This window comes from Rhopalosiphum padi, chromosome 2 (assembly GCF_020882245.1).
Source record: "Rhopalosiphum padi isolate XX-2018 chromosome 2, ASM2088224v1, whole genome shotgun sequence".
Classification (NCBI taxonomy): Eukaryota; Metazoa; Arthropoda; class Insecta; order Hemiptera; family Aphididae; genus Rhopalosiphum; species Rhopalosiphum padi.
The window spans coordinates 38171725-38315903 of record NC_083598.1 but is presented as its reverse complement, the minus strand read 5'-3'; the positions used below and the strand labels follow the sequence as shown (position 1 = coordinate 38315903).

At 28.2% G+C, this 144179-nt stretch overlaps 6 protein-coding genes across 7 annotated transcripts; 3 read left to right on the top strand and 3 right to left on the bottom strand.

Moving 5' to 3' along the window:
- Nucleotides 1-16589: 16589 nt before the first annotated feature.
- On the top strand, nucleotides 16590-18006 carry LOC132921732 (KRAB-A domain-containing protein 2-like). Its single transcript, XM_060984910.1, has 2 exons — nucleotides 16590-17721; nucleotides 17801-18006. The coding sequence occupies exons 1-2, from the start codon at nucleotides 16803-16805 to the stop codon at nucleotides 18004-18006; spliced, it is 1125 nt and encodes a 374-aa protein (XP_060840893.1). The 5' UTR covers nucleotides 16590-16802.
- Nucleotides 18007-39568: 21562 nt separating this feature from the next.
- Nucleotides 39569-42211, bottom strand: LOC132922548 (neurogenin-2). Its single transcript, XM_060986117.1, has 3 exons — nucleotides 41970-42211; nucleotides 41591-41881; nucleotides 39569-40360 (listed from the first exon to the last, which is right to left on the bottom strand). The coding sequence occupies exons 1-3, from the start codon at nucleotides 42174-42176 to the stop codon at nucleotides 39932-39934; spliced, it is 927 nt and encodes a 308-aa protein (XP_060842100.1). The 5' UTR covers nucleotides 42177-42211; the 3' UTR covers nucleotides 39569-39931.
- Nucleotides 42212-57228: 15017 nt separating this feature from the next.
- Nucleotides 57229-68565, top strand: LOC132919555 (cadherin-23-like). Its single transcript, XM_060981242.1, has 21 exons — nucleotides 57229-57438; nucleotides 58894-59203; nucleotides 59293-59549; nucleotides 59672-60103; nucleotides 60160-60295; nucleotides 60382-60632; nucleotides 60700-60955; nucleotides 62394-62587; nucleotides 62664-63430; nucleotides 63816-64227; nucleotides 64540-64653; nucleotides 65587-65865; nucleotides 65942-66125; nucleotides 66193-66419; nucleotides 66514-66816; nucleotides 66894-67014; nucleotides 67083-67334; nucleotides 67396-67679; nucleotides 67760-68074; nucleotides 68142-68266; nucleotides 68367-68565. The coding sequence occupies exons 1-21, from the start codon at nucleotides 57427-57429 to the stop codon at nucleotides 68383-68385; spliced, it is 5250 nt and encodes a 1749-aa protein (XP_060837225.1). The 5' UTR covers nucleotides 57229-57426; the 3' UTR covers nucleotides 68386-68565.
- A 3255-nt stretch (nucleotides 68566-71820) lies between these two features.
- LOC132921786 (tachykinin-like peptides receptor 99D) lies at nucleotides 71821-123340 on the bottom strand. 2 transcript variants are annotated; one of them, XM_060984990.1, is made up of 8 exons: nucleotides 123121-123340; nucleotides 119217-119300; nucleotides 117584-118387; nucleotides 84177-84325; nucleotides 77120-77435; nucleotides 74500-74600; nucleotides 74291-74381; nucleotides 71821-72210 (listed from the first exon to the last, which is right to left on the bottom strand). In XM_060984990.1, the coding sequence occupies exons 3-8, from the start codon at nucleotides 117899-117901 to the stop codon at nucleotides 72016-72018; spliced, it is 1170 nt and encodes a 389-aa protein (XP_060840973.1). In that variant the 5' UTR covers nucleotides 117902-118387; nucleotides 119217-119300; nucleotides 123121-123340; the 3' UTR covers nucleotides 71821-72015. The 2 variants fall into 2 exon arrangements, with proteins under 2 accessions (XP_060840973.1, XP_060840972.1); XM_060984989.1 differs by lacking the exon at nucleotides 119217-119300.
- A 987-nt stretch (nucleotides 123341-124327) lies between these two features.
- Nucleotides 124328-131528, top strand: LOC132922677 (uncharacterized). The gene is made up of 3 exons (XM_060986322.1): nucleotides 124328-124479; nucleotides 126538-126868; nucleotides 131288-131528. Exons 1-3 carry the CDS (start codon nucleotides 124456-124458, stop codon nucleotides 131356-131358), a joined length of 426 nt encoding a protein of 141 aa, XP_060842305.1. The 5' UTR covers nucleotides 124328-124455; the 3' UTR covers nucleotides 131359-131528.
- Nucleotides 131529-139568: 8040 nt separating this feature from the next.
- LOC132920853 (uncharacterized) lies at nucleotides 139569-141731 on the bottom strand. The gene is made up of 2 exons (XM_060983569.1): nucleotides 141136-141731; nucleotides 139569-140399 (listed from the first exon to the last, which is right to left on the bottom strand). Exons 1-2 carry the CDS (start codon nucleotides 141257-141259, stop codon nucleotides 139969-139971), a joined length of 555 nt encoding a protein of 184 aa, XP_060839552.1. The 5' UTR covers nucleotides 141260-141731; the 3' UTR covers nucleotides 139569-139968.
- Between the last annotated feature and the right edge of the window lie 2448 nt (nucleotides 141732-144179).

Below are 144179 nucleotides of genomic sequence, written 5' to 3'. Positions count from 1 at the left end.
ATGGTATTCTCGAAATGGACTCTCTATAAATTGTACGATTATACCACAATTTACTCGTCCGCAAATATCGTAACTCGATTAATAATAATCTAATAACGCCTAACTTTAGTTATCCCGGGTTCATCTTTGTGACCTACGAGTTTGGTTCTCAAGCCTTTTCGAATTACCACTCGTTGCTGTGATTTCTTAAATCCTCTTCTGAACATTCGTGCTGATGAACAACTAATGGAATTTGATATAAATACAGGTAAAGGGCATGGGACTAGTATTATTTTAAATAATAATTAGTTTGTAGTAAATAGGCTCTTTTACACGAGAAGTGCTTCTAATGGAAAAAGCCGCGAATATATTATTGATGGTCTTACACTCGACCACAACCATACATCGGATGCGCTAAAAACGATGACGGTGGTTGGCTTCGCTCCCATATTATATACTGCTACGTCTGAAAGTGGCGCTGAGTGAAAGAGTCTTGTGTGAAGGAGTTCGTACTCAATAGCAACAGAATGCTTTAAGCCCACGTGCATATTATTATATACTATACATAGGTACACCGTTTGAGCCGTGTTAGGTTAGTCTTCACTAAACGTACGAAATAATTAAATTAATAAATACTTAACACATATAAATGTTATGAGTTCAGTTAACAATAATTATACCGTTGCCATCGTTATTGAGTAAATTAATTATTGTATATGTTTAGCGCGATAGTGTTATATGATAAAATAATAAACAAAAAACACAGTTTACATTATAATAATATTATATGTGGCCATACATAAAAGATAATATTATTAGAATAGTGTCAATGAGTGTAATTGGTAGCTTTAGAAAAAATAAATGTTATAGCTCTTAAATTATATTTAAATTATTGGTATAAAAGGTTCACTGAAATCGATCATCATAATATTATTATTGATAGTACTCACTTTTCTTTTGCACTCTATGCACGAACTCCTTGTGACGGCGTAGCCGCTGAATTTTTCTCGACTCCGTTACTATCCCGTTATTACAAAAATATCCTGTACATGGTTCCATCGCTGAATCGGTTATTATGAACAAAACCAAACATAATCGTTTTAAAATATTGCAACTAGTTTATGCTATATTGCGAAGTATAATAACGTATATTTGTTTACCTGTAATGTCAGTGAATGCATTTTTCTGTGGATACGAGACGTAGTGCATTGATCGAACGTGAGCTAGTCCTGGATTATCACATCAAAAAGACAATAAGTTATTTATAATAAATTCTTATTTTTGTAACATTTTTACTTTATATTATTAAACTATTTTTAATAATTGTAGTTATTCATCAATCAACTGAATTCTGGATTATGACGGGATATGGAAAATAATGATTGCATTGATATGAATAGGTGGTAGGTTTGTTTAAAAGTATTTTACATTTAAATGCGTTGTTTTAAACTTTTAATTTTAAAATAGGTATGAATCATAAATATTATTACTAACTATTGAATTTGATGAATGACCACGAAACGGTTGCGGCTCGTTGTAATACGATATTAGATTTTTTTTTTTTAAATCTATTTGCTAGAAAAAGGTCTAGAAAAATTGTTCAAAATACATAACGCACGTCGGAAGAAATGTGTATAAGTAACATCTACCGATAGTATCAATTTTAATTTCGTGCGAGAACCCTTAAAATTTTTTTTATGAAAAACAAGATTTTAACGTTGTTTAAAATGTTGTAAATCAAAAATGACCAATACACTTCACCATCATTTTTGGCCGAATTATTGTCGCCACATAACGAAGTTCTTTTCTGGTGCCACACCTACCTTGATACGCCAGTTGCAGTAGTAGACATAGTAATAGCCGCCCGCTAAACCGAAATATCGACGACCACATGACGCTCTCTCTCGTGTACTATCTATAAGAATATGGTGAACATCCGTGACCAAAACGAACGAATTGATAATGTGTCACTTGTTACTATATAATATTATCATCGTTACAGTAATATCATCCCGTCGTATATTTTATACAAACGATTTTAAACGAATGAGGTACTTCGCTTCCATGTGAGAATTTTTATAAATACCAGTAATACCACAACGACCACTGCCACTCTATAATAATTATTATTGTTATAAATTTATAATTATTGTCATTTCAGTCGAATAAGTATAATAATATTCGGCGTCAGCTGTGCACTGTTTTAGTTTTTTGGCGGCCGAATATGATGTGCCCATTCTTCGGTCATATATTATATTGTTGCAGTTGTCACTTTATTGTACACAGTTCAAGCTCAAAGAAATTGCATTTTTAAATTGCAATTAAAAATCAAATATCTACTTAAAATACAAGACGTATAGATATAATTACCTACTTTAAGTACTTATAAAATATAGAGGATAAAATTATTAATTATTCTCTTCTTTCGTCGACATTTTAATAAAACTTTGAAATTGTTAAAGATTTAAAGTAAACACATTCACAAAATATATTTAATTTGACTTTGTTTCATTTTGACAAGTTGACGTTATATTATATTGCATTATAATGCACTTTAATATTTGTTCGATTTTACAATATATTGCCCATTATTATTTTAATAATCTATAACATTGTTATTCCTGAATAATCAAAAATATTGTTTATAAAAGAAATAGTATAATTAGGTTTAATTTATTAAATAAACGTTAATGCATTTTGAATGAAAAATAATACGTAGAAATAATTGAATTTTGTACACTATAGTTGGTGGACTTTTCTTATTAGCCAATATGCTCCTCAAAAATTTAATCAATTTTATCATATTGTGGTTTTATATTTTTTATTTATATAATAGTTATTTATAATTAAAGATTGAACGAATTTTATGTTACAAAAATAGATAATTAATAGTAAGGTAAAAAAAAAAATTGATAATAAAATAAACATATAAATATTTCGTTTAGTTGAAGTATAATATTGGGTAATAATATTAATTACTAATATTAGTAACTATATTAAAATTAAGGAGAACGAAACGCAACAATCATAACAGGTGTCGTATTAATAATCTAACCAGCACGGCGTTCCAGCTTATACCATAAAAAAAAACTAATATGATAGAAACGCCACACTTCCGATTTTCAGGGATTTTATATAGGCAATATTAAAGACATTTTAAATCTTCAATATAATATTTAAATACTATAAATAATATTAGATACCTTGTCAGTACCATTGTTGATTATTGTGTAATTACTAGATTATATTATACAATAAAAGTAATTTAAAAATAAAGAAAAAAAACATAAAACTAACTGATTTAAAACAGTAATAATAACTTTTTTTTTGTGTTTATAATATCAAAACAATAATAACGCTATGAAACGGAAAATATTGTTGCATGTATGATGTTTCTTATCTATAATGATTTTGATTTTTATAGATATGTGACGTTTTCATTACATTAAAAAGTGATACTTTAATAATTCAAAAATACAAATAGGAAATCTTGATATTATTGAAAAACTTATTTCTGTTAAAATAATTATTACATAATATTTTTAACAAAGATCTTATTTTTTTTTCTTTTATTTTAGGTTACCTAGTTGAAAAATATTATGCTCCGCCAAAATATAATATAATATTATGATAAGGTTATTTATTGAAAATTTGAAAATAATGAAAACTATATTACTTTTTTAAGTCTGGCAGTATAAAGTGACCAAGTTTTGTGGAATTTCATTATCATACGACATTTTATAAAATATGTTCAACATAGCTTTAATTCCTAATTATTATTTTTTTTTTATTAGAATATTGTGGTCATCCTGTCCCATGGGCCACAATAAGAATGTGTGTTACAAGAAAAAATAAATATGGAAAAAATGTGAGAGAAAAAGCAATCCACTGATGTCATTACTTTTTGCACAAGCATAAATAGTTATATATATATTTATTTAATTTTTAATTTTTTCTATTTCTGCCGCTGTTATTAATTTATTATGATTAATCATTAAGAATATCTCTGCACCAATATTTTTTCAGACTTCAATTACCTAATTAAATATACATTTTTCGATTTTGGGAATTTATAATGCCATTCCATGCCGCGATAATCGTCTAATTTCTAAGAAATTTATGAGAATAATCAAGTTATTTATATTTTTATAATTTCTTTTATCAGAATGGTTACGTTAAAATAATATTAAATTACTTATAATGATGAATAAAAAAAGTATTATTTTATAAATTTATTTTTAATAATTTATAGTATTGACTTCAACGTTATTACATATATTTTAATTGCACTATTAATTTGATTTTTCAGTGATAGTGAAGCATATATAGTGATGTCACCTACCTATATAAATATATCATCTATATTATGTATATTTAAATATTTTTATAGTATACAAGTATCAAACAATCACACTACATTATGATATAAGAATAAATAAGTTTTTTATAAAATACTTTAACTAATATTGTGTATTCTATATAATATTATATTACTTTTTTGAAAATCGAAGTTTTTCTTTAAAATGAATTATAATAATATAGGCATAAATAATCAATTACAATACTATTTTCATTTTTAGTAAAACTTTTGATCGGCAGTACATTGTTTTAAATTTAACTTTCACAAATGTTTGCTTATGAAACTTGTCTATCCGTATTGTCGTGGATTTCCGTTTAAGGGGACGGTATCCTCTTCTTAGTTTTTGCATAAATTATTTGCATAACATTTTCAGTAACGAGAAGGTATAAATAAAAAAATCACAAATCATTAGGTTAGTTGTATTATCACAGTGTACCTATAGCTATATCACATCAATACAATATGAAATCTATTAGATGTCACATTGTCACAACATTTAATTGATATTTGTTTTTCTATCATATACATTATTGAACGGTGAATGTGGAAATGTTTGAATAGAAATTTGAACTAGATTTAAAATTAGCATAATTTAATTACTTACATTTAGCACAATTGAATCGAGGGTAATCGTGCGAGTGGTTTGAACTTAAACCATATTATTATCACCAATGCAAATAAGTAAATAAATAGATGGCATTGAAAACCGTCCGTATTTTGCACGCACAAATATCAACATTCGATGCATACTTGTGCTATTCATTTTAATCTCCCTATCTAATTTGTTGGAGGGTGAACTATAGAAATATATGAAACACGAAACTATTTGATTTGTTATACCATCGCCCGTGCCCAGTTTTCACTCATACAAGTATAACGACTAGAAAACCGTCCAATTAATAAGACCACAACAATTTTTTATGTCAGACAGTCGTGATTGTTAGTTGATAAAAAATAAAAAATATATGATCGCATGTGTAGCATATTTTGAATATTTGAAAAATCATATTCATCATTCAATGAGAAATAGGGTCGATCATGTTCGACGAATCTCCGCAGTGTATACCGAACGATCGGCTGCTAAAAGTCGTATTTTCTGGACGTAAAACGATCGTTTAATATTTTCATAAACAGCATCGCATGGCGAGAACTCGCGGGAGCACTGAATTACGGTGGTTATTATTGACATTTTATGAATAAAAGTGTGCGAACAATTCTGTACATATTTCATTCCCGCCGACGTTGTATATTATAACATAGGCACATACGATTATTGTATCCACATCCACGTCCGGCCAAACATCAGTGATATATTATTATTATTGTGATATATTATTTATATCGTTATTAACGGTCCGGAGCAAATAAAGTCGTATACACACAAGCACGCGTGGTGAATCCGAATCATGTGTTCGGAGTCGTCACGCGAATTTCCACGCTCGTAAAATTCGAATTAGGCGCACACACACACACAGACGCGGGCGCGAGCGATCGAAGTCACACGACTACGACAAAATATCGGCACACACACACACACACACACGGAATATTCGGTTTTGCGATTACCGTGTAAAATGTGCTTGAAATCGCAGTCCGACTGCACTGCAGCAGTGCAGTTACGCGCGTTCGCATTATGACGGTATTATATACGCTCGTTGTCGTCTCTATTCGGCGAGCGTACGCGTTGCCGTTGCGTATATATATATATATGATTAGTAACCGTCGTGTCGGCGAAAGAGAGAGAGAGAGAGAGAGAGAGTGATTATTATTGATATTATTTATGTGTATACGCGTATTTTCAAATATTTTTTTTTCGCCACAGCCCTCGCGGTGTTTGGCGACAAACGCGGACAGAGGATAATGCGACACGTCGTGTACGACCGGCGTCGCGGGTTCGGGGAGGAATCCGAATTTTGTGGGGTTCCGCGGAAACACCGGTGACGGAAAAATATAATAATATATACGCCTGTACATGATAATATATAATATATTATAATGTTCGTCATAATCGAAATGGTAAATACGCGAATGCGCTCACCGAATACGACTATTATAATGCGTATACGTATACACACTGACGCGGGTGCACCGGTCCCGCGTGACGATTGTACACTCCATAGTCCATATATATATAATATGCACAACCGGCGGCCCGACGCTTAGCCGTCGCCAAAGGTGGGGAAGGGGGAAAAAATTACGACCGTTTATAATAAATCGCCGGAGGGTTGGAAATTCGATAAAATCAACGAGATTGGCCCGTTCGATTATGCCGTTTTTCCGAAAACCAGACGATCGATGCGATTTTAATAATCTACACGAGGGGAAAGATCCGGGAGCTCTCTAATGGATCCGGCGCGTAACGCTGACAGCAATAATAATACTAATAATAATTATTATTATTATTGCTATCGTTAATATTAACATGATGCAGCTTCGTCGTCGAAGAAGCATTTGCAGGGAAGCCTATCTGCGGTCGCCGGTCGGATGTTCGTTGCGAACAAAACGAAAATGTTTATAGCGACCGTTATATTATTAGCGGCAGTCGGGCTCGTCGAGTTTCAAAGTATAATGTTCATACGTATTATATGTATTTATGTATCACGTGCCATGTATGCGAGTACGTATTTATATATACCCTAATTTATTATACGCCCGTTCGTTTTTAATATTAATATTGTTAAATAGCGTGTAATCGAATCCATAATGATCTACGGTTACGCACTACCAACAATAGCGTAAAAAATTAAAAAAAAAAAAACGCTATAACAATAGATGCGCTAATTGTCGACGACGTGTTTCATATATTTTTTCGGGTAGGAATTAATATTGTTATAAATGTAACGCGTTATTGTAGCGGCTAGAGGGATAGTATAATGCGGAAAATTCCACAAAAAACAATTTTCTAAGAATACATCAATTTGCATTTAGTATATGGCTGAGTTTATTTTAAAAATGTAAAATATTATTATTATGTATTGCGAAATTTGGGCTAATCTGGACCAAATAAGTATGAAATACTATCTTTATATTAATACAATAATACGCCGAGCAAGATGAACGAAAATTAATCAAATCGTCGAAACATGAAGAATATAACACAGTAATTTTTCTTTTCGCCGTTACATCTGTTGAATATAAACTTAAAATTTGAAATAAAAAATTAAGTCGGATCTGAATATGATGGACGTTACATTACGCGATTACAGTAATACGTATACGCTCCACAAGCAGTCGCCGCGCTCAAACGGTTACTCCGATAGGATCCATTAAAAATCTATCGCGGCGTCGTTTTAACAGTAACAATACCACGCGCGCGTAACATCACGCGTACGTCTAATGATGTTTTACTGATGCATGAAACGCGATCTTGTCACCGTTCCGACACAATGGGGATTTTGGCCTTTTAAAAGATTAAAAGCCTTTACCGGGGGATTACATACGCGCCGGGATTTTTTTTTTCGTTATCGTTTAGATCGCGCCCCGCAACCCTTTGCAGGGCGGTAATATTACACGTTCTATATACGTATACGAATGCGAGTCCGGCCTAATATGAAAGCGAAACAGAGGAAGCGGCGAACCCAACAAAAAGACGCAGAGTAATAACGGTGTAACAATATATGTATATTATATATACGCGCGTAATACATAATATATTAATATACAATACGATAACACGATAATCGTAAAAAACCAACGATAGTTACGACCCCCAGAAAAAAAGATATGTAAACCGAACGGCAAACGGTCGGGGAGGGAGAGCCGCGTAGAGGTATGGGCCCGTACGAAATTATAATATATACCCAATATGCGTGTACAACAGAATAGGTACCGTATAAATAATACTGCACTGCACCGGTTGTACCATCTACGTATACAAATGATTTACGTATAATAATTTAGGCGATATGTCGCGGGCGTCCGACCGCGTTCCGAGGTCGACGTAGATTTCGGATGTCCGTCGGCGAGAGGGAAATTCGCTTCGGATTTTTAAAACAGAAAATATGTAGCACCCGGCATAATGGGCCGTGAAATGGGCATGGACCGGTGCGGCGGCGCCGACAATCGCGCGCGGTTAGAGAGAATCGCTCGAGAATACGCGTAAATCGTTTCCAAACACGTCTCGCATTCAATATTTTTGGGTATTTTTTTTCCCGCACCGCACGTACGCTTTGCGATAATAATATAATAACGTATCTGCCAGAGAAATATATTATTTAGAATTTTTTTTTCTCCGTCCTGGAAATCGTCGACGCCTTTTCTGTCGACGTCGACATCCGAAAAGCCGTAAAGACCACGACGATATATTATTATGCTATATACGTACAGGCAGGTCGGATTATCACGCAGCCGTTCGTTTCCGTTTCCGGAGTTTTCAGGATACGGTTTCGCGAGTACATATATTATATATTATATATATATATATATACATTATGCTTATAAATTTATATATCGAAGCATAACACTGATTTTGCGGATAGATTTCTTACTATATAAGTAAAATAATAGAAGTAGTTATTACAACCATTAAAATATTATAATATTATATAATAATTTTCAACTTATAACATTTTTTCATATTATAAAAAAGTGAAAAGTAAGCTTTCTAGAAGATTATAGTACAATATTCTAAATAATACAAAATGTATTTGGTATTAAATTAAAATATTTGGTTTAGTGTTTTCGTATAATTTACGTGCATATTTTAGAATTTTGGGGTTATGGTTAAGTTTTAACGACTACTTTTTATTGTGGCGGTTAACACAAATTTCAGTTATTTTCTACTACATGAACATTTTCTAACATATATTCATGTAACAGTTTTTACTGCCTCATTCGACACACCACACTTTAGTTTTTAACATTGGTCAATAATTATCATAAAATGTAAACTTAAATTACATATTTTGAGAGATTTACCATTATTAAAATATGGTACTATATTTAAAATGAAGATAGGTTTTGTATCAATTTTTTGTTTGGCATGCATACAATAATTATTTTATCATATTTTAATATATATTGGACGGTACAACGACAGTTTCCAACTATAGAACTGTTAGAAGTATATACTAAACTTATTTTTAAACTTACTAATATACCTAATAAAACAGACATAAACAAATTATTCGTAAAATATAATCTAAAAAGGTATAAGCATGATATGAAATATTTGTTTAAATTATTTTTGTGAACGTAACAGTTTTTTTTTTATAATCATTACATATCATTGTACGCCAATGATAGTGCTCACACCACGTTATTTATGATCCTTCATTGTACGGAACGGCCATCTATCATTATCTTTAATTATATCAAGGAATGGTCAATTTTCACATTATACAGCTAAACAGCTTATATGAAACCAAAACGTGATGCGATTCAAGAAATAGCGGTAAAAAAGTAATTTTATTACAATTAATAAAAAAATATACCATTATGTATTAAAAAGTAATTTTCCAACAAAACTTATTTGGTATAATATCCAAGTTTTTTTTATGAATCTGACAAATAAAAATGTATATTGTTATATTATAAAAATTTAAAAACGCTTTAAAAAGAAAAAAAATATAATTTAAAATTGTTCAAGTAGGCACCTATACATACATAAAAATAATTTAATAGATCATTAAGAATTGTTTGTAGGTAGTTATAAACTATTATTAATTATTATTTGTGTTCGATATTTTCCATAAATAAGCAATTTTTTATCGCCCTCCCACTTTCAAAGCACCACGAGCCGCCACTGCTCTTCATTTTTAAAATTTTACCACGGCGCAGTTTACATGTGTGATTTTATGTTTACCTGTACCTTGGGCGCAGTTTACATTCGCCGGTTATAAGTTCTAAATAGTTTTACTCGCAGTTACGTCAGTAAAAATAATCGATAAATGTGGAAAAATTGTTTATTTTTACAGGTGTCGATGTTATACAATCAACAACGTGCGTTACTTATCACGATGGATATGCAAATTTTAATAATATAACCACTAATAAGCTTCAAATATGAATCATGGCATAATGATGTTATATTATTTCTGTATATTTCTTTAAATTTTAAGATATATATACATATTCAAATGTAACCGTCGTAAATGAATTTAAGGTAAACAGATATTATACAGTATATTTTTATTAAAATTGTAAACTATTATAATGATTTTACCAGGTGATGATAAGTCTACTAAAAATATCTCTTATTGCATAACAGTTATTTTATTAAAACGAAACCTATTCAAAATGTATTGATTGTGTACTAAAACATAACAATATTAAAAAAAAAATAAATAAAAAAACATTAATAATATTACTTATAATAATATTTTGTTTCCAAGAAAAAATATTCTATTGTAATTTTTGAAGATGACCGTAGCCCAAACTATTGTTCTTATTGTGAAGATATCATTGACCTTGAACAAATTGTCACGCCTCGGACATATTTCAATTCTCTATTATTATACATTATATTTATTAGAGTAGACTATAACTAAATAGCTTATACTTCGATCATGTTAAGCAATTTCCATAACAATTGTTGTGCATTATATAAATAATTAATACATCGCCTTTGTAGTTAATAACTGTTTGTTGACTATACTGAGGAAAACTTGTTTGGACGATGACCTTCATTTTTGGTGATAAAATTAGTTTTGTGCATAATTTAGGGGAATCGGTGCAATTATTATGTCGTTATAATTTTGTGTAAGGCACTTCAATTAGTGTGGTCGCGTCGTATTAAAAACACCCTGGATATGTGTCAATTATTCCAATATTTAATATTCGTCACTGTTGAGTTTCTAGGTGACATCGCTTTGTAAACTCGTCAACTGAATATTTTTGAAATACCATATCACGAACAGTATAACAGTATTTTTGCAAATTACATCTTTTCGTTGGTCACAGTTTTTAATTGGGTACCTATGAAAAAGTTAAAACCACGATTATTACGTTGATATAATACATTCCAAACACGATTCTCAACAATTAGAGTTTCATTGAAAACTATACGATACTCCAATGACTTTTTTCTCCTTAACACTTTTATTATTTACTTGGGCATTTAAGTATTCCGTTGAAAAGAGTGGAATACCATTAAATACATTTTTATATTTTGTTCATAGTATGAAAAAAATATAATTGAGTAATCGGCGAACTTATCCGATAAACGACGCACAGAAGTTCATCCAAGTTTTTCGATTTTTACTTCGTTAGCCATTATATTTAATATCGGAGGGTTCGACGAAAGCGAATATCGAGTCCATATTTTTCGCCAAGCATTCGGCATAGTATTATAAAAGCGAGTTCAGTCGCCCCGGGGAATCCGTATTTAAAACGACCCAAGTGCACTGTTTCTTTTGTTGTATGTTTCGAGTATAATTATTAAGGGTTGCTTGAAGAACAAACTATATACACGTACTAGAAATTAAATCCAAGTTACGCGGAGTAGTAATTTAATTTAAGAATAAAGTTTGGCAGTAATTAATCGTCAGACGAGCGTGTCATAATTATAGAAAACCGATCGTTTTTGTTTTCTCGTTAACTGTTCATAAAACAATATTAAAACTACATTAATATGTAGATTTCTATTGTCAAATTATTGTGTTTTAACACCTCATTTCAACGACAGCGCATTGCTATTATATAGACACAAATTTACAAGCATTTTGCGATGTAATTGTGTTGTCTGTATAATAATATACCGTCATACCGAAAATATTATTATCTTACATTATAAATTATAATATTTCACTTCTATTATTTTATATTGGCATAAATCTAAGTACAAAAAAAAGCGATTGAATAACCACGACATTTCGTTCGGTCCACCTGCCTAAATTGTTTGTTTAAATTTTTAAACGTTTCAATGTTTTATACTGCAGAAGATACTCAATGTATTACACCATTTGTTAAAAGTTTCTGTACGTAAATTATGTCTTTGATTAGCCAAGCGTTCGAAATGTACGAAAACAGTTATTATATATTATACTTATAGATATCTATAGCTACAATAGGTAAATACATATATTATCTTAATCATACGTTAAGGCGAAAAGTACAATATTGTGTGTTATTCCATCGTGTGCATAGAAATAAAATAATTTTGCATATTTTATAATAGCATTGTATGATATTTTTATGCATACAATAGGCTGAAAGAGAATAAATTGTTTTCCGTTCTGGACCGTAATACCCACTCGTAATAGCCTCAGGTCTTAAAATGCGGCCATCTAATGATATAATATTATACTATATAATATTTATACGCATAGAACATCAGCACTTTGAACATACCTCGCAGACAGCTAACGCGAGTGAATATAATGAATTATCCGAATTCAAGACGGATGATTATACGTATCAAAGTGTACTTTACGCTGTGTGCCGTTTTAATCTAAACGGCAGAGGAGTGCGTTCTGAACCGTATAGTTTATAATAAGATAGGTCGGCTATTCACCAGAGTCCAAGATATAGCGACGCTGCAAAAAGGATCTTTATAGATTTTGGCCAGAGTTTACCGTTCGTTTGCGATAGCATATAGACGATAGGTAATAACATTAATTTAATATAATATTTGTGTGCATAGTAGTACAATATTATGTATTATGTATATTTAGAATAATAATAATACGATGTTATCGACTGCGTCCGAATCCGAACCGAATTCAACGGATTGGCGGACGCGGTTTATTTGTTTTGTTCGACGCATTCGGCACAGCTTGCGTCCTCGTTTATATATACATATAATAATAATAATAATAATAATATACGAATACGTATATATATATATGTATCGCGGCCCCGCGAGCAAATCATGAGTTTGCGGGACCTGCACATTTATTATTTCTATTATTATTATTACGATTATTATTATTATCGTGAAATATGTAAGGGGTGGACTGCTTTTTTGTGTGTCTCCCCCCACACCCCTTGTGTACTTAACACCATGACGTATCGCGTTGTGTCTGGGCACAGCCACCGCCGACCTCCCCCGTACAATACATTTTGTTTTATTCGATGCCGGTTTATTATTTGCCCCTTATATATTATATTATATATACATGTATATATTTATTATGCGTGAATAGAGAGACAGCAACAGTAATAATCACGTCGTATAATATTATAATAGTATTCACGTTGCGATTGTTATGTGCGATGCCGTTTGAGCGTGTTGCAGTTTTACGACGGACGCGATTGTGGAGCATCGTTCCATATATAACACCGATCGATGATCTAAAAATATAGAGAGGAAGATAAAATAAACCGCGAGTCACTAAATTCGTACTGCACGAAGGTCAGCGAAAATAATTTAAAATATATATACTTTCACCGACTTCGGTAAATTATATTTCAGCCGGACGGGACGATGGTTATAAATGTTATAATAATAATATTATACACGTGTACCGTATACTTAACTTCAACACACCTGATGCAAACATGATAAATTGATAAAATATTATTTTGAACGCTTCGTAAGACCGTGATACAATTTATACTCCTATAAAACGGTTATATTAAGTCCATTACTATGAACGCGCTATTGCAGGTAGGGTCGTTCAGGGGGGTGACAACGGGGCCATTTTATTCGAGGCCCCATTTTACGAACATTGCTAAAGGCTCGTTGAACATTTTTTGATAAAAGTGTCGACTTGTTACTCAGATGATGATAATAATAATAGATACAATAAATTAAGTCAATTCGGCGTTACCCATCGTAACCTAACCTAGGGCCTACTATTTCTAAAACATTTTTCTTTATGAAATTTTAATAAATTATTTTATTTTGTTTTTGTAGCTTGTAATTAAAATTATATAAATATTAAACAGGCTAAGTTTTCGGTTATATTAAAATGATAACAATCGTCATTTATTATTCTTATGGTGTCGGACTGCGGAGATTAATGATAAAATACCTACATTTCTTCTTAGAAATTCGTTATTGACGTAACACAACAAAATCGGGCGGTGACTTCTGTTATTCGTTATTACTTAATATTTATTGAATGTAACGTTTTCATGATTATTTGTTCATTGTTTAATATTGTACTCACATTATAGTTGTCAGAGTGTTATTATTTCAATTCGGAAGACTATAAGTTACAATAGTTACATTACCATCGATATAATTAGCTTGAATGACTTTGGTTGGTCAAATTTGCTAACAATTTATAAATCTATATAATTTTTTTTATCACATCGTGTTCCGACGATTATAGGGCCCTCGTAATAGTTTATCTCAGTGCTTACTAAGCACACATTTTTGGGACGGCTCTAATTATTGTTACGACGGTATGATGTTACGACGAGGAGATATTATAATAGTAGAAGTATACGAGTACATAATTTACTGGGGATCAATCGTCGAGTCAAAGTGATGTCTGCGCGTATTTTAATTAATATTTATTTAACATAAAAACAATAATACATTATTGAATTAAACGTCGTCTTCGCAGAGACGCAGACTACATATACCTATTAGTCTATCGAAGCACAAAAGTCTAAAGTTAACAAAAACAATACGAGTATACTAAACCGAATTATTGTACCTATATGTCTAGAGCGTATGCAAGACTATTGTACTATTACTATTGTGTAAATTGAATAAAGACGGAAATGCATAATTATTACATAGGTTTATTTGATATTTGATTGATGTAGAACGGTGGTGTTACAAGAAACCAAGCTCGGAAAAATACTTTAAATAATACCATTCTCGATGTGGCGAAACATTAATTATCGCGGCAAACGTGGTTTTTCCTTCACACAACATGCTTTTCACACGCCGGGCTTAGAATCAAAAACGTCACTGCGGCTTTGGGAAGGTAGACGATTTCAAAGCGAGTTATTTTCCGAGAAATTAATATTCATATTTCGTATATTATTATTATTATTATTATTATTGGCGTCCTGGCAATGACGTAAATCCCACGTTATAACACACATATTCGTAATTTATAAAACTGTCTAATATAAACGTTCATGCGCACAATGTAGAACGCACGGTGTTGCTCGTTAATCATTTCGATGGAATCGCTGTAGTATTAAACAAGGAATAGAGGTATCCCCACCTATTTTATACGAACTATATCTATGTAGGTACCTACCTAGTCGGTAAACATAAAAAGGTAGCTGCCTTGTGTCATATTGTATGTACACAATAATAATATGGTATACAACAATAGAAATAAAAATATATTACCCATCAATATTGTGCAAAGAGAGACCGTTTCGTCGCGCGGAAGAAATAGCTCGGCTGAGACCTGCAGCATCAGCGAACGATTATTCGTGGCACGTCGTAACCCAGATAGGAAAAAAAAATACCTAGGAATTGACATCAATATTATTACTATTACATCGCATACGTTTTAAAATTACATTTACTAAAATAATAGGCAACGACATCATTATTACCGTACAAAAATGAATGTGTTTATTGGCGAATAATTTTTACATTCTTTTTTGATGTAATTAGAAATTTAATGCAGAAATGGGGTGCTAAAATAATAATTAAAAAAAAAAGTTTTCGGCTAATAAATATATGTAATGTGAAGCTTATACCTCCAATTGTTTAAGTTGTTACATTTGAATTATTGTCTACAGTGTTTTATAAATTGTGCCAAAAACGTTGTTTTTATTATTCGTCTTGATGTGATAATAATTGGTTTATCAAAATAATATATAATTATTCTATAACACTATCGATGTATAGCCGATAGATGTTGTATGTGTTTACATAATATTGTGATAATATCATATAGTCTCGGTTATTATAGTTCTCTAATCATAATAACCTTTATTCACTGATAACTGATGCGAGACGTAGCACGAGGATTCCAGAAATCGTGTAATGGATTTCGAACGACGTGCTGTATGTAATAAAAATTAATCAGTGACGGCACGAAGTGAAACACGGAAACCGATATGACGTGTTTTTGGTGACGGAGTAACCCGTCTCGAATTTAGTGTTGAATCTTGATATACTCCATTGGCGAGGGGTATAAACTATAAAAGGCTCCCTTGCATTTCATTCACCACCCCCTGGCAAATACAACTGTCAACAATATATATGTTACGGTAAATGATGTTACATCGGAAATTAACGTTATTCGCCGGTTATTTACGTTATTTACCTACGAATGTGGGAATTATCGTTATTTTCTAGTGAATAACGTTAATAACCGTATGATTTGGGAAATGTTAATTTTATTTTAAAATAATGTCCAACGAGCAATGATAAAGTGATCGCTAAACTAATTGTGGTACTAATTGGGTAAATCAATAACTCTTTATCGGCCACAGATAAGGTGGACACTGGGCCTATACAGTATACAATTACTATACATATTATAACATCGGTATAGCCGTGGAGATTACATTTGAAAATATCATACGTAACGAAAATTTATATAGATTATTACTTTAGTATGTGTACAACTGTCGTCGTATTTACCACTTATTTAAAATGGCTATCGATATTCAAACTGTTCGCACAACTTTCAACGAAAAACTGAAAAATATTCTCACGAGCAAACGAGATGATAATAACTCATTTTTGTCTACTAAAGACTACAATGATGTTATTGAACAAGTTAAAAAATCAAAAATGTGTTTAAAAACTGTCGGTGAAGCTAAAACAATGAAGGACTATCGTGTAGTACGTAAGTACGATATTTTAAAAATAAATGGAAAAGAACGTCTTATTAGACCAGTAGACGAAAAAAATGTTGTATTGTATTACGTTAAGATTGACGAACTGTTTGATATTCTTCACGAAACACATTCTGCCATCGGCCACGGAGGACGAAATCGTATGATGACAGAACTGAAAAATAAATATTGCAATATAACAAACGAAACAGTTATGGTTTATTTAAAATTATGTGTTCAATGTCAGAAAAAAGCAGTGCACCCAAGAAGAGGATTAGTATCTAAACCAATTTTAGAGTCAACTTTCAACTCACGGGCACAAGTTGACCTTATAGACATGCAATCTCAACATTATAATGACTATCGTTTCATAATGAATTACCAGGATCATTTGACTAAGTACGTAATATTGAAACCCTTAAAATCAAAACGCGCTGAAGAAATCGCTTATAATCTTATCGATATTTATACGTTATTTGGGGCACCTGCAATATTGCAATCCGATAACGGGAGAGAATTCGTTAATTCGGTGATTAATGAACTTCATATAATGTGGAATGAAGTCAAAATCGTTCACGGAAAGCCAAGACATAGTCAAAGTCAGGGGTCAGTTGAACGAGCCAATAGAGACGTCCAAGAAATGCTAGCTGCTTGGATGGGTGATAATAATAGTTCCGATTGGCCATCGGCATTAAGATTTATTCAGTTTAAAAAAAATAGAGCTTTTCATTCAGGTACTATTAACATTTAACTTATTTTTATTAATAGTTAATAAAAATTGTTTTTTTTTAATGTTAATTATTTACATATTAGGCATAGGTAGAACGCCATATGAAGCGATGTTTGGCTGCACGGCTAGAATTGGTTTAATGTCGTCTAATCTTCCAAACGATGAAATAAAAGAGGTCATTACGGAAGAAGATTTAGAAAAAATAACCAATGAACCAATCACCGAAGAAGACGAAATCGGAAATGAAATCATAGAAATCGTAGAAAAAAATTCGGAACTTGGTACTTAAATATTTTTTAATTATTTAACAATAAATTATTAATATTTAAAAAAGCATTTTAAATAATAAAGCATTTTTTCTATTTTTAAAAATACCTATTTTGTAGTAGGTATTTGAGATTCACGTGCATATCTGGTCTATAACAACAATTACCTGTGTATTTGGTCATTAATGTGATTATCCGGTTTATAACGATAATTACCTGTGTATTTGGTAAATAACGTTAATAACCGGTGAATTACGTTAATTTCCATTTAACATCATTTACCGTAACATATATATATATTTATAATGTATAATACTCGTTAGATTTTTTAACATAATTTATTAATATTACCAATGCGCTAATTACATAGAACTCATAAATTGTCTTCAATAAAATATAAACGTAGGTAATTCATTTTTCTCAATGTTTCAATAAAGTATTCCTACTAACTTCCAAATTCGGTACAAAACATGTTGGATTATTGACATTATTGTACGGAAACAAGTGTCTAGAACGAAGAAGACTCATTTAAGGGCGGTTTATCGAAATGACAATCGATGCGAGAAAAAAAAAGTTAGATTTATTAGATTACTAGATTTATCGTATTTAAAAAAATAAATAACATTTTAAAACAAAATACTTATACCTATATGATATAACGCTATGTTTTGTATGACAAACGTTCTAAAAATCTATAACCGATGAAAAAAACAGGTGTGCTGCCCAAAAAATTTATCTGAATTCAACACTGGTGTCGATGTCGCTGTAGTTCGAATCGAAGCATGTATCGTATGTCGTGCTGTTCTACATTATATAATGACTGCTGACGGGTATGTCGTTAGAAATTGTCGGTACCATATAAAATACTAAATTCATTATTAATATAGTATTCTATGCATACATAGAAACTCCGTAGTCCACATATCGAGCGACACATCAGACACTAAACTATTGACTCGCACTCACGGACGACGACGAAGTGATCGAACGGGATGACGGACGCATGTTCATCAGACTCGCGGACGGATGGCGGAAATTATTGCGGTTTATTATTTGCGAGAGGGTAACTGCGATGATTTTCCCGTCGTCGGTTAGTTTGCATTCTCTGGTAATTTCCTCTGCAGTCCTGTGTCCGCGTTGATATTCATTTTTCGTCAGACCGTTTTCGCGACGTCATAGCCATCAACAAGTCTACATAGAAATATATTTGTACATTAAAAAGCTTCACCATTTCCGGTCCGTGTCACCCATCGTTTTCCGAGAGCGGTGTGTCAAAATAAGAAATTTACAACAAATTATCATTCTTGCGTTGTTATAATTGACAATAGTATTTGCAATAAGTCTAAATCTAAATCAATACATAGTTAGATATAATATTTGGGACCTTTGAAACTACATATAACATTACAAAAACGTTGCAAATATCGTTAATGTCAACACGGCGTGTTTAAATGAGAGAGATTCGTCTTTTTTGTGCTGTATGTGAACAGTTTAATAACTATTATTTTTATTTTATTAATATCTCGTGTACAATTTTTCAATTAAAATTGTGTACGCTGTATGGAATCGAAATCCCGACGGAATCGTGGTAAGATAATAATATTATAACACGCTGAGCAATAGTCCGCATTCGTTACTCCGTCGGTTTACCTATACCTATATATATATAGGTGTACTGTTAGCAAGAACGATTTTGGCCAACAAACTGAGAAATATTTTATCTCCTACTTTGAAAAAGCACTTCGGAACAATTATTTGCAAGCGTGAAATTAATTAAGAAACTTTACGTGGGTGCCGGGCCGTGGATTAAAATTAATACTGTTGAGTATAGGTGGTTATAGCTGGTAACCATTTATAACTATTTTATTAATCCATTCGCTGTCGTCGCGGATAAATACCGCGGGAACTCGCACGGAAAACGATTTTGTTACAAACACACACACACACACATACATCATAATACACATCATGTAAAATACACGAACTTAATATTATAATATAGTGTACGTATTACACACACTGGTATTATATCATCGTATTATCGATATCACACGTCCACGAATGCATAAGGACGCCGCCGCGTGCACTGTCATTGTTCGGATCGCGTACTCGACCGGCGCGCGCGTGATGCCATAAATAATATCATATAATTTATTATTATTACGATTACGTGTGATGGACGGGCACCTATATAGATTATCGTGGCTTGAGTACGTCGGGCAAATGTGTAGTGCGTAAAAAAAAGGTCGAATAAAAAAACGTGTCGGGAAATTCGTTTAAAAAAAAAGCCGCCGCGTAAAAGACGCGTGCCAAAGTGTTGGGGCCACTGCGACACGAGTACCTACGGCGACTGTCGCGTCGCAATAATACAATGCGATAGTTATACAATAATATACTGTAAATAATATAAAATATGTATTAAGTGTTATGTATGTACACATAATATTCTATACGAAGAGCGCCACCACCACCACCACCGCTGTCACTAATACGCGTACATTACACAATCAATATATTATAAGATTATAGGCGCACGGGCCACTTGTTAACGGATTGTTTACGCGGGCGGACACGTGACCGAGACACGCGCGCGCCGACCCCGTCGTCGACGCGTATAAACGCCGTTTAATTATTGTCGTCGTCGTCGTCGGATGTCGACCGGAAGTGGTCGCTGCCGCAGCGCACGTGCCTTCGGTTAAAAAACCAACGCCGCGACAATACGCACGTCATTTAATCGTCGCCATCGCAGTACTCACAAGCGTAATATACATATACTATTATGTGATATTGTAAAAAAATAGGTACTCGGCAGACGCGTATAATATTATGATATTATTATACGTCGTCACGAGCGGTGGTGGTGTGAGGCTCTTCCGAAAAGCCTCGTGGAGCCGCACACGACAATACAATATGATATCAATTATTATATTAGGTGTCGCGGATACACGTGCGCCGCGTCCCGCCGATAGAATAATAATAACACGACGGTAATTATTGTTTAGTGATAAAAAAAATTACGCTCCGTTTTTTTTTTTTTTTTTATCTCTCGACAGTCTCTTCCAAACGTGCAATTTTTGCGCGGTAATCTCAGACGCGGACGACGGTCTGTGTGTGTGTGTGTGTGTGTGTGTGTGTGTGTGTGTTTGTAGTGTGCGCGTATACCTACGACTTTGCAGCGTATAAGTGCCTCCGCGCGTACGCATCGCCTCCCGTCGTCGGTCCCATCTGCCGCGAACAAAAACGGCCAACATCACCGGCCGTGTTCATTATGATAATGATATAATATAATATTATAATATTATATTATATTGTGCGCGCGCGAGAGAGAGAAAAAAAAATCACAGGATTTCGACGAACCTATTGAACCGTTTTCCTGGTGACATGTTTTTTTTACATATTTTTTTTTTTTATACATAGACGTCGTCCCTTCTCGAATATAATATATACATATTATACGCTCGTATCGATTTACAAAAGACCTAGTTACACACGGTGTGTATTCGCCGGCGATGCGCGCGTAAAGAATAAGACCATAGCGCAGTTTAGTATTACGCGGACACCTACATATTGTGTATTATGGTGGTTTTTTTTACCCTATTTTTATTTTATTTAACGTTCGAAAAACATCCCTTGTCAACGATTGCGAAAAATTGATCGGCGTCTGATACAAGCGCGCGCGCGCACACACACAAGAATCGATGTACTGGAAGATTTTTACCGTTTTTTTTTTTTTTTACGTGATTTCAAAAAACTCGTCCCGAGGGTTGGCAGCGTCCATGCACGTGAACAGGGGGCTTGTTTTCGCGTTTTTTGCACAAAAAGCATTAATAATAATAAAGGCGTTGAAACAGAAGAGATCGGAAAACACAGCTGTGGCGTGATCTACGAATACGATATTATAATAGATCGAGGTATAGAGCTACTGAAAAAATTAATCTATTTTGAGTTACCCGCCCCCCCTTTTTATATTATAGTACTTTAATTGAGTTTAATAGTACAATTAATAATATACTATGTTCACAAAAAACCGTATTTCTCTTATCATCCTTATGCTACTAACAGTTTTAAAGTGATATTTTAGGTCTCAAGTGGAACAGAGAGGAAGCTATTGATTTTACGATGCTGTGATATTTCAGAAAATACTTTGTACGAAGAAAAAAAGCATTAAAGAGCTTAAAATAACTTTTACACGGCATATCGTTGAACTTTTTTTCGAATACAATAGCTAATATTAATCGGTTTAAAATAATTAATTATTAAACAATATGGTACATTAATAAAACATTATTAAAACTGTATGTTTAGTTAAAATGATAAAATATATACACGAATATCACACTTTTTGTCAATATTATTTGACAACTGTAAAGTCACACACAAAGTGGAATATTATAAATTGTTTATATTTACTTGTATCAGTTGTGTCATCATAATTCATTGTCTATAGCTATTTGAATACCGCACAATATATAAAAGGTTGTATGAAAATATTTGAAGGGTATTGATATTATGGTATTAATGCACAGTTATAATACATTAATGTAAAAATCAATAAAGGTCTATTTGATCTCAATTAATGCCTTCGTTTTTTTTTTAAAAAATCTCTTTCGGATTAATAATTATAATATGTTAGCGAAATAGCTTTTTTAACTAATAGGAAAATTGTATCTTTTAATTTAATTGTATGAAATTAAACATAGTTAAAAGCAGTATATCTAGTCAATATAAATTGATAACAACCTATATAAAGCAAAAAAACAGTTTTTATTTTAATGGTATCGCTCAAATTACGAAATTATGACAATAACATAATACAATCTTTAGTAATAGGTACTTTCAACTGCATAGGTATTAGAAAAAATAAAATAATTACCTAATTATATATTATGTAATTATTAATTATTATATACTTAGTACTTATCTAATATTTAAATAAAGTGGAAGACAAAAGTCCATATCAATAATGGAAATCAAAAACTTTAAATATCTTATTAAAAAATGTAATTTTCATAAAATTAAAAAAAAAAATACTAAAAGTTGTTTAGCAATCTACTTATATATAATTGTCATAAACTTCTATAATAATAAATATTATACTTATATACGAATACTTGTATACTGTATTTGTAAAAAGCAATGAAGTGTCAAATCTTAAAGCTTTAAAGAATAAAACCCAATATTGTTTTGTGGCCTATATAGGTACTATTTTTATGATTTATTTCCAACATATAGGAAAAAATACGCATTTGCTCGTAATCAGCCACATCCAGTTCTATTTTTTTTAATATTAAATTTCATATTTTCTTTATAAAAAAAAATAGACGAACGAAATTCACAATAATATGTTTTTTTGAAGCGGAATAGTAAATTTACGTTAAGTGAAAAGTATTTTTTTTATTTTTTAGTTAAATATTAAAACACTGACTCTGCAAGTTGCACGAGAAATCTTCAAACAAATTGCCCATTAGTAATATTTAAAAACATTTTTACTAACCTATATTTTTCGATTCTGAAAATAACTGAAATATTATAGTTAACCGTAGCATATTATTTAATATAAACAAATAATATTACAATTTGTTTTCATATTTTTTGATTTGAGTGTAAGCTTTGATGTGGTAATATTATTATTATCACCGTATATATGCTGTGAATATAAGAAAACTGTACATAATACAATTTTATATTTATCAGCTGCTGAGTTTTATTTTTATTTATAATAAATATACAATATATTTAGTATAATATTATCTATTTAGCGATTTATATAGAACATTTGTCAAGTTCGTTGCGGATTCATTTTTGTTAATGGACATCAAAAAGTTTTTTCCAAAAAAGTTAAGCTCTGTAGTTATAACAGCCAATAATTGAATAATGAAAAGATTAACCTAGTAAAACGAGTATATTTTTAATTAAACCAGGTACCGTGTTTGTAACTAAAGTTTTAAAATGTTTCTATATATTCTCTGGTGATAGCTTTTGTCATGACAGTTATTTTTATTAGAAGTTTCTTGTATCTACTCTCGCTGTACCATTTTAGTTTTTCCTCGAATGATGTTGATGTAGTAGAACTTTTGGTTAATTATCAATTTCACGCAATTTAATTTTTGTCTTTTGTTTTTAAAAGTAATTTTATTTTACTTATCAAATCATATACATATAATATACAATGATTGATTTTGTGTTCATTAAATTATAGGTGGCATTGGTTTTTACAATATAATTCCAATACGAAATGAGTAGGTACTTATAGGTAAATAAAAAAAAATCAAACATTTTTCAAAAAAATTTACAACTAATGCGCCGTACGATCAAATTATTACGATATTTTGTAAACTTATTTTGTTGATAATTTTTTACCGGGAAAACGGATGAAATAAAAACACCATACTCGTATAATTTTTTTTTTGTCAAACATTATGAATGTTATAAATTATATCGTAGAATTATATTATAGTATTATACTGCGGGGTTAGTGCTTAGAGCGGATTCGTTGTCGTTTACACCACCGCGTGTGTTTTATAGGGAAACAATACCCAATATCGCCGCAGTAAATAGAGAAAAACGTCGCCGTTAGTGTTTAGCAAAGGATTTCGGTAAATTGCATCGCGAAAAATGGAAATTAACCGGATTATCGGTCCTGGGGATTGGTGGCGGACGCCAATCAAACGTCCGACTAGCGTCGTGACACGGACGACGACGACGACGACGACAGTGCAGGGCAACACGCATTACACAGCACGTCATAAAAACCGGTGAACGAGAGGGGGACGGTGAGGAATGAAAGCCGCGGCGACCACGTTCAATGGGCCCTAAATATGAGGGATTACATTTGTCCTGCGGCCTTGTTTGACTGTCCGGACTGGTAAACGCGTACATGGATCGGATTACAGTCTATATATATATATAAAAAAAAAAAATAAATAAATAAATAAATAAATAAATATAAAAAAATATCAAATTATGCTTCTGTGCGGAAAAGCAATAATACGAGGGCACGAGTTATCCGAGCAAGTTATATATTGATTGGCCGGGTTGCGTATATACGTATATATTATATATATGTGTGTGTGTGTGTGTGTGTTATATTTGCTCCCGCGGTGTGCGTGCAACATAATAACAACAATAAAATATAACATTCCCTGGATTTTATACGGTCTACATATCTCGCGGACACGTGAAGAATAATATTATAACCCAAAGAAAACACTGGCAAGTCCATAATTATTTACACGTCGATGAATTCGTTTACCGTCTCGATGTTACCCAAATGCGTTACATTATATTATGTATTAGGTACACGAGTATGTATACGTTTTGTAGGTAACGATAGAAAAGAACAAAACAGAAATATTGGTTTCGTCGTTTCGGATTTCCACGTACGGTTGTCAATCAAACCGCGGTTGCTGTCGTACCGCTGCGATGCGTAGGTACTACAGCATTGCACGTCGGCAGGTATAGACAGGTAACCAGGTTACGGGTCGACGAGATTAATGAAACACACCGGACGGTATTTCGGAACAATATATTTTCCGCGGACGTTTATCGCCGACATAATAACGATGTGAGCGCGTGGTCATCCGACCTATTATCCGAACTACTGAAATACTGAAATTTGATTTATTACCCGCTGACACGAGTCCCGAATAAACCAGCTGATCGGTTGTAACGTAATAATCAGACATGGATCAAATTTCGTCCAGAAAATTTTATGTATGTTAATCAAATCATTGGATAATCAATCATATCAAAAATATAATATACATAGTGTTAATATTAGGTACGTATCTGTTTATAGGAATAAAGCTAAATATACAATTTTTATTAAATATGAAAAAAATATTCGAATCACAAATATATTAACTGTAATCATCGATAAAAATTGTTAAAATATATTACAAATAAAAAATATTGTATTTCTAAAATCTTTTGATTGCACGTAAATGAAACGATTGAATTACATAATTCAATTGGAAAATAATATTTTTAAAAACTGTAATGAATAGAATAATCATAATTATATTTTATTGGGTTTCGATTAATATTAGATAATATCTACACGAGAACATGTATGTCTCGTTTCATCTCATTTCTACAGGTGTATACTAAAATCAGTTTAAAATTATATAATTCGCGTACTTTTATTTTGATAAATACATCGTAATGTTATGGTCCAAGTATATAAATCGGTCATTGTAGAAGAATTTACAAGTCGAGTGTACAATAATATTTATGTTATAATTTGACAAAGTTAATTTATTATTATTTATTAATATTTATTTATCATACACTATATTATATAGTTTGTAGACTAGTTATTATAATATACAGTCTGTGCCCTGCGGCAAATATTATTTGTATACAATACTTAAAGTAATACAAGCAATGTGAACTCTGATATTAAACTATCAGTCATTTGATATTGTAATATCAAATCATTATTTGTTTTGATTTATTTGTTTTGAATTCTATTAAGTGAGTGAATGCGTTTTATTGTAGTTAAAATGGAAAATAAGTTCATGTTGATCGTTCAAATAATATTATTAAAGCTTATTAGCTTAACCAAATTAGTTTATACTAAATTAAATAAAACAAAAATACTTTAGAAGTATGTAATGTGGAAAGACTTGTTGTAGCAATGACAAATACAATTAAGGCAACTAAATTAAATATTAAGTGCATGATGAAGAACTATGCAGCTGGCTATAAAATAATAGAACGCGAGTAAATAATAAATAATAAAAACGTAACAAGAGAAACAATATTATATATTTTAATATTTATATGTATGAATAAAATGGTGTTAGCCGCGTCAAAAAACAGCAGTATAGTTAAAAATTGTTTTTTTTTTTACAGTTAAACTATCATTTTATCAATGAAGATAAATTTATGTTGTAAAAGAGACTTGCTGATGATTTTAGCCTATTAAGACTATAAATGTATCCATCCAATAATAGTAATAATGAGGCACAAATATAAATTGGCTGGTACTTTATGAATTTCTTAATGACATAATAATATAAGGTCATGTGAAAACAAATAAGTTAACTATTTTTCAATTTATTTCTTTATTATTATTATTATAATTAATTTTTTTTTTATTTATGCCTCAATAATCAAGCATTTAAGTAGGTATTTAAATATTATTATACATTTTAATTTCAATCATGAGTTATAAGATTTTATTAGATTCATGGCAAATTAAGCATATTATTATTAACTACCTGTATATTGTATTTTGTGCTCGTGACACCATTAGTCAATACTCATTGTAAAGTTGTACACAATATTATAATATATTATAATTTACCTACTAATAATTATTCACATACGGTTTAGAAACTCTAGCTTTGAAATATTATATTTAACATTTTAGCTCATCTAGATCCAAATAAACGATACACAAAAAATATCTCAATCCTATGACTTTATCGTCCCTAATCAATAACATGTTTATATTTAGGTAGGTATACATATATATATATATTTTAATCTGATCATTGGGCTTTTTCTGTTTCCGGTTTAATAGGTTTAATCGAAAGATGAAAACTTGCGATTATTAACTAGTGGAAAGGAATTTAAAAGGTTGATATAGGGCCAAAGTCTGTAGAGAATCAAACGGCGTGATTCTCGTATAAAAATTAAAAAGTTTTAAACATGTATAGTAATCATTAAACTTGACATCGCGCGTCGTCTCGAAAGTTATAAATACAGACTATAGGCTGTTTATATTTGTGATTAGAAAAATTTAAATAATTTAACAAACGAATTTTTATGAAGTATTTCCATTTTTCATTTACCTTTTCTATTTTTAAAATATAATTTTGTAATTAATTTAAGTCAATATAAAGAGGACAATGACGTATTTCGTGGTTTGCAGAATCATAATGCGTAAATGAAATCTAATAGACTTTTATTAGAACATTGTTATTCGATGAATTGTAGGAAACACAAAAACAAAATTATAATTATAATTTATAAGTAAAGCACAAAATGTTTAGGCGTTGAAAAGAATATTAGAGGATGGGAAAACAACCTTTGTTTTGTAAAATAAATTATCCTTTGTTTTATGGGTGTTATGACCATTGAGGATACCATAACACACATTTACCTTTATACAATAAATTATACGTATTGTACTTTTTTTTTTTAGATAATGGTAATTAAGTTAGGTATTTATTTTTATTTTTATTTTTTAAGTCTTTCACTATGTAAACATAATTTGTGTGAAATATATCTACGGTTTTTCCAACAAAGCATTTTAAACAACTATTTGAGATAATTCCACGCGATTTAAAAAACAATGACATCAAATGACCTGAATTACTGAAATAAGTAGTTTAATTTTGTTTGTTTAAGAACTAAATAATAATAATATACTTTTCCGTATAATCTTTATTATTTAAATAGGCAGTTCAAACACACTTCTTCATTAGTTATTATGATATACGTACTATTATACACTTTAAAATGTTTATTTTACATAATTATAATAATAATATTATATACAATATTTTTTTATACACTGCCATGTAGATAATATTACGAGTGTAGGTCATAATATAACTATACTAGCAACTAGCATCATATCACATAGGTCATATATAGTTAGCTATAATTTAAAATGGAATATGAATAACTAAAAAAAGCGCCTTATACTATGTGGATACATTAATTATATAAAAAACAAATAGATAAAAAAAAATCATGTGAAAAGACTATTCCATAAGTTTTTTAAAAGTGCATTTGAATGCGTTTTCTTGTATTCGGGAACATACAGACAATATTATTTTCCTTAAACCGTATGCCTATCAGAAATTTTGCATTATTATGGAAACTTACACTAATCGTTCTTGTATAAAGAGTAGGTACTCATAACTTAAACATAAGTTATTATTCTCGAGACTAATCATTTTTGTCTAGAGCTAAGCCTAAGGTTCTTATTATATATATATATTTTTTTTTGTTAATTATTTATAACTGCGCAATATTATAGCAATGTACCTATATTATTAATTGTTATACACTTTTACACAGCAAATACATGATGATATTATTCAAAATGTATATACATATGAACACGTTATATTATATACGCTACACATATATATATATATATGCAAATCCCACGTTGAACATCATCAATATTATTGCATGGCAATATCAGCCACTGTAGCTGCTTATAATATTGAGTTGTACTTGCACCAACACGGTACACAGCAAATTTAATATATTATACAATACGGTCGGTCGCCAGTGCGTATCGTGTTCATAGACCTATTGACTTGTTTACTTACTCGCTTTTAATTGTTTATATATTTATATAATGTAGCTGGCAGAAGTCGTATCACTATACCGTCGTACCTATTAGTGTCGAAATGTCGTGATCATTATCACGACGCGTCTACACGCGTGTTAACTGGAGGATTTCTACCGGTTGATAAAAAAACAAAAGCACATATTCATACTATGATTTTATATATTTTACGTTACACAATCTGATTTTTTATTCATTGGCACAGTTTATTTGTGTTGTAGCCGTGAAAATGGTTAGCTAGTGCTTAAATATTTTTATTCATTTCTATGCTCTGTCTTGTAACAATTTCAGCACTGTTATAACAAATAGTTTTTTGTTATCCAAAAGTTATTACGTTGTGTACATATATTATAAAGTATTACGTATTATAAATTATAATGAATATAACTATATAAGTATTTAGCACTTCTGTACATTTGTAATTATTTTGAATGTCAGAAGACATATTATGCAATCGATTTCCTTCAATCCTTTCGGATTCTATTCTTATTTTTACCTTTAAAGTATTTTACTTCATTTGACAATTTATGATAATATAAACGTGTATAGATATTAAGTGTGACTAGTACATTTTAGTTCGATAGCGGTTTGTATTCGATAGTGATTTATTATTATTATTATTATCATTGCATCATAAAAATAATAAAATAATTTATTTTAGATTACGTGACAAAATAAAATTCGTCTATATATTCCTTACTGATAAGGTAATCATTATAAACATTTTCTATTTTATCAACTTCTATTAAACAAACATTTACGGACCGTGAGTGTATAATAATATTAATAATAATAATAATAATGCACACACCGTGGTCACCAAATAATTACTTTGCGAGTGCCAACTCTCAACGAGTGTGCATGGTGTGTGTTGCGTATGAGCGAGCGGTGTTTATTAGTATACCTGATACAATGTTTACACTAATCACGATGTGAGTAAATATTGGTGAGTTGTGTGGGTGAATTGTTTAATAATTTACAAATATATATTTAATATTAAAATATTAATGATAACTTCAGCCATTGATAATATTTAGGTGGTTCCATGATAATATTAAAATGATCGATAAGGCTCGAAGATAAAAATACTATAGACCTTCTAGCCCACCAGTACAATATATTATTTTATAGATAATAAAATATGAAAAATTAGTGACCTATGATACGTAGGTAGATATTAAAAAACATAGCTTGCACTCAGCACGCAGTCTTCTAGAGAGAAAAAGCAATTGAACTATTCACAAAATACTAATACAAAAATATTAAATATTCACTTGTGTAGATAAATATAAAATGTACACGCTTGTGAATAAAAATACAATAATACATTTTTCAACTGCTTAATAATATTTAACTAACAATATAATATAAATATATTAAATACCTAATAATTATAAAAGTAAATGAACAGTTCGAGCCTAAATGTAAGATAATTTAAATAAAAATCAGGTATTTTCTTGGCTACTTGAATTATTAAGGTATGGACAAATATTTATTGTATAAAATATAAATTATTAAATTATTAAGAAAACGTAGGATTAGAATAATTAATCAAATTTATGTAGACAAAAATAATATGATTTACAAATGTCAAAGTATATTACAACTGTGTCTGTTTTTGATTGTGTACAATTTATATGTGCAATATATATGTTGCTAACCTATCTTTCCCTTAACATAGGATGGCGAAAATGAAGACAATAATAAAGGTAATACTAAACTCGCAATGAATATAATTATAATAATATATTAATTTTTTCGGACTATAGAATTAGAATTTATTAGGTATATAAATAGATACCGTCTGCAGTACAGTATTGAGGAAATGCATGACAAATATATTATATTTACAAATAACATTTTAATCGTATTTATCAGTTATATGTATGTATATCAAATAATTATAGGTATCCGATATGTTTTTTACAGAATAAAATTAAGAACTAATAAAATGTAATTTATATTAATTAACTTAATTAAATTTACACACAGTCGCTTTGTCGAAGTTATTGGTAGATAATCTAATACATTACTAACATTTTAAATTTAATTCAAGTAAGTATAATAAATATATGAAAATTGATCTTCGTGTACCAGAAAACTTGGTAGAAAATGCATATTTAAAAAACTTTTAAGCAACCAAATGGTGATCATAAGTAGTCTTTTTATACGTTTTATAAACTATAATATTAGCTTCTTGTTTATTTTTCTAATAGTATCCAGAAATAAGTATAAGACGGCTGTTCTAGCTCAATATTCATTATAAACACACTTGCAACATACAATTTAGTATTATGAATAATATAACTTCTCTGAAAACTATGTATTTCTAATCGTTTTGTCTATCCTCTAATGGCCAGACCCTTTTTTATATGTAGAGATACCCCAGGTCTCTTTGTATTTTTTTTATTCAATCTAAAGAATATCCTATTTAAAATTAATTTAATTAATAATAATAGTTAAGTGTATTATAGTATTGAATAGTTAGTTACATATCTGTTAATTTTAAAATAAAATAAAAATCCTAATGTTTGAATAACATATAAACTATTGACCAATAATTCATAAATAAAAAAAATCCGAATTTTGTGTTTACTAATAGTTTTCATTCTGGGCAATTTCAATCAAACCGAACTTTTTTTAAAACTGCATTCACATAATATGATTCACCTACTTAATATGTCAAATAAATAAACTAATTCAACGACTATTTTAAGTAAACATAGAAATAATAATTGTACTGTATAATGGTTAATAACATTTAGGTGTACTATATGATAATAATATTTAATTTCAGACGATTTCAAACGCAAATAACTACAGTGTGCGGTACCAATCCATGGCTAACTGCAGTTGCCTAAACTATAATCAAAACAAACGACGCGTGCCGACGATCACGTCCGATCTATTACAGGGGTGAACAATATAATATTATTATTGTACTTCGAGGCGCGTGCGTGGTCGTACAGTGAGTTAGGCGTGTGCGAGCAGTGTTATATTATTATATTAGGTGAAATTGAAATGTAATAAAAAGACCATTTTTTAACGCCGTATAAACGTCGCGTGCCGACATCGAATCAGGAAACGAACACCTAAACCGCCTAACATACACGACAAACAAACACACACAGCACACACATACACAATGAAGTTATAATTACCGCGCGCTGTGTCCTGCGGGTTGTCGCCGGAATCGAGGGGAAGGCGTTGGGGGGCAGGACACCTGCTGTTTAACGTTTCGCGGGGATTGGATTTTTCATTCTTTCTGCGACCCACACACACATGATTCATGTGTCGTGTCCATCATCGTCGTTTCTATACTGCATGCGTGTGTGTATATACACGCACTCTTGTATATAATATTATTCCGTTCGTTTCAGAAAAACCGATTTTCGCCCTCGGGCCAAAACATTGGACGAGCTACCGCGCGATTATTATTCAAACCCAGCGCCCCGGAACGGTTTCGTTTCAAGTGGCGTGTTAGTGTATGCGAACGAGTGCGCGCGTGTGTGTGTGTGTGCCCCTAGACTGCACTCTTTCTCTTCTCCGCACCGGCAAAAACACACAACGAATATATATCCATGTGGGGAAGACCACCCATTGTTAGCGTAGGAGTCCCCCAAGGCCCTCTCCATCACCAACTGTTGGCTAAAAGCCGATAGCTAACGGCAATTAACAATTTCCACCCCTAGCTGGGCTTGTATTGACCGAGCGATGGAAACAAAAATGAAAAGAGAATAATATCGTCTAAAAAATAAAGGTTATACATTATTGTGAAGTATATATAATGAAATATGCGTTCTAGTCTGGCAGGACGATTTAAAAAGCTTCCGTAGTTAGAAGAACTATAATATATATTATAATACTATATATTGTATACAATTATAACATATAAATAGGTGCTCTTGAATATACGCGGTCTCTTCACTGCGTTTTTCACGGGTGATGTGCGATAAAAGTTGCAATTCTGCTGTGTGGTAATACAGTAAAAATATACAAGTAGGATGCATACTAAATAGCCAAATCTATCTCGTTGTCGGGGGGGGGGGAGTTGTGCTGTAGGTACATATACGAGGACAGATGTTCCCGTCATCGATTCCGTGCGTATTATTTAAAAACTGGCTCTTGACTGTGGCTTGCGGTTGTCCCCCCCGAATAATAATAAATGGAAATAGAGCAAAAACAAACGCAACTGTGCATCACTCTACATTTGCACCCCAAGCACAGCGAAAAAAATAATATTAAATAAATTACATAAGTGTTTTGATTTCAATTCGTTCATACTCTCGCCGACACGGCAAATCAAATATTTATCTAATCTTATGAATTTTCGATTGTTTTTATTTTGTTTAGTTATATTCAATATCAATTGTTGATTCTAACAAATATACGTATATACTCGTATATTTATTTTAAAATTGATTCGACGCGAGTTCGAAATCGAATAATTAAATATTTATAACGTATCAGCGGGTATTCGTCGAGACGCGAGATTATACAGCGCGTGTATATTGATCTCGAAACTTTTTCACTTAGGTGAAATATTACACGAAAGCATACAACTTATAAATGTATGTGGGAACGTGCATCTTACGTCTGTAAAGTAACCAATCTCACAGCATTTCGACGCGTACGGCCAATAAAACGTCTGCGGATAATTTGCTGATGTGTTTATAATCCATTAAATTTCCAAACTCGAAATCATCAACACAATATAGTAAATGAACCATGTCCCGCACCGCCAGACCGTGAACGCGAATCTCAACCTGTTCAAAGGATAGGTATATAATATAAATTATAATTATTATATACCCTTCGCGGGAACTTTGTGTTTTTCACAAGAGGAAACGCAATATAATATATAACGCTACACACGTATAATATGTACCTATATATCATATTATTATGTATTATATAGTGCTGATATGCGGTCGGATGCGCGTATCAGACGGTTCAGGCGGTCGTCGAGAGATTGCCGAGCGAAAGACCGCAAAAACGCGCAACAATGATGGACCGGCAGACCGAAGAGTTGGCAGCCGTTCGAGTGGATCCACCGGATCCAGGTATATGGAACGCATACACTGCACTGATATCTACACAAACACACACTTAAAGCGCGTTATACAATGCGTGCGCGTCTAGTTATCCGAAAATCAAACACAATGTGTCTATAATATTATATATATATTATATATAACGCATTATGGTTATTAAACCTATCTACCTGTAACATTGTTGCGGAATGTATATAATACCTATATAATACATCACTACATCTGGTCTGAAAAATAAAAACGGAACCGAAACATACGAAAACACTTTAAATAATAATAATATATCGTATTATTTATTATAATATTATATATTATGCGCATCGAAGCAGCTCTTCATCCTTCCTCATCAGATGGATCGCGTTGTTATTATTATACATATTATATATATACGATATTATTGTAAGTGCGCCGTGTCAAATGGACCGTGACGACGATCGAGACCGCGATTTTAGCCGTGCGCACAATACTATACGTATAACTCGCGGATAGTAATAATAATATTATATTATATATACAATTTAATATGTGTATATTATTCGAGTTAACGTCGATGAATCCCGACGGCACGTTATATATATACATAAACGGTTAAACTGACAGTCCGTCTCCCCGTACAATGTAATATAATGCATATATTACACGCGGGAGATGGGTATTACAATGATAAGTAGACACGGGCAGACGTACGTATATATACAGCATAATAATAATCTTCTACTACAATACCTGCGGAGCGTGTGGTACGTGTCGTACGTCGGCGGCGGAGACTTGAATGCCGGGCAATGATATGTTTGCACAAACACACTCGACTCCGACGACAATGGACAACGACAATAATACACGTATATCATATAATAACATTAAATGCGATGCTTTTCCTTCTCGGTTTCCGATTTCGCATCGATCTCCGCGCCGTATAGTCGTTGTTGTTGTCGTCGTCGGGACGTCGACAAAAGAAGCGTCGCGGATCAACGGCACAGCATCGCGAGATTATTTTAACGACGATCACATGTTTGCCCGGCAGATCACGTCGGAGATAAACGCGATACCGTGAACAACAATAATAATGCTGCCGTGTCCTATACGCGGTTTCCGTGTACGTTTCCTTGCGCGTTCGTATTATATTGTACTTATATATAATACTATTTCACATAATATCGTCGTGTAGTCTCACATCGCATATTATTATACCTGCGATGGAAGCCTATATATATATATATGTATATGGCTATATACGCATCTGATATCCACAACGACACGGCGCGCGAGTGATCGAGTGAAGAGCAGCAGCTTGCACATTGTCGCGAACGTTGCGATCTATACAATATGCGCACATGCACACATTTACATTGCATAATAATAGGTAATAATAATATAATGTCCGTGTTGTACAAATAAGAGTGCTAAAAAAAATAAATAAATGCGCGTCAGGCACGTGTCTTGGGTGAACCGGGTGTAAAAAAAATCCAAAAAATAAACATCCGGAAAAAAAAATATCCAAAACCAAATAGTAACCAATACTTGATACAATAGGTATAAAAATATTGAAAAAAAAAGTTTACCGGCTTGAAAGGTCAAAACCACAAGAAAATGTTTTGAAAAGTTTAATTTCTTAATTTTTCCGGTTACATTTTTTTTTTTTTTTAATATTTTTACACAGATTCGTGGTTTATAAAAAATAAATTTAAGTTATTAAATAACATTTTCGTTTTCGGTAGGCACAATATGTTCACCATCGACATCTTTAATTGAGAACAGCATTATTTGCACTTTGTTTTTTTTTTAGCGTTTTACGAGGTAGATAATTACTTAATATTATTATTATTTTAATATTGTATAATATATACCTACTCTGTGTATTATACACACCTACATGGATATTTAAAATACTCTCGACGATTAAGTTTTTTTCTCTTTCTCTTTATTTTTAATAAAAATCATAAATATATAATATGTCAGTCAATGATCTTCAAACATAGGACAACTGTATCGAGTTTAATATTCGATAATCGAATGTGTTGAACCTCGAAAGTCTATTATTCTAATAACGCAGTAACGGTTATTTATATAAGGTTATAAGTAGTTAACATAATCTACTCGGTGGGAAGTAGATTTTTACATCAAACACGTTGTAATCGCGTTAAAAAAAAAGTAGAGATGAATGGGTACGATAACGGTCATCTATTATTATTATTATTATTGCGTGCATTCAACATCAGTCGTTTGCGTAAAGCATTTGAAATTTAGCAGAAAATAGGATACGGGATTGTTTGTTTACAAAATAATTGCATGTTTAACACTAAATGACCTTAATACCTTCCACTGGTTTATTATGTATTACAGACATAGAATATTATGGAATATACCATAATAAAATGTTTACTATCGATAAACGTATTATTGTCATGGATAATCATCCTTATGTCTAATCAGACATAGTTTATATATTTTAAGTAGGTGATGAATAAAGTCCAAATTAGAAAAAATTTTAAACTTACCGAGTTACTTTGAACTATTTGCGTTTATATAATATTATATTTTAATTTATTAATTGAATTAATGTGCTATTTGAGTGGAATGTATTGATTTAACAATGATGAGTGTGTTTTTTGTGTATCTGACGTTAACTGTGCAGGTACTTGACATAATTTTTACCAAATATTTATAACAGAAATTTATAGACATAATACATTATTTGAGCTCTATCGAGCTGTAAGATATAAACATTATAAATCAACAACATTTATTTCGATTAATCTTGATTACATTTTTTTTTCAAATTTAAAAAGCTTGAAAACTTAATACAAGGAAAGTAATTGTTGTAAACCTACATATATATTTTTTCATTTAATACGAATGTTTAGTATATACGATAGAAATTGTAATGGATGTTTAATATAAACGTATTACATTCAACGCTAATAAGGTTGAATTAAATAAAACAACAACATTTCGATAAATCTGTAAGTAATAATTTTGTAAAATTGCAATAATGTGTTAACTATACATACCATAAAATCAAAAAGGAAATCTTAAAAAAAAATATGTGACCTATATCTGATTTTGATTTATTAGTCTTGTATAGAATATAGTGATTAAACATTTAAGTAATTATTAATTATTTTTATAAATGACGAATTAAATTTCTATTTTCTTAACACGGTTAATTAAAAATAATATACCTAATATTAAGGCTATGGATAATATTTTGTTCGGTGAAGTTTTTTTTTATACAAACTATGATCACCGTAAAATTAAGTATATTTTACTAAATGTTTTTCTTTTTGCAATATTTTATTGTAAATCGTGATAACCACATCAACGCGAGATAAATCAACACAGTTTAATTTTACCAACACAGGTAACTGATATCACTGTAGATACATTTTAAAAGTAATCTCTTTCATATAAATATACTTAAATACATTATTTTGTCATTTGTTTTGTCCTACATACCCATATAGATAAGGTTATTAAGCGTGAAAACAAATTTAATATGCTACTGTTATATTTTTCAAGATTAACTTCACCGAAATCTTCTAAAAATTTATAATTATTAATATTTGCTTTGACTTCATTTATTTTAAACTTGGTATAGCCCTATAGGAACTTAAATCAGTAACTTATCAGTAACTCTTAATGTTTATTTTACTTACGTAATTACATTTTGCTAATTTTTTAGCGATAAACACCGTTGCACGTTAATGATTTAATATACATCAGTAGATACTTTGCACAACATTATTTCCTCTCCGCCAAACGTGAATCTCAAATATGATTATGCTATTATAAATATAGTTGAATTGTATTATTGTTACATTATTCTGATTAATATTGTGAAGTATACGTTTAAACATCTATAATTATAGGTAGTTGTTAGGATTTAATGTCTGTGTCATATTTTTATAGATTATGTAGATAATCTAAAAAAAAAAAAAAATTACACCTAATTTATTGTTCTGTTAGTATCAATGATAATAGTATGGGAAAAAAAGAAAGACACTAAAATTTAAAGTGATATAAATCCTTTTAAATTGAAAAAAAATAACCATCATCGATACACGAGAAATGGATTTATTTAAATGGTAAAAAAACATTCAAATGACGTATAAAAAATAACTGATAAGTAAATCCCGTTTACAACATTATACTAGATAGTATATCGTATAATATTATTATACATAGCATTTACGGTAGGCAGTTTAATTTGAAATCCAATTTTGTTGGTGTTTTATTCTCATACAAATATAAATTAATAATAATATACATAATACGACGTGTAATATACAAGTATAATTACTATTATTATGTACAAGGACATTGTATTTGCACGGTGTTATTAGCGTAGTATGAACAACAAATTAAGTGTTTACTACCTTAACTCCACAATCCTGAAATATTACACATTATTTGACAGCACTTTTCGTCCAACATGCGTACCTACTATACGTAGCAACGTAGGTATACGCATATAATAGTAGGTATATAGTGGTTTACATATTATTGTCGTCGTGCGCTTGACGTCATCTGCTGTTGTGGGCAGCAGCCGGCCCACGTATATATAATACGTATAGGTAGCATATTATTATATTATGTATGTCGACGCGCATTAGCTCACCCGACTTGCGAAGATGACTTACGTCTTTCGAAGACGGTGACCGGTGGCGATAAGAGCGACGACACTATATACGAATATTGGTTATTACCACGTGATGAAGGTCTGAACCTAACTCAATGATCTGCGAACCAACATTTTTGAGAACTTTTTCAGCGATTTTTTTTCCCTTAAAGTATTAATTAGAAAATACCAAACATTTATTTGCAATTGGTTGGTAGTGTATTGATTGATATACTCGTATTAAATTTTGAATTTAGTCGCGCAGAAAACTGTTATTTCCTTGTCGGGGCTTTAAAAATGTTTATTTGGACTGCTGCAGAAACCCAATAGTCGGTGGGGGGTGCACCGAGCACGGTGTTGTGTCGTGTTGTGCCGGATAATCGGCTTATGATGGCGGATTACAAGTTCTCGCGGAGGTGTTACACCAGAACGAAACAGGCACCTCTAACCACTAATACTGTGCTCACCCTCGCGAAGATACTAGATCCGAGGGTCGGCGGGGATGTACTCTGCGGGGCGGTTTCACATAATTATTTCGTAACATTGAACTAGACTGGACATGGCATATCGGAAGACAATAATTATGTATTCATATATAACTGCTATAATATTACAATGTGTATATTTATTTTTAATCATTAAATAATAATATATAGTTACAAAAATATAATATTGTTTATCGTTCACCGCGACGACGAGTGCGCGCAAACAAAAGTAAAATAACATATTATAATATATATATATATGTATATAAACATTTCAGACTTCAGTTAAGATCCGATAATTACTATTACAATCATATATAGGTAGAACGTATCACCTAGGCAGACAAACGATAAGAGCACCGGATAACAGTAGGATATAGGTGGGCGATGGTGACCGGCAAAAACCGATAGCCGGGTGCCGATAAATTCTTCCGGTATTAGTGCGGAAGCGCTTTGTTTTATTTCTCACCGATCTCAAGAGTAGAACATCATCGGTTCGTGGCACCTTTGGTCTATGGTCGATGATGGATACGTCAATGGTCCGTGATTATGCCACGATGTCTGCAGCGGCCAAGTCGGCTGGTAATCATTGCAGTACGCCGTTTCGGGCCACGTCTTATCGATAGGCTGTGACTGCTGGTGCTGAATGTTACTCGGTTTCTGAAGCCATCTGTCCGGCTGGTAACTGTGGTCATGTTCGGTATGCTCGGCGGTTGTACCGAAGAGGTGGTCGAGACGCTGTGGCTCGAAGAAGCCAGAATCATTGAGACAGTGGCTTGTCGGCGGATGTTGGTGGTGCTTGGACGAATCCTTTATGGGCGTCGAAGTCGCCAGTGGCTCAGAAATTGGTGAGCACGGTTTCTTCTGCTGTGCCAAAGCACATGTTCCCGTTGAAGAAGTGATCTGAAAATGTTAACATTTTTCTATTTATAATAATGCTCAATAAACGAAGATAACAGTAAATACTGGCGCGAAATGTAAATCGCATCATTTTTTTTTTAACATATAGAAATAATAAAAGTACTATAATTTATATTGTATATTGTTGTATATGTACGTCCTCTATTCTCATAATGACAAAATCAAAACATTTTGGAAATTTATTTTTTATTCTAAAATGTGTAGTTTTCGTTATTTATACTATTTAGTATTTAAGTAATAATTTTTATTGTATAGCGGCTATTTTCACTAAATTAAAGAAAATATGAAATTTTTTTTACATTTTTAAGAAATGTAAAAATCATAAGACATATTAAAATAACTCTATTCATTATTGGCAGTAATCTTAAAACACACATTGAAAGTATTTACAATTAAAATAAACAATATTTTTATTTTTTAACATAAACTTCTGTCTAAAATAGAATATCAGAGACTAAATATTTTTCTTTCATAATTTCTAGTTGAATAAAAAATTAAAAACAAAATATGTTATATATTATTATTTAAAAAAAAAAAATCATATTTTTTTATCGTAATAATTTTTAAGTATCACTTTTTTGAATGACAATATACATATTAAATTTTATATTGGTTTTGATATTATAAAGCAGAATATTTTTCAGAGTATTTCGATACATAAAAATAAAAAATCGGACTAGTAGTATAATATCATACATTAGTTAAAATTATTTAAAGTTTAGACGATCGGAGTAGTGACCAGCATTTGGCGGGATCTCCCCGTAACACTCCACTTCGCTCAACAAAACTTTAAATACTTATATCTCATAAATTACAAGTTCGAATTTTGATTTATGTGTATCAAATTACTTAAAAAAAATTATACTGCTTCAGTATATAAATTAACTAGGTTGTAATTCGAAAAAGTAAACACTTGAAAAATTATAACGATAAAACATATTAAAATATAATATATATGTATTTTAAAAATGTTTTATTTCCATTTTAATTTAAGAAAACTATTTTTAAAATGTTAATAAATTTTGAAATTATGTGTGTTGTTTGATAAAAAAAAAATTACGCTAAATAAAAATTGTTCGAAAAATACTCAAAATTTCCCTTAATCAAAAAATTGATGAAAATATCTATTGCATTTAATTAAAAATAATTACAATTTTTTAATTTAATTTTTCGCCGCGTGTATAAATTTAAAAGTAAATATATTTGACTCACTTTGTTGCCTTGTTGGCTTATGCTGACCGTTACGTCACCCATGGTAAGCATTAGTGGTTGGTCTTGGTCTATTGGTGATTGTTCGGTAGTCTCGACGACTTGTAGTGTATGAGATAGTGCCCAAATGTAGTTGTGTGCAAACCTGAGAGTTTCAATTTTTGTTAATTTTGCATCATCTGGGTATGTTGGTAAAACACATCGAAGTCTGTCCAAAGCCTCGTTTAACATGTGCATACGATTTCGTTCTCTATCATTGGCCTTCATGCGACGGTGTTTTTTTATTTTAATCAGCTAAAATGAAAAACAAAATTTAATCAAGTAAATATTTTACTATTTTTTTTTAATTTTTAATTAATACCATTCTGTTACACTATCTTACCTGCATTGGACTTCGTTCTCTCGTTCTTCTTTGACGGCGTTTTTTCGGTTTCACTTGTAGATCATCGTCAGCTAAACTTACGGATGAAGCGAAACCTTCCGAGCCCATAGTGTCGTCCAATGAAAACGTAGCTTCATTTTCCGAGTCAAAGCTCATTTCAAAACCTGAATCAGAACCATCAAGACCGTACAAACACTTCGGATCCATGGTCGTCAAGAGACTGGTTATACACAAACACTGAGCGTTAGATCATCGCAACCCTCGCAGGCACCCGGTCGGGGGTGGGCGGATCAGCCGTTTTACTATTGGACAAGTGCAACACCCTCATGATTGCCGTCGAGTTTAGGGTGGGGGTATATTTTGCAGTGGCCGTTTTCAGGTTCGTGATCATTTTTTTGTAAATCGCAAATTTTATACTCACTTTTTCATCGGGAATTCGTTTCGATACATAAACCACTTTTTAGCAGATGTATACGTGGCGCTGACACTTTCCAAAGAAAATCGGAAAGGGTTAACACATGTTTTTTATAAGGTTTTTTTTTTTTTTATGTGGAAGCGTAAACGATAAATCAAATAATAGTCATTTAGCCTGTGACGAATTGTAAACTATTATTATTGGCACTCTGTGTATATAAAATAAATAGCAATAAGTGGAGTAGAGCGTTATTGTGAACTCGAGGCAAGGCGTCCGAAACCGAAAACGCCCGTAAATCAAATTATAGCATAATATTATGTAACGGGGTAAAGAGTAGATTATATTTGTTATTTTCGTAGCGAATATTTCCAAACAGCTGGCCATCTCCACATATTATTATATTGCAATACTATGTATACCGGCAATAATAGACGAAGATACACCAACCGTGGGTGTGCACAAACAGTTTAACCTGTCTAATTTTGAACATTGACATAAAAGCCACTGTGGCGCTGATAAACGCATTCAATTGTGTTGCTCGGGAAGCCATGACGATGTCCATTAGGGCATAAATTTAAATGAGAACGGGCACACGCTGCAGAGATGATGATAATTATTATTATCATACTATTAATGTACGTACTGTTTTTAAGCTCTACGGCCCGTGTTATACGATGCCCGTTATTAAAATGTTCCGGATGACGTTATTTTTCTCATTCTTTTTTTATTTTAACCAAAAACTATATTAGCGACGTGAATCCTAGCGGCGTCAGTGATCCAGAAAAAAATCCTGTGTCGTACGAGACGTGACCCGTGGAACATGTTTGCGGAATACGCGATTCGTAACCTTTAACCGCATCACACTTGAATAGCGCAATATTTATGCATAAATGATTATAAGTTATATGCTATACATATTCTTGACAAGTGAGCTCAGGTCTTACAATCTAATATTTATACCTACACGTCAAAGTCAACTGTTATGATCGAATGATTAAATTTATCAAACTAGCGCACAGGCAATCGCACTAGGCAAAACACTATTTGTAGAATAAGTAGGTGCTTAATAAATGTAATGTTATACATACTCTTAGCTCCATATATCCGACGCGTTAATGCTCAATGCAATACATAACATAGCATTTTATTCGCCTGCGATGATAAACGAGTAAACGACGCACATTACAGTTTACAATATGCTTCTTATGATACTTTCAATGAAATATGTTATTTGTACCATGTGAACATATTTTTACTTCGGATGGCATTGTTACGATGTGAAAAAAAAAACACTCATCCGTCTAAAATTACCGTTATATGAACATAATATACCTTCTTTCCAGGATGTGGTCATGTAAAGAAACTGTTTCAATGGAGTGTGTATTCAGGTAACAAAAATAAATAATTACCAATGGCAAATGAATAATGATATTGCTAAACTGCTTTCGTTGTTTTTATGATCACTTCCCTGGCGGCTTCTGTTTCACTAAGAAATTGTTATACTTATAATACTTATGAAGTAAATTAACCGAAAAATAAATACAAAAACAAAAGACGTAAGTATTTAATCAAAATATTTTCTATTGAATCAGTTATATACTCTGTAAAACAAATGTTTCAAACGTATATTATACAGCGAAAATTTAATTAATTATTTATTATTAGCTTTGTTTATAAACAAAATAACAAACGTGTTTTGTTGTTATACTTCAATAATTAATAACTATAAAATAAAAACTATATTCTTTGCTTCAACTATTATTGTTTTTAGTCTAGACAGGTAGGTATACTCAATAGTCAATACTCATGTTTATACGACGTGCTACTATAATGTGAATGCTTATAGATATTTAACATTTTTTTTTTTTTATATTTTTACAGTTTTATACAATAAACGATGAATGATTTTTGATTCGACAGACGTACATCACAACACCATCATCACAATCTAACGGACGTCACGCATTTTACCGTAGAAACTGTTAAGCTGCTCAAATGTATATTATATTATATTTATCTATACCAGATATATTATCATTTATCGGCCACACTCGTACGTTAGACTCTGCAGCAGTATAGCGATCCCTTTTGCGGTAATATAGTACCAAAAGTTTCGGCCGAATTGCCGATTTGCACTACCACGGTGTCTGGTACAGAACGGGTGCGAGTAAAAAAATAATAATAATAATAATAAAACAAAAAAAAAACTTTTTGCATTCGTATTGTGTACTATACGTGTATAGGTTTTGGGGCTCCACAAACAACCGGAACAAAACGGGTTTCATTGAAAAGAAAAGGGTTGGTAAATTATTAACTGGACCCTTTAGGGGTTTTTCATTTCAAAGATCACTCTCCCTCTTTTGATGTATATACTTTATACACTTTTTTTTTTTTTTGTTCATTTTAAAACGTGTATTCCGCGACAATGTATTCATATGCATTATACGTACACGTAAAATGCACCCGGCCATCTATTAGTGCGTCAACAAGGCATTACAAGTCGGATTATCGTTTATTTACTTATCGGTCGAATCAAAAATGTATATTATATGACTTGGCCGTAAAGGTTCTATTTTTTTTTTTTACTGTAAGTCGTATTATATACATATTAATGTTTAATTGTTAGCGGTTTGTCCATTAATCTATCGTTTAAAAAGTACTTGATAGAAAAATGAAAAGTACTCTCGTGATTATTTTAATACGTATATCGTTCCTAAATGTTACCTATTACTACTCAAAAATATATTATACGAATGTTCTTTTCTCTTTTATAAAAAGTTTTTATACGCGCTCTTGATGCGGACAAAATATTTGTACATAAATAATTATAATGTAATTTATGTTAATATATTATATACGATATAGTGTTATTGAGCCACATCAGAATTTTTTTTTCATTTTAAAATCATACATAGATAAGTTTATATCATACAATTATTCCTATTTAAAATATTTAAAATACTCACTACACCCGAATTATTATTTTTTTTGGAATATTTATTTATAGTTAGCTACAATACATTAATTATCAATTTATTAGAACACCTCAAATTTCGTGTTGACGAAAGCCATTCATTTATTTTCTTAATTTATTCATGCATATAATACATTATTAATGAGTTTATCTTATTTTAATTGGAATTCACGTATAATTTTCTGGTCGTTCACACTCATAAGTGATGAATTATGGTAATTGGTAATAAGTTATAGGCTATAGTAAATAATAAATGACTTATAATTTTGAAAAAAAAACAACAAACAAACAAACGTCAAACACACAAGATATTTAATTTGAAGCTATTTCATGCAACGGTAGCTTCAGGAATCGCAGAGCTCAGATATTTTAACATAATTTTATGTGTTAATTAATATAATATTATTATTCTGTGAAAATAATCAAAGTAAGTCGTATATTCTTTTAACTTATAAATGTAAATAACTATAGTTAATTTATCTACTATTTGATAATATATTCCTAAATTAGCAAGTTTATTTGATAAACATTAATTTTATTTCCATTAAATGAAATAACATTTTTCATCTTGTGTAGAACCAGTAATTACAAAAGGACTTTTTAATAGGAACACACATAATTGTCCTAAATAGAATAAGTTTAAAAGTACAACAAACAACCAACTAGCTCAACGTTTGTTATTTTTGTTATTTTGTAAACAGAGCAAACTATGGTATGTATTTTAATTTTTTTTCTTATTTAATCTGAAAAATAATTTAAAAATACCCAAGTACTGTACATTAACCATAATGAATAGCTTAATTATTTTTATGTTATTGGGAGTTGTATTTATTTTGTAATTTAATTAAACCATTGTAATTTATAGATAAGTACTATTATATACAGTTATTACCGTTATTAGTGTGACAAATAAATTGTTTAAATTTTTGAGAAAAAAAAATTGAAAAATGTAAAGTTTTAAATCAGATTATTGATTTTTGATAAAAGGGTAATAACCAACAATATTTCCTAACGGGTTTTCAAGATACAAACAAACGTAGAAAATTACTTAGAACTGCAACAAGTTAATAATTACTTATATGCAGTCACCCTGTCGCCCACGCATGCATTGATTTCTACGTACCTATACTGTGTGTTATAGTCAAAATCATTTCCTGATTGTTTGTTTTAATATTATCCTGAGAAACTTAACTACACCGCATTACACCGTGTACATTATATTACGTATATATAATTAACGGTGGTGCGTAATCATACACACGAAGATAAGTAATAGTTACATTTTGATATTTAATAACCGTGACGAGTGTGTATTGTGTAATATCGTTAAATATCCATAATATAATATTGTGTTGTTTATAGTTGATGTAAGAGATATTCGTTTGTCCGAGAAAAACTTCGATCACGTGTTTTTAATAAAAAAAAAAGTCAACGAAACGTCATAGGCTTCGAGTATTGAATGACCAATGAATATCTATTTATGAATACCTATTTAAATATTTTTAAATAAATAAACATTGTTACGTTGGACCCCATCCAAACGTTTATTATCAACAAACCTCGATACGCGTTCCATTTAATATTATTTCGATATAATTTATGTGTACACCGCCGGTAACACGCATTAGAATATATATTGATATTACCTATGTACTGCTAATGGGTCGGTTTTTGTTTAAAGTTTTAAATCGAATAAATAACTTTCCAGTTATATTTTGGTAACCGTGCGTGTTAAAAATCCTAAATTACAAATGTTATTAACGAATTAATGTATAATATTATACTGAATTTCCGATTTTTTTCTGGTCGACACGATTTGTACACATTTTAATTTGTATAATTTGTTCTTAATTCCATTTAAAAACGTAAGTTTTTAATTTGATTCTTCAGCTCGAATGCTTTACTGAGATTTCTTTCGTTTCACGGACAAACGATTAAAATATGTACATAAATAATAATGTTCACCACGGCCGAGCAACTTATTAGTTATAAATGTATAATTGTACTTCAAACGGCTCAAATTACAATAATTTACAACAGTAAGTCGACCGCGTTTCGTGAGCGATGGAACTGATGGAAGTGAACAATAATCTCTCGGGTATTGCGAATTTATAACCGCGGGAGGATTTTAAATGACAACAAGAAATAATAATTACGTATAAGTTCAACGCTATAATGCTGTAAATAAACGTTTTTGTAACTTTATATACTATATAGGTACCTATCGTACACAACTTTACAAAAACGTTTCGAGTAAATGGCACGTTCTTAAATATTAATTGTATAAATTCATTAATATTTTCACAAAATCTTGGTAGGCAACTTTATTCAGTTACCAGTTATTACTTATTCGTTTTTGTCGAAGTAATATTATTATTATTTATTTGTTTCCGTTTAAGTCCACAGTACACATAAAGAACAGCGCTTTTTTCCGCCGATTTTATTATCGTGTATAAGAACAGTTGTTGTTTCCCGACGCGATATTATGCGGGTCGTTTGCGGAATGATGGATTCGGAAGTGAACAAAAGCCGCGCTTGAAATTGCCGTCCTAAGCTTTTATCGCATATTCGAGTCGACTGTATATTATATTATACGTGCGTTACACGTGTGTTCTGAACACATACGAATAATAATAATAGTTATAATAATAATAATAATAAAAAGTTGAAAAAAGGGCGTTCCAGACCGTTGAACCTAACAGCACCTGTCAAATCCTACCCCGCGACACAACTCTGATTTCTAGTCCGAACAATAATATACGGTAATAGCTCCGACACTGACGCCCTCGAAAAGCCATTCGGCTGTGACTTTGAAACCCATTGCACCGGATATGAATTATATACTGATTTCGGCTATTATTATTATTATTAATTTCTTGTATTTTATCATGTATGTAGTTTCTTTGAAAAGCAAAAAAAAACAATCATTTATCTCTGAGTCCTTTGTTGTAAGTAATGAGTTTGCACTCGAGTTCAACAATCGACCAGTAAATACTATAATAAATTGTGTTTTATTAAAATCTTAAGTACAGAAAACGCAAAATCTCTTGAACAATTCCTTAATCGAGATACACTAGGAATACAAATACCCAAAAAGTAAAGTAAATATACACAGTAAAGATTGGGCAATCATACTGATTGAAAATCTTTAACTCATAATTAGCTTTTTATAGCTTATTTGCCTAAGGTTCTAATTATTATTTAAATAAAAATATTTCTCTTTTTATATTGTTAAAAAATTATCTTTATAAATACTGATACATATTGCAGTTATGTCTTCTACATAAAAGTGTTAGATGTCGTCACTTATGTAAAATATGTTAAAATAAATATTTTGAGACAGCTCTAAAAAAGTTTTATGACATTTTTTTCACATCAGTTTGTATATAATACTCATCGAAAATTATTTTAGAAGTTAGTATTTTAGTCAAAAACTGCTTTACTAAAATGTAAAAGCAAATTTTATACGTACCTGTTAATACTGTAAACAATATTATTCGGAACAAGTCGTTCGTACCTCAACATTCTGAGAAAGTATATTTCGAAACACGAAAACATTTTGTATGGACAAACTTTTATAAATACTTTAAGTGAATGGTTCGGATTTGTCCGAATGTCAATGGTTTTGTGGATAGCAGTCGCGGTGCGGTTCGACTAGAACGGTTTTTATCATAGCCTAGAGATTGACAGATGAGATTGATAACTATGTGAACAATGGAATATCGCAGGTGGCAAAAATGGTCCTAAATATTATTCACAAAATCATTTTACACAAAAGAGTTGAAAGTCTATTATTCAGACAGATGCGTATTACGCCAGTTTTCATGATGTTGTATTATAAATTATTATTATAATACTAGCTGAAAATAATATTTAAACAACTCTGTGAAACGTACACAGTGCCAATGCGAACGATCGATGTTCCTGAATCAAAAAACGCAGTATTTTAGGCATACACTACATAACGATTAATGAGGCCTTTATAAATCTCTATATAATCAATAAATAGTGTCTATATAACAACTAAAAACCTAATGACTGTTTTTGTGTTTTGTTATTTTCATCATTATAATATTATACGTAACACTATCGGACAAAATAATTATGCGCGTAAAAACGCAAAGACGAGTGTATACAACCACACAATACAGTGTTTATCAAAGAGCGGATTATGCATAATAAAATCGCGATCATCCTCCTTTGTTATACGATTATTCTGACCTCATGACACCGCAACGACGACGGGCTACCATGCCACGGCCGGGCCCGTAATACAGGCGACTGTTTGTTTTCGTTGCTAATGGATAAAACATTAGGTGAACAAAACACAAAAATATTAAACAAAAATAAAAACCCTATTTTGACGTCACACTTTGCTTTTGTGAAGAGCCCACACACACACACACACACGCATACACACACACACACACACAGACATACACACGCGCATGCAGATACACGCATGCGCGGGGCAAATGTGCCAATAATGCGATTTAAAAACCAAAAATCGGAGCAGCTGCCACGAGCCGCGGCCACCCCGACGCTAATCAGAACTGGCAGCCGTGACTCACCGTGTTTCACGACACTGTCGAGACACAATGTAGTATAATTTAATATTATGGGTGATACCTATGTGTATATCATGTATATATGATATTAATATGATGCACGCGCGCGTTTTTTTCAACCTCAATTATCGTAAAATAATAATATATATAGGAATTCATTTGGGTTATGCCCAGTTATGGTGTTGTTTTATTAGTTTTGGTTGTTTTTTTATTTTTTATTTTTGTATGTCAAATACGTCGTGAATGTTTTACTCGCACGATAATAATTCGACATAATGTTCACGGACTTACGGTACCTATACTTACAGCTGTAGTAATCAAATAACAGCAGTGAATACTGGTTCGTGTGTTCATAATAAATAAAATATTTTGCTGATGATAATGAGAATAATTATTTATTGCGTGGTTTGTGAGAAGAGGACGGGAATTAAAAAGGAAACAGTAATTATACCGCATTTCGAACACGAAAAATAATAGCATTGCTGCACCAATGGTCGTTTAACGCTGAACATGTTATCTGTACATTTACAGTTTGGATGTAGATAAACAAGACATTGCATTTAATGATACTTCCTACTTCCTAGCCCTTAAAATATATTACCTATATATTATTATTGGTTTGTAAATATAAATCAATTACTGCTATTGAACAAACAGTGAATACAATATAATACAGGTAGCATTATATTATTATAAAATGTGTATTAAATAATATTGTAATATTTTTTTTAATGTTCACTCAAGATAATATATATCTTATATTTATATCCGTAAAGAAATTTTACGTTTTTCTTTTTACAACAAACATTGTAATGACCTATCGCAATTAAAACAAAAAACATAACATATTAAATTACTTATAGTTGAATCATGTATAGATATTATATATTTATGATTTATCGGTTCACTCAGTCTAAAACACTGCTTAAAAACATATTATGTATTAAGTATAAATAAATTATACTGTATAATTACGTATTTTAATATAAAAGTCTAAGAAATCTCAAATAAAAAATAAATTATTTAAATTGATAATACATCGTCGCTGTAAGTAAATTCGATATTCTCAAAATATCAGAAATAAAAATACGGATGATGACGACCGTCGACAACCCTTTTTCTTCGTACTTAAAATGCGGCTGTACGTAATACTGTTATTATACATTTATTATATTTTTATTCGAACCGATTGTCTACGTTGAAATCTAAGAGAATATAATGTATAGGTAACTAGTAATCCACGTTTAAGATTTATCAAGTAATATAAATACGGCGAATACGGGACACCATAGCACACATAATAACGTACTGTGGTAACTAAAATAGTAAAATGCTATACGTTACTTTATTCAAGAGTAGCTCATAAGCTCATAAGTATTGTTGTAAATATACAAAGAAGCCGTTTATTTTCTCTTCGATCAAAATTGATTTATTTAATATTAATTAACTCATTTAATTCATTGGATTTAAAAGTAATTAATTTTTTTTACGAATAATATGTTAATGATTTTGTAAAACAAAAAATATTATTATATGAAGGTATATTTTATTAAAATGGAAAACTTTAATAAACATAATTGTATATATATAGTATAATATAACCATGTGGCGTAGTGGAATCGGCGAATTATATTTAAAAACAATCATAAGTAAATTAATTTTATTACATTTTAATGGTTATATTACACAATTAATGTGTCCGGTATCATATATTTTAATATTGTTATAGTACTTTTTTATAAGCTAAAATTTTAATTATTATTTTTATTATAAACAGAAAAATCTAAAGCCTAACTTGTACAAAAATTTAATATTTGTGTACAAAATGATATAAAGATATTATATAAAACTTTTGGAAGAATTCTTCTACACGAAAAAGTTTTTACGTTCAGATCGAATAAAAACGGAATTTTTGAGTGACAAAAATGTAATAGCTTTGTCATGTCGTTCCGTTTAAATTCTAAAGAGACTTGCTTATTCTTATTTTATTGGAATACTGGTAGAAAAAAAATAAATTTATATTCCTCTTTCATTTTTTTGTTACGAAACTAATCCTGTTTATTTAGACTACTTTATAGGTTTGTAGACTTTAAGTGGACATTAAGTTTTGATTTAAGAAAAAATATTATATAAGACTCTTTTTTTGTTGTTTTTGAGGGGGGAGGGGACTGTAATAATTTGTAAAATTTTCGTATAATAAGGTTAAATTGAGCTTAAAAATAATTTAAACCTACAGACAACACTCTACAGATTCTATAGATCTATAGATTTGATAATTTTGTCAAAAAACAATTTCAGATAAAATATTTACGTGATTGTTGATATTTGAATTTTTTCAAAAGCCAATTACATAAATTATAATATTTCAGGAGAACATATTATAATAAAATATTACTTCTAGGTTAACTATAATATATATCATTATAGCTAAGATAGATTAAAAATAATATATGACGTTACAAAAACATAATATTGTTGAGATAAAATATTGTTATTATAAATTTTATTTAATGTATGGTTAGGAAATTGAAATGCCATTTTTGAGCAAGACCAACATTAGACAGATGATTAAATGATGTTTAGGAACTTAATAACTGATTTAAACCTTTTTATTTTAGAATTACGTAATTAAAAAGTTAAAATTAGTTTGTTTTGAGTTTCTTACATTACAACGTAAAATATAAACATTGGATCTACCTCACTACACATCAATCACAAAGATGCATTTTAATGGATACTAAAATATATTCTAAATTTTTAGTAACACGAATATATTATTTTCTTATAGTGTATTATACTATATATTATGTAAAATCGTATTCGATAACCGCCCATACGCGGTGGTTTATTAGTCATATTACATAATATTATTATGCAGTTACGTTCGTCGCGCAAAAAAAAATTACAATAAACAAATTTATCGATACTCGTATGTTTACTATTTTTTCGAAATCGTTACAATACTCATCATAAGTGGTCTTCTTATCGAGTTATTTTTTTTTTTGTTTCTCTATGTAATTATATTTCCAATGTAAACCATAAACAAATCGTGTTTGTTCATTTCATAAAAATAGAAAAGAGTATCGGTTTCATAAGTAAAATGCATATGCGTATGACGCTGCCGATAGATGATAGGTACTATAGTTTGTAAGTGTAGATATAATGCAGTGGTAACAATTTACACTATAACACTACGCCACCGCGGTTGATATTATGACCACCGAAATACGTTATGGTATATCAATATATCATTATTGTTATATATTTTTATTACGAGCGTAAGGCGTAACCCGAACACCATAACAATAATAATATAACGTAATCAGAACGTCCAGGTATTCTGTTTCGTGGCGATTGGTATGTATATATGTAATATAGTTTCGAACGTTAACGGAATGCTCAGTCGTCGGTCGGCGGGGACCCTCGTCGGATTTCGGCACTGAATATATTATTATGCTAAATAATATTACACGACTTTCCCCCCCTTCCCCTCCTTCCGCCAACCGCGAATTATTGCGCTGAATCTCACACAGTTATATACACGTACTTATATCCGTACACAACAATATAATATAATAATTCGTTATTATACATTGTATGCCATATTATAGAATTAATATTATTGTTATTATCATTGCTTTACCGGGAATAATGTATAATAATGCGGTAATGCGCATATTTTTATAAAGGTATATAATACGATGAGGTCCGCGAGTATATAGGTGAGGATGAAATTCGAGATTTCGGACTTCGGGCGTTGCGAGTGGAAAAAAAAAATAATAATAATAAAATAACGTTATCATTCGTCTATAAATGTGGTTGGAAAAAAAAACATAATAGTGAATCTAATTTCGCCTTATTCATAAACGTTCAGTGACTTATTCCGGCCCGTCGTAATAATAATAACGATAATTCGTGCGACTTCTTTTTACGCGCGCGATGACTGTGTGTTCGTTTTGTGTGCCAGATTTGCCTTGCACGCGTTTAACAGCACTCCATTACGCTGCTTTTATCATTGTATATTTCTACGAATAATATGTAAATATTGTACACAGAGTGTAACATATTAGGCGCTCCAGTCGCGTTTGTTATGCGGCGATGGACACGGTTCGTGATCGGTCTAATGGATCATCAGTCAGTCTCTGCAGCAGTGTATACATTATACTGTTTATCGTCATATCGACGCTTTGTCGAACAGCACTTTCACGCGCAACAGGCGTACGCATTGTCCAAAAGTCGTCTGAACTGAGATCGTATATATATATATATATACAATTGTGAAATAGTATAAGTGAAAACGAATTTGAAATCCCATTTAATATCGTAACCGAACGGTGTCGCAGGACGTTTCGCGTCGTAGTATAATATTGTTGTTTGTTAAACTATATTATTAGGTATTTGTCGAAACGACGAAAACGTTATTCTCTTTTCGTTGTGACATCAGTGTAAAAAAATAGATTCTTACCATAAACAAATAAATGCACTTTATTTTTTATTTATTTTATATTTTATTCGAATTTTAAACCAAATCACGAACACGTCGTCTTGTCAGAGAAGAAATGTGTTTTGTTACTTAAACCATTTTCGTTTTCCACATTGCTCCTATTACTGAATTCCTTGACACTCGTGACAGTGATCATAATAGGTCGTTAATATTTTAAATAACAATGAGGACACATATTAAACCTTGGGCATTGTTTACCATGTATAGGTACGCATTTGTTAATATAATTTTATAAATGCAATTTACTTATATTATACTACTTGAACTTAATCTAATTCTATAATTTTTGGTAATAAAATAATTATTTTATTATTAATTCATCGTAAATGCTTACCTACATGAAATATAAATATAGTATAGTAGGTATCTATAATAATTATTTATCATTTACATTCGATGCCATTGTCAAATATAATGACTAATGTAAAGATTCTTTTTTTATATTTGTTTTAACGAGTTCTAAACTTTAGACTCTAAAGTATTTTATGAACAAAAATAATTCTCAATTTATAACGAAGAGTTGTTTAAGTCACTTGAATTTAAACAATTATATTTATTTTAAGCCCACTCATTAGTCACAGAGTTAAGTATATGCTTTAATATCACTCTTTAACATAATCAATTTTATTTAAGTTAAAGTCTTATATGATGTATTTTTTTTTGTTAGAAAATATTTTATAAGAAGTTATTGTGCATTTTATAAGAAACTTTAATATTCAATAAAGTAAAAACTAAAATAAATTGATTGGTATTATTGTTTTAAAACTAATAAAATGAAAGTACAATTTTATGAATAAACAATAAGTTTGTAGTTTTTAAAATATTTCAATAGGATTTCAATTTAAAATATTGTGAGAATATAACAACTAGATAATATATTTGAAAGATATTAAACATTTTATTAAATCTTTTTTAAATTGCATTTTTAGTTTTTTATTTTCTCTGTTACACCAATTGGAGAAAATTGATAAAACCTAATAAACAAGATTTAATAAAATTCGAATTAAGATTTAAACAAAGTTCACAAGAATGGCGTAAATGCCTTAAGGGTAAGTTTAATGAACATGCAATTTGAAATTCATAAAATGCATATTATTAAAGTATATAGGATAACGTTTGACAAACAGTTATTCATCTCTTATGGTATCAATTATTTCGGAAAGTCATTCATATTTCATACTATACACTAGTAATAAAAAGATTCAGAAAAAATAGTACCTATTTTTTTAATTACCATCTTTAATTGCTTCAAAACAAATAATTAATATATCTACCTATTAATTTATATTACAATTAGTTTTTTCGTTTATATGCAATTACTATGGCGAATAGCTAATTATTTTTTTTTATAATTAGCTATTCGCCATAATTGTAATGGTTTGAAAATTCAAACTTGTAACGATAGTCGATAACTATATTCTACTTACAGATACGACCGATTACCTGATAATATTTCGATGTTGAAAATTAATTCTTAAATAATAATCGAGTTGTGTGTACAATATTATATTATGTTTTAATTAAAAATTATTTACTATAAGTCTATGTATTAAATATCAAAAACTGATTATATTATACTGTACTGTACTGTATGTGTAAAATTGAAATTGGAACTTTATTCCGTAAACAGAGATTATTATTATTATTAACATTTTACGTATTTGGACTATAAATAAGTACTATAACTATATTTATTCAAATAATAGATCAGATCACTGAATAAATTATAATTTCATTTCTCAAAGCAAAAAACTCTAATAATAGAAATTAATAACTACCGAGAAGAGATTTGCATTGGACACAGAGTACAGATCTCGTGCATTGGCTCTTGCAATTTTGCCATACATTTTATACTTTTTTTAAGACGCAGTTACACCCTAGGGAAATCTCTTGCCAATAATGATGTATAAAAATTCGAAATTAAATCGATAACACGGTAGCCTCGAGCCCTAACGATTCCCGTCAGACATGATCGACCGCTATTAATGCCGTTTGATCATCATTGACACACGCACAACGAGTACAACAACAACGATAATAATAGTAATAATAATATAAAGTTACTATTATATGCCCATATCGCGTGACCTCCTTGAACGCCCACGATCGGCGGAAAATAATATAGACCTACGGAGTTTCTAAACACCGTCGTCGTTTGGTAAAAAACTAAAAAAGTTCTTTTCTCAAACCGGTTTCACGGCCATTATCTCGTGATGAATATTAGAATATTACGGCAAACCGTCGGCGGTATACCCACATCGGACAATACGACAATAACAATAATAATTGTCTGCAACGATAATAATAATATAATAATAACGAGTTCGTCCGTCTTGACGTTTGGGCGTGATACGCGCGTAGTCCAGCTGGACGGTGCAAACCATAAGCAGTAGACACGCGGCGGACATCGTAGGCAAATATACTATTCACCGTAAACGTGTATAGTGTGTGCCAAACATTCGCGTCCGCGAGAGATGAGTAAAAATAATAATTATATTATTATTATATTATTATGTTAATGATAAAGCGATAATAACGGGTGCGGATAGTCGACGAAGACGACGTTAGCGGCAGAGTCGTCGGTGGTGTTAGTGGTGAGGGAGGGGGATCGAGCTCACGCGAGTAACGTGGTACCGATCGGAGCCGCTTAGTGGCGCATGACCGGTTTCGCCCCACTCTGCAGTTGCCCGGTATCGTGACGGCGCACCGGTTGCCCACAAGATAGTTGGTACATACTATTATTATTATTACTATTATTATTTACCTGTCTCTCGTCTTCCACCGGCTGCGTGACCCCTCAGTGGTTCGGTTTACCTGGATTCCTGAGGTCGTCGGTTGTTCGTTCGCCATGTGAGTTGCGCGCGCGCGTTCATGTTTCCAAACACCGTTCGTCGATAGCGAGTGCGTCCGTACGTGTGTGTGTCATGTTGATATTGTCGCTCTGTGTTTGGAAAACTGATTTTGCGGCAAAATCGTCGGCGAAAGGTCCTTGAAAAATGCGTCCGCCGGTAAGTATATATGAAACGGCTCGCCGGCATTAGAATAGTAGCGCGGGCATGTATCTACACCCACAAGACGATTATTTATGATTATTATCATCGAACGTAGGTACCTACGTCCTACACGTCTTTCGCTTCCAAAATATGGGTCGTCGCGATAACATTAGACGTTTGCAGCCGGTGAATTAAGTTTTCTAGGCTCGTTTTATATAGGCACCGTTTATGAACATGATGATCACACAGCCCATCCGGCCGTACGTCAATGAGACGACGATAGATGTAATAATATTACGAAAGACAATACATCGTTCGTCGGTTTGCGTATAAACGAACGGGTAGTGGTCATGTCCGAAGGGTGTGGTTGCATTACGATAGTTGCGACGTTAACGATATACCGCATGCGAACCGTGGTTGTGTCGTATCATTATGTAAACCGTGTAGCACGTACCCACCGCGTCGCACGCTAAACGAACCTAGGTTTTGGCCGAGCCTCGCGAAACCGGATTTTAATAACCGTCCTCCGATTACGTATACATGCGAGCTCACGCGCGTGAGAACGGCCGAGTGCAGTTATTTTTTGCCGTGACCCGTCGGCAGCGACATGTTGGGAGGTTAACGAAACCGAGAGTCTCGAAACACAATAGGAACGACACAAAAACACCTTCGACCACGATGTCTGTTGCCTGATTTGTAGGGGGCGTGGTAGCTGAGGCATTAAACGTCCCGAGAATTCACCTTTTTTTCAAGTATTGCCATGTAAACTGTAGTAACATATATTTAAAATATATCACTAAACAACAATATAACAAATATTGTGGGCACCGAGTTTGAAGAAAACACTGCTCATTGTTTACCCTATTAAGTGTCAAAGTTAGTTTATATTACAAAGTTGTATTATAAATCGTGGTCAATTTGTTTGTATACGCAATGACTTAATGTGCGCAACTACAAAGTCTTAAGCTAGATGCATGAAATACAAAGATAAATGTCAAAATTTGATCAGCATATTTGAATACATGCGCAAAAATCCAACGTTAGCAATTTATTTCAAAATGCAGCTCAAAAATCGCAAATATAAGTAGTTCTTCGAATTTGTGATCGTATCAATATATACATGATAACGTTAACAGATTAATTCATAATAAGAGATCAACTAATAAACAATAGCACTTTTAAATTAAATAAATTTGAATACATATACTTATTACAGCTTATTATTATAGTTGTCTTATTTATTAATTTCCTCAATGCGATTTTACGTAATATATTTTTTTTTTAATTGAAATTACAATTATTTCAATATTATTATTAATTAGGTGTATGATTAGTACAGTTATATACATACGTCTATTTTATTAGGAAATAAATACAAAGGGGGCAAATATTAAGTTAGCTATCACCAGATATTTTTAAAATACGTGGATAGACTTACACCTGTTTCATGCATTCTAATTTTGTTTTCAGATGGCATATAACCGGCTTGTTATTTCATTTGTGTTTCTGGTTATTTTCGGCTGGTCAGAATGCGCTTTGAACAACAGGCCGCCGCAATTCCTGCCAGGCGGCGACATGGCACGATTTTCCCTGTCCGAAGACACCCCAGTTGGAAAATCAGTCTACAAACTGTCGGCAATCGACCCCGAGGGCTCGAGAGTGTCGTACACTGTGAGTGGACAACATCTGAACATCGATCGATCAACCGGTGTCGTCACACTAGCTAAGCGTTTGGACCGAGAAACGTTGGATTCACTGGAAGTCGTCATCAGCGTAACTGGTATAATATGTCACATCACTATTGATGCTAGATAACAAAACCAGTATCAAAAAAGCATAAAAAATAGTTTTAAACTTCAATGTTTTCAGACGAGCCGATCAAGGACTCCGATGCAAATACGGTGTCTCTGAGAAGAGAAATAGCAATTATCGATGTGAACGATAATGCACCAGAGTTCCTAGGGAGACCGTATTCGTTTAGTGTTTCCGAAGACACGCGAGTTGGCACCATAATATATAACAACATAACTGTTGTCGATAAAGATATCGGACCGAATAGTGAGATTTCCATGACGTGTAGTCAAAACAATGAACCTTGCGTGACATTTAACTTGCTCACCGAAAAAGTAAGTTATGTGGAAACTTTATATAGATTTATTTATATGGTCATATGCAACGTTTTTATAAAATGTAAAATTGGATTAGATTATTCAATTATTATACCATTATCGTATCATTTCGCTTACAGGTGTCCACAGGTACGTACGTAGGTTCTATTAGATTAGCGCGACCACTGGATTTCGACACGGTGTCGTCGTACAAAATAACTGTGAAAGCGACTGATGGAGGGCTTAAAAACTCCCTATCATCCACCGCTAATATTTCGGTAGTCGTTAAAGACGTGCAAGACGAACGTCCGGTTTTCACTAACTCGCCATATTCGATCGTGATCGACGAGAATACACCAGCAGGCGTACAAGTACTTAAGGTCACTGCTGAAGACGGTGACGCGGGTTTCAAGAGACCAGTCGTGTTGAGTTTAGAAGACGATTCTCTCGGATATTTCACCATCGATAATGAGTCTAACGGGACTGCTTACATATTCACTAGTGACAATCCTATTGACCGGGAAAACAAAATTGTTTCCGATGCCGGTGGTATTTATACGTTCAGATTAAAGGTGACTAATATCACTTAATGAAACGTGACAACGTATAACGGTATTTCGTTTTACAGGCTACCGAGCTGATCAACAACGAACTACCCGGTGACGTCAGCTACGAGATCGTCACCGTAGTAGTTCAAGATGTGGACGACGAAAAACCCGAATTTAACGAAAGGAGTTTCTCGACGTCGGTATCTGAGGACATTAGTAAGATGGAACCTATTTTTATTATGATTAAATAATGTTTATTTTTTAAAACTGAAAATTATTTAAATATTTAATATTATTTTCAGGTATCGGAACACCTTTACCGGGATTAAATATTATAGTTAACGACAAAGATTTGGGAGATAACGGAAGATACGTGTTGGTAATGAGGACCCAAGACTCCAGAGTGTCTAATTGGTTTAAAATTATCCCCGAGACGGCCTTGGGAAGGTCAACCGTTCTTATTCGTTTAGTTGACAACGATGGGTTTGATTACGATGCAGGAGTCACTGACGTCGAATTCGATATTGTTGCTATGTACCAAGATAATTTAACTGTATGTAATATTTATTTTAATAATTTTTTTAACTCATATGTGTTTATATAATTTTAATAAATTTCAGGGTGGGTTTAAAGAAGCTTCTGCGGCTCACGTGCAAGTTAACGTACTCGATGCTAATGATAATTTGCCAAAATTTGCTCAAACAACATATGCATACTCCATACCGGAAAATCTTGTACCTGGGACGAGCATAGCAAATCTTACTGCTACCGACATTGATAGTGGTATAAATGGTGAAATTACTTACAGTTTACAAGGTTTTGGAATGGATAAGTTTGGTAGTGATCCTGAATTCGGCGGTATTTATTTGACTGGCAGTAAGTTATTTTGTGTTAATACAATTACAATAATTTTAATTAAAAAAAGATCTCTTGTTAACAATTTGACACGTATTTTAATAGTAGGGTTTGGACCTTTTTACATTTGCATGTTTTTCGTAATAATCGTAAGTAAGGTGGAAATTATTTTCGTGAAGTAAATAATTTAAATACAGCATTTTAATTTGCGTATTTTTGTATATTTTGTGTTTTGTTATATTTTAAAGAGAGAGCATATTTGAACATTTTATAGCATATTAGTGCATTTTTCGCATTTTTAACTTTTCGTGATCATAATATTTTGTTGACTAATATTGTGGTTATTTAATGTTCAAAAGAAATGTCTAAAATACCTAATCTTGATGTAAAATTTTACGATTATCTATATATTCATTAGTAGTTGAAGGTCTTGTTATCGACATATATGACTATTGTTATTTATTTTATTGAACAAAATTACGATTAGGAACTTAATAACATATTGAAAAAATTAATATGTATATGATATTCGTGTATCGTGACTAATGTTTCCGCCGTGTTACTGTTTATGGACTTACCTCATAATTCAGTGTACGTTTATAAATACGTTATTTGATTTCACGAGTTTAAAAATTCCTAAAATATCAATTAATAGTCATATAAATCAATACTAAATTGAGTGTAGAGAAAATATATTTTATATATTGAGTGAATTATTTTATTCTGTAAACTATGTAAAACAGGAGTAAGTGTTGATAGGTGATTTGTTGAAACACGGCATTTAAAAATGGAAAAAACATAAATCAGCAGAGCAGTGTCAATAAAATCGAATTACAGTTTCAGAACAATAATTAGTAATCATATTATCTATGCAGTTAGAAAAATACATGAATACAACTTTTTCATTTTTTCTAATTTTTGGTGTAACAAGTCCCGAACCCTAGTAAAATGTAAAAACCAATATTATCATACCACTAAAAGAGATTTTAAGAATGATTACTGATAAAGTTTTAATTTTGATGCATTATAAATTATAATTTATAAATATATATATTTTTTTAAACGTAAATACATTTAAATCTAAGCAAATAAAAAATATATTATGTCTCCATCAATTAATTATTAATTTTTTGGTCAACGACTTCGGACTGAAGTACTATTAAAAACACATTTTAATAGTAGGTAATATTGGTATAATAAACGATGTACTATTATAAATTATCACGTACAATTACTTGGCTATCAGTTACACATATGTGGGCACTTTCTAGTACATTGAAGTATATTAATTATTTTTACTCGTCAGAATGTTTTATATTTAAATACTTTAAACAAATGTAGATTATTTAGAATTCAAACGTTTTAATTATAGCAAAATAATTAAAAACAAAATTGAAAAATCATATTTTTTTACAATAATTGAATAAATTAAATAACTGTAGTTGTTGTTTTTTTTTAGAGGTCGACTACGAACAGCAGAGTTCATATTCACTCACTCTCGAGGCGAAAGACGGTGGTAATCGTTCCACCCACGTAGTTATTTTAGTTGAAATTGTAGACGTTAATGATAATACTCCAGTATTCAATTCGTTGGAATATAAAAGAACTATACGAGAAGGTGGTACTGAATTTCAGCCGAAATTCTTTGTTCAGGTAAAATCAACTTTTTTTATCTGATAATTTAGTATTATTGATTGGTATTAATATTTAATAATATAATATTTATTAGGCATCCGACGCCGACAGTGGTCTTAATTCTATGATTCGTTATTCGGTCGCCAGCTCAAACTACGACGGCGTCGTTCTGGTGAATCCTATCAGCGGGGAGTTGACATTGAATTCTCCAGTGAACTCTAGTCACACGTCTCGGGGACAATACGAGTTAGTAATAAGAGCGACGGACCTGGGAATGCCACCTCTACACGCGGACACAAATGTCTACGTCAGAGTTGGTGTGCCGGGAAACCAGAGGCCCATGTTTAAAAATCTCACGTATTCCGTCACGATACCGGAAAACACTCCGAGAACAATGGACATACTGAGGGTTCGAGCGACCGATCCAGACGGACCAGATCATCTAATAGAGTACAGCATGGTCAATAGTAACGACAATTTTCACATCAATAAGAAAACCGGAGCCATATCTGTGTCGGAACGCGCCATACTCGATCTGGACTCAACGGGATTGTCATATTATCACTTGGTCGTCATGGCTATGGACAGTGGGTTGCCCATCAGAGAGGTTGCACACGCCGATGTGTACGTCAACGTCACAGACGTAAATAATAAACCTCCCAAGTTCGACCATAATGTAAGTTACATAGTGTACGTACCTGAAATCACGGAAATAGGCGAAATCGTGTACAAAGTAAATGCCGTCGACCCGGATAAAAATGCGTCGATTAAGTACGCGATCGTCGAACCAATCAAAGCTAATGACAAAACTGGATTGCCGTTAAAAAACACGAGCTCATACAATTTCAAAGATGTATTCAGGTAATATAATATAGTAATTAAAATACAACATAATTAAACATATAGGTACGATGTACATACTTTGCTCGCATATTAATTTACACGATACAAATGCGTTGACAGGACGAGTTAGAAAGTCATACCGTCATTGGTATAATAAAAACATAAAATACGTATTACGAGTATAACGGAAAAACATGGTGGGCTTCCACCATGTATATATTTTAAATAATATGCAAATGTGTGTTAGTACGTGGTATTACTTTTTATGAATATTTTTTCGTAGAAAATGGTTTTTTTCTTCGTGTCGGTTAAAAAAAAAATACATACATAATACATTATAGTGTATAGTGTACTGATGTCTGTTATAACTTTATAGCGCTATAGTTTTGTACAACTTTTTCAGTATTAATAAACTTACCGGTGAGATCAAAGTGAACTCAGCGCTAAGTTATCAGATGGCATCGGTGATCGTGTTGACCATAAGAGCCGTAGACATGAATGCCGTCGAAAACGTCCACGAACAGTACGACGAGGTCGAAATCACATTTTTCGTGAAGCCGTACATGAATAAAAACCCGGTATTTACCAACGCTGGATGGTCGACCGACGGTGACTCGTCCACGTTAATCGTAAAAGTAGACGAAGAAACGCCAATTGGTACGGAACTGGTGCAGCTCAAAGCAATTGACGTGCTTACGAACGAGTCGCTATACGATTTCAAGGCTGTCACGGCCGTACCGCGACAAATTGCTATGGACTACGCTGGTAAAGTTATACTTACTGAACGACTGGACTACGAAACGCTAGAAGACAAGGTAAGTGACAATGACATATTTTATAAGTAAATAAACATTACGCTCTTGTGAGCCCTTTTACCATACGAGATCGTATGCTGCATCGCCTTGTACTTTTAATACTAACACATGAATGTTAATATTTTACAATGGCTGTGTGGCAGAAACCATCATAGTTATATTTTTAATCAACCCTCTGGTTGTGAAATTTATTAAATTATTTTATACACCTCTACAAGACATGCTGCTTTTTGATTACGAATTTGTTATTGTTGTAATTTACACATGTGTGTACATATTTGTGTATTACATATATTTTGTTATTCATTTCAGACATTGACGTTTCAAGTGAAAGTCACCACTGAAGACGGTGAACGGTCAACTAGCAAAACCATTGTGATCGAAGTGCAAGATATCAACGACAATAGTCCAGAATTTGAATATCCCGTGAGTTAAGAATATTTTATTTAGAAGTTTGCGATTGAATATTTAATGTATTTTTTAGTGAGATATAAATTTCGGCAATTTAGTAAAAGTTTTTATACAATATTAATAACGAGCCTAACATCTTGTTCCACAAAGTGCAACTTCCTACGCATAAAATTTTTTATATTTTACATTTTTACAAATGTCTTTATACGATTCATAATTTACATATTTACATTATTTATGTACGTTTTATTCGGAGAAGAAAAGCAGAAATGATACTAAGTTATTAATTAAATGTGATCACTCAATTTTCAACGAGTATTAACATTTTCAAAATGTTTTATTTCTTTAATTTAGATCAATTAAAAATAACATTTTTGGAAAAAAGTTAGTTAATACATTAGATGACTACTTTTTTTTTATTAATAGACTACAATTTGGTTCAACTTAAAATATAAAATTAAAAATGTATGTATACTGTATAAAACAAGTAAAAATCATTAAAATAATTTGTTCAAATTATGTAAAACAATATTTTCAAAAAGATAAATGATTTTTGAGATAACGAATATGTAGATAACTATTACAATAATCACTCAGTATAGTATTTAGATTTAAATTTAAAACAGATAATTTGTATTTGGAAAAAACGTATTTGTAAAAACTAAAATATAAGATAATTATTCAGAGATACGGGTCGTAATTTTTAGAGTTTAAATTTTAGTTTTTACACTCATAGATACAGGTATCTAATTACTAATTATATTAGTAAAATAATATAATATATTATATATATTATATTACATTAATAATTATAATATAATGTTTTTAGTGATTTTATAAGTTATATGTTATAATATATATATACATCTGATTATTTTATTATTTACCATACACGTTTATTTTTAAATTAAATATATATTATTTATTCTAATTTAGATCTAATTTCAGATTTATCGAACTTCTCTCGTAGAATCCAGCCCAAAAGGTACTGTGGTTTTGTCAGTCAGAGCAAATGACAAAGATTTACCAACATCTCAAAATGGTATAGTCAGGTATCACCTGGGAGGTGAAAATTCAAATTTGTTTACCGTTGATCCTATTAGCGGAGAGATAAAAGTTTCTGGATATGGTGTAATTGATCGTGAAAAAACTTCAATTTTAAGACTAATGGTATTTGCATCAGATACGCCACAGGGTGGCCCACACCAAAAAATGACTTCAGTGCCAGTAATTGACTATATAAATATAATATATTATAACTTTGAGCATAAACTTGAGTTTTTTAGTTTTAATTTATTATTAGGTACATATTGATGTTAAGGATATAAACGACAATGCACCTGAATTTGATTCTTCAGTCTATATTGCAGTAGTATTAGAGAACGTTGTACCTGAAACAAGTGTGCTAAACGTATCGGCACATGATCCGGATGAAGGATCTGCAGGCTTGGTACATTACAAACTCATAGACGAGCAGCAACTCCAGGGTATTTATTTTACATTTTTAGAATTGAATTATATTTAAAAAGTTGTCCTTTATACTTTTCAAAAAAGGTCTGTTCTACATAAATCCAACAAACGGACAAATAAAAACTTCCAAAAGATTAACCGGTAAAGGTCGGTCTGATCCGTATGAAATGAAAATTAGAGCCGAAGATAATGGAGAACCAGGAATGTTTTCTGATGTTAAACTTAGTCTATACATTAGCGATATAATTGAAAATGATGGAGTTCCGACTTTTGTACATCCAACTGCTGACGAGATCGCGTATGTGTCTGAGGTAAACTAATGAATAATGACCATTATATATTACTACTAAATCAATTATTCACGGTATAATTCTCATGATTATAACAATATTTTTATTATTTTAGAATGCATCTATTGGGTCGTTAGTGTTTAGAGCGTTGGCTACAGATCCAGACGATCCCAATACATTGGAAGGAACGATCCATTATAGCTTTTTAGAAGAAACAAAAGATTCTTTAATTTTTTCTATTGATTCAGAAACGGGTTTAATAACGACTACGTCAATTTTGGACCGAGAAACGCAAGACAAATATACTCTTGTATTAGTTGCAAGAGATTTAGGCAGCGTTCCACAACAGTCTACAAAAGTTTTCAACGTTATTATAACCGATGTCGATGATAATAAACCCGTATTTAATAGATCCATAGTAAGTGTTAAGCAGATTTTCTCTATAGGTATTAGCAGATTATTTGTATACTTGCTTAACACTATTTAAAATTTTAGGAAGAAAAACCCTTAATGATGGAAGTCGAAGAAGAGTCGCCTCACGGTACCTTAGTTGGTTCCTTGGCAGCCTATGATCCAGATATCGGGGATAATGCACTCATTGATTATATCATAACGGGTATATTAATTTAATTAATGATATAAAATTACAATGATCTAAAACAATATTAACAATATTAATTTTAGATGGAAACGAGGGTAATGTATTTTATTTAAACTCTTCAAATAATGTTGCCGAAATAAGAATCAGTGGAGAAATTGATAGAGAATCTGTATCTGAATACGTTTTGACAATAAAATGTTTTAAACATAAAACGAAAGCATACAGCTTGCATAAATCGTACAACAAACAAGATCCAAGTGAAAGACAGGTGGTAATCAAAATACTTGATATCGATGACAATTTACCAAAATTCATTGATGAAAACTTAACTTTAGGTGAGTAGTCGGTTAGTGGTTGTCTAAATATTGATTTTTTATAAACTATATTTGTTTTTAGGCGTTAGGGTAAGCGTTCCTCTTGACACACTTGTGGCTACAATACAAGCCACCGATGTCGACAGTTTGGCAGAACAAATAACGTATCACATCACAAATCTCACTTATGCTCATAGACTAGAAATCCCAAAAGAGATTAAGAGCTGGCCATTCTTTTTGGATCAGATAAGTGGTCAGATTAGAACCACATCTTCGATGACATCCTATTCAGAAGGTTATTTTAACATAGTTGTAGCCGCGATCAACAGCGATGTGCCTGGACGACATTCCAATACTACAATAAAAGTGAGTCACGTTTTACGTCAAAGGTTGATTTGAACGGCAGTTAAAACTATATTAATATTAACATATATTTATTTTGATAGGTGTTTATTGTAAAAGACCGTGGATTGTTGAAGTTTGTTTTCACAAGACCCCCAAATATAGTAGGTCATTACATTAAAAAATTCAAAGAAGATGTCGAAAAATCATTAGGGATACCTCAAGCTAGCTTAAACTTGTACGATACCCAGTTTTATTCGAAAAATGACGGAAGTCTGGATTTTAGTAGCACAGGTTCGTGTTTTCAACTAGTGGGCCCAAACAATTACAATCCAAAAGATACTATATCGTTACTCGAAGACCCCAGCAATCACGAGTTGAAGAATGTGTACAAACAATACGAAGTTAAAAACATCGAAGTAAGGGATACTATTTTTTTCCCGAGAAAATAAAATAAATATTTTACTGGATTGTTATTCTGTATAGCGATGTTCCCCAAAACAAGTCAAGTCAGCTGTTACGTGGGTACAGATATCGGTGTTGGGTATTGCAATGTTCATTGGAATCGTATCGATTTTCTCCATATGCATTTTATGCTGTTCTTATAAAAAGTAAATTTTGAAATTTTTATTTATTTATAGCAGATATTTGTGAAATGAAGTAGGTGTTTATTTGTTTTTAATATTTTTTCTTTTATTTTTTTTTTTATAGATGGAAAAGGCTACGGTAATAATGTGATAAGCAATAAATATCAATTAGACGTGAACTCAATGATGTGAGTTGCCATGTAAAAGTGCTGTGATTCAATAACTATACAATCAAAATATATATGTATATATTTTTATTTTACTTATATTACCTAAAAATGTAAATATTATTACTGTGATTATATTATTTACTTTCTCCGAAATTTGTGATTTTTTTAAGTAATATTTTTGGTTTATTTACCTTTAAGTATGATAGACTTATAGAAGGAAAACAATAAAAAATTATAATAATAGAACAACTAAATAATATCTACTATGTACTACGTTATAATATCTACTATGCACTACGTTATATGGTGTTTTCAGGTATTGAGTTCATACACAATTCTAAAAGTAATAGGATTTTCTTCTTTTATATTGAAATATTATGTTCTTAATAAGAGGATTAAAACTAAAAGCTTATGATAAAGCACTCTCGTCTCTTGATTTACTACGATTTGTTTCTAGGAGAGAGGTTTATAACTTAGATATATAGCAAAAGTAAAACTATTATAATAATAAAACAAAAAAAAATGTATATAATAGTTTTTAGTACAAAAACAAGTTTATATATTGAAATTTTCCTTTAAGTTCTTGAAAAAATTGATTAATGTTTGCTTTACTTATCTATATAAATAAGTGGTAAAATATTCTCCGATGAGATATGTATATGTCGAATGTGCCACTAAGCAAAAGTGTTACAATTATATTGTAAAATTGAGTCATAATAAATCCTCGCATTCGGTAATGAATATAAAGCATAGATAAATAGCATTTTATTATTTCATTTTATTTAAAAAGACTGGCTATTAATTATTCATTCAAAAATATTTCTAGTTACTTTATGCAGCCATAATACCATTAACCGTAGTGGAAAATAAAATTAAACTATTTCAATGTTTAAAAATTACTTTACAGAGAAAACCAATCACACCTCGTAGAATAGTCGGTTTTTTTATTTGAAAGAAGAAATCTTTATTTAGATCGTATATTTATCTCTCATTTTTAATTAACATTAAATAATTCCAGATAAATACATTTCAAAATACTCAGAAATTGTAATTACAACATTTGTAAAGTTTTTTTTTTGATCAAAATAAAACTTTACCATCATAAAGTTGTCTCTTTCTAATAAAAAAATAAATATTGAAATCTAACTTTTCACGAGACGTTAACGTTTTACAGTAAATCCAGTTATTGTACTAAAAACACACTTACTATTTTTTCATACATTTTAAAAAACGGTTATAATTTTAAAATAGTTTTTACTCAAAATACTTATTACGTTAAATTCTTAATCAATAAAATATTTAATTTATTCACATTTTTAAATAATAATTTAAAAACGTTTCAGTGATATAAAATATATGTAAACTATTTTCACTCAAAATTTAAAATAACAACATTATTTTATTAACACTTGTCACTTATACTAGTACCAATGATGCGCAACTCATAGGTCACCCACAAGTAGGCCAATACAAATTTATAAAATACAATATAGGAATTGTACAGTTTAATATCAACTCACTGATGTGAAATATTAAAAGCATACTGATCAAATTAAGTAACTATATAACTTAATTTTTATCAAAGTATATCCAAATTGTATTATTAATAATCTTAATCTTAATAGTCTATAAAAGATAAAAAACCAATCCAGTATAATTTTTCCATAAAGGTAATTGTGATTATTAGTATTTTATACTTGATTACCCGCTCAAAAGAAAATTGGTAAGTAAAGTGACCCGCTTAAAAAAAAGATAGTCATCACTTATACTGAACTAAATTAACCTTAAATATGATAAGTATACTTATTTACATACAATTATTTTTAAACTATTTCATAAGTTGTATATGATTTGGCTATTTAATGTAATACCCCAGCGTCACTGTACAAGAAATCAGAATGGTTATTTTTTAATTTTGTTTATATTGATTTAAATTTAATCCATCAATTTTGTTTGTTTTATTCATACAATATTATGATTAATCGTTTAACGTTTAAAGTTGAGGTATTTTAGTATTTTAACTATTGTTAAGGGGGGAATTAATTAATATACATATTATTAATTTTTGTAAGGCAAAACGTTATTTTGTGTCATATATTGATATATCTATGATTACTGATTACCTATCATTTTTTTTATCATATTAATATTAAAATTATTATTTTTTTCCGTATATTTGGTTTTTACACAATAGCGCAACATTGGATTTTATGTTACCCACTGAAATTATTATTATTAATATAATTTTAAAAATATAATTCACAAATTTGTTATAAACAACTAATTTATTGTTATTATTTTATAATTTTTAATAGGTATTTAAATTATTCGGTAAAGTTGCCTAATATAATGCTTATAATTAATACAACAAATACCATACATACCTGTTACAAAAATAAAACTTAAGTACAAACTGAAAAAGTTGTGTACTTCATAAAAGAATTATAAAACATCTTATTAATCTTTTTTGAAATGTTTAATCGAATAAAAAATAAAATAATAATAATTATTATATTTATTATAATATTATTGAAATGTATAATCTGTCAAAAATAATACTTACTATATCCATAACGTTGGGTATTTTACTGTTCATTGTTAACTTTATTAATGAATAGAAATTTTGAATTTTCATAAATAAATTCTTTGTTGTTATCGATGTTTTCATATTTTGAATAAAATTTGTATGATGTAAATGCTATTATACAAAAACAATTCTTTATTTAGTTTTTGATATTCAAATTATGTATAGGTATACTGATTATATTGTTATCTAACAAATAATCATAAAATACATAATACAAATGTATAACACGTGATTACCAATAATAATATTATATTCATATATATTATGTATTTAATTGTTAGTTACAGTTTTGATACAAAATTGTACATGCGGTAACAAGACCAATGATCTAAGGAACATTTTTTTTTTCTAAAATCCTAGTTGAGAACTAAGAAACAACGTATTAAAGTAGATATAGCAAACTGATTTCGTATGGGTTTGCATAATTATTTATCAATTAGTTATTATAGAAAAACATTTTGGTCGTGGAAAATATACGACGAAACATTATTTTGTGAAAATTAGAATATTTTATGAAATACTAAACACAAATAATAATGATTGGAATTAGTATAGTAGATATACTTATATATAATAATAAATAATAACATATACAAATACATTCAATGAACAATATTCAGTTGAAAAACCAATCGGAATCGATTTAGTATCGATGTCATAAACAATAATTATTTTATAATTTATGAGTCTTATATTACATATTTTATTATTATATGTGTTTATATAAACAATCATTTAAACAATTTTATAGCAAGTAGAAAGAAATATATTATAGTAGGAGTAAGAAAACAAAGTGATGATAAAAAAAATCATGCGATAAATTGGTTTTCTAGAACGAGAACGGGTGCTCTTCCAGCCAAGATATATTATGTTTCATTATAATATTATTTTGCGTGGGAAGACAATCAAAAAACATATTTTATATCGACACCGCAACAATAAAAATTGCACAAAAATAAATATTAAATTGATAACGTCTCACGAGGCCGCAGCCCTTCAATCGGTCTATCGTTCGATCACGCGTCGGGCGTGAGTATCAGTGGCGTGTCGTTGGTGACGATCGAGCTATGCTTCAGGTTTCGTTCGTGTGTGTTCACGTGATTGGTGCGCCACTCGAAACGGCCGCTGGAAAACGCGCTCAGATCTCTGGTCAGCCGCCTCTTACCCGCCATGAAGTCTAACCGCATTTTGAATTCTTGTTTGAACTTTTCCTGTGAATAATAATTATCGTCGGCGTAAAGCTCAGCATTGTGTTCAGTATAGGTAAATTGTTCATTTTTTTTTTTTTTGTTCACAGTCCACCATGCCCAACCAACCGCACTGTGTCGTGCGGTAACTTATTCTTACTAGCGATCGTTTTACGGGGTAAAATATATTATAATATTATGTTATCGTCTACGCGACCGATTGATACGATGTCACCAATAATAATTCCGATTTTCTAAAACCTAGAATACTATCATTTATAATCGAATTCTTCATCGTAGTTGCGCGAAAACAGGATAATCCGAAATTTTTCAATTAATTTTTTTTTTTACTACTTGTATAGACGTTATATAATTTTATTGTTGATGCAAATTTTGATACTTTCAGTTTGAACGAATTGATTTACTAAAAATTGTTGTTAAAAAGTTCAAATTTGTCGAAATATTTCTCGTTCAAAACTACGTTCTGAAAACTGATCGATTGATTCATTGAAATAAAAGTAAACCACGATTTACGATTTAATCACGCGTACTGAAACTAACATCCATTAATTTGTTTAATACATAGTTTTTTCTACTGAAAGTATTACTATCTGTATAAGTGGAAACTTAAACAGCTAAATTTATAAGTGAATATTAATTTTACCATCATAATGATAATTAAGAAACATTCACTACAAATATTTAAAAAAAGGTTTTAAAATTCCAAATAAATATTAGTTTTAAAATGCATTAATGTATGACAAAATATTTGTTAAGAAAAAATAATTTTTTCATGCATTACAATAAAAAAACGTAGTAATAAGAGTTGTTATATGATATATTATCCATGATAATGTATTTTAGTAACCAGTAAAGATTTCCTCTATTATGATGTGAAAATGTGATTTTCTTATGGTTAAATTAACGGTTTTACTTGTTGTAAAATTATTTATTAAAATTTTTTATACAATTTATGGGACAGGGACATCTGTAGGTATGTATTATCTGATTATTGATATTTAAGAGAAAGATAAACTTGAAAAATCTATAGTTGTTATTTCGTTAAATAGTTCGTACTTGGGCAAACATTTAATTTCAGAGTAGAATACCAGTGATTTTATTATCTGTATAAATTCTGACATATTATAAAAAAAATATAAATAATATTACATTTTAAACTTTGAATATATTTTAAATACTGGCAATTTTAATCTGTAATACTAATGTATTACTATAATAACTAAAAGTTAAGTGAATAATAAAAAATAAGGAAAAATGACTGACAAAAAATGTACAGAATTCTTAACAAATTTAATGTTTTATTACCTTATAATGATTTTCACAAGCTCTTGATGTAAGAGTTATATTTATACAAAGAATTATGGCGTTGGTAAAACATTTATAATGCATAAGAAATTATTTCATATAAACTATAAAGTATAAACTTTTCTGTTAAGCGAATAATTAATTGTTGGATAATTGTATTTTTATAGTCATTATATTATTATTATAACATTTATTTTTTATTAAAATAAACATCAAATACTTTGGTTAAGAATATTAACTTTAAGATAAACACAAATTGCTGGTTTTTACAACAACATGTCTTTGAAAAATTGCCATTATTAAAAAATAACCAACAGTGGTCTTGTCTTTGGGTGTATCCATAGATTTCATTAAAATATAAAAAATAAAAGTAGGTAATAATAATATAAAATACAAACTTATATTTTAATTTTCTTAAATTTGTTTTTAAGTTCTCTTTAAAAAAGTCATATTGTGGAACGTTATTTACTGACTGTTAAGTGGCTACGTTTAAACTACATTATAGATAATACGTATTATATATATTATACCTATATATAATCCGATAATGTTTATAATTAATTTACACGAGAATCCACACAGAAAATGGTCTGATATGTGTCAATATTAAAACAATATTAAAATATCATCAAAGTATTATATGACAGAAAATTTTTTAATTTATAATCACAGTTTACATTTGCACTTTTGGTTACGATTTACAAATAAAATATGATTATAATTAAACTACTGGTTGGAAAAAAGTTTTTATCTATTAAACTAAGTGTTCTGTACTCACGTTGTATATTGAATAAATGAATGGATTGTAACAGCTATTGCTCATGGCGAACCAATCGAAACAGAACCAAATTATGTTGATATAAGGATACCTAAAATAAAATTGACAATAAAATATTCTATTATTATTTATCAAATGCACAGTCTTGGCAATAAAAAAATTAAATTATTAAAAAAATTATAACATTATAATAATAATACTATACTCACTCGTTTATTTGAGGAAATATGTGTTGTAATATATTGTACGTTTGCAGGGGTAACCAGCATAACGTGAATAGAGCGACGACGATGATAAGCATTTTTATGACCTTGAAAAAAAATAATCGTGTTAAATTTGATATCATTGAATTCTAACTTGATGTGATTATAAAATATAATAACTATATTATGTATTACCTATATATTATAATATAATAAAGTTATTATAATTTATAATTGATTGTGTGCGTGTAAGTGTGCATGATCTATTATGTGGTTTTCGTGTTAGAAGACTTCGGAAAGGGATATTTACGAGAACTAAGTTAGTCATGTGGATGATATTTCTAGTCACCGTTTTAAAGTCGATGTAAGCGTGGAGATAAAAGCGGAAACTTAATTTTATTTAAGATTTAGAATGAATTATGAACGTATACCATAAGTTTAAGGAGAAAAAAATTAGGACAAGAAGTATAATATATTATAATAGTTATTTAAAAAAAGTGAACCTATGAGTTATGACTATAAAAAAAGAAAATCCATTTAGAAACCAGATTATAAACTGTAAATTGGTATATTTACAAATTTACAACGCATACGAACAATAATAGAAAGTGTAGATATAAGATAATCCTTAAAAAACAAAATTGCAAACGTTTTAACATGTTAGGAATACATATAAAATATTCAAACCAGGCATCTATAGGATGTCGATAAAAAAAATCATTTTTACTCTATGAGTTAGATAGTTAAAATTGAAAACGTCCCCCGTTTTGATATACAAAACCACCTAGGGTATAGGTCACAAGGTAAAAATCATTTTTTTTCAGCGCCAATTGAAATTCAAGATTACACATTTGAAAAATCGACCCAATAAAAATAAATATAGCGTGAAACGGAAAAGATTCAAGTATTGTAACAAAATAGAGTTTTATAGGACATTCACAAATAACGCAAACCATAATATTCAATAATATTATATCAAACGGACAATTGGATTAATCACCCACACAAGAAGTCAATTTTTCTGAACTTAACATTTTTGATAATTTGTATTTAATTATAAAGAACGTAACGTACTTTTATGAATTTATGTTATAGTATACTATACATAATAAACGGTACTTATATTATTTAAAGTGCTAACCCAGCTGTTATTACGCATAAATGCTCTCAGCTTTCACAGCTTATACTACGCTGTTTAAAAATAAAATATGTCCTACGCATTTAAAAGTTTATAATAATATCAAATACGTAACAATTTGATATAATATATAGTTCTGCTCAGAGTTTCCAATATCGTCATTCGAATGAAATTTTTACTTAGATATTAGTGAAATAATAATTTATTCAAATAATTTTTAACAATGACTATTTGAAAAATTTTCAATTATGATAACTCGAATAAAAAATTATTCGACTAATTTTTATCATAGTTCAAAAAATTTAATACTTTTAGAAATAATGAATGGTTTATAATAAAATAATCACCTAATATACTAATATTAAAATGAATATAAATCATTCTATAATACATTTGTATTTTGTATTAGCGTTATATTTGAAATTATTCTAGTTATTTTTTTTTCGAATAATAATATTTTCAAATTGTTTGAATCATTTTTTATGTAAATATATATCTATTTGAATAATAGAACATTTCAATAACATTTTTGCCAAACTTTGGTTCAACTTAAAACGTTAATTCAAATAGTATCCATGTAATTGTAAAAATCAAATAATATTAGGACATTTTAAAGACTTATTTTTGTACTTTAAATAATTTCAAAAATACCCATCCAGTATTTACAGAATTGAAAAAAATTATTAAAAATCTTCAGATTTGTTTTTTTTGTGGATTTAAGATAATAAATAATAAAAAAAAAGTTAAATATCTATCTCAAATATATTTAACAGTGAAATTAAAATAATTTTAAACATTTTTTTTCAATCAATAATGTGTTGAAAATTTTAAAATTAAAAAAAAAATGCAACAATTATTATAACTATCTGTACGGTTCTATGTTACACAATAGAGTTTTGCTTAAAAAATATAAAAATAATAATATTATGTTTTACCAATAAAAAAAAAACTATATAAAGAGTATTGGAAAATTCATTTTATTTTTAATTGTAGTCATACAGTATTTGGTTTTAGATAATTTAGTTAGTTTTAAGAATAGTAAGAAGGGAAAACATTAAGTGATCCTTATTAATCGGGGCTTAAATGTTTGAAAGCCGAATCTACCAGTATCTACAGTAATTACTAATTAGTCGTAGGTATAAACGTTTTAAAATTCAGAAATAAATCAATGATAATTACAAATGGCAATTTTATGATAAAATTATAGCATACTTTGATCACGGTGACAGCTATATATGAATTGATAAAAAAAAAGTAATTTTTGGAAACTCATTGTTCGGTTCTATGGAATTATGAAGTTTTATTTGAAGTATATAATATAATATTCCGATGCACAAATATAATATTTACATATCATGTTCATCATTATTTATACGTAATAACTGGTTTACACCGCAGTGACTGTTGTTATATATCAACTATAATAAAAACCACAATAATATTGCTCATAAGTCATAACTCATAAGTCATAATACAATGGTGACTTACCCGCTTTTTATTTCTCATCAGATTCAAGTCTCTTTGTGACTGTGCGTTTCCGGGAGCCGACGAACCCCACAGCGCGAATCCTATCCCCGAATAGGCCCAAGTCATGATCGAAAGCGGTATGACGTATTGTACGACCACTAGTATTGCCCTATACACGAGCATCACGTTGTTTGACAGATTGACGTTCAGGCAGAATGGCCAGTCTTCGGACACAAAAACTACCCGCTGTGCATACGCCATCGGTGAACTTAGCGCCAAGCCAGCGATCCAGATCAATGCAATCACGCACAGGCATTGGGTCTTCGATGTTCTTGCACTGTGAACACAAACGCACCGCAACTGTAGTTGTCATTAATATCATCATATTGGAATTATCATATATTTAGGAGACTATATAATATGATAAATACAAATAAAAAAGGGCTTTTCCCGTGAGTGTAAAATAAATTATATATTATTATATATTTATATATATATAAAACCTAAATAGCTAAATGTAGGTACTGTAATAGAGTTTTTTTTCTGTGTGTCATAGATAGCCCTGCTGCTGTAACCATGATTTGACAGTTTTAAAGAAATTATGCATCCATTATTACAGTTTTTTATTTTTGTTCTCGGGACTAGTGGTTGTCTCGGATATAATATTATGAGTCGCGTCCTATTCACCGTATCATCAATTAAACTGAAGAGAAACAAATTTAATAATGTGGTCGTTAGAGAGCTGCAGTCGAGGTTTTTTCACCTCGAATTATGTACAGCTTCGGATATTGCTATAGAAAATGTATTGATTTACTTTAACACGATCACGGACCTTCCATGTGGTCAATCGATCATAAGAAATGCACACACAGTTAAACGATACAGATTGCGCATGGTATGCGAAGGACTCAAATCCACGACAATGCGTGTCAAAAGCTTACACATAATGTTCGCTGATCCACTGTGGTCTTATCTTTTCTACGTGCATTCCTATCTAGGTGAGTGCGCACGTCGTACGGTTGAGAAGATAATAAAAGCTAAAGCGTTTGTGTATATTACTATTGCTACTCGTATAAAAAGCGCGTAAAAAGAATTGTTATAAATAGAAAAAAGAAATCTATTTGATCCAATATTTTGTAATGTACTTACTTTCATAAATATTATCATGTATAGCACAATACGATAGTATTATAAAAAAATAATATTTTACTACTAAACATCCACCACCTAAATCCAGACTATATAGATTTGTATCGAAGTAGTTAAGAAATGTTTAATATACCGAATAGAAGTTGTGGAAGTACTGAAGTATAAATTAAATGTGATTAAGATAATACTGAAAAAGCGCTTTGCTTAAAAAAAACTTCAGTTTGAAAACCAAAGTTTAAACTACGATTTATAAAAGATGACAAAAAAATAGTAAAATATGCATTTAATTTTGTTTAAATATGTTTAAAATTAAAAAAAAAAAAATTTAACGATTTTCTAACTACCATAAAGTGAAGGTAAGCATTTTATAATTAAATATATTTAAGTAAAAAACCAAAAGTTCGTAATGTTAGTTAAATTATTATTTTTTTTTTGTTCTTTAAAAACCATTGTTATTTAAAATTTAAATAATAATCGTATTCTAACGTGAGGGTAAGTTAAGAAACGATTTTCAAAATTTCAAAAGTTAACAAGTCATTTATTAATTGTGATAAAAAATTGAACAAAACATTCATTTTTCATGTTTATTCTTGAACTATGCAGTAAATAGTAATATAATGTATTAGACTTAGAATATTCAAAATTTGTAAATAAAAATATCGTTTTTATCATAAAAGGCAAAGCAAAACAAAAAAATATTCCAATCAACAATAATCCTATTCCTCAGCCCTAATTAATATATTTTAGTGAATAATAAGATGAAAAAGAAAAAATAATACCTATTATATCATGATGATGAATTTGTTGATTGATTAAAATGTATAAAAAAATACAGTAACTGGAATCTGGAGTTAATGTTATGGATATAATATTGAAAAATGATGGTTAAATTAATTTTATAAAATTATTATATTTCTCTCTCTATAATACGCATATAATATAACTTAACTTGTAAACAAAAAAAGCTTTTTACATGATTAAAAAAATATCATATTGTCATAAATAGTTTTTAGATAAAGCCTGAAAATAATTCACCATGCTACTTTTATTAGACTGTGTCTTCAGTTTTAAAATCTCAAGATAATATTTTTATTGTTTTATAACTAATTTCATAATGTAAATTACAATTATTTTTTAACGGCCCAATAAATATCATGACATTTTTTTTTAAATTGAATGTAGTACATCCATGATAACAACTACTAACTGCCATAAGTGATTTTAGGAAAGTACAGAAGTGTGCTTAAAATTAAAATAGTACTTGTAAATACATTATTGGTTTATATTTTTAGATTAATGTTGGAAATATCGACGAATTTGATTGTTATAATCACCGTTACGATGGGATCCAGTGTTGGGATTACTTTTAATACTTCATTCAGTAGGTCGCTGTATTTCTGCGTTAAATTTGAATTTAATGATTCAATATAATTTCACACGAAAACTAATCGCAATGGAAACTGAACGTACCAGTCTGTATTTCTAAGAATATCTTATAATTTATTTATATAACTATAAATACTTTACTTTCTATTAATAATAATATAATTTTACCTTAGATTAAACAACCAACTTATACGATACCTAGTATTAAATTTTAAGTATAATAATTTCGACTTCAATTCGCAGAAGTATCAGCTAATTACAATTTTTTTTACCAGACTATCCTCAAAATAGAAAAATGAAGTATTTTTACTACTACAGGTTATAAAAACTACTATAAAAACGACGAAAAGAATCACATAATAATTATAAAACCGCCCGGCTCAGCTCAGAAATTTAAAGTACTTGCATTTTTTTATGTTTGACTGGTCCTCAAACGGAATCCTTTAGCTTTTCTACCAGGGATAACCCTTTTATTTCTGATAATAAAAATGTTATTTGGTTTATGTTTCCTGTAAAAAATTCTAAGTTTTGTATAAATATTAAATACAAAAAAGGTATTAGTTTCACAATTTTGAGTATTTTTATTCATTTTTAAATAATTTTAGTACTTTAAATTTTAGGTGGAGCAATATATTGATTTTATAATAATGTATTTTAATTTTTAATTTTTAGTGTTAGTTTCATGTTGTTGAATTATAAAAATAATTTAGTCTTTAAAGATTGTTTCTGGTAGAGTGGTAGAAGATGTAATCTAGTTTGTACTTTAAGGAGTCAAATGTTGAACTGCCCTTTGTATTTTTCAATACAATAGTGAAAAAAAAGATAAAAAAAACTGGGGAAATTGCTTAGCTATTTATGAATAAGACTTATCCATGAGTAGATTCATCATTATAGATGTGTCAAATTTGAATTGATTGATATATTCTAATACAAAGCATCTGCACTTATTCACACAGAATCGTTATTTGCGCCATTGAATCATTGAATTCAAATTTAGTACATTCAATACAGTGAATTATACAGTGAAAAGGTACTCAACAATAACCTATAGTATACATTAGAAACCTACCGTACAGTAGATCGAATTCGCTGGTTTCTTATAGTTGTATTATACTTATAACTAAATTATTATTATGATTATTTTGTACAACTGAATGAATCTTTGAAAAATCCATACACATACTGTTTAAAATATAAATTATCAAATATTATCGTGATTAGAATTTTAAACTGCGTACATAATAATAATTATTTACTATTTAATCACCATTATTATTATTATTATTATTATTGAAATATTGAACTGTTATTATAATAGTCAGTTGTAAGTTTTCACCCTACTTTTATGGAGAATACCTAGGTTATGCCTCTTTTGTATAATATTTGTGTCAGTCTGTCACGATTTTCGGTATAACGATTTTTGGTTTATTTATACATTTTAATTTTCTATGACATTGTTCGTCTTTTTTATTTTATTAGGATTATTAGTCTTGGTAATTTTCGTTTTAACAGATCATAATATTAATGAATAATGTTGATTAAGCAATAGAATATTTTAATGATCATTTTCACTAAATACATAATTTTAAATTTTATACTCTAAAAATTATAATTACAATAAGACTATAGGTACTTATATATCGTGTAGAATGTGCTATACTCTTTTCTCAACACTTGTTTCATAAAACATTATAGATAGGACATTTTAGTTTTACAACACTTGAGTGATTCGGTTTGATGAAATAACTTTTTCTGCGGTAAGGAAAATAAAACAATTATCTCGTAAGAATAATTTTCTCGCAAGCGACATTCTATGGCATAGTATGCTATTTATACCTATGTATATAATAATAATATTATGATATCATATTATTATTATCATAATAACGACGTAACTATATAATAATATATCCGCTCTTGTTCCACGTAGTTATGTGGTTTACTCGAAGAATCAGTAGAACGTGCAATCGATGTGTACCACCACTGTCAGTGTAAACAAGTTGGTATTGGCTAACCCGAAAGCTTAAATGGAAATAAATATTTACTAACTCTTTCATTTCAGGTCTTCTTTGCAGGGTAGATGCACGTGAACGTATATTAATAATATCACGTCGTGTTGTATGTGTATTCGCGTAAATATAATTTCAATAGTGTCACGCGCCGCAGACAATTTTACTTTTGGTACGTGAAAACTCTTAATACCTATAATATTATTGTGTCCATACTGTCCATAATATGCGTCCGGACCCATAAGACAACGTATAGTATTAATTAGATGTTATATTATACTGCAGACACGTCATAATGCATATTATTATAGTTACGATTTCTGACCCTGCTGATCATATCAAATTGGTTGTATTATATTTTGTTTATCATCATTCATTAAACTCTGCAATGAAATACCATCGTCCATTATTCACATGCATATTACGCACTATTATTATTTATGTAAAATAATAATGAACGTACGTGCTTAGGATTTCTTATTCGAAATGTATACCCAAGGGATTTCGTTGGATTAGTATTTGCGATTTTGTGGACTATGGCGTATACACACAACAAGCATATTATTTATAATGTATATACGTTATTACACTGAAATATATTATTATTATATTGTAAACAATGATGTGGATACTGGATGGATAAGTCACTCTATTAATATTGTAACTAGTTATAAGTTATATAGTAAGATTGTGTTTCTAGTTAAAAGAAACGAGTTACTTAAGAAATTGATCCAGTTGCAAGTTATAGTCAAAGTGGCTTGATTAAATTTAAAGTAATATTAGTTATCTAATACTTAATAACTTATATTTATTTCTTCAAAAATTATTATACTATTAGATATGTGTCTGTGATTTTATAATAAAACAAATACATAATAATAATAATATATTATGAAGAATTCATAAGAAAAAGGTATTATTTAAGTTTTATTTAAAAAGATCAATATTGATATTTATTAAATTGTTGGTAACAGAATAATATTAAAAAATTAAAAAAAAACTTGTATGACGTGCGATTAGAGCATAATATACTAATATTACATAAATATAGTATTAACTAAACATCAAATGGCGAAAAATAATAGGCGCATTATGTTGACATGTTATATGAATAACAACATATACCTACAATTATAGGATCAGCTGCAGGTAGACTCACAACTATTTCTAATTTTTACAATATAACTTATATGAAAGACGAAGACCTGAAGACCGAAGAAAAGTAAATACTTACTACAGTTACGAAATTAGAAGTATGATTAATGATTTTATTCAAATTTTAAATTAATAGACTAATAATAATAGTTAAAAGGCAGTAATAGAATTGATATTAAAAAAAAAAAAAAAACATTTTTATATCGATGTTCATTATTCATTATATAAAATGTTTCTGTACATAAAAATCACGTATAAATTTATATTATTCAATTTTTATTTAGCCGACGTCTCAAATCAGAATTTTAAGCAGTTTTAACTAAACAAATAATGTTATTATTTTATTGTAAAGTGTCGATAAAGTCACAAACCACACGATATTCATCATTCAAATATACCGAAATTTGATACTAAACAATATTAAAATATAGCTATTTCACAACGAATGCGTATAGATGAGGAAAGTATTGGTTTTACAGTTTTATAGTGTTGTTTTTTTTATTTTTACTGTGTTATTTCCTTTGAACACTTTTTCGAGAATTGTTTATAAAGTTTTGTATGGCATTATCACATATTTGCAGATCAAAAGTTGACTCTATACGGAACTGTAAACATGAGTATTTTGGTTTTTCAATAGTCTTTTATCTAAATGTAAAAAAAACTACGGATAGTCTTTGAATAAATGTCAAAAAAAAATACGGTTTTAACTGATATCCATTCAGAATCTTTTCCGACCATACGATAATGATATATTATATATTTCTTTTAAATTAACACCAAACGCATTACTACCGTCATTATACCCTATGCCTAAACTTTATAAGCGAATCGAGACAAGTTCAGATTATAAATTTATATATCCCTTAAAAATTCGAACATTAAATTCAATTAATGTATACGTAATCAAGCATCGGATTTATTTGTACATTGGAATTCGTGTTTTTTATGCGCTTGTACTAGTTTAGCTAACAATAAAAATAATAGTGAATTGTTTATTTTAAATTTGGATGAAACGTGATTAATTTGCATCGTAATTCGATGGTAATTTTTTTTACGGTTGATTAATTATTATTTACTATGAAAAAATAAATAAATAGAAAATCACTTCAACAACTGAAATGTTACAAAAATACGTAACCATAGACTGAAATAAATCCACATTTACTATTTAAATATTATATCTGCAGCAATGAAATACCTTTATTATATTACCTAAGTGAGGATTAATCGCACGCATGCCTTTTTTTCATAACTACGAGACATAACATCGCAGACGTAGATTAGAACCATCTGCAATTTGCTTCACCCTTAAATCTCGTAAAGACAAGTATGCGACCCAATTCTCAAAAGTTTGCAAGCTGCGATTAATATATACTCACGCGAACGGATTGAGTATGGCTTGGCGCCGGTCCACAGCTATGGCGGTCAGTGTGAACACGCTAACCGTGATAGAAAGGACGTGTATGAATGGACAAAAGGCGCACATGAACGATGGTAGGTTCCATCGTTGCAGCAGAGCAGCTTGAAACTAAAAAAAATAAAATAAACATATAAGAATCATAAATGGGGTGTTCTCCATTTTAAATAAAATCGAGTTATGTATTGATTAATGATTATTATCGAAAATAGCGAGTAATCGATTGAAATTATTAATTTTAGTCAAAACGTTCTAGGTCTAAACTAAAATTTTTTTTTTTTATTTTTTTTTTATTTTTATTTTATTAAGAATAATTACAAGCTATACATAATTTTGTACAATAAATAATTTTGTTGAGTGAAATAGCGGTGAAAACAACAGAGTGGGAAGGTACTCAGTAGTACCACCCGACTAAACTAAAATTAAGTTTAAATTATTACTTTTTTTTTTTTTTTTTTTTTAAAAAAAAAAAAAGTGTTATTTCCAGCAGAATTTTTTTTTCTCAGAACGTTCTATATCTACTTTCTTTCAAAACATACTATTTTCTGTAGTAAATTATAGAGTCCACTTTTTACATTTTTCTAAAACTACGTTTATCCATGATTATATTTGTAATGTATTATTAACCATGTAATTGTATTGTTTTATTAACTAAATTAAATTTTATTCAAAAGGTGTTAATGACAATATCGTTATAAACCATTTAAAATTAAAGTTATTTGATTAATTCATATTAAAATATGATGTATGGACCCAAAGATTATAAATAAAAAAAATATATAAAAGTTAACATAAAAATAATTATATGACAAGCGTATTCATATTCAATCGATTGTAGTAGTTTCTCACCAAAGTTCATGATTGTTGATCATAGTTTCTTTGAAAATACGAGTACTAAAAGTTTTGTTACCATATTAACATTTATAAACCCATATTCCCATGACAAAATATATTTTAAAATTTAAATATTTTTTATTATGAATAATACTAATTTCTAAGTTATTTTTAGTTGTTAAATAGTTTTATTGTTTATAATAAATTAGAAGAGACGTGATCTAATAAAAGCCAAGTTTATGACTAATAAAAAACATATAATTTAATGAGCACTATTAATATACCTATCTACATTTGATTATTATTATTATTTATTTAATTTTAATTTTGTGTCACTCAATAATCTAACAAAAAAAATAGCAGGAATATCATCTTCATATTATGAAGCTATCCTAACCCAAGTACCAGTTCTAAAGCGAATTGTAAATTTATAAAATTAAAGTTATGTCTAGAAAAACTTTCACTGATGAATTATGTAAAAGAGCCAAAACAGAATGATATATATATACAATTAAATTATATATGTTACGGTAAATGATGTTAAATGGAAATTAACGTAATTCACCGGTTATTAACGTTATTTACCAAATACACAGGTAATTATCGTTATAAACCGGATAATCACATTAATGACCAAATACACAGGTAATTGTTGTTATAGACCAGATATGCACGTGAATCTCAAATACCTACTACAAAATAGGTATTTTTAAAAATAGAAAAAATGCTTTATTTATCCAAGCAGCTAGCATTTCTTGGACGTCTCTATTGGCTCGTTCAACTGACCCCTGACTTTGACTATGTCTTGGCTTTCCGTGAACGATTTTGACTTTATTCCACATTATATGAAGTTCATTAATCACCGAATTAACGAATTCTCTCCCGTTATCGGATTGCAATATTGCAGGTGCCCCAAATAACGTATAAATATCGATAAGATTATAAGCGATTTCTTCAGCGCGTTTTGATTTTAAGGGTTTCAATATTACGTACTTAGTCAAATGATCCTGGTAATTCATTATGAAACGATAGTCATTATAATGTTGAGATTGCATGTCTATAAGGTCAACTTGTGCCCGTGAGTTGAAAGTTGACTCTAAAATTGGTTTAGATACTAATCCTCTTCTTGGGTGCACTGCTTTTTTCTGACATTGAACACATAATTTTAAATAAACCATAACTGTTTCGTTTGTTATATTGCAATATTTATTTTTCAGTTCTGCCATCATACGATTTCGCCCTCCGTGGCCGATGGCAGAATGTGTTTCGTGAAGAATATCAAACAGTTCGTCAATTTTAACGTAATACAATACAACATTTTTTTCGTCTACTGGTCTAATAAGACGTTCTTTTCCATTTATTTTTAAAATATCGTACTTACGTACTACACGATAGTCCTTCATTGTTTTAGCTTCACCGACAATTTTTAAACACATTTTTGATTTTTTGACTTGTTCAATAACATCATTGTAGTCTTTAGTAGACAAAAATGAGTTATTATCATCTCGTTTGCTCGTGAGAATATTTTTCAGTTTTTCGTTGAAAGTTGTGCGAACAGTTTGAATATCGATAGCCATTTTAAATAAGTGGTAAATACGACGACAGTTGTACACATACTAAAGTAATAATCTATATAAATTTTCGTTACGTATGATATTTTCAAATGTTATCTCCACGGCTATACCGATGTTATAATATGTATAGTAATTGTATACTGTATAGGCCCAGTGTCCACCTTATCTGTGGCCGATAAAGAGTTATTGATTTATCCAATTAGTACCACAATTAGTTTAGCGATCACTTTATCATTGCTCGTTGGACATTATTTTAAAATAAAATTAACATTTCCCAAATCATACGGTTATTAACGTTATTCACTAGAAAATAACGATAATTCCCACATTCGTAGGTAAATAACGTAAATAACCGGCGAATAACGTTAATTTCCGATGTAACATCATTTACCGTAACATATATATATATAATTATAGTTCTTAAAAGTGTCAAAGAATTTTGCTGTGATATATTTAAAACAAGTATTGAAGAACTAAATAATGATTTAAAAGATGAAAACGGAGTTTTTATTTCAAAGGAAGATGCTCTTTAATTTTTATATGTTGTCGTTATTTTTATATTAACGATTATTACTTGATAGGTATATACTATATACATTTTATATTATTATATTTACATCATATATTATTTTACATTGTTATATATTTAATATTATCTCATAGAAGTGAATATTTCTATACTCAATTATAACATTTAACAAGGCTGTTTTATTTTTTATTGGATACGATATAAATAAATATTTTCCACGTACCTATTATGTTATATTTTTAAAATGTTATTTTATATTACTTGATGCTAAGTATAAAAAAAATAGAAATACAAAAACAAAATCGTATTGTAATATTTTTAGAAACAATATTATAATACTAAGGAAATAATCTTTAGAAAAAAAATTCACAAAACGAACTATTAACCGCATATATTTTTCATAACGTATTATTTCCGGCAATGTCACGTCTTGCAGCAAATCAAAAAAAAAAAAACCTTCAAAACGTGATCACATAATTTTATTTTCTCAAACATTTTGCTTTTTCAATAATAAATATTATTTTTTTTTAAGTTACACATATTTCTTAACTTTTCTGGATCGTTTGCAACAGAAAATCATTATTCCCGAAAAAAAAAATGGTTTTTGGAAATAACACGTTTTACACAAAAACACCTCAAATTCGATATTTCGTCCTTAAATATAATCTAATTTTTCCTGGTAGAAGTTAACACAATGGTTTTTTTTGTTTTTGGTTTTCTCCGACCTAACGTAAAAGATATTGACAAATTATTTGGTGTGCTCAGGCATCGAATTTATATTATAATATAATAAAGTCCGGTTCTACCGATTATTGTCTTGGAAACATAATAATGTCCCATTTTTTTTTTTTTATAAAATTAACCTCTGAGATTAATTTTTGTTGTTTAGTAATTTTTTGTCGTCACCTACTTGATGTATGCAGTTTAATACAATTGTTATTCAACCATAATATACAGTACATTTTAAAAAATTGGTGAAAAATACTATTGAATATTAATACTTATTTTTGTTATTATCTACGCTGCATATAATATATTATTACATTAATTAATCAGTGTCCATTAATATAAATATAAATATTTTTATCATGGTAATTAAAAATCGGAACCGTTGTAGAAGAAAGCGATAGAACTTGCAGATGTTAAATCATTTTCTTAATATTTATTCAAATAAATAATAAGTTCATAAGAAAACTAATTCGTCACACACAAGCAGCGAACTTAATAATAATTGATCGGCAACATTAGTATAACAAACATCCCTATATAATCTGACAAACGCATTTATAATATCCATTTCATGTATAATATTCCGTATATTATTTGACGTGTATATAGGTAGCATAATGTCGGTAAAACGTTACCTGCAGCATAAGTCGAGTATATTATTTAACTCTGCACAACACGGTATATGACGAAATCCTGGCGTAATACCGTTGATGCCGTATTATAAATAAATAACAGATACTGGAATCAAAATATTATGTTATAAATTGTAATTTCACTAGCACAATACGTAATATCTACTACATCGTTTTCATCGGGTCAGCTCGTGTAAGTAATAATAATAGCGTGAATATCTGTTCCATCCTCCGGGTACTACGTATATCGTTGTTATATCATAGGTCACGTGTGTCGGATGTCCGAGACAGTCCCGTTGCCGCGCCGGACATATAATAATTTAGCGACGATAAACATCGGCTCCGGTCTGTTTATCGAAGTTTAACGTGTCCCCGGTACAATCTTATATATAATATATATGTACATAAAGGTAATAACGACATCGCACAGTCTGGCAAAGTCGGTACTCGATATACGGGTATGGGTAAATACAATTATAGTATGTGGGCGACGGGCGTGAGAATAAATTATTGTTCTGTCGATGGAGACGACGATAAATCGTGCGAAAACGACTCCATATACCTGAAATATAATGCCATATATTTTTTCATCTGCGCAAGACGTTGAGTTCGTCATTGACAATGATACGTAGCTATAGTATATTAATATTATTATTAAGTAATTCTTTTATCGAACAACACTCATCATTCGTTATTTCAAAATCTATTAACGTTTTTAAAAATATCTTTTTCTACATATTTTTCAGTCAAAATAAAACAATATTTTTTTTATAGATATTTTATTCACTAGTGTTTTTTTTTTTTTTTTTTTGAATGACAACGTACCTACATTTTTAAATTCATATTCTGTAACAGAATATTTTTTAGCGTATTTTGGTATAAAATATAGTATGATACATATAATATAAATTTGGAAGAGTAGTTCATGAGATATAACTTTAGGACCGGAACTTAATAACCTAAAAATACTAAAAAAAAATTAAACAAAAAAAAAAATTAAAATGACGACCACAAAAATACCAAAAATGACTTTTTTAATGTTTTAATTTTTTTTAAAAATGTACATTCTATACAATTAATTTATCATAAATCGTAATTATTATTAATTAAATTTTAACATAGTGTGCAGCGGAACTAAAATAGTATCTGCATACAGTTTAAGTTTATTAAATAATGTAAGATCACAACAATAAATTATAAAGATAATGAACATCGATAATCGACAAGCTATTGGAAACTAAATGTATTAGTGTTACAATAAAATGTAACTTTTAACAAAAAAAAATGCAAATATATGTAAAAAAATATACAAAATAATAAAATGCACCAAAAATACTAATAAATGACCGTAAAGCATAAAATTCCCTAAAAATGCAAAATAAAAATTGTTGCATTAAACTCTATACTTCACGAATCAAATTTCTGTAAAGACGAGCCTCGAATGTGATCAATAATCATTAGATAAAAATATGCAAATACATCAAGTTTCAGGCCCTAGTTATAAGTATTTAAAGTTTTGGTGATCCAAATAGCAAACAATCAGTCTGTTGGATATCCCGGTACCATTCCTTTCTGCTAATCTAAACTTTAAATAGTTGTAGGTAGCTCATAAACTATTTTTCCGAGTACAGATTTGTATGAATCAAAATACTCCGAAAATTATTTTGCTGTAGAATATACATTTAAAAATGTATGTTGTCATTCAAAAAAGTAAAAAGATAAAAAATATAAACTTTAAAAATATCATTTTTTCAAATGATGTTGTTTTATTTCGACTAGAAATGATGTAAAAAAAATATTTTCAAAAAATTTAAAACGTTAATAGATTTTGAAATAATAGTTGTTCGATATAAAAGAATCACCTTGTATTTATAATTTATTTCATTTGTAATATCTAAAATATATAAATTAATGTTTATAAAAATATAATCTCCAGCGTTCAAACGCTGTTATAATATTATTGTAATCACATACATATTGTTAAAAATACTGTTAAAAAATGATTAAAATGTTTAATATTTATTAGCTATATAGGTGCTTTAATTAAAAATTATATAAATATATTTTCAATAACCATTTTACTAACAAAACACATTTATGAAGTATTTCAAATATTTTCAAATACTTATAATATGTCCATAAGAATTTTTCAGGGCCAGCTAGAGTATTTGCTTATATTCGTAGATTTTTTTGTTTTATAAATTATTATAATTGAATACAAATATTTTTTTTTTTTAGTTAAGTGAAGCCATTTAGCTTAGAATTCAAGTATATTTGAGCTTATTTTTGTATTCAGTATTTTTAAATAATTAACTATAAAATAATAAAATAAGTATATAAATCATATAATTCTTAAACGTATTTAAAATAGATGCATTTCAAGAATCACAAAAATAGTATTTGAATTTTTGATAATAGCCGAGAATGGGCAGAATAGCTTTTATACTAAACCCATTACAGTACAAATCGATACAATACAATATAATAATATATCCTCAAGTCTATTCGTAAACGACAAAATCGCGTTGGCGTGTGTGTGTATTGGTGCTATACACTCGCCCGAAAATATAAATATTTTTCCGTGTTCGGATATCAATAATTTTTCTAGGCTTCGTGGTTAGTATACAATATTAAAATGATTTATGCTCCATGTAATGGCGTTACAGGTAACTGTAGTTAGAAACTTAAATGTTTCATAACGACTTTATCCACAGTTACCTATCAGTTAGTACACATAGTATTTTATTGCATTGTTTAGAATATTATAATAATTATTCGTTGAAAATTAAACATTACATAAATTTATATCGCAATACAAAGAACACAGATATAAAACCTATTATTATTATAGTTAACTATCGATTTATTTTTGTTTTTAATTGCTCGTAATATTCAAACACTAAATCATTATATGCCGCTCAAAACAAATAGTTTTTTTTTACGTTGGTATTCCTATTATTGATAGTTTTATCTAGCCATTTATTTGGTAAGAAACCACATAATTATAATATCAAATAACTTCTAATTTTATTGCATTTTTAATCCACTTGAAAATGGCAATATATTTTTTTTCTAAAACTTAATTTGTTGAGTTGACTGCAACATAAACAGCTTTTTAAGTCAAATAAATAAATCACTCTTTTTAAACTGTCTAAATGTCCAAGAAAATGTTACTTAAAAAAAAACCCACTATGGTTACCTGGAACCCATCTTAATTAAAAGTCTTGTACAATAATCGTTTAAATTCTGTTGTCGTTTTGAAACAATGGGTAGTATAGGTGCCATGGGTATAATATGCGTAGTTGGTCGCATAATATATCCCTTAAAAACTGTATAAAACATTACCGTTGGTCTGGTACACGTCGGTTATGTCTAATAAAATGTATAACGCGTGGGTTGAACTTACTCTTTATTTTTTTTGGGTGTATATTTAAGAATAATCCATTTATTAGTTTAGGGTTTTGTCCGAGTCATTGCCGTTAATTACAATTAATAGAACAAACACATATTTCAGTGTGCATGCATACGCACATAAACGTATTACATCATATTATTATATATGCGCGTATGAGAATTTAAGTTTATAAGTCGGCAGTAGTTAGATTTCGGCACGAGGCCAAGAAATGTCATCTAAAACGGCTGCCTACCGCGGTAATCGCACAATAGGGGGCCGAATGCGGACTGTACGGGACCGGATATTGTTTTCCGTGTACAACAATAACATAGAAGAAATGATTAACCATTATTGAAAGACGATTTTCGCTAGCGTGTGGTGTTTAGGATGACCCGCGCAATGGTCGAATGAAATATTGTAATGCTTTAACTATATTACTTCACTGTGAAATAACTCAAAACACCACCCTAGCTTGACAGCTGAGGCTTTACAGTATATATATATATATATAGTTACGTGAATGCGTAATGGCCAAAAAAATGTCCAAGAAAAGGAATCGAATGTCCAATAAATTGTATCGTTTTATTTTTTTTTTTATTTATATTTTTCAATTTTATTTGTTTGCTCTATGTACAATATAAATCACCAACACTACAAATATCAATGAATAGGTATGTTAATTTATTTTATAATTTGAAAACTATAATAATATGATACGAAGAAAAAAAACCAAAGGTCATATATTATTTTATTTTTTAACCATGCCAATATTCTTTGTTTTTAAGCTCTTGAAAATATAAGTTTAGTTATATATTGATTTACTAATATAAAAATAAATAAAATTTATAAAATTATATTATCAAATATCCTTAGAAATAGAGTCTGACACTCCGCTCAACATTTACTAAAGCAAGAGCGAGTTTATTTTTTTTTTCATTTAATCCAGGCTGTCATTGAATTATCAGCATTTTATGTACTACACTGTTATTAAAAAAAACATGTATTAAAATACCTATTAATTAACAAGCGACGATTTAACATAAAATTACAATTATTTTTTTTTGCAATGTTTTATAATATGATATAATAAGAATTAATATTTATATTATGAGTATATTGAATTATTATTATTATTATATAAACTATACAGCAACGATTTTGAAAGCGTCAAAATGAAAAATAGTTTGCTAGAAAATCGAACACACTGGTCGTTATAATAAACTACATCGCTCTTACTTGAAATTCCTAGACAACAGCAACAACAATGACGGACGTCCATTATTGTATTTACACAGAAGATGTCGGAAGTAAACGGTGAGAATCATGCCAGTTGCACCAAGAGTCAAAATTAGATTTAAACAAACACATTTTAGTTGTATAATGGTGTACGTACAGTAAGTGTTCAAAAAATTGTAAATTTGACATGGACGAGATTATTTTTGTCAACCGAGTAATTATTGTTTTTAAAAATAATGTTGTAGTTTTGAAATCATGCGAAATGAAATAACTTTATATTTGAAAAACATATTATTCACAAGTATAATATTATATAAAGTTAGAATACTCCCGGGAATTCCCTAGTCACAAGACAAGGATCGTACACTGGAATACAAATTAAAAAATATATTTAATACAAAATTTTTTTTTAATTATAAGTACTTTGTAATTTTATGTTAAATGATATTATTACATTAGAGCAACGCCGATTAATATTAAATAAATATTAGTTAATAAACCAAGTGAAGTATTATGTCAATCGTTCTAAAAGTTTATAATTGAACTACTATTGCTAAACGGTGTTGGTTTCTAAATGTCTCATACGTATCTAATTTTAATGATAAGCTATATGACCCTATAATTTATTATAATAAAATATTAATATCTATAACGATATATATCATACAGAAGTTATAATTTAATATCTACCATTATAAATCAAAAATTTTAAATTTTAATAAGATTATTAACTTACATACAGCACTATGATAAACCCATTTTTTTTTTTTTGATTTCACAATGTAATTTAAGTATTTACTATTTTGATTATAATTTAAAACGATTCAAATCAAGATGCGATTATATCTTATACCTATTATTAATATTTTATATGTATGTATGTATATATAATATATATACAAAATAATTTAATTCAAATCAGTTTAAATGTTTATATTTGGAAGTAGGGCCAATGGGTGCTTCCCTTTATTAAAAAATTGTCAACATATTGTATTTATTATATAGTTTATTTTATACAGATGGTAAATTCTATTTTTTATCCTTTTAATAATAATAAAATAATAATAAATTTTTTTTTCTGTCTATTTAAAGTATAAACTATTATCCGTATAATTTAAAACTTATGTTGTTTTTCACTTATTGGTAAATAATATAACTGCATCTTAAAATTTGATCAAAAATCAATGAATATATATTTGGAATATGCTGTATAAATAACAGCACGATTAATTAATAATAACTGATTATCGTGCAATTTTTGATATTCTCATTCATTCTTTAGTATTCCTGAGATTTTGGGAATTTGCTAACACTTATTATAACTTAAAATTATTACTGATAAATGTAAAATGTAAGTTATTCAATCTAAAATAATTCACTTTTTCACTAATGCAATGGTGTGTCATACATTTCTAATGCCATATTATTTAAAAACTTTAATATTTCTCTAATAATGGTTATAGCAAAATAACTACAATATATTTCATAACTGCTTTCGCGAATATTATATTTTCCTTATATTGAATTTAAGCTCATTCTCTCATACCGGAAACTCCCCTACTCTCCCCGGAATATTAAAACGACAATGGCCTATGGATTTTCTTCACTAAACTAAGTAACATTGTATCAATTATTCAAATAAGAATAAATTACATTACGACACTTATATTACTTTCTGATAAGTTTCAAATTACTATGATTATTACTGTTTTTTTTTTTACTTTTTTATAGTTTATTTCAAAACAAAATAAACCATGCTATAATGGTATCACCCCCGTACCAATACCCAAATTCACTCATCGCAAATTTCTTATTATATTATTATAATGCTATAATTTTTCTGTGTTCACTGCGAAAGGTGACGAAGAGGGTTGTCTCTCAATCACTTTATAACTTGGAAGATTTTGAAAAATATCTTAGTTTAAAATAATTAAATTTTCTGGTTTTTATTTTCAACTATTTCTGATTACATTAATAAATACGTACTAAATAATATAATATGAACAATTAAATATTATTAATTCTATTACTATGTATAAATAGTATATACATATTAATTAATAATTGTACTAATAATAAATTAAATGGTTATATTTTAATATATTTATACTATATTTTGTTGTTTGAAAATGTAGTTAGAATTGTCTATTCATTATCTCAGAAGAACGCCATTGTTGCCCCAAAATATGTTGTCTAATTCCTTTTAACATAGACAATTTTACGTTTAAAATAATTAATTTAATTTAATTTAATTTATAATATTAGTGTAATTGAATCTACAATTACCAAATTTAAAAATAATCAAAGCATGTTTTAAAATTAAAATATCAAAATAAGATGCTCTAAATAATATTCTTACTATAATCTTTTCTTTGTTTTGCATCTTTCTAATTTTGTTAAAATATAAAAAACTCAATACAAATTTCACCAGAATGAGACAAAGACATGGCATTAGTTAATTCAGGCAAATATTGTTTTATAACGCTAACAAAAGTACAGGACATTTAAATTATTGTGAATAAATATAATTTGTTATGCTAGTTAATCAACTTAAAGTAATTGTTTAAATGTTTAATTTACTTTAAGTTTAGAGCTAGTACAATCGTTATAATCACATATTAGATACAATGAAATAAAATGAAACACCAAATTTTACATGAAAATTGTTTATGTAAAGTAAATGACTCATAAGAAATAATTAAAACTAATAGTCTAATTGCAACAGATTTCGAAGTACGACATTTAGTTATTCAACTATTATAAAAATACGCGTAATTTTTATAATATATTAAATATTATATAGTACTATATTTTAGATAAAACAAATAGAAGAAGATGATTGCCATAAATTTAAAAATAAAAAATTCGTTCATAATATGATAGACAATTTGAAATTTATTTATATGACGACAACTGTAAAAATATATTTGTGAATGAAAAATATTTGTGTTTATACTAATTCTTACAACATAATACTATTTTTTACTAAATACTCCTATTTAATAGAGCTACTATATATTTTTATTTTTATTTTATTTTATTTTATTGTTTTAGTTTGATAAATGAAAAAAAAAAATAATATCTCATATAACTTATTTTATTAAAATGTTATTAGAATATTCATTTAAAATATTAAATAAAAATTTCATGTTGCAACACTAATTAGGTTACATTGCTTAAGGAACAATTGAAATCATTCATTTTTCTGCTAAAAAAATGTCTTTGATCATTCGAAAATCGTTTGAAATATTATTACAAAAAAGTAAAATATTTTAAATCGCGTTTCACCTTTTCTTTCATAATAGTTATTACTAAAATAGATTAAATACAAAAATTAGATTTTAACTAATGTAATACAATTATTTTATAATTTTAATTTGTCGATATTTTGAATATTATGAAAAATTGATTTATTTAGACATTCAAATTTATTTATTTTTGTTAATATTCAGCAAATAATTATTCAGTCTACAATAGGGTAAATGGCCAGTTCCCTTATTATTTAGGCGTATATTTTATACTGTAATTAAAATACTTTTTAATTAAAAGTTCTTTTTTTAAATTACCAAAGAGAAATAAACCGAGTAAAAACCTTGGAAACGTTTTAGCTGTTAACAGTTTAGAATAAGGTTGAATTTAATTTTCTTTGTATCTGATTAATAAAATAAATAAACATTTAGATGATTACTCTATATTTCAATATTTTTCTTTCATTTTAATAATTATTGTAATTGTATTATAATATAATATATATATTTATTTATTTTTAGATGAATTAATTTGTATACATATATTTTTAATAAACTAGTATATTAATAAATTAAGGTAAGCACACTTTGGAGCAAATTACATGTGTGTCCGTGAAAATGTTAAAATTGATTTTAAAATTAGGTAAAATGCCCAGGATAAAAAATATTCATTATTCCCCTGGCAACACTTTCAAATGTTACGTGATAAGTTCATTTTATTCTTTATAAAATATTTAAGTATTGTAGACCATTTAATACAATTATTATTTTATAATAAAACCATTACGTCTTAATTATCCAATCAATTTGATTTTTTTTATTTCATGATATCATTCATGGCCAGGTACATTTATCATAGGTCTAAATTATATAAAAATAACTGGGAATTGCAACTAGTCCCAATTTATACATTTAAAATATCGTTTATATGTTGTTGGTTGCAGGGTTGTATTTAGATAGTGGCCCGAGTAGGCTATAAGAGTGCGCTTACTTTTTAGAGGCGCAGAAAAAAAAGTGAAAATATAAAATAATAATGCATAATTATTATTTATTTTATGTCTGATAATTTCCAAATTATTTTTCCTAGCTACGTGCTGTATTACATATTTACATAATGACATAATTATTATTCTATATTTACAGTTATGAATAAAATATAATAAAAGTTATTGATAAGGATATTCGTTCATTCTAGGAATATATTGACAGCGATTGTGTTTTTATAACTTATAAATAATATATCACCTATTTTTTTGTGAAATAAAATAATATTTAATATTTAAACATGAAAACATGAAAAATAATCTCATACAATTGAATAATAAAATACTTATTAGTCATTTAAAAACCTTTTTGCAATTTTTTTTAAATGAGCAAAACTCTTCTTGCCATGACCCCAGAGTAAGTTTTTTTAGGAAAAAGAACCTACTTCTATATTTTTACCTACATAATTAAATATTATGATATGCATGTTTCTTTGTACACGGGCTTTAAATTGTTCTACAGAAAAGCAATTTTCAACTTTAAAAAGGTATAATGATAGACTCAATAGTCTAGCTATATTAAATATTGATCACAAGTTGACTATGTAGACTTTATTTATGCATTTGCCACTCAATATGTTAATCCAGACATATAACACTTTTTAGTTAGAAAGAAAAATATAAGTTTTTTACTAGTAAAAATTATTTTTTGAAATAAGTCTTATCATAAATAGTGATGAATGATAATAATAGTTAAGTATATTTCTAGCGTAGCGAGAAAAAAATATTTTTAAATGTAGAAAACGGATAAAGATTTATGTTCTAGGGCTGAAATAATTGTAACCCTAGAGCGCCAATTCACTACATACGGCCCAGGCTGATATTATTCGTACGGATGAACGTTCATTTTAATTTTAAAAAGACTATTTTCTTAGGTACAGTATAGGAAGAGATGCCATTAATGTCATTGATATTTTGAAATCTTATTTAGGAAATTTGATTATGAAAGTTTTATTTGTTCAATAGTTAATATTACTTTTTGTTTTCTATACTTTATGTGTTCGTACTAATGAATTGTACACATTAAAACAATTATATAATTTTTAATTAAATATTAATTAGTAATTTAAGTAAAATAAAATAAATCATTAATTTTCAAAGCTCTTTAGAAAATTTTGATATTTAATTTTTACGTAATTTTATGATTAAAAGGTTATAAAAAGTATTTGAAAGGTTTCAACTATATATATTAGAAATTACTATAGTATTATAAAATATAATTTAATTTAAATTGAGTGAGGTACTATTTAATTTTTCAATCTATTATAAACGTATTGTTCATTAATAAAAATAATTATATTATAAATTGAATCAACTATTAATATTTACGTATATCAAAATTGATCATTATGTACCTATCAGTATTGTATACTTTATATATTTTGTACATATAATTTGTTTATTTTTTAACGGTGTAATAAATGAATAAGTTATTAATTATCAAATGTGTTTCAGATATATTTATACTTTGTGTTTGACTATTTATTTAATATTGTATGAATGTATAAATGTATAACCTTTTAGTTTTCTAGAAATGTTCTATTTGTTTTGGCATGTTTCATCTATTAGATAAGTAGTATCTTACGAAAGTTATGGTTATCAATCATATAGAGTTATGAGAATTCATTCAATTCGTAAAGTTCGTATTTTTTGGGATTATATTTGGTAAGGATTATAATATATTACATAATAGGTCAAGAGATTATACAGAGGGATCGAGAAGTTTTATATTTTTTAATCTTAAAGCAATTTATCAAAGTATTCTAAAAACAATCTGGAACAGATTTTCGCATGTTCTAGACTGGCTGTAAATTTAGTTGTACACTGCATTTCATTTAAAATCATATCAACAAATAATACGCATTTATGGATGATACACTGATGTTCATAAGTCATAGATAATATAAGTATAATATATAATAATAAATAAATATTTTGTTCAATCCTGCACACCAATTGAAATCATTTGATTCCTTAAGACTATATTTTATCAAAAAGTCTAAGTATTGGAAAATTAATAAAAGTTCTTCGACAATATATAATTTAATTAAAGAAAGTAAAAATCTAGTGTAGGTACTATTGAAATTATTTGCCAACATACTCCATAGTAACACAGTAATTATTGTTAAGTTTTTATAACCTAATTAAAAATTGAGTAATTGAATCGATTCCTATAATACAATAAGAATTAATTTATAAAACATATTTCAAAGGTCAGTTATATACGTTTAAACAATTTTATTTTTAATTCAATGATAAATATTATAATATTAATATAATTAGATTATTTATAATACAATTCTATAAATATAATTGTATCTACAAACTTAATACAATTCAATACGATATTAGATTATTATAATATATGATAAACGAATCGTAAATTTAATTAAAATTGTAATATACATACAGTAGTATATTTATTTTACGTAAATAACGGTGAATGCACAGTATTTATACATGTATTTTATTAAATTCATAAGTAAAAATTAAGGGATTTGCGGTGAACCCACAAAATTTCTCAAGCTTCATTAAAACGAATGAAAAAATAATTATAATATTTTCTTATACGGAGAGAACTATTTGCAATTATTGTAGAATATTCTTATTCTTATAGTTATATGGTAAATTTTTAACTGAAAATAAAAATTCTTTATTTTTATTAACTACTTTTGTAAATGGAAATCATCTATCAGTACCTATTTTGAAAATAAATTTTAAAGATCCAAATTCCTAATTTATGTAGTATAGTAGGTTTAAAGTTTACCTCATTAGTTAACCACTGTAAAAACCACATATGAGAAACTTTTTATTAAATTATAAATCTAATCAAAATCTAAAATACGTGAGAAATCTACGGTCGATCATCACGACACAGGCTATTACAATACAGAAACTCAATTATTTTTGAGATAAAAGGATCTGCAATTGTCAAAATGCAATTGAGTCCTTTGAAATTGTAACAATGTTTTTCGTAATATAGCAAAATTTATTTTGTATTTAGACATTTAAAATGTTACTTGTTAGTCTTAAAAATAATAGCTGGTACTTGATTTCTGCCAATGCTTAAATTAATAACTAATATCATTCTTTTTAAATGCTAATAGTGTACTCTTATACGAGTAGATGAGACATTTTAGACATCAGATTATATTTATAATAATATAGATACCGTATTATACAGTTAATGTGACTAAGTTACAAAGACAGAACTAAAATATTAAACAAACATGTTATCCCGTATAAGTTAAAAATGATTTATGTTTAGTTTACCTTGTCCACTCCACTCTTCATTCATGATTTACCATGATATTAACTTAATATAATTTATTATGCCACTTAAAAAACTTTAAATCAAACACATTTAAAAATAAATTATTATTATTGATTATAATATTATTGGTACTTAATTTGTTTATTTTCTAAATTAGTTAACAGCTTCATGTACATGAAACATAATATTATATATATGTGGATTTTTCCTGATTAGATGTGTAATTGTACTTTTACCTATGTACAATTTTTTCAACGCTGAAATTTAGTAGAACAGCTTTTATGTTTAAGTGCTACTACAATTGCTTTTCTTGTCTAGTCGGTTAAATGTGAGTGGGATAACTGGTTACTTACTAACGCCTCCGTCCCTTTTTAATAGCATCCATTTATCTAATGGACGACAGTGTTTGATTAGGAAGTTGTTGGTCTCACATTAGACAAGCTAACACCGATAATACAAGTGTTTCATGATCGAAAACATATATAAAGGGGATCATAATAATCTTATATAATAAAACGTTAATTTACTATTAAAATAAGTTTATTTTGTGTCTGAATGAGTCTTCGTTACACTTTTTGATAAAACAGAACGATGTATAAAAATATACTGGAAATACAAAATATATTATATCATAATATGCACTTGCAAGGACCACTGTTTTAAGTGTTTGGTATGGGTAACGAATATGAATGTTACATGTAATTAAATATTGAGTTTATTATATATATAGCATAATTTAAAAATACATTATATAGTACAGAAGTTGAGGATTTACACGTGTAATTTACTAATAGGTATTAGTTATTCAAAAATATTCGTGATTAAGTTTTGCACTTAATTAAGGAAACAATTAACAGCATACATTTTTTTCAACGAATAAAATTCACTTTTTATTTATTTTGTTTATTTTTAAAAGATTCTCAGAGTTAATTACTAAGAGTATCAAGGTTTAAGAAAATACTATTTGAATGCCATAAAATTCAATGAACCATGAGCAACTGTTAAAATAAAAACATCAATCAATACCTAGCTCACAAATAATGTTTTTCTCGGCTATAAATAGGCTATAACCTATTTTCCACATATTAATTTAAAATTTTTTTAAAGTTAACTGTTATTCTAATCAAAATTTCCAGTATTTTTCAGTATTTCAATTTCATCAGTATCTATATTTAATACATTTTAATTTATAGAAGATTGTATTAATTTATACTCAATACATATTATTTTCGCCCCAATAACCATTTAATATATATCTAAATTTTTGATTTAAACGCACAAATATATACCTACTAATATAATACAGTATTAATTATTTGTAAGCAGTATCATTGTTTAAAAACAATATATTTTTAGCTTAAATTAATACATATTATATACTATAGTTTTTAAACCCAGGGCCCACCTAACTGAGTAAGTAGTTAAATGAATCATACAATATAATTAAAGTATTACAATTAATAAAAGAATGAAAGTATTCTTGTAAAGATATTCACGATGGATCAACATAGAAAAATTAAATTATTGAATAAAAATAAAAAATCTCCATTAATTTACAGTCTGATACGAATACCTACAATACAAAAATATATCTGAAGTATAGTATGACACAATATTTTCAAAGTATTAAAATATAATATACCCATAATATTATATTATTTAATATCTAATTATAAAGTAGTATAATTTAATTTTTACTATCAAATGTGAAAGGAATCAATAAAATAATTTACTATAAATTTAATAATAAAATGTTTTATCTGAATATTTATAATAACTATTAAACTATGTCGTATATAATTAATTTATAATCTGAATAATTTGGCTTTCGAGGAAAAATATTTTGAAATTCATTTAAAATATGAAAACATTTAAGTCCTCAAAATCGTCATATCATTCGGTAAATTAAACATATTATAGAAATACCTACCGCTTTTTATGAGGTCAGTATCTTACATAAGAACCCTACGTGCGCCATGAAGACGTTAGAATAAAATGTAATGATTTAAATTTCAAACATATTACATATTATTTGTAAATATTAGGTATTTGAAAAATATTCAAAAACCAACAATAAGTGGAATTTATTTTTATACATTTTTATTTCAAATGCGTATTTAGTCAAAATAGAAACTGATACATTCATACTTGTGTCTTACGTGATTGTATATGAAATTGTTTCATAATTATTTATATAATATCTCGAAAGCGCTTAAACATAAAAAATATTGACTATTGAGTACTTATTATTTAATGTGATTTTTATTATTCGATTAATAATCTTTAATATGAAGTTCAACAATATAAATATTTAATATAATTAGTCAGTATACTAGATATTGTTATAATTAAAAAAAAAAAGAACATTTAAAATCATATTATATTCTGAGTGGAGCGATGAAAGTATTGGTTTTATAATGTCAGTTTTTTTTCTATCATCGCCTTCTGGATCAGTGAAAATGATTCGATTTTCAACTTTGAAGGTAGTTTCTGATAGAAAATACGATTTAGTTAGCACATTGGGGAGATCTCAACAGATTTAAAAAAAACCAATTTTGTTTTATTTAAATGAATAACCCAAGAGACTTTCACCAAATATTTATAATAGCATTTTCAAAACAAAATATTATTTTCAAAATACTTTATATTTTTTTTCGGTTTATGTATGATTACATTTTTATTTATGAATAAAAAAGTTTAAAAAATAATTTAAAGACCCTGGTAAGTAATTTAACTAGAAATTAAAGATAAATAAATTTACATTTTATAAATTTGTATTTATGATTAAAGTAAATAGATTAATTAGATAAATAGTTATTAAATAAAAACAAAAAATTGATGTTCTAATGTATATGTACTATGTATAGTATCAAATTATCCTTTATCCTCTAATCATTTTCGATATTTTTTTATTATAAAAAAATATTAGTCGTAAAAACTTGCAATATTTCACGTTAACTTGAATTATCATTTTTTGTATATACACAATACAACTTTTAAAACATTTAGGATAATAAATTTATACTTTTTATAACTATTTGAAATATTTTTAATAATATGCTATTTTGTTAAAAAATAATTGATCAGTTTAGAGTAGTCCATAAAGCTTAAAAATTAAAAATAAGGTTTCTCATAAATTATTACTATTGAGATTTAAAAATAATAAAATATAGATTTAAATTTATTTTATACGCGTTTAAAGTTCAAATTCTCATAAATTTTACCAAAACACGAAAAGATTGAACTTATTTTGTAGTTCAAAATTAATGTTATTGTTAGTGATAATAACTACCAAGACTTGTTAATTTTATACGAAGTTCATCATAAGTTGTTCATAAATAAACTAAAAAATGTAAAAAATAAACATTCTACTAATGTTTCTTATAGATATTTTTATTTAATTTTGATGAAATTCTTCAATAACGAATTACAAGTTATAATAACACCTATTTACGTAGCTCGTATATACATAGGAAAAAATTCAATAATGTTTTTTTAACATATGCATTTTGTTTTTGGAAAAAATTAGGTCAACCTGTTGCAGATGGTCTATACGCTTCGATTAATTTTTCATCGTATACAATGATTTATCATCGAATTCAAATTTATCACACCCATAAGTGACTTACTCAATTACGAGGTACACTCAACACCTACTCTAATGTATAGCGACTTTCCCATTTTTTTTTAACATTAATTTTCTCCATATGTAATCTGTGTACGTTTTATTTGCGTGGACAACGCGCAGAACGCATATAGTTTACCCATTTACTACGGAGATAAAATAATAATATTATACAGCCGAATTGACTAATGAAAATCGTCATTCGCGCAACGAAAAAAACATCAAAAATCAAAAACGATAACGTCATGACTCGTAATAAATATATCTTATCCATAGTATTTCAGCCAGTGGATGATGTGTATGACATGTCACACATAATAATGTGATAATATTGTATTACCTATACTGATTTTATATGTTTAATGACATGTTAATGCAAATCACTACCGAAAGAGACCGGTCAGGCTATACGGACTCAGTGAAAATTCTGAGACGGTAGCGAACAAAGTTTGCGTTACGGTGGACGCGGTCGAAAAGAGATCCTTTCATTTGATCGGACTAGTGAAACTATCAAGTTTCGTAATTAAGCCATGAAGCATACCGGAAACCCACACTTTGTGTTGTGGCATGGCGGTTAGAGTCCCAAGCCTCTTCAGAACCCTATATGAGTCTACTGCTTTGATATTCACTATTACAGGTGCGCAGTGTCGTAGCCCGTGATATTTTAATTTCCAACGACCATGTTTTACCAAAATACTAAAACTTTATGTCTCGTCGGATCATAAAATAATAAAATGATATTTAGAAAAACCAATACAATTTTATCATCATTGGATCATTTAAGCTCGTATCAAGTTTTTAAAACTTACTTTGAACTACTTAACTATGCAATTTAAATATTGAAAATTTAATTTAAAAATCAAATCATAAAACGATGGGTATATGTGTATGACTATTGGATATATTTAATACAGAACTTATTAAAATTTTATGAAATGTGTCTAATTGAATTATGTCATACACTGTATGACACTTATATACAACCTATATAATAATATTGTATTACTATTTATTTGAAAAAAAAATAGAAAAATATATATTATTCAGAGATATATTTTTAAGGTTATGATACTAGGTATGCATCAATTGCTATTTTCCTGTTAGGAAAAATTTAGGTATTGTATTGACGACACCATAGAATAAATAACAATACTATTAATCTTTGACGACACGAAATCGGTCATATAAGCTTTTACTGGGATCAAAATCGGTACCACAACAAAAATAAATCGATCACGATTACGAAGTTATATCCAGCCCGTTTATCTATGTTTAAATATAGACGTTATATGGAGTAAAATATCAGTGCAATTTAAGCATAGAAAAAGGTAGGTAGTTTATTTTAAATCGTGTTATATAAATCGATTATACTTTATTTATTCAAAATTATGCGATTCCATATAATACAGCTTGCATATAAATTATTTTTTATGGTGTTAAAATTTCAATTCAACTTAGTGATTGAGTTTAAAAGTGGTTAAAGGTATCATGACTTCCAGTTATTTAAAACTAGTATACAATTAACTGTTAGTAAGTACAAAGTAAAAATGCTTTAGTTTTACCTCTTAAATATCATTGAATTACGTAGATTGTTTTTTTTTCGGTTTTGAGGCACATTTTTTGATAGTTATATATCAGGTCGATAAATTAACTATTTGAGAAATAAATTTTTCATTCTTTCTTCTTCGGAATTTATAAATCTAGACATAAGCCGATAATTTATTTTAATTTATTCAGATTTAAATAATACGAAAAATTACAAAAATATTTCTTAAATTATTCTGAAGAATTAAATATACAAATTAAATTAATAAATAGCGAGGTTCTTATAATATTCTCTGATGATAAAACAAAAAAATCAAATCAATTTTCAGAATCATGTTCGCACCAACAAACCAATTGATGGTATTCATCCGGAATATTTAGCTTAACACTTGATCTGACGAAACGGTTCATTTGCTAATCAGGTCAACGGTGTCTAAGACGACAAATATTAAATTATCTTAGTCAGCTAAACGTCGAGAACTATACAGATTGCATGTCTCTATTAAGTTTAAATCAACAAATCATTAGAAAAGTTAAAATACAAGTTCAAAGTACAATTAGATTCCGGAATAGTTGGTAAAAACTAGCTGGACAAATGTACAAATCACGTTTACTATCGGCCGATTGAGTGGCGCATCAATTACACAAACATTTACAGTCAAGTGGAAACTGCGTTAAAACTACGCTAACTAAGATATACTACGAATTTACTTGAAACGACAATCGATAATACTTCTCGAAAAGTATGTTCATCGGTGATTTAACGAGATACGCCTATCGACATCATTGTCATTTGGTTACCTTTAGCTAAGTTTTTCTGCCGCACAACTAGTAATCGCGAAACGAAAAATTATTATTACCATAATAATATTATAAATACAAATAGTAAGCGGTAAGTACACATACTATTATGTATATAATAATAAGCAAAAATTTGTTAATCATCAAACCACAGTGTGTAACACAGTTAATAAATAAGTATTTTATTGTATGTTATTATTTATATTTTTGATTTCAATTAAATTAATTACTCTGTCATCTTAACATTTTAATTCAGTATTAAGTGAGTATATTACCAAGCATCGATTCATTAACATAATAATACACCATTTACAATATATATTATTATTTATTGGTATTAGTATTTAGTATTAATATAATTTTTCATTTATAATACTTTAATATTTAATAATTTCGTGTAAAAGCCAAGTATTTTTAATTTTTTTTAATAAACTGAGAAAATTCTCGGTCTTATGGAATAAATCACCAAAAATGTAATGTACAACGTTACATGATTTAGTATTTTTAAGGGATTTTATGGGTTTAAGAGTTTGGGTTATAACACTAATACATCTGAAAGAGCCTATAGTACGGATATTAGTAAGAGAAGAAGAGACGTTAAAATGCCATAAAAATTCTATTTAATAACTTTGTACATGGAAAACTGTCCATTTTATAATTTTCACTTCCCTCACGTAAACTTCCTTACCGACCATAACACGTTGTGACCAATAAACTAAATGAAAACCAAAGGTCTTCCACAAACTTGAGCATATAAATGATTTACATATTATTTATCTATGTAAGAACTGCATGAATAAGATATGATGACGTTATAAATCCGTTTAGTTTCACTCATATTGGTGCAATTGGAGGGGGTTTTTAACAATATACTATTATACATTTTATGTTTGAAAAAATAAATCATCGTAGTTAGAAAATTAGTTTGATGCGTTTTAACAGAGCTTTTTACAGTTGGTATAATTATTATGTTAAGGTTTATTTAATTGTCCAGCCTGTCTAAAAAATTGTAGACTAGGTGCAAAATAAGTATTATAGGTAATACCGAAAATAGATATAATTCTATTATTATAATATTTCTGTGAATTAAAAATATTAAAAAAAGATAAAATATTCAGTTGAAAGAAATTTTTAAGTAAATTTAGCAATAATAAAATTCAGAATATACTCTAAAATATTAGTTCATGAATTAGATCAATTTTAAAATTCAGAAAATGTTATTAAGTTCTGTATTAAATATATCCAATAGTCATGCATGATTAGAAATATCAATTATATATATGTATTTGGTTTTACCATCAGAAATAGGGAATACTTTTTTACAAAGATATATTACATTTATCTTTTAATTGGTTTTAATACCGAGGAAACAATATTCACAGATATGGCCTAACGTTGTTTCCATCCATTTACATATTACATATTACATGTTATAACACGATTATGTTTTTTGCATTTTGACGTCTTTGTTTTGTAATCACGATGTAATACGAATGCAAATAGTGTTAGTTTTTAATATAACTAAGTACTAACTGTGTAATATTAAATTATATCAGAAATGCATTATTATAGAATGTCAATTAATATCCTAAATAGTGTTGATAAACGAAATAGTACAGATACCAATTAACGTTATAATATAACAGTAATTAAATAATTGATAGTAATAACTAATAATTAAACTCTAACATAAATTTGTTTATAATTTTCTTACCATATTATACTGCTTGTAAATTGTCTAATACCGATGTTTCAAAACACTTTTTAACCACGTGCTATTTATTATTATAAAACTCATACGAATATTAAGCTAAGTAAACATTGAATAACTTATCATGCGATAGGTAAATTGATAGGTACAATAATGCACGAATGTTAATGTCATATGTGGTTTGGTGACAGATAAGATAATAAAATTGAACATTTTTAAGTGAATGACAATATCAAAAGCTGTAGTTCTTCATTAAAAACTTTTTTCAATCATACATAGAATTTTTATAAATTTTATAATTTGTAACTGATAAATTTTTTTTATTTTAAATTGGTGATCTTAACTTGTACGTTTTAATAATATAGTATATGTACTATTTTGTTGTCCATAAATAATAATAATAATAACAATAAAACTGACTACACAGTAAAAAAATGTATTGATTTTTCTCATACTTTATTGATTAATCATTTTTTTAATTACAAAGTCAAATTTTAATGTATAATAATCTTCATGTATATGCTATATTGATATGTATATATTATATATATATATCACGCCATTTTAGTGTATATACAGATTTGATCGTACATTGTAGCTAAGATATTGAACAAATGGTTAAATAACATTATCAATTAATATAAACTAAACATTAAAAAATGTGAGATTTTTATTGATATATATTTTAAATTTTGAGAACTATATAATTTTCATAAGTATTTGTCATGTTTTACAATAATATTTTTATCAGTTTTCTAACAGAAGTACTTTAAGTTTCAACTTCAAGTAGTAACACCAAACCTAGGTTGTACAGTATGGTACTTTGATACTTTGAAAAAAGTATTATTTTTTTATTATTTCATTCGTTTAAGAGTAAAGAAAAATAACTTATCACCATCAAACAATTTGTATGGAAGATTAGCAACCTTAGTGTTAACTAATCTATCTTTGTTCAGAATTGTTTTTTCAAATGCGATGTGTATCATCGTAGTTGTAAAAATGTATTACATAAACTTTCCTCGAAGTTTTAATGATGGTGAGCTTAGCGAGAATTATTTCTAAGAGACCCATTTCTAATATCTGTTAATTTTTTGGTTGTAGTTATTATATTTAAGTATAAAACAATTCTATATAATAATATATAGTATATAGATATTGCACGATTATTTCGAATAACTAAAATGTGAACTACAAATTTAATAATTCCATCAAAGTTGATCGTAAAATATTGTACGCTTTTCCATTTGTTTTCTTGATAAATTTATTTTTCTAATCTACAATTTTAACAATTAATCCTTGTTATAAAATATTTAATCTATAAAACAAATAAATAAAACCCACAAATATAATATATAATTTTTTCCAAACTAAATACTGATCCTAATAATATCATTTTAGTAGTTAAGGTTTAAACAAATATGTATTGTTACATACCTAACCTATAATATTTCATTAATATTATTTTTATTATTTAATATTTTAAGAAAAGGGAGATAAATATGTTATTAAATGTAATAATAAAATTTTAATTATTATTTTATAGAAATTATCATTTCAATAATAGGTACGCGATTGGTCATCAAAAGTATTTACTGAGTGCATTGAAGGGAGAAGATTTTATCTGGTTTGCTTTAAAGGGTTATTTTTATACCTAACCCATAATATTACATTTACAATTACGTCACTGTACTCATGAATTCCCTTGACATGGTTGGTAAATTAACTGGTTAACATAATTATGGAAACATGATAATTGGTTTGGTAATATTCTCACTTACTGACTGCCCACTTTTTCATCACGTTTTAATTAATTGCAAATAGATGCTCAATATAGGCACATGTTGGAACATCGAATGACGGATGTCATTAACATGCTACGCATCTATACTATTTTACTCTACACAATAGTTATTAATTAACATATTAATTTAGTGGTGTCAAGATAGGAGATGAGTCTACTGAAATTCTACAGACTTATTATTTCAACTAATATATACTTAAACCTACATTAATATCTGTTACTTCTAAGAATACGATATCTGTTCGTTATTTAAATGTTTTTAGTAGCATTTGGCGGTAATATAGGTAAAATTGTCTAAGATTCCTTTTAACTAAGATAAGGTACTGATAGGTACCTACCATGTTTTTCTCATACAGTCAAACTTTAGCAAAGCAAGAACGTATAACAATAATAATAATAAGTATAAGCATCTCAACTAAATCAATGGAAGTTTAGAACAACCTTCCCTACACTGTAAAACACTACTCGTTTAATACAACATTTGGACCGCTTTCATAAACTTTCTACGAAGGTGAGTAGTGGGTATACTGTCTAATATCTTGGTGATCGCTGTATGGCGAGAGTCGAGTGACTGCCTTATATTTTTGAATATTATTTGTGCTCTACTGAACTTAAGTTAAAATATTCAAGTGAAAATGTTGTTTATACCTAAATAAACTAAATATAACAACAGTTATCATCAAACAGAGCAAAAGTTTGGTCAGCTATCTCAATATTATGTTTGTAACATAATGATAATATTACAAAACGATATTTTATGTAATTTTCGTTATGATATAGCCATACAATTAAATATTATAATGAGCAATTTTAAGTACCTCACATATTAGTGTAAGCTGCCCATAATACATTGATAAACAATAGATAATCGGTTACGGACACTAATAATGTTAGTTAAATAATTATAATAAAAATAAAAAAGATACAATACTATTAAAGTGGTCTGTAACAGTTAAAATTAAAGATAATAAAAGTAAATTGAAACATGCTTTATTTTATTATTATTATCGAAGTGTAAGGTATACATAAAATACTATATGAATACATTATATTATAAACATACTAATAGTGTTCTGGTACACATAACACACCAGGATACTATATGAATTGTTTACATTATAATATATTTGCTATTGCATAGAGAGAGTATATTTATAAAACCTACTTAAACGACTCACCCATTATAGATACTGATATTTTAGTACGAGTTACAACTTACACTAGTAACTACAGTTCTAGCGAGTAATTCTACGCTGTACAAATTATACGCAAAACTTGAATAACAATAATTAATTTTTTATTATATATGCAGTAAGGTATAAAGACTTAACTACATATAATAAGATATTCATTATAGGTAATTAATAAATAACATAAATACATTAAATACAACTGGTGTTTAGTGTTTTAACACCAAACTAGTGGGCACTGAACCAGGTATTAGTAAAGTTAATTTAAATATATATGCCTAACCTATCATTTAAAAAAAAAATAAGCATAATGACCATGGACTTATATGATGTCCAAATTATATAATAGTACGATTGTAGATGTTACGTTTAATTAAATTTACGTTACTCATCACTGATAAACGTTTTTTTAAAATAAAATGTAATATGTTTGAAATTATACGTTTCTATAATTCATGCAATACCTATAATGAAACAACTGAATATTGTAATATTTCACTGCTTAAAGTACCTAATCGTTTAAGACATAAACAGATTGAAGTATTTTAAGCTAAGACGAGTAAACGTTAAGTAATATATCGTGTTGTATTATTTTAATTGACATAAATATCATCGAATTAGAATAAAACTCAGTGGAAAACTATACTTTTAGTATTTTAAATATTCATGTATAATATATATGTATACTTAATGAACATGGTGCTATTTATTAGGGGCAGGCAGTTTTCAGTTGAATTTGGGTTGATAGAAAATGAACATCGATAAAGTCAGTTAGTGTTCAAGGTACCAATACCACTCAATAACTCCCTATGATGATATTACTGTTTAAAATTTTAATGATGCCATACGTACGTAATCTGGTTAAATCTTTTGTTAAAAACAAAATCAATTTATCATAGAATTATTACGTTCGTTTGGAAATTAAATAACTACTATGGAAATAAAACAAAACTTAAACAAATATTACTAAATTTCTAGAATTTAAAAATAAATCTGTTTTTAAATAGGTATTAACCTTTTGATGATGATATGTTTGACTATTTCCCATTACACGTTTTTAAATCAAACGTTTTTTCAAATTACCTCCATATTATTTATTATTTATTGTTCGATGTTTTTTTTCTTTTGATAATCTACGATTTCTCTCAAAATAATTAACGTGTATCACGTCAAAATACATCAAAAGAACGGAATTTCAAATAAATAGTTACATACATAATATGCATTTCAGCGTGCATACATTTATCAGTCACTGTTGAATGCGTACCTAGAGAAGTATAGATAGTATTCCAGTAGTGATTTTATAAACTGTATCTGTTAATAATTATAATAATAACTAAACATGATATACTTGATTTAACGTTATGCATATAAGAATACAACCATATTATTGAAAATAAATAATTTTGGATAATAAAATAACATAATAAATTAAAACAATAAAACATAAAATAAAAATTCTTTGAGATTATATATAATATTTTAAAATTATTGAATGAGTTATGATAAATAAATCTTATTTTAATTACAAAAATACTTTCACATAACTTTTATCAAAATCGAATCATTTGAATATCTAATTAAAATTCCATTTTATTTTTTTTTTTTAATATTAAATATAAGTATTACGCAATAAATATTAGCATTTGTTACAATAAAATAATACGTACAGTATTTTTACTATTTTAATCTTTATACAAATACAAATTGATCTTACACATAACCTAATTTCCGACTAAAAAAAAATCTGATCATAAATATAATTATAAATTTCAATTTTAAACTACGTTATTATATTGTATTTATTTTCTTCTAAATAAAATATAAAATTAAGTTACTTTCAAGGAATAATTCGTATCAATCGTATCTACCTATAAGGTTTTTAATAAGTTATAATTCTTATATTATATTGTTAAGAATTTAAGACTATTGTAAATGTATTTTATCATAATATCATAATATTATAATTTATATTGTTATTTTCTTTCATGTTCCTACGTGATCGTTTATTTTTCATTGAGTTTAGGAGCGTTTTAAAGCTTTGTTACAAAATACTATGCAATATATTACATATTATACACGCATAATATAATAATATTTTGTAGTATAGATGTATGTATGCGTTATTATTTTTTTTTTTTTAATAAAATAGTCTTCGTATTAGCTTCTATGAGAAACTACAAAACGTCAGCTATATAGACCTATGTAGTAAAATGACTGTAAAAGTAGTTCCGTATTGGAATCTTCATGTATATTATATAATATTATGTGTGAATTATGTGCTTAAGCACGAGCGTATATCAATTTATTACACCAATCTGCAGAATAATTTATCAGCATTTGTTAAAAAGTTACAAAAATATTTTACTACTTTTATAGTTTGATATTTTAGACGCCACTCCGTAAATGAAACGTAATTCTTTTTGTCAATATTACTTTATTCTGTTATCTGTATATTATAATTTCTAAGCTAACACCGTCTGTAATATCGTTTCTGTTAAACGTATAAATAGAGAGTATATTACTGCAAACGGTTATCGAGCTTTAACTTGTTGTATGCTTCCGACTAACTAACAATTGATATAATTGAGACTTTGCCAATATTTTTTCTTTTTTTATTCCGATCTTAATTTGGGACTGTAATTTTTAGATTTTAAGCAGAGTAAGAAATCAATTGCTTTCAACGAAGAAACTATTTAGATTGTTGAATCGTATTAAAATATCGTGTTCATGCAAATTATCATGATAAGATATTAAAACATGATCCTTCCATGTTTACATAACAAAGTTCTCTTGTATTATTTTTTTATTGCAGGTATTTCACATATACAAGAGAAACACCAACTTGATGTACTAAATAATATACTCGTACATTATGGTATATATTTGTGTACTATGTAGGTATACCTACATGATATTATGGTCTCCACGGTGTTGCAATGACTATTTAACATAGGACTTGATAGTACGTTTTAAACATTATTCGTCATATTTTATTTAGATATACACTACTACTTTCTATTAATATTTTGCACTACAAATAACTTTTTAAATATTTCCCAGTTTAAGTACAATTATTTTCATAATTTAATAACATTGAAAAAAAAATTGAACCTTGAAAAGACAAGAAAAATAATAGGTATAGTAGGCATAGACTCAGTTATTCAGTATTATGTACCTATTTTAAACTACCTAAACTTAGAAAATTCATCATATAAACAATTTATAATATAATATATTTGTTCTGAAAAGAGAAAATTATCATCAATAGACAACATTAATATACCGAGTACCATCACGTTTTGTAAATAGTAATACGAATTTCTGATCACCATCATTCATTAATAAAAATTATAGCATATAATCGTTTACGTTTTGTTTAATACAGTCAGTTATAATATTATATAGCTCATATGTTCAACACCGCAGTTCATATAAGTATTGTCTGAATTTAATATCTTAAGGCGAGTTTTACTTGTCAGTCCTTGGTACTTTTTTAAAATCTAATTTAAATTCTATGAGAAAAAATATAGTTTTTTGTAATCTCTATAATATACGGTATTTCCTGTAAAAAAGTTCGCTTAACACGGATTTCCGTTTTAATATTAAGTTTGCTTCGACAAAATTATACGGTAATTTTACATTTTTTTTTATAATGTATTAAAGTTAAAAGAATTAAAAGTTTTGAGGCTCACCTCCGTGATTAAAACGCAGAGAAACTATCCTCATATACTTGTAAAAATTATTGCATTCGATCGTGAAAATAAAGTTAAAAAAACGCTCGACCTCTACTAGCATTTAAAATTGGTTGTTTTGCTTTGTTTTTAATACAATGAAATAGATAGCTATAACTACGATGGTTAATTAAACCATGTTTAACATTGTTAACTATAACATGAAATTTTAAACATTGCAGAGGATCTGTTGTTGAGAAAAATTATCTAAAAAATATATTGATTATAATTAGGGATGAACAATTAATGATAACTTATACTTTTTTAACACCCACAAAATTTATAAAATCATTTTTATCAAAATATTAACAAATAGGCCAAAAACCCAAAACCTTTATTGTGAAAATATCCAATATCGTCTGAATACAAATTTCAACTATTGTTTAAATAATATACCTATATACCTACTAGTTGTAACAGTCTAATTTTACTGGTCTCGAATAAGTCTAAACTTTATGAGTTAGAAGATATAGCTAATAATTTATATCAATTTTTTACTAATTACAGTACATCAAAAGTAAAATGTTATTTACAATTATTAATAAAGTACGTTATTTATTGATAACCTTTTAATTAATATTGATTTTTAAGGAAAATTTACTTGGTAAATTAATTAATTTTTTATATATTTAAGAAATAATAATATATAATTGTTTGCGTTTTAGATATTATCTTTGTTCTTAGAAATTTCCTCTCTCATTTTCCGTTTGAATGGAATCGATCAAAATCCAATATTACGAAGTTCGAAATCGTAATAAAATGTTATTATTGTAATCTAAATCAGTTATTTTTAATATTTTTCATTTTATTGTATTGAAAATTAAAAGTGATTATTACATTATATTGAATTTATTATATGTGTTGTACCACGCAAGTTTATTTTTACCGCATTACAATAATACTACTTCGTGAAATCGGATACGTTTTATAGAATATAAACGGTTATTGAATTTTTCGATTCCTTTAAGTTTTTATGAATAAAAACACGTTAAGAGGCACGGCAAAAACTTTTTTATGATGCAAATAGGTATTATAAAATATTTTGAATTATTTATTTATAAGTATATTTTAATACAATTGAAATTAAATTAAAAATTTTCATTTGAAAATGTAATATGAAAATACAATTACAATTTTTTTTTTTTTTTTTATTGAAATAAATGTATTTATTTTGGCTTAGTAGTATACACCTTACTGTTCGCGCGTATTAAATAATAATAAGTAAACATTTGTGGTTTTAAATTGTATTTTCTACATTTAAGGTTTAATGTTCTCATACATGACATTATTCCAATTTGTGTACTTTATATTAAATAACAGCATATTTTTATGTTTAAAATGTGTAAATACATGTTGAGTTTAGTTAAAAAAAAGTAAATATGAAGAAGTTGTACTCGCTTATATTATTGTTTCATAATATACACAATCGTTTTCTTAACTACACATTAAAATACTCCTCTTCCCAAATGTTAGGTTATTAGTGAAATATAAGAAAATATTAGTTTAACATTAAATACGAGTAAGAATAACAAAATATGTAGAAAATAATTCAAAATATGAAAAAGAAATTAAAAATATGTCTTGATATTTGTAAACTAAATAATCTAATAAAAAAATTTAATTTTTAAAAATACAATTAAAAAAAAAAGATAAAATACAAAAACAACAGCTATTTATCTAAATCTAATAAAACATTTACCAAAATAACAGTCATAAGATATTTGACGGGTAAACTTTATAACATATTATATGTTTTAATAAAATTACAAAGTCATGAGAATTGATAATTCTATTTCACATTATTTTTTTTTTTTCAAAAGAATTTTAATAAAATTAAAATAATATCCATATGCACTTTTAATTCTCAAAATTAAAGTTAAAATATTTTGTAGTTTATTTGTATCTGCATAGAAAAGTAATGTCAACGTTGAAGTGGGTGTATCGTGTATGATTCTTACACAACAACTTTCAGAACTGATAATCGTTTGCAGTATAACCGATAATTTTATAAAATAATGGAAATGACCTTCTTTGGGATTAAATATAATACAATATAAACTAATAACTTCAAAAACACATTATTACCTGTGGTAAATACATTAAATTTAAACTAATTTAAAATGATTTTGAATCAAGTCCAATACACGTATAGTTTTGATTTTTAAGAAAATCTTTTAAGTTTTTTTATTTATTTAATATGTGATTTGAATTGTTATTGGCTAATGGCTCGTCTACGTCCAAAAATTTTACGTAGATAGAATAATCAATAAACATTGCATATGAATTATGATACAAATTGTATGATAGGTGTTACACTACAAACACACAAATTGAACTGCGCAAATTCATTTTTGTCTCTTATGGTTAAGAACCGACGATTATTCATAGAATGTACCAAACGAATAGGAGTTTAATAATATCATAATGTTTATAGAATTAAGTTTAGTGTTTAGAAAATACTGCACTTACCTCAAATGGTACGGCGAAGAGTGCGATGAGTATGTCGGCGAACGCCAAGTTTGCCAAGTAGTGATTGGTGACCGACCGCATCCGCTTGCTGGTGACGATGGCCCATATCACCAACCCGTTTCCGGCCACAGCTATCACTGATATCGAACCGTAAAGCACTGATAAGACGACAACCAATAGGGCTGGCACCTTATACAGGTCGGAACTTGGTTGGTCATGTAGCAACGTGTCGTTGCCTGTGACATTTGCCGTGATGTTGATCGTGAGATTTTCCGTGAAATTTACCGCGATCGCAGTTGCGATCTCAGCGGTGGCCATTGCACTTGGCGACGGCGGCTTCTGCTGAAATGTGGCAACATCGGAATGTCAACAGTCCTGATGCCCGCTATTGGTCGCGGGCTCTGCGGCGTTGCCGTCCTGCCATGGCGCCCCGCGGACTCGACTACGTACCGTGGAAATTTAATACTAATACCGCGGTAGAAGTAGATCAAAACTCACCGATGACAACAACCGGATGAAACGCACAAAGATTAAAAAAAAAAATTGTTTATGATTTGACGCGCTCGTAAATAACGGACGTTAAGTTGTCAGAGAACGAGTAAATGGCAAGCATATGCTGCTAAAACGACGATCGGCCACAGTATCGATTAGATATATTGTTATTATTCGTACAATAATTATAATATCATATACACACACCACAACTGTTGTAATCTTCAAGACACTCGACACTGCGACGACGGTGGCGACAGCAGACTGGCAATAAATATATTAGGCGTTCGACGACTGTATCGCATATCTAACCTATTGACAGATAATGATAAAATATGTTAGAATATTGTCTACGACAAATATATTATTATTATTATTCAGTGATCTGCAAATACATTTTTGCAAATGCTTTGTTGCTCTCCATCATCATAATTTAAAAATATATTCATCGTCGTACAATACACAGTTATAAAAACATGTTATTTTGTTTGTTTGAAATTAATATCCAAGTATAATTGTTTACTACTAGATATTTTGCATCATTAAGTTATATGATAGAAATAAAAAGTTTTTTATTCCTACTTGTTTAAAAAGTAAATAAGAATATCAAACGTTATTTTATATGTACCTAAAACGTGTTGTCTGTCTGCAGGGATACTAAAAGAAAGTTTTCCATTCTTCTTAATATGACGTGTACTCAATTCTAAAATTATATTCATTTCTTTATAAATTGTAAACAAAAAAACCCGTTTAGGTATAATCAAGTTCTTATTTTATTGTAAAAACATACACAATTAAAAAAATAATTTGATAATTATTCAATGTTTATCTAAGATATTTAAATTCTTTCATATTTCTAAAATAAACACATTTATAGATTGTATAGATAAATATTGTAACAAAAAAAAATATTTCTACAATTTACGATATTCTTTCATACTATATTTCGTGAAAATTATTTTATTTTATATGACACAAATTATACATTTAACTTAGGCACGGCAAACACACAGTCAAAAAAAAAAAAAAATCTAAAATGGGTAAGGGAAATCAAAAACATAATACATGAATTGCGAGATTCTGAATTGAAAAACAAACAATATCAAATGAACAAAAAATCGGACACACCAAAATAACTCACAGTTTTTTATGCAGTGGTTCTCAAACTGTGTTCGGCGAAGCCCTAAGACTTTTCAAGAGTAGTTTAGGGGTTCCGTGATTCCATCTGTATACATCCGTATTAATAAAATTAAAATATTATTATATTTATTAGTTACATTGTTATATTTATTTTCAATATTATTTGGACATTATTAATGTATTATTTAAAAACTTCTAAACGTTTAAACTATTTATAAACCCGCATATTTTGTGCCGTAGTTGGAGATGAAATTAGAATAGATACAATCAGGGGTTAAAATGGGGGACGCGGGGGAACTCAGTCCTCCTATCTCCAATGGCGGTTAAAAAGCGTCCCCTTTAACAAATTATCCGTAAAGCGTAAAATGCACCGAAATACCCTCATATGTTGTCTCTGTCTTAATAATGTACATCATAGCAAATTTGCGTTCAGCAGAATGCATTTTTTGATGTTAGATTTAATATTAGAATATTAAATTTACCTATTATCAAATTTAAAGCTAAGAATATTATCTGCGCAATGTCAAGCATGTGACATTGCGCAGATAATATCCTTAGCTATTTAAATTTGACAATAAGTAAATTTACTCTAATGTTAAAGCTAACACCACAAAATATAATCTGCTGAACGCAACTTTGTTATTATGTACGTTAGTAAGACGTCTGTCTTAGTCCAGACAACACATTCGAATGTAGCGTCCTCTTAATCAATATAACTCAGAATTCCGTTGAGATTAAATCTTATTAGTTTTTATTTTTACGAATTCATATCATTTAATATTAAGGTAAACATTTTTTTTTAATAGCTCTTTATTAAATAATATAAAGTGTGAATATATAGTTGTTTAAGCAATGCTAATCTCGCTATGCATAGAATTTGAATTCTTATTGTACAATTTAAAGCACTAAAAACACTACATTCTTCGATATAAATATATTTTTCTAGTTGGTTTCTTTAGTTTTCTTAAAATACAATCAATACTTATGACTTAATACTATAAGAAAAAATATTAAATTTATACAAAATATTCGTTATTCTTAAAAATGTGTTATTATTTGTGATTACATTTTTCATAAAATAAATAACAAATATGAACATTATTTAGGGATAAAAGTGGGATGAATATGTTACACAATCACTGTTTATACACTACATATTATTATACTATATGCATCAGAAATAATATATACTATTATATATGGAACGCTTAAAACTTTACGAAGACATTAGTCACCCTGGATTTTTTTTCCTTTTTAAGCCCTGAATACAAGTCGAGGTTTTCATTCATCCTTTTTATGTGTATACGATAATTCAGTTTTCTTTTGCATTAGAATTTATTGTAAAAGGAGTTCCAGTAATATTCGAAAGCCGTAGAATAATTTTAACTATCAAACATGTAATGACTTAATTTCGAAACTCACAAGTACGCAGAAGAGAGAACTAGGCACTAGCTTTTTGGATGCTGCTCTGGGACTTGATCCAAAAACCACTAGAATATTTTAATATTATAAAAGAAATTCTACAATTATAATAATAAAAAAAAAAAAAAAATAGTAAAAATAGTAAACATTGTAAAAAAATAATAATATATTATGAAAATTAAATTGTATTTTTGATCTATAATATATATTTATGTACAGATAGTGATATGAAATGAGTTGAGATGAGATTTAAACATTATTTGGTATCTAATAATATATTTATAAATACGTATAAATTCATGTCAAATCATATTAAAATATACATAGAAAATTGTTATAAGGTAGTATGTTAAAATACAAATGTACATAGCATACGCAATTCATATGATAAATAATATATTATAATCAGTATAATATAAAATTTCAATACTGTCGAAGTAATATAAATACAAATTTTGTTAGTCAAAAAAATTCAAATACATTTGATTTCATATTGTTTCACAAAATTTATTTTGGAAGTCTATCACAGTAAAATTACGTCTTATTGTGGTGTCATAGATCTAAGTAGTGTGGATAGCGGTTTTATTTTGTCTAGGTACACAAGAAGAGACACTCAAATTTTCATTCACAATTTTAAATTCGGAAATAATACAATAAATTGAAAATGGTATTCAACAAGCGGTATCATAACTTTTTTTGACAGGTAGACAAGGATTATTAAGTCGTGACCCGTAAAGAAAATGTATTACAAAACAATGTGAATGTCGATCGAAAAATGTCATGCAATTCTCGATATCTGTCTATAATGTGCATGCACTTATAAAATGATACATTTTATTGTTTTAATAATAATGTATTATCATCTGTTTCATATAATTTTTAGTTTTTATTCATAATTAAAAACATTGAAATTGGTAGTTTATTATTAAATCAGAAAAAATAAATAATTTTTTTTATGTTTTTGAACTCTTCTCATAGAGGATTTGTTTGTTCTAAGATATGCCATGCGTCATTTTCAAAAAAAGATAAAGCTACTATGATTATTCAATATTTGACGGAATCATGTTGTTTGATATCCTAGAATATTTATTAAATACAATCAGTGAAAGCGAGGAATTTGGATATTTAAAGGCATTAATAAGTTTTATAGATATTTTGTGTATAATAATTGTACTATTTCTATAACATTTCTATTTAAATATAAATTATTTAAATCGTAGGTATATATTTTTTCGGGTAGACACTTTGTGAATACTTTTCTAACCCAAGTCACCTAATAATTTCATCTAAATTGCTTATAATAGTATTATATTGTATACATTTTAATTATTTATTTTTAATGAAAAAAAAAAGATATTATCTTCTTATTATAATTTATAGTTGTATGTTTATGAATTTGGAATATTTATGGCATGATACAATACAAACCACGTAAATATATATATATATATACTATTTAGAAATTAAGTAAATACACTGTCAGTTGTATATTTTAAAAGGTATAATTAAAAATTATTCCATATAGAATAATGACTTCAAAAAATATCAATGAATAAAGTTTATAGAAATATCTTCAAATTTTAAAACTTAGTTAATAATTTACATTGTTATAAATGAAACAATTCATTAGAATTCAAAATATTTAGAATAACAAGTTTAATATATTCGTACATTTTAAAATAATTAATTACCTATATGGCAATATATTATATTGTTGTTATCAAATTTAAAAGTGATATTCTATAATTAAATAATTTTAAATCTTGTAAAATTTAAAACGTGTTGACAACTACCACTTTTAACATAATATAATATAATATTTTGTTTAATATTAATAACTTACGTGTATTTAAAAATGAAACTAATTGAATAAATATAATCACATTATTTAAATGTTCATCTTTCAAAACCATCAAATTAATAATAAGTATTAAAACGGCCTTGAGCATATTTTATTTCCTTTTCTTTTGTCTGTATTAATAACAGATCATTATAAAATAATTTTAAAAAATAAAGTGAAAGTACTTTTTACTGTGTTAAACCAAATTACATTTTTTATGAGCTATTTAAAAGTTTATAACGAATAAACGATTATGATAAAATGTTGACTTTTATGCACTGGAAAGTGTCCAAGACTAATTATTGTTATTTGTTCATTTTCTAATAAGAAATTTAATAGTTGAATAAAGATAATAATATTATGGTAATGAAACATGACTTGGTAGTTAATTTTTATTCAATATTGGCATTACGACTTTGTTTCGGAATTTGAAAAATTCGTATATTTTGTACGAAAACATACAACTTAAAAATAGTTACGATTTTATTGACTTAACAAATCTGTTATGATAATAACATTATATATATATCTACGCATAAATATAGCAGACAGGCGAAAAAAAACTATCAATTACCGAATAACTTACACACTGAATGAAGAGGGAAAAAAAACAGAACATAAATTCATATTTAGATATACTTACAAAATATATGTGTTTTTTTTTTAAATAATATATTTTTTATTATAGAAGCAATTTTGATGTCCTAAAAATCCTAAAATAATTTGCGAACAAATTTCATCGGATGGGAAATAGTACGAAAAAATAAATGTACCGTGTCTCGGAAAACGGTTTGACCGAGAATGACACCGTAATTTTTCGGAAGGGACCGCACAGCACGCTTTTCCGGGTATACTGAACGCGCTCATGCCTGCCGTTTCGGCGCGTTCGACGTTTGGTGGCGTAAGCACGAGACGCCGCACTGGCAGACTTGCCAGCGACACGGTATTATCGTGCAGGCGATTTTGGTCGAAAGTTTTCGTCGAGAGTGTGGACATTTTGATTTCAGTTGATATATTCTCAAAGATGCTGATAAAAGAAGGCTGTTGCTATTAAATCTTACTGTCATTTAATTTTCTCGAAAGAAAAACTCTTTTTGAGCTGTACAAAAATAATCGAAAATGTTTCACGCAGCACCTGGTCAAATATCTAAACAAAGTTCGCATTTTACCGATGACATCTAGATAGTTTTACAGCAGTCTCAGAGAAAACCATGAAATGCTTCGAAATTAGGAATATATGCGTGAGCGTTTGGTGTATACAATAATTTATGTAATAATAGCTAGAACGCAAGAGCAATAACCACAAATTATCTCTAAGTACTGATTTCGAGAGCACCGAACTCCGCACAGGTCTCTGCTGGATAATTTACAGAATTCAACGATTAATCATCGATTTTGAATTTAACTACACTCGCTTCCGGCCTCACCACACATAACTCGTCATTATTTATTTATCTTTTAAGTTAATTTCGAGGGTACCTATACCATACCGCGGAACGCTTCCTAAACCTGGCAAAAACCATCTAGAGGCGGTGGGTTATTCTCGTTTTCATTTAATGTCAGTAAACACGTTATTATTTAACGTCATGAAAGACACCTGATTTGCAAATGGTTGTCTGACGAGTCACGACGACGGATATCGAATGTGGCGGACCAAGGTGACGGCGGCGTGTACGTTTTTGACAAATATAATTGTGTGGTACATCGCGTCTAATAATAACAATAATTAAATACTGACAACGATATTAGACGTATTTTTTATTGTCCATTCATCCGACGTATGAGGAGATGCGAGGTAGGTACAATAATGTACGACTTGACGTGCACGACTTGGTTGATGGCCAAGGTCGACGGTTTTTGGTAATATCGTCTTTATCCGTGTATATAAACGCTTATAGTCTTGAACGAGACTTAAGTTCGTAATCGTTCGATACATACAGCAGTCGATTCGCTCAGTCCATCCGCCGAAGAAGACAAAATGATCACCGCCGTGAACCGTTCGGTAAGTCCAAACGTCTGTCTCTTGTTTTATTAATTTATAGGCATGTAACTATTATTTCGTTGTGGGTCTTATCATTTTCTAAGTTTTTTCCTTTCGATTTACCAGATAATTTATTAATATTAATTATTATAATGGTTATATTTTCATTATATTTCGCATCGTCAACTAATTGTAAACAAACACGTAAAAAATCAAAAGGAATTTTTTAATTTTTAGTAAAAAATAAGATATTTCATAGGATTGTTATTATAAACGTGATAATATATGCACTTCATTATCATTGATTTTTGGATCAACAATGAAGCCGAGTGCCCGAGTCGTAAATTTTGTTTTTATTTAGTTTACCAACGATTGTGTCTTTTTATAAATACTTATTGACTATTGTAATTGAAGTTGCAAAAACAAATGTAAAGAATATTGATTTATTTTAATGGTGCTTTCTTATTATACTCATATACACCATTTAATTTATTATTTCTAACGATTAAGAATAAAAAATCACGTAATCATAAAAATATGAACAATATAGTTAAAATAAAATGTTAGTTTAGGTACTTCTAAATATTTCATTGGTAAATGTTCATGTTTACTGTTTCTTACATTGTTTCTTGTATACTTCTATTCCAAACATTAAACTATCGCTATTAGTTTTTAATTTTTAATTTTTAAATAATTAACTGAAAAATTGTTTTTTAAATAATATTATTATTTTTTCTATAGAAGTATTATAGACCCACGAATTAATTCCACAATAATTTTGAATTAAAATCAACACATTGGCTTACAACTTATTCTCATACTTTATCAAAGTTAAAAAGTTCTATGTATGCATATTTTCGCGAGGGGAAAATTATTTAAGTAAAAATATTCAGGAATAAGTACTATAAACAATATGTTGAATTAACATCCAAAAAGTTAATTACAAATCACTCACGTCAATTACGTTATATTATGTTATAATTACATGAGAATTAATAAAATATTATTTATTATCATCTGCTTCATTTTTAAGATATAATAATCTAAAACTAGAACAAGTCTTTAATTATCAAAGAAAATGTTTTATTATAACAGTTATTTTTAAAATTATATATTATATAAAATCATTTTACGTCTTTACTAAAAAAATCGGTATTATATTTAAGACGTAAAATATTTGTCTTTATTTAAACTAATTTAGCCAAGTTGGTAAAACAATAAATTCCAATTCATTTGTCAAAGGGTTAAAAGTATTAAGTTAAAAAAAAAAAATGATGTTCAAATTCAAAAATAATTTCATTTTATAAATAATAAATAATAATATTTTATACATCCTATTAAATTTTCATTGATTAATTGTTTATTTTAATTATATTGAACACTATATAACTATACGTTATACCTATGTATTTAACGCTTGAAAACTATTATTGCAGTTACAATTAAATAGAAAAACTGAATTCTAATAGCAAATTTCGTTGGATCATAAAGGTCGTATATTGACAAAATTATCATTAAAAAAGGTGGTTTAATAAAATTATAAAAGTATAATTAAATGATGTAATCAAATCTGTACAGCCGTAGTAACGTGATATTTTAGAAAACATAATTAATCATATTACTGCGTTTGTTACTTAACATAAATGCGCAGATAATATATCTCAGAAATTGATTTATGCAAACCAGAGTGAGTATACTAATATTCCCTATACGCGTGAATCTGTGTAAAGAATCATAAGCTATGAACAGCTTCACATATTAACTAATCATATTCTACTGCTACAAATGCTACAGTAAAATTCTTAAAAAAATTTAACTTCTTTTTGTTATAAAATAAAAACGTTATAAGTTGGCTAATAACCTTTAGCAGTTGAAGCCTGTAAACCTTTAAATAAAAAAAAAAAGTTATAATTTGGAAAGCCGCGTACTTTATACCTCTCCTGTATCTATTCTTATATATACTTGCCTCGTCACTATAATTGTATGTCTATACTGCACTTACACGATATGCATTATTGCGTGTATTTTTTCTCGTCCTTACCAATCTCTCCGTAATAATATTATGAACTTATTTCGTAGTTGGCGTTGCTTTGCATGATGATCGCATGCGGTCACGTATTGGCGTATCCTTACAACGGCGACAACATGCAGTGGTCGAACTCAGGGGCTGGCGCAATGGGTAACTACCACCAGCAGCCAGGGTTTGGCGGTAATGTAGGCCAACAACGTGGATATAACGGCGGTGCAGGATTCGGCGGCGTTGGACAACAACGGTGGCAGTCGGCTGGTTACGGTGGTCAGCAACAAGGAGCCGAGGCCTACCAGTCGAACATCTTCAACGAACCGGACCGGTACGGTTATGATTACACGATTCCCGGAGCCACAGTACACTTTTTGATGTATAAAAAAAGTGAGTATGGCCTGCGCCTTTTTTCGTTGGGTAAAGAGCTGAAGGAGATTTTGTAGACCAAAGAAAGATCCATTAGAACTTATAAAATATACACAATGGTACAGTAATAGCTTTTTATTTTATTTATTTGACATAATATAATTGGCGTGGAAATATTTATTTACATATGGACATAATATATGAGATTTATTTTAATGCTATGAGATTTACAACAAACAATAAGAAGGAAATCAACCATCAAATGGTGACACTTTATAATTTGATTATCTAGATTTTATTTTTATTTCATTTATTTTGTTGTGTATTTTTTATTTTTTTATGAGCATGGAAATTTAAGCAGTATACGCTTTACTATCTCGTAAGTCCACGGAGAGGATTAGCTGGAGCAATGTTTGAATAAAGAGTGACTATTTTAATAGGATTTGGGTGGTTTCTTAGATGGGAGCGAATTCGTTTGTACAGTATATGGCCATTGCTTCTATAATTTTTATTTTTGAATATGAGTGAAGAGGCTTGTAATTAATTAAACCCGAGTACCTATTTGAGTTAACGCAGTTACATAATATGATTTTATACGGAAAGATAAATAAATAAATATTATAATAAATTATCGTTTAATACGATTGTACGATAATCGGATTTTATTGATAGCAACAACTGTGAAACGCGTGTGATTATAGTTCGACTATAATCTATAAAAGTATTGCGTTTTATTTGATGTCAAATTCCGAATAAACATTACACAGACTAAATATAATTTACCTCTTATTTTTTAATTATTTAGTTTTAGTTAATAATTGCATATAACATATTTAACTTAATGTCGACATTAGTTATTTGCAAAATGTTATAACTTATAAATAATTAATTAAAAAACATAAATTCAGAATAATTGCAAGCATTAGTATAAAAAAAATCAGGTAGATAATAAATTAAAAATTAAATCGAATTAATAAAATTGGCCATAGAGGTTAATTTATCGTAAATATAACACGAAAACTGTACATTTTATTTTCTTTGATTTTAATTTGTTACACAACTATGCTCCTAACTTCACCCGTGATGTACCAGAGAATATGATAATTTTCCAAGCAATATATACAATATTCTAATATAACAACATAATAGTTTATACTAAATATAAAAAAAAAATATTTAGAAACAATGAAGTTTACCTATATGAATATTATAAAATATATAATCTAATAAATTAATTTTTCAATTAATCTCATGTTTTTTTAAATTATTTAGAATAAAAATTAATTTTAACGGGCACATTATATAAAGCATATATTTTTAGAATTATCAAAGCAAAAAGATTTTAACACTGAAATAAATATAACTTAAATAATTATTATTTATCTTAACATTTTTTGTAACATAATATGGAACTCGGCCATACAAAAACTAAAACTCTCAATAGATATAATTAAAAAAAAAATTACGAAAACTTAATGTGGTACATACAAATGTGATTGAAATAATTAAAACTAATATTGAAATTTTAATGCGAAAGGGTTGTGGCAAGGTCTAGAAACGCCGTCGGTTTCAGGTGACACATGTTATGCTTACGTAATAAATACCTTTTCGTGTACTCGAGAACACATAAAGTTTTGTGAGACACTGTCTGGAAGGTAGGGTGGAGGGAGGGTGGGCTAAGCTCTCCTCGTATAAAAGACAGCGCGCTCGAGGAACTCATTGTGTATCACGTGGCGGTGTCGGTGAAGTAAATAACTTAATAATAGCACTGAGTGGAATTAAGGTGTTCGGAAAAGAACTCTTTTGTGAAAACGTTCATTTGTATATATACGGACGTAGTCATGAATGCAGTCAAGACTGTCTTCATTTGTATAAAGTATGTTAGTTTCAGCGTTCGAACGTCACGCGAACATTAGTGAAATATTTCAAACTTAAAGTAAACGTGTTTACTCGTTGTACAAATACTAAATATTAGGTATGAAACTTTTTTTTCTATATTTAACAGTGGGCATAATGCTTACTTGACATATCTTTCGGTATAGGTCGTACTATTAACTATTATATTGCATTATTAACCGATAAATTGTTCATCAATAAATAATCATGTGAAAAACATTACCAATGATAAAAATATTAGATTGATAAAATAATTGTCTGATAATTGCATGCTTATTCTGAGCCTAATTCTGAAATTTAAGTTAATGAAACAGCTTAAACAATTAATGTATAATGTATGAATGATTGGTAATACACCAGTAGCGGATACAGAGGTCATCCAAGGGGGGGGGGCTATTTTCAAAAATTAAATGACCTTTCTTTATATAACCTGTAATTTATTGGAGGCTAAAATTAAAGTATAGTATAATCACATATAAAACTAATAAAAATACCTATATAAAAATAAAATATTATAATTGGTATAATCGGCACAACCCATTTAAAATTGTGATAAGATGACGAAAACAACCACGGTGGCGATAAGTCGATAACAACACCAGCAGCGCGCGTTCGAGAAGTAGCGTTTCTATATTATTATGAACAGGTCAAGAAGAATCATAACGGATAATGGGCGGAAAAAATGGGAAATAGTTTTCCGCAGGCCTATCATAAGTCATAACTAATGCTTTATGTGTAATTATTAGTAATATCAAAACAATATCAGTTACCTCTCGTATCCGCCACTGTAATACACTACATATGGTATCTAAGTAGCGATCTGACTAATATAATATTTTAGGAACACGGCTTAATCTAATAACCTAGCTAGTATGTCAACACATTTTAAACTATGTTCTTTAAAGGGCTAATACTTAATATACAATTATAAACTATCTATTTGAAAAAAAGTAGTGCCTTATAAAATAGCATTTTTACATAATAAAATAAATTTTTAATTATCTGCTTGCCGAAAATAATGAACAAAATTATCTTATACAATCAAATATGAATGAATTAAAAAAAATATTTATTTGGTTATTATTTAAAATGATTTAGTTGTCAATACTATTATTGAAATATTATTACTACCTATACGTCTTGTTATAGTATTTTGTTTTTCAAACATAAAGCACCTATTATTTATTTTAAAATCGATTTTGACAAATGTAAAACACTTTTCATGCATATTATTTTTGATATAATATAAAAAAAAATAAGTACGATAAAATATATTTTTATGGCAAGTACGTTTTTAATATTATGAAATTTTCTCGAAGCTAGAATCTTTTAAAATTTGATCCATCATAATTCTCCATAACTGTGAGTTGCCTTTAGGCTATAGTTTTTATTACTCATCACTGAAGAATGATTTTGTTTTAACCTTTATTTTTTTATAATTTCAGAAATATAATTGATTCAAGATTAAAATTTTAAGTTTAGAAATAGTTAAACTTCACATAGCATGTAGGCATTATGTCTTATGTTAACCACTTTAATAAAGCCAAAAAAAAAAAATGTCTCCATTAAAATATGACATTAATACGCACCTACATAACTAATTTATTGTAATATGTAACCATTATAAATACAGTTAACCTTTGTACGTGTCATATTATTTTTATATTTATATTTTTTCATTCTTTTTTTTTTTTTAATTAAATCCCGTTTATATTTGGACCCATATAGTATATAATGTATTAATATGTCATTAATTAACACTTGCGAGCTTATTATACAAATTTAAAATTTCAAAACTATATCCTTGTATACATCCCTTCTTACGAGATTAGATCTTTGACACAAATAATTAAATAAAGGTCTTAGTTCTAAAATATATTCAAATAAAATAATAGTAACTGCTATATATAATAATCAATGAGTATTTTGATTTTATTGTGTTTATTATATTTATTTGCATGTTATATATCTACTAGTATGTAAATTTGTTTTATCTATAGAATAGTAATAATTACTAATGAACATCGGCATCTTATTCCACGACTATAAGGGTATAGTATTTAAACATTACTAACTGAAATTTACTAAATTTTGTTATTCTATTTTAAAAATGTCCTAGTGTCTAATAAATGCAAATCAAAATAAATGGTTTGATATAGCTAATTTTCCAATCAGCACAAAATTACACAGAGACACAGAAACTTTTAACAACTTTTTGATACTTTGCTTAAATTTATAGCCTAAGTCCTTAAATATCAGTTTTAACTTGTCTGCATGTATTATAATATTTTTAAACACAATATGATATTATATATCATGTATCTATACTTTTTAATAATCGTTATAATATTTAAATGGCCAATTTAAAATCCTAATTTATCAATTTTTGTATTCAAGCATAACATTACTTTCTGAATGTATATACAACAATGACTATTGTTAATCTATATGTTATATTATGTTATTAATGACTAATTTGTAATCGATAATTTACCTTTTCGTGAAATAATAAAAACTAATATTGACAATATACATATATTTCAGAAGGAAACAGAGTACCCGGATACAATAATAATCATGGCGTAGATTCGAGTGGCTGGGACAAACATTATTAACATGTTTAATAACTCACCAAAACCCTACAATAACATTGAATTATTATTACATATAGTATTTTAATAATTAAAACATGTTTTGATAAATTTAAGAATATTTACTGTGAAGTATAGTTTACACGTGTGACTTACAATAATGATTGATAAAATAAATATGCTGTAAACAATTATTTTAATATTAGTATTGTGATTTTTTTTTTTTTTTTTTATCGAAATAATATTGTGAAATAATTAAATTATCAAAATAAATCACTCAAAACTTCAAAAAATAATGTATTAATAAGCTAATAATATTAATTATTATTAAAGTAAACACTTCAATAAAAATGTTATACTTAGGCTTGTGCAGATTATTGTTGAAGCGTATAAATCAAATAATATCAAACCTATTTTATTATTTAGGATACAAATAACATTAGAAGTAATAGTTAAGTGAGCAATATAACAGATTTTTTAATATTTAACTTTGTTCTTTATTTGATTAAAACGAGTTTCTATTTTTAGTATTTCAATACCTACCAGATTCTTGTAAATTTTTTTATTTAGCTTTTTATCTCTATATAGATTCAACAATTTAAAAAAGTTCAGTCAAGTAATATAAAGTAAATTATGTTATACAATTAATTACACTATTAAATTTGTTTCATTTTAAAGTGTTGTAATAAAAATGTTATTATAAATGCTGTAGCTTATATCGATTAACCTATATATATATATTTATTTAAATTTAATTTTTTCAATATTTTATAAATAAACTGAATTTAACAAAACTACAAGAAACTAAAATTCAATTTTATATGATAAAATATAATAAAAAATATTTTGTATAGAAAATTATATCTAGATTGGTATCAACTCCCAGCTTATCACAGATTAATGTTCAAAAATTCACTTTAAAACTAATATACAAAATATATTTTACAATCTACTAACCAAACTCATATGGATATAAATTATATCATATAATATACTGTATAGTAAACAAACGCGGAGCTTAGATAAAAATTAAAATACACAAACAACTAAGGTTGCCAACCATCCAGGTTTCAGTTATATCTCTCAACTGGAACGACGAATAAATTCCAATTATATCAATAGTTTATCACAAAAAAAAGGTTTTTAATAGGTATGTCCAGTTTTTTAAATTATTAAAGTTGGCGACCCTACAAACAACTTACATATTTAAATGAATATCCTCAGATTAATAATTCATTTCAAACAATTACTTATCACATTATCAAAATCAGGAAAACCAAAACACTTTATTTCAGATTTAGAAACTACCTTCCAAAACGCATCATCCCCTCATTCATAAACTCTTGATAAACTTTATTCCCAAAATCCTTCACTGAAAGCTCTGACGACAATTGCTTCGAAACCTAATTTAATTTAAACACCATAACCACATAAATTTACGCCGAAGTGCCGTCACTTGGATGGTTCTTCCGATATATCTTCAAGTTTCCTTAGTATTTTTTTTCTTATTAAACAAATGTCATTACTAGCTCCGGTAATGTAAGATACTTAAAAAAAAAAATACTTTTATATTTTAAAAATTAAAAATAACGCAGCTATAAGATGCTTTAATTTTTTTTTATTTTAAACAAATATTGGACCAAAAAAATGTTTTTTTATCAAATATGAAAAAAGTATTGCAGAATTGCACCATTTAGAGTTTTTTACATGAACCTCAAAATCATGTAAAAGAAATGTTCTCATTTATTCGATTTTTATGTTTACAGATTCATACGATAAATACAATTAAAAAATAATATTCGATATGTAAAAATATTAGAAAGTTATTTTTATAAGTATTAACATTTTTAAAATAAAACATTTTAAAATAGTTAACTAATATTTAAATTGTAAAAAAATGCAAAATAAAAGCTTTGTATTCTAATTCAAAAATACATAAAAAGCATATTATATTATACAATGCGCATATCGCAGCTATAAAAATCGATGAAGAGTGTATAAAATCCCAGCCCAATTCATCACGTACGTACCACACAATGGCAGATGTTAAATGGTCAAAATAAAAATTATTATTATATAGAATGAGCTATTTAACGTAAGACTTCTAAAATGTTGATATTTAAAATTATTTTTTTTAATAATCAAAATATTTAACTTTACAATAATATATTTGCATACCCTTTTTTATTATATTAACTCTTACTTTTGGCGATGAAACTATAATCAAATATGATTTTTAAATAGCAACCTATGATGTACACAATTTTTAAAATAACTATTTTGTTTATGAATTATCATATAAGAATTTTTATTTTTTTTATAAGCTCCTCAAAGTTAATATTAATATAAAATTTATAAAATACAATATAATATTTATTCTATATACAATAATACAATATAAATATATTGCAATAACACATTTATTACAATAAATTACAATTGCAAAAAATCATAACAAATGTTTGTACTGTACATATTTTACACATTCATTATTATATCAGGACTAAGGTGGCACCCGCATCCATGTTTAAAAAGCTATCTTTAGCATAAGGTGCACCGATAAAAATGTTATATTTTTCATATTTATTTTACTTATATTTTGTAATAAAAATTAAATCAAATGTTTTATTCATATTGTAGGAAACCTAAAGTCTTAGAGTCTGACCTAGGCATTGACGTCGTTAAGTCAATATGCAGTTTTAGATTTTACAACTTTTTTTTACATTTTAAAATATTATTTATGTAATTAGTTCAAACTATAATTATATTTTTTCTTCGCAATTTCTACATTTAAAATTAATAGATATATTATTGTACGTATATAAAACAAATGCTTCAAGATTTATAGCATTTGAATTTGTACACTTAATAATAACAATTATAATAATATGTAGAAGTCACAACTAAAATATATTACAATATTCAGTTTTTTTACAGTACTTTACTTCTAGTATAATAATTTACACTGAATTCCTGGTGTCAATCAGATCATAAAAAATATTTTTCCTATTTTGGAATAAAGTCATTAAGGTTAAAATGTTGTAAATATGCATAAATCAAATTAAAAATTGAAATTATAAAAAAAGTAATGTGCTCAATTATTAATTTGTTAAAATATAAGCTCTTAACCTATAAAAACCTAATTGTGTATTTGAATTTATGAGGTATATTTGATTTATTTTACTAAAAACTCTTCATAAATGTGTAACTAGATCTATAATTAAATATTTTTTTTAACAGTATAAATATGTACTGGCATAATATGCTTATTATTTATAATATTATTTTGTACTGTTTTACATAGACTATGTTAAAAAATAAGAATAATAAAGAAAGAATAAAAATTACTTTTGCACTATTTGTCATACATTGTGAGTGGTATTAGATATTCTCACGACCTTATTAGTGAAATTATATCCATATTTATCTTATGTCTATTAATTTTCGTATTTTTTTTTTCATATTATTACGAGTCTACGTGTTTTGTGTAATATAGTAAGTTTATAATAGGTGTCTGATTATTGCAATTAAACAATTTGAATGATTAACCATAAGATACGAAGGGCAAGTATTAACACTTACAAAAGGCTCTTCTAAAATTATCTTTCGACTTAATTATATCTCGAAAACTATTAAATGAAAATCTAAAATTGAAAAACTAAAGTTCTTAACAAAAATAGTTTTATAACTTAATGATATTAAATATTTATATGTCCAATTAAAAATTCAAAGTTGATACATGTAAATCATAAAAAAATAAATATACATTTTTTAAGAATATCAAATACTTGTAGATTCCATTAAATTTCAACACTTCTGGAAAAAAAAATTAAAAAGTTAAACATTTTTGAAATAATAAGTGTTTTACGTTAAATATATCACCATGTATAAAATTTAATAAGTAATTACATCAAATCAATAATATAAAATAAATATAAATTTAAATGGACATTGTAGGTGCTTGAATTAATATTAATATTTATTTAGGAATCCAATCCATATTATAATGATACAACAAACTTGAAGTGTAATAAATTAAATATCTGTATATTTATCTATATTAATTATTAAATTGTATTATGTATATATATAGTTTAATTACGTAAAAAGTAAAGTTGTAAATTAGGTTTTTTTATATTACAATGATTTGATACCATAATATAAAACAGCATTTGCATCCACCTTACGTTGTAGTATTACGTTTTATTTTGTATAAAATATTGCATAAAAATAATAATTAATATTTAATAGCCATCTCGTGTGTTCTATTTGTCAACTGGTTGCATACACCTTGGATATTGTATATGAAATATAATAATATAAGACCTTTGCACAAATAGTTTAAAAAAAAGTTATATCACGTTTGCGTGGGTTTTAGAATAATTTATATAATGAACTATTTGACTATAGTTATGAGAAATTTCAATCCATTTCCACTTCATGAACAAATAAATTATCGCATTTAAAGAACTGTTAATTTATAGTATTAAATTATTAGTCAGTACCTTAATTATTTTTTTATTGGTAATAATCCTCGTTATTAAATGTATACATTGTATTATATTTTGTTACGCAATGTTTAATAATCGCCATAAAACCCCAAACGCTGAATTATTACAATTTATTGTACAAAAACAAAGAAAAAAAAACGTCCATTATATTCGGTGCGCTTTATCTTTTAAACTATAGTGGCCGAATTCACACCCCGTCTAATTATCCAAGATAATAATATTATAGCCACGCTGCAGATCTTGTATAATGGGAACGTGATTTATTATAATATGTATGTATAGGTAATATAATATGAATAATACCATGCGACGGTAATGTACAATAATATTTGTATGTCACGTGAATGTAAAATGTCTTGCCCATATTTTAAAAACCTATATAATATGCAATAAATAGGTACATTAGGTACACATAATAATATAATACCATTTATTATAAATAAACGCTATTATTTATAATCATTGATAATACGTATAAGTACGATATATTCTAAGTGCGCGCTGTCGAGGCGTATTAAATTTACGGCATTCGTACGTATTAAGAAACCTGCGAATAATATAGATGACTGCAGATGTGCATCCCACCTTTGCGATCCGCCCAGAACGTAATCCTCTAGAAACCGGCGGTGCGTTAGGTCGATCTGGAGTTGGTGTTACGGTGGCTTGTTCAAAACTTGTTTAGTACCTAATTAAAACCCCTTTATTCCTTGATTATAATGGAAATATCGATAGTTAAAATTTCAATTAAACTCATGTTAAAATCCTATTTGGTTTTCTCATATTTCTCAAACTATGATTATATTTTACTTAAGTATTTTTTTCCTTTCTAAGTAGATTCAATAGTTACTTTTAACAATTAATTTCCATGAACATCAATAGATTTTACTCTGCTTCGTTTTTTTTTTTTACGGTTCTTCTAAAGTAGATACACAATTTTACTCTACAATTTGTAAATGTAGTTTTATCTTTGAAGATGTCTGACTATTTTCATTTTTATATTTTTTCTTAAGTATTCATCAAGTACTTTTATTTATTTGAATTAAAAAGTGTCCAAGTTCAAATATTTTTTTGCACTTTCTGAAAAAATATGATTATTTTTTACTATCCCAACTCATATTTTATTTTTTATGGCTATTTTCAAAATGTACAACTGTATAATAATTATACATGGAATAAAGGTACATTAAAAACTGTGTGGGTTTATATTCTGAATACAAGAATTCTGAATCATAAAAATATAAAATACAAATAAATAAATTATTAAAATTAAAGCTTTAAAATAACTATAATAATATTTGATTTCCGTCCAATAAGCAATCTACAGCTTCTTAAAATATAACAATATTATTAAACAACATATTAGTGATACAATTTATATAAATTATGACATATTTTAACATATATTTAACTAACAATAATATTATATTGTAATATTATACATTCAAGTACCTATACCTCATATCACTTATGGATAGGAAAATGTACAGTTTTGACCATGAAATTTTATTTATTGTATAATTACTAGTAAGCCATATTATAATACCGTTCATTTATAACGTGTGCACTATGCATATACGATCAGTTGATATTACACGTTAAGCCATTTATGATTATTTTGAAGATAGCCTAGAGTATAGTTACTAATAGCTATAGTTCTTTTTAGACATTATTTTTTTTGTCAAATATCGTTCAAGGAATATTAGGAGTAACATTAAATATTGTGCGTTATACAGATTACAATACTAATATAATTTATTTTAATTGAATAATAATATAATACGTCTTATAAAATGTATGGTTCACTTCAATAAATCATATTACTATGCATATTCTCAGTTATCATCATTCCTACATCGGCTGCTCAATAAATTGATAAATTGATATTTTATCGCGCTTAGTAAGTGTTTGAAAGCATATAAAAAAAATTTGCAAGTCAACTATTTTTAAATAATCATTTAAATTTTTTAGAATTTTGATTTAAGAATCGTAATTTTACGTTTGAATATCCAATTTTATCAACATTTGAACTTAGTTAATTTTTTTTAAATTTCAGTAACAATAACGTACCATGTTAAACTTCAGTTTCGAGTACCTGTTCCTTTGTTGTTAGAATTAACGGCGTTGAGTTAGTTTATTCAAATAATGTAACATAATATTTATTTATTAAAATTTGAGTAACTCAGAATGACGTATCATGTATAGTACTAATTTAAACTTAACAAACAATATTATATAATGGTTGATATTATGAATTGATTTAGTATTCTCTCATAGATTGTACAACTAGATACCTACTAAATAATAAGTAACATTAGAATTTGTTTTATTTACCTTTATTATTAGTATGGCTATATCTTCTATACGGAATTGACAATGTTTCTATTCAATATATTTAAAAAAAATACAAAACAAAGAACTTAAAACTGATGATAAAATTCACACGTCTGAATTTCATTAAGTACCCTATGAAATAATAACAATATTAACTATTTTTTTTTCAATACATTTCTACTTCCTATACATGACAAAAGTATGTGCATAAAGTGTATGATAGTTCTTATCTATAAAGTACCTATTATCTTCCACGTGCCGTCGACAAACTAAGCCATCAGATGTCTAGTCTCTCGATTATATTTACAGTTTATACGATTATGAATGATACAATATTTAAAAAACTTATATGTTTAAAAGAGAAAAATATTTTCAAGATACATTATTAATATTACGATTTTTTGTGCATATAATGCAGGGGTGGCCAACTTTAATAGACTTGCTATCGACCTCCGAGATTTTCTAGGTTGTCGCGATCGACCAAAAAAAAAAAAAAAAGGTTGTCAATAAAAAAAAAATATGTATATTATATATGCACATGCGTGTTGCACTTCTTTTATATTCGATATTTGTGTATAATCTCGTTTTTCATAGTTATTTATAACATTTTCTAAGTATAATTTTTATAATCGTTGATATAAAGAGATATACAAATTTACAGAAAAAATTAAAAAATTCAAGAAAATACGAAAGGGAGTCGCGATCAGCTCAAATTCATCTCGCGATCGACTGATTGGCCACCCCTGATATAATGTTCTAATTTTCATAAAGTGTATAATATAAATGACCAAATAAAAATAGTTCTGTATTTCTGAACAATGTATTTTTCTCATTAACTCAATGTATTTTGTATTTTCTGCTTATAAGTGTATGAAGTAAAAAAAAAAAATGCAAATAACCCGATATTTATTCAAATTAAAGACATAAAAATAAATAAAAACAATTTTAAGATTAATGATCTTTGATTTATTATAATACAATATATTGAAATAAAGTTTATAAAAAAAAAAAAATGTATATTTGTATACATAAGGTTGAACTATAAAGAACAATTAATTAATTGTATAAGTACAATGTGTATTATTATAAAGAGCTCACAGACCCATCAATAATATGGATAATGATGATAGCCTATAGTGTTAATAGTTAAACAGTTACACGTGTTATATATTTTATGTAGTACTAAAATGTAATAATTTTATAATATATTATTGCAAATAATAATATACATAATACATTTATGTAGTATAATCATTCGTATTTTCAAAATTTAACACATATATTTTATGTTCATTGTACTATTTTCCATATTTACACATTAATATATTAATACAGTACACAGACGAAAATTCCAATATGCGAAATGATTTATCTCCTGTGACCGCATTCCGATTGTTAATGTTATTATTCATATCGTCCCTGCATGTGTTATATTATTTTGCAATGGAATTAATTACAAAAATATTTTTAAACATAATAATATATTATATTTATTGCATGGTGTACAAATATAAGTAGTATAATAATACATAAAGTATCTATTAGTTCCATAAATATAATGAATACTGATTTATACAATAAAGTATTATAGAAAAATACGAATTTATTTTAAGTCTTGTATGTAAATAACGTCGTTTTAAATCGTCATGATGTCTATTATACAATAGATTAAGTACTGATAACATTTAAAAAATGGTCAGATCATATACCTAAAGGCATGTTAACATGATAAATAAATTATTAAATATGTATTATAAATAAATAAATAGTATAATTTACTATTTGACTATAATTATTTGAAAAAATTAAGTGATCCATAATGTAATGGTGCTATATGATCGTATCCGTAATTTCCTCCATAATTCCAAAAATCTCCATCGATACTATTGTACAACTTGGAAAATCCATATCTTGGTTTTCTATACCAGTGTCCATATTTTCCAATATAACCGAGTCCGTATTCAATTCCCGGGAAATCTAAATCTATGTCTAAATCCAAGTCTGTGTCAATATAGAAATCTAAATCAGTATCTAGATCATCATCCAAATCAAAATCTAGATCAAAGTCCAGTGATGGAATGATTAGAGGGGTGTATAAATGATATCCAGCAGCGTATTCAGGTAAAAACAATGGAGATCCGCTACCGGAGTGACTGTAACTGTAACTATAACCTGGACCCTGGGCCGATTGACTGACGTAACTGTATGAATTTCCACCATGATCTACAGTTAAAATATAAATTATTAGGACTTAATTTATTTAATATTCATTTAAGATAACTAATGAACTAAGAGCTTTATACAATAAATTATAACTAACAAGATAACAAGATCAACAAATATTATTACTTCACAAAACTATATTGAGTACAATTTAAAATAATTTCGTCCATATGTTATAAATGTTAATATTATGTAGATACACGTCGAATAAATATAACATTGCACTATATTATGCATTAAGCACTTTTTCAAAGTTCTACAAACTTTATTGCTCACGATTTTTAGAAGATTCAGTTGTTGACATTTTTATCAATAAAAATAATAACGAATAAAAAAATTTAGTCAAGTATGGAAATATTTTCGATACAAAATGTGTAAAATAAATCTAAAACGTTGGTCATTATAATATTGTGTTTTAGGGTTATCTTATTCGGTAGGTATTTTTTTTTCGTTTTATGCTTTAAAGAGGTTTTACCGAGCACTATAAGGGCGTTTATGTAAATTTAATGAATATTCGTCGGGCCATATTTAAGTGGATTATAATTAGTCACACAAGAATAATATTAATTCGTTAGTAAGGGGGTGGAGCATTAACTTAAATCAAACCGCTCTACAACAGATAATGGTGGAAACGAGTTTGTCAACGATTTTTTGCTCAGGATAAACGTGCATACGTGTGAATAATAACATTAATACATTGAAAAAAAAAAAATGTTTAGAAATACTTAAAACTCACGTGAAGAACTGCTGCTGTAACTAGATTCCGATTTATGGCTGGACTGCTGGTTGGAGGAGTGGACGAATGCGGTTGACGCACTTGATCCGACGATCAGGAGAGCTGCGATCCGTTGGAACATCATTGCGGTGACTCGAGAGTGACTTGATTGAAATCCTCCGGATCAACGGATATTTATCCGACACCTAGACCGGAAGTGCCCTCGACACGGGCTCGGTGAAAACGCGCCCAAGGTCGTGGCTTAGCATAGCTGAGTGTATTTGTTATTGTTGCCGTACGATCATCCCAATGCCGTTCGATGCGTCCGAAACGGTTCGTTGGCCAATTCGATTGATCGTTCGCGTTCATCCGAATAAGGTTTTCAAGACTCACACAAATGTACGATAACAGCATGTTTTCATCGTCGTTGTCGTTATCTTTGTATCGTCGCGATTTCAACGTAAACCGGAACACATTTTCCGGATTGCTTTTGCTTCACGAGACTGCCGTTTAATTTGTCTTTGTTACCTATTTATACGCTGGTAGTGGCGCCAACCAGATGAATCTAAAACGATACCATAGCCATCTAATCTCAAGTCAAGTTTATGATTGTCATTTAAATACAAATATTTCACATGTAAGTACAATGTTATATTATTTCGATGTAATTGTTAATAATATACTATATAGAAGAATCTTATTGTTGTACAATATCTCCACTGGAAAAAATTGGGACGGAAGTTGTTTTTTATTTTATATTTTGTTAAATTAACTCGATGCCAATCTAAATATTTTAAGACTGATCGCCGAAATTAAATAAAATGTTTTATTAGTATATTCAAGAACAAATAAAGATTATTTTTAATTCACTTTCCGATTTTCCTAAATTGAGTTTTATACTTTATTATACAATTTGTTCTTTATCATATATTCATATTTGACATAATGTCAAACTGTTGTTAAACAAACTTAATAACTATAATATATTATTGTGTAATTATATAATTTTTGTTTAATAGTTTATTTGTTGTTTTCACATTTTCGATATAAACGAAAAAGAAAAATATTAAATGTCAAAAATATATGATATAAATGAAAATAACATTTTTGTATTTCCTTATTATTATGTTCATGAATTCTTCACAATATAATTTTATAATATATTTTTCTAAACTCATTGAATTTTATATAAATTTGAGGTTGAAGCAATGTTGTGTGTTTATTTTAAATCTAAAAACTAGAATTTTAAATAGGTATTTTGAATTTCTTCATAAATACTTGATATTAGTAACTACAATATTATATCACATATTATACCTTTAAAAAATATTAAACTGCTTGTAAATTATGGGGCCACCACACAAACATTTGCTTTCTCTGTTTATCTCGCACATAATATAGGAAAAAGATATTCTGTATTTTTACGATTACGATTCTCTGGTTCAGTTTAGCGAAAAGGCACCAAAATATATTTTATAAAGAAGAATATTTCCTGTACATTTACCAGATAGATTTTTAATATTTTCATTTTTGAATAAGTTATCGGTGGTTAAAAATAATCGAAGTTAATTTAAATTAAAACATGCTTAAATTTATAAAAAAAAATTAACAGAGGAAACAAATATTGGTGTGGCGGCCCCTTAAATAGCTAATTTTTTTTATGTATAATAAGGTAATAATAATTAAAATTTTATAAATAATGCTACAATATATCTAGTTGAATCTCACAAATATTTAACTACTACTCGTATTTCACATTTTTTTTTTTTCTAAGTTTAAGTATGTATAGTGGTATAGGTTATATAATAATTTACAGTTTATGTTTACCTCCCATGTAATATATAAATGTATTATAACATTTATAAATAATATAAAGGATGGTAATTTAATTTAATTAATAATGTGACATATTTGATTAATTCACAAGGTATACAATTTTGGAAAAATAAAAACGTTTTGTTTATGTAAATAGTTTTTAAACCCAAAATGGTTATATAAGTTGATATAATAGTATTATTTATAATGTACACTATACAGCTTAATTTAAATATTCAAATCCAGGAACACTTAGCCCAATTTGTGGTGATTAAAATACCATGTTAGAGTAGATTAAAATATTGTTTTCAATGTATAATGAAATAATACAATCTTGTATTAAGACAAAAATGTATTCTTTGAAATAAATGTTCAGAAAAAAAATATTTCTGAGGAAATTAATCAGTATTTAAAGTATTAAATTCTGAGTATGTACTAGTTTTACAAAGATAATATATATATATATATTTTTAAATTGATCTTTATTTTCTTTAACGGTGTGGCCATTAGTTAATATGATGAAAAAAAATAACAAATGTATTGTGAAGAAAATAAAATTATATATTTGAAGTTTATATGGTTATATAGATATAAATCCAACAGACTGATACTATAAAAAATCTGAATCCTTTAAATCACATCATTTTTAATTAACTAATAATTTTTAATTTTATATTCTAAACGGATAAATGTATTGATTTTACAATGATAATATTTTTTTTTTATCTGTCACCACCTAATTTTATTTTTAAGACTAAAACAGTAAATTGTATTACCTATAACCTATTTTACTCACATTATATTAAATATCAAATATCAAATTATATTTGTTTGTTTTTTTGATTAAATATTTTTTAAACAATTTATACAAAATATAATATTTATGCCATTAATTATATTTAGTATGGACAAAAATACTTTATTTTTTTAAGTATCTAGTATTAGTAAGTATTACCTAATAATATCTATGATTTGATTTCTCGAAATAGGTATATATTATTACTTAAAAATATTGAAAAAAATATTATGTCCATGGAATCAACTGAATGTAAAAGATATGTCTTGAAAATTATTTGATAAAATAAAAATAATGTATAGTATAGTAACGTCAACATTTAATTCTACTTTGTTACAAGTTCAAAACATACGAATGAAACTCTTTCTATAATAGATTCTGAGTGAAGAGATGAGTGTTTGGATTTTATAATGTCGTGTGTACATTTTATTTATTTTTATTTATTGTCTGTACA

Excerpts from the sequence above, each read along its gene's own strand:
- LOC132922677 (XM_060986322.1), top strand. The coding sequence starts at position 124,456 with ATGATCACCGCCGTGAACCGTTCG. Across the intron at positions 124,480-126,537 it reads TCACCGCCGTGAACCGTTCG|TTGGCGTTGCTTTGCATGAT; the intron begins GTAAGTCCAAAC and ends CTTATTTCGTAG. Across the intron at positions 126,869-131,287 it reads CTTTTTGATGTATAAAAAAA|AAGGAAACAGAGTACCCGGA; the intron begins GTGAGTATGGCC and ends CATATATTTCAG.
- LOC132921786 (XM_060984990.1), bottom strand. The coding sequence starts at position 117,901 with ATGGCCACCGCTGAGATCGCAACTGCGATCGCGGTAAATTTCACGGAA. Across the intron at positions 74,601-77,119 it reads TGATGAGAAATAAAAAGCGG|GTCATAAAAATGCTTATCAT; the intron begins GTAAGTCACCAT and ends TTTTTTTTCAAG. Across the intron at positions 72,211-74,290 it reads TCATTTATTCAATATACAAC|GAAAAGTTCAAACAAGAATT; the intron begins GTGAGTACAGAA and ends TATTATTCACAG.
- LOC132919555 (XM_060981242.1), top strand. Across the intron at positions 66,817-66,893 it reads CCGTATTTAATAGATCCATA|GAAGAAAAACCCTTAATGAT; the intron begins GTAAGTGTTAAG and ends TTAAAATTTTAG. Across the intron at positions 67,335-67,395 it reads TGATGAAAACTTAACTTTAG|GCGTTAGGGTAAGCGTTCCT; the intron begins GTGAGTAGTCGG and ends ATTTGTTTTTAG.
- LOC132921732 (XM_060984910.1), top strand. The coding sequence starts at position 16,803 with ATGGCTATCGATATTCAAACTGTTCGCACAACTTTCAACGAAAAACTG. Across the intron at positions 17,722-17,800 it reads AAATAGAGCTTTTCATTCAG|GCATAGGTAGAACGCCATAT; the intron begins GTACTATTAACA and ends TTTACATATTAG.
- LOC132920853 (XM_060983569.1), bottom strand. The coding sequence starts at position 141,259 with ATGATGTTCCAACGGATCGCAGCTCTCCTGATCGTCGGATCAAGTGCG. Across the intron at positions 140,400-141,135 it reads TTACAGCAGCAGTTCTTCAC|ATCATGGTGGAAATTCATAC; the intron begins GTGAGTTTTAAG and ends TTTTAACTGTAG.
- LOC132922548 (XM_060986117.1), bottom strand. The coding sequence starts at position 42,176 with ATGGATCCGAAGTGTTTGTACGGTCTTGATGGTTCTGATTCAGGTTTT. Across the intron at positions 41,882-41,969 it reads GAGAACGAAGTCCAATGCAG|CTGATTAAAATAAAAAAACA; the intron begins GTAAGATAGTGT and ends TTTTCATTTTAG. Across the intron at positions 40,361-41,590 it reads TAAGCCAACAAGGCAACAAA|ATCACTTCTTCAACGGGAAC; the intron begins GTGAGTCAAATA and ends TAACATTTTCAG.